At 48.0% G+C, this 137,272-nt stretch overlaps 2 protein-coding genes across 3 annotated transcripts; one reads left to right on the top strand and one right to left on the bottom strand.

The window, feature by feature from the left end:
- Positions 1 to 33,140: 33,140 nt before the first annotated feature.
- Positions 33,141 to 64,985, bottom strand: LOC137413034 (zinc fingers and homeoboxes protein 3). Its single transcript, XM_068098414.2, has 5 exons — positions 64,221 to 64,985; positions 60,453 to 61,092; positions 58,942 to 59,078; positions 54,028 to 55,147; positions 33,141 to 33,554 (listed from the first exon to the last, which is right to left on the bottom strand). Exons 1-5 carry the CDS (start codon positions 64,569 to 64,571, stop codon positions 33,436 to 33,438), a joined length of 2,367 nt encoding a protein of 788 aa, XP_067954515.2. The 5' UTR covers positions 64,572 to 64,985; the 3' UTR covers positions 33,141 to 33,435.
- Positions 64,986 to 65,771: 786 nt separating this feature from the next.
- On the top strand, positions 65,772 to 135,296 carry UTP4 (UTP4 small subunit processome component). 2 transcript variants are annotated; one of them, XM_078786169.1, is made up of 18 exons: positions 65,772 to 65,867; positions 66,130 to 66,221; positions 85,649 to 85,825; positions 86,219 to 86,410; positions 86,611 to 86,695; positions 90,493 to 90,582; positions 101,728 to 101,939; positions 102,088 to 102,256; positions 104,034 to 104,122; positions 109,827 to 109,923; positions 116,487 to 116,551; positions 116,841 to 116,963; positions 117,155 to 117,311; positions 120,349 to 120,455; positions 120,659 to 120,754; positions 130,926 to 131,108; positions 131,361 to 131,405; positions 134,836 to 135,296. In XM_078786169.1, exons 3-18 carry the CDS (start codon positions 85,667 to 85,669, stop codon positions 134,950 to 134,952), a joined length of 1,986 nt encoding a protein of 661 aa, XP_078642295.1. In that variant the 5' UTR covers positions 65,772 to 65,867; positions 66,130 to 66,221; positions 85,649 to 85,666; the 3' UTR covers positions 134,953 to 135,296. The 2 variants fall into 2 exon arrangements, with proteins under 2 accessions (XP_078642295.1, XP_078642294.1); XM_078786168.1 differs by having other exon boundaries at positions 65,860 to 66,024.
- Positions 135,297 to 137,272: the final 1,976 nt, after the last annotated feature.

Raw genomic sequence — 137,272 nt, 5'->3', positions numbered from 1 at the left:
CTAACAACGCGGCATTGATTTTAGTAATACGCACAACTATTCGCTAAAAAACAATATGAATTTGTTTCATGCTCCCAGGGATCAGACGTTGCGTCGTTTTCCAAGTTGCAAAATGCAATTCTCATCGAGTCATGACTAATACACTGCTGTAAAGGCCTAGCATAATGACGTCCTAGATGCAACACCATAATGATGACCCAGCGAAAAGAGCATGACGGCAGAAGGACAGACAGAGACATCCGGCTATTTTAATATACAGATTACCCAGGACGTCCATGTCCTTGTACATGCGCAAGGACATGCCTGTAAAGGGGGATTTAAATCATAAGAGGTTGTAAGCATGAAGAGGGAGGAGTAAAGACGGATTAACAGACTTCCGAGACGGACCGTGGCTCGAAATGAGTGTCAGACGGTCTGTCGCTCTTGCCTACAACACTCACCCCACTAAGGTGGAGCTGACAGAATGAAAACTCGGTGAAAATTAATATCACACTTGTACACCAAAGTGCGTGCTTGCCTGTGTGTATGGTGTGTGTGTGTGTGTGTCGTGTCATGTCGTTGGTTATTATCTCCATTTGCGGGTTTCAGGAGGTGGAATGGAGTCCTCCCAGGACCCAAAGTATCCACTTTTTCGGTAAGGGATCACAGTCCATGGACCAAGCTGTTCAACTCAAGTTCTCTTTTCAGGATCGGCACCGAACCCCGGATTGCTCCAGTTGTAGTTCATTTGTGGTAATATTCCCGGGGATGGTTTTTTAAATCTCAGTGAGGTTCTTCTTCCTCATTCCTGTTGCTCCAATTATTACTGGTACAATTTCGATGCTCTTCAGCTTCCAAGATCTCTTGACCTAATTTTTGAGGTTCTGGTATTTGGTCATTTTCTTGATTTCTGTGTTGTTTTTTAGGCTAAAATCGCTGGGTACTGATATCTCAATCGTCAATGCTGTCTTTTCCTTTTTGTTCCTGAGTACAATGTCCGGACGCAATGCTTTGTTTTCTTTGTTCACACTTGATGGAATCATCAGGTCGTACGTGAGCATGACATCGTCATTTTCAATGATTGTCCGTGGTTCGTGTTTCCATGAGTTTTCTGGAACTGGGATGTTTAATTTTTTGCAGATTTGCCAGATTCACTTTGCATACCTTGTTGTGCCGTTGTGTGTAAAGTTGTTCCGATAATAGTTTTTTGCTTCCCGAGAGCAGGTGACTAGTACTTTCGGTTTCTGTCTTGCAGAATCTACACTTGTCTGTCTGGCTCAGTCCCTCCATCTTTTTAAATCCATTGGTGTAGGTAGTGTCCTTGATCTTGGGCACTTATTATGATTCATTCTCCGTCCCAGTTGAGCTGACCTCTTTTTCACCATTCCAAAGATCCTTCTTTGTCTATCCCCACTCTGTCCAATTATTTTTTTGTATTTTCCTGCTCTTTTGTCATTCTCCCAGTTGATGGTGCATATTTCTTTTGTCTTTTTTGCAATTGTTGGGCTGCATTTGTTGCCGTTTCATTTACCTGTGCAGCATCTTCTATTCGCACCTGTTTTTGGAAATTATTTGCAAGATTATTTAGGGATACTTTCTCAGGTTTGTTGTGTTAATGTTTGTTTACAAATTACATCCGATAGTCTGTTGAGCATTTCACATACTCAGCTAGTCCTACACTCATCGCTCTGTGCACCTGGTTGAGTTCCATCAGGCCGCTCACTCCCTCTTGTCTCGGCAGGTACCTTCTCGCGATGCACTGGATTTTATAAAACATATTGTGGATGGAATGGGTTTTCTTGTTTTGATGTCTAACTTGTTGATTTCTGATTGGGTTCAGTTTATTATTCCGCAGCTACATTGGAACACTGGAAGTCTACTTTTTTATGCGAGCTGGTTTATGGCTTCGATTTTGTTTCTTGGGGAGAGGTATGTTTTCAGGATCAGCTTTGTTCTAAGTAGGTATTCTTTAGTCATTGTTTTGCACATTTGTTTGTGACATATTTGGTGGTCCTCTTCTACTCCGAGGTATTTGTATGATGCTTCGTTTTCTAACTGCTGTGTTGTTGTTTCAAGGTCAATTTTTATGTTGTCTGTTTTTGTTGGATAACCTTGTACAAATGTGTACTTGGCACACCTGTCCAGTCCAAATTCCATTTTAATGTCCTCGGAAAACCGTTTTACTAGTTTTAGTTGTTCTGTCATTTGGCGAGCAGAGCTTTAAATCATCCATGTATAGTAGATGTGTCACCTTTCCTATTTCTTTGGATGTTCTTCTATTGGTTGTTAAGGTGTATCCGTGTCCTTGTTCATTGACGAGGTTACCTAGTGGGTCCAGAGCCAGACAAAACAGAAAGAGGGTTGGACTGTCTACCTGGAAGATTCCACAACGTATCTTCACATCTGGTATTTCGATTTTACCTTCTGAGTGTTGTAATATCAATGTGGTATTCCAGAACTCCATTGCATTGCAAAGTGTGTGTGCGTGTGTGTTTTCTTAAAGTCAATGGAAAAAACAAACAAAAACAAGGCTGGGCTGATCTCCACCAAATTTTTCATACATGTTGGCCGCGTCTTGCACATTACTTGCTCAGGTTATGGGCACAACCCCCTCCTCCCCCAAACCTCCCATCCCTGCAAGGGGGTGGGGGCGGGTGTCCGATTTTCGCCTGTACACATTCCACAGTGCAAGTGGTTTACTGACCACTGATGCAGACAGGGGGATTATTAGCCACGGCACAGAATATATTTGGCCGACCTATCCCACGGGTGTTTCTTGTAAAACAACAATTGCAAACATTGACTGTCAATAAACTGCATTACTGAACTGTAACATTTACAAGTTATGTTGTTCAACTACCATCGGCGAAGCAACGGGTACAATACTAGTGTGGTGTAATCTGCAAGGTCATATGTGCATGATTTAGTGGTAAATGTAAGAGTATATGTATTGTTATATACTAGAATGAACAATGATTATTGTGAATATGTATATTGTTGCGGATATGGGATTTGGCCTCCATATCCGCTTGTAAATATTCCCCTATTTCCCCAATACTCCCCAACTATCCCCAATCCCCCATTCCCTAGTCCCATTGTCTGTAAACAACACTCTGTAGAACCGACCTTCCCCTTTTTCCCCCATTAAATGTCGTGCCCAGGTTCACCGCATCTCACGTAGACAACTATAGGACATCTTGCTAGTTATTCTTAGTCTATGTCAGTTAAGGACTCGTTTCCATTAATTCTGACTCTTCGTTGCACCAGAATGTGATTGTATGGCACCAGTAGTGAGTTTAGGACCTCCCCATACCTCCTCCCATCTTCCTCATGAAACAACAACAACAACAACTACAACAGCAGCGCGCGGGGAGTGTGCGTCCTCACTCCGGCTTGGTTAGCCGCCATTGCCCATGTGCGCCGACGGGGTTACCACGAAGGGGCTGACTGTCGGCCCCTCGTCAAGGGCGGAGCCCGGTAACCCCCCGCACCCAATAAGAAGCAACGGGCCGATTCCATCTGGGGCGGAGCTAACGAGCCGAGGGCGTGTCACTCCCCGCTGGATATACGCAGTGACTTACCGGACGTGACGTCAGATGCGCCCCGAGCTTGAAGTGAAGAGAACCAGACGCCACCTCCGAGCGCTGAGAGACCTCCCTGCATCTTTTGGGCCGCGCTATCCTGTCCCTGAGCACAAGGTGCACCTTGTGCTGTCCACCGACTACCTGCCCTTCCTTGCCATCAATCCCGGTGTGAGTCAGTCTTGTCCCGTTTATCTGTCGTCTGTCGGGGCTACTATAAGACCGTATTTAAGTGCCTACCTTCCTATGCTGTCTCTCTTGTCCTTGTAATCTAACGTTCCGAAATATTATAACCTCCTCCGGAGGTCTTGAGAACTGTACCCCTGGTGTCGTGTCATTTTAACCCAGCCGTTGTGTCCTTTCCTCAATTGATTTAGCGTAGCACGACTCGGCCAACGTTCGAGTATAATCGGGTAAACTGTGCAGACGCGGTCATACCAAACCGCTCGGTAAACCAACATCCACAACCGCGTCTGTAACATTTGGTGTCGAGGAGTTGGATTCGGACCTGGGACTAAATTTGTTAGGCCCAAATTTTGGAACACCAATTGTACCATTAGGGTAACATTTTGGTGTCGGGAAGTGGGATTCGATCCGGAGCGCGTTTCACGCGCTCGAAATTATGACGGCGAAATTTGATTTTGTTTTACAAAAAAAAATCAAAACCCGAATTTTGAAAGTCGCGCTATGGCAGACCAAGACGGCTGGGTTCCGGTAGAAGAGAGTGAGGCAGGGTCGATCCAGGACCAAATTGAGGGACAAGAGGAGAGCGAAGCAGTGAGGGTAGCAGATTCGCAAAATAGCGTCATCGCGCACGAGGTATCAGACGCGCGAAATAGCGCCTCGCACATGGCCACGGCGCCCACGCCCGCGACTGTAGTAGCGCCGCTGGTAAATTTGGACCTTTTTTTCATACAAATGAAGGCCCTTATGGCCCAGGATAGCGAGAAAATGAGGGAGGAAATGAGGGCTCAGAGTGAGCGATTGGAGGGCCAATTGGGGGTAATGGGAAACCAAATGGGGGTAATGAGGGACGAAGCGAGGGGTACCGGTGAGGGGTTAGACAAGAAATTTGGGAAGTTAGACAATAATTTTGAGGAGTTAGACAAGAAATTTGGGAAGTTCGACAATAATTTTGAGGAGTTAGACAAGAAATTTGGGAAGTTAGACAATAATTTTGAGGGGTTAGACAATGGGATAAAAGAGGTGAAAAATGGGTTAATGGGGGTAGAAAACAGAATGGCCGCTCAAGAGAATCAAATGGAAGGGATGCAAAAGGGGTTAGAGGGGTTAGAAAACAGGATGGAAGGCAAATTGAGGGACATGAGGGACCAAGCGGAAAGGGAAGTTAAACAAATGGGGCAGCAGATAGAGGGGGTCAGAATGGGGGTAGAAACCAAACTGGATGCTCACAGGGAGGAAATGGAGCAGATGAGGGTGGCATCTGGGCAGGAGATGCAAGTGATGGGAGAGGAGATCAGAAGAGGTGTGAGTGAGGAGGTCGGAGGAGTGCGCGAGGAGGTGAGGCACTGTAAGGAGCACATGGAGAAGGAGGTGAGAAAGGGGACTGTAAAGTTACAAGGGGGCATAGAGGACCTGACGCAGGAGGTGGAACAGCTGACGGAGGGACAAAAAGGACTAACGGAGCAGGTTCAAAGGAACACTGCGGTATTAGGAGGGTTAAAGGCGACACAGAAAGAACTAAAAGATGACTTGATAGCGACGAAGAGGGAATGTCAGATGGTACGTGAGGGACTGACAACGAGGTTGGACGAGGTGATAGAGGTAATGGAGACGAAGGACCGGCAGGTGAGGACGCACATGGAAACGGTCAAGGTAGCCTTGGAGGACGAGCTTGAGGAGACGTACCGGGACATAAAAGAGGTGAAGCAGAAATTAGAAGAAGTGGAAGAAGGGGTGAGCGAAATTAAGAAGCGACGGAGAGAGGATAAGAAAGAGATAAAAGAGGAGGTAAAAGAATTGGTCCAAAGTCTGTGTTTGGATCGTGATGATGTGCTCATTAACCGGATGAGGGATTCGCAGGTGATGGAGGAGAAGCGAAGAGGAAGAGGACCCGGCGTAAGTGGTGACCAATATGGTCGTGCGTATGATGCGCCAGGGGATTTAAGAAGCTTGGGGTTCGAGATGGACCCGGGTGTTCGTGAGAGGCCGTTGGTGAAGTGTGCGACAGGTCTGGTGTGCGAAAAAGGAGGTGTGCAAGAAAGTCCGACTCTGGGGTGTGTGAGGAAAAAGTGCGTGCCAAGGAGTGAGGGTGCTGGCGAGAGTGAGTCGGTCGTAGCGCGTGTGCGAGGGAGCACATGGAAGCGCGGTGTGGTAAGTGTTACCGAGGGTGTGACGGGAGAGTGTGCGCAAGAGTGTGCGCGAGAAAGGTGTGTGACGGACAGGTGCATGGGGAAAGAGTGCGCTGTCAAAGGCAAGGAAGAATGCACGCCTGTGGTGAGTGTTACAGAGGGTGTGACGGGAGAGTGTGCGCAAGAGTGTGCGCGAGAAAGGTGTGTAACGGACAGGTGCCTGAGCAAAGAGTGCGCTGTCGGGAGTAAGGGTGAGTGCGCTGTCAAGAATGGAGGTGAGAGTAGTGAGAGTGACAAGGAGCGTGAGTTGGTTGTGACAGGTGAGAAAGGAAGCACACCTGGAATGGTAGAGCGTGAGTGGGAATGCACGCTGGAATTGGTAGTGAGGCACGTGGTTGGGTGTGCGAATGAGAGCACACCTGTGATTGTCACAGAGGAGGTGACCGAGGAGGGGGCGCGAAGAGGTGTGTTGGTGAGGTGTGCGACCAACGAATGTGTGCCAAAATGTTCGGTGGTCAGGTGTGTGACCAAGGCTGTGAGTGGAATGAGGGTACCTGGGTGTGTAAGGAAAGGTACGAGGAGCATGGGAACGGCTGGATGTGTGAGCAAGGAACGGGCTGCGGGGTGTAAGCATGCAGGTGAAGCATCGACGTTAAACGGGTTAGCGGTTAGAGCGACTTTTAGCCGAATCGGGCCCTCGGTGCGTGCTGGGCCTCGCTTTGAACGGCCGCGTCCGTGCTCCACTAGGCGGAGCGGGCGGCTGGATAGGAAGGGTCGTCATGGCGACTACTTTTTGTTGAGGCATTCCGGCAGGTCGAGATCGAGCCATGGGATGGCTCCGTGCCGAGAAGGTGCGTGGGATCTCGGGCCGGGTAAACCTCCTTCCCTGCACCGAGTGCCGGACGCATCCAGCCGCTGGCGCAGAACAACCCGCATTCATGGCTTGGCTTTACGAAGCCGGGCTTTGGACAGGAATTGGCGCACCGAGAGGCATTAGTGAGTAGACTGTGTGATGAGGTTAGTGTTTTGGCCCCAAAATTAAAGAAAAACAAAATTTGATGATTGGCAAAGGAGTGGCAGTAATGATTGGCAGATGATGGGTAGTGATTGGCAAATTTTTGATTTGTTGAAATTTGATGTGCAAAATTGGTAGTGAGCGATGGGCCCGGTGGGTAAGGGTGGCATCCCTGCCACCCTTCCCAAGTGGGGCAAATGCGCAATAGCTTATGGGGTGTATGGCAGTGAAAACTAGCCCGGGTGGGTTAGGATATTGATAGGGATCTAGCGAAGATGACATTAGGTGACGTTAAGGTTAGTTAGTGACTGATACCTGTAGTGGGGACGCAGGTAGTTTAGTGTGGATGATAATGACGAGGGAGCGCAATAGTTTAAAGGGACGACAGGGAAGCGCAAGTTTCAGAGGGGAGTAGTTAGATGAGATGATGCCGTGTGGTTGAGAATTGAACAGGTGTGATTGCACAGGTGTGCAACTGGACAGGTGTGTGGAGCAGTGTGGAGCAGTGTGTGAGTAGTGAGTGTTGTGGATCAGCGCGAATGCGCTTGGGGAGAGAAGGGTGCAGGCGGCACCAAGAATGAGAGCACAGGTGTGCAAGTACAGGTGTGTGGAGAGAGTTGGAGTAAGTGGTACGGAGTGGTGTGCATGGTGCGAAGGTGTGAATGGGGGAAGAGTGGACCCCTTTCACGAGTACCCGGGGCGGGTAGTGTAAGTGTTAGGTAGAGGGTATAGGTAAATTGTGGTTGGATATTGGCATTTGTGGTGCGGTTGCAGAATGGTATTGTGGATGGGTGCATTAGTGTTGTGGAAATGGCTGGGCGTGTAGCCTGTTAGTGTGTGTAGTTGGTTGGGCACTCCACCACTGTGAGGATGTCGGCCAGGTGAGGCTGCAGGTGGGCTCTGGGAGCCGTTAGTGTCAGTGGGGCCCGAGGATCCGGAGGACGGACCCCGGTAGCCCAGTGCCAGAGAGGGCACCGAGTGGGGAGAGCGCCAGAGGGCCTTCCCCAGGTAGTTAGGTTAGGGTAAGGAGCAGGTAAGCTCGGAGGCAACTGCAGTGGTGGAGGTGTGCAGGTGGGTAGACCCGCTGGGAGAGGTACACGCCACAGCCCAGAAATTGTGCGAGGGCACCGGGAGATGAATCGGGGGAGTGAGACCCCAAATTGAAAAGCACCACAGTTTGGTCAATGGGAATTGGTTTTTAGAACCCATAGTGTAAGTTGGCCAATGGATTGGCAGGGAAAGACCCCGGGTAATGTAAAGTTGTTAAAGTCATTTAGGAAATAGTTAGGATTGATGAACCTGTCGCACCATACGCAGCCACTTACCTGAGGTGATGATGATGACTCCACACCTGTGTTTCTTTGTTCTGTGTGCAGGAAAGGAGAATTGCTGTTGGATTTGTGAGACGCATCACGACGTGGATGAGACATTGGGGTGATTCCATCTCTCCCTCCTTAGGAGGGACTGATGATGAATTGGTAATGGCAAATTTTGATGTTGAGTTGGAGATGGCAAATTGTGATGAGAGTTGGAAATGGCAAATTTGATTGGTTAGGAGGGAGAGAAGACGAATTTGGTTTATGGGAGGAACGGGGAAGACAGTAGGGACGGTTGTTGATTTGTAAAGTAGATGTTTATGGGTAGTGTTGTGTTTTGTGGATACAGTAAGGGGTAAGGGAGGGGCAATGTAGGTTACCTGGTGGGGGGGGGCGTACGGTAGGAACGTACCTGTCTCACCTGGTTCCCATGTGCCCCTAGTGTGCATTACCTAATGTTGCGTGCACTTTTGCGCCCTTACCACCTTACTCACTTGTCTTCTTCTTTTGTCTCCCACCTCCGAGGATCTGGCTTTGGGGCAGAGAGAGAGGAGAGAGAGGTGCTGGCTCCACAGTTGTGGGCCTGCACTTTCGCTGCTTGCTGCCGGGATCGATACACCATATGGACCGCAATGTTTGTGGCCGCCCACCATGGACCGCAGTTCTTTAGCGGGCAAGCACCACCCGTTGATGGACCTATGGGTCAACGTGGCACCTATGCCATACAGGTGAACCACTTTTAGTTGGCCCCCTGACGGCCACAATACAGAAATGGACGCGGTTGGCGCCTTTCTTTATTTTTGAAAGAAGCAGAAGGCCAAGTGCACCACATGAAGGCAAGACCAGCGGCAGAACATCGGCCGGCTGCGACACCACCGGTGATTTATAAACACTTTATTGGTGCACCGGATGGTGCTGACTGTGTTATGGGGTGGTGCTTTTGGTGCTTGGATGGGGTGCTCTGCACATTATTAAAGGCCGTAAGGCCACAGAGCACTCGTGGGTTGGTGTATCGATGCTGGCATGCGTGCTCTCTCTATGCATAACATCTGCATGTGTTCCTCCAAAAACAGGTCCTGGATCGTAGTGTAAATATCAGCGTAGTCTTGTAAATAATGCTCCCTACCGGCTGTATGTTTAGTTTGCGAATTCTTTCCGCGATTCGGTTATCCTGTGGGTGTGTTTCTGTGAGGAGAAGGGTGCAACGTCGCAGGGGGACATATTTACTCATTTGTGAATATCTGTAAAACTGTCGCACTCAGGGTAGAGTTAATAGTAGAGGGAACTACATCTGAGTGCCACACTAAAGTAGGTAAAAATTTATCGGGTCGGGACGCCCCGAGGGTAGAGAAGGGTGCAATGTTGCGGATATGGGATTTGGCCTCCATATCCGCTTGTAAATATTCCCCTATTTCCCCAATACTCCCCAACTATCCCCAATCCCCCATTCCCTAGTCCCATTGTCTGTAAACAACACTCTGTAGAACCGACCTTCCCCTTTTTCCCCCATTAAATGTCGTGCCCAGGTTCACCGCATCTCACGTAGACAACTATAGGACATCTTGCTAGTTATTCTTAGTCTATGTCAGTTAAGGACTCGTTTCCATTAATTCTGACTCTTCGTTGCACCAGAATGTGATTGTATGGCACCAGTAGTGAGTTTAGGACCTCCCCATACCTCCTCCCATCTTCCTCATGAAACAACAACAACAACTACAACAACAGCGCGCGGGGAGTGTGCGTCCTCACTCCGGCTTGGTTAGCCGCCATTGCCCATGTGCGCCGACGGGGTTACCACGAAGGGGCTGACTGTCGGCCCCTCGTCAAGGGCGGAGCCCGGTAACCCCCCGCACCCAATAAGAAGCAACGGGCCGATTCCATCTGGGGCGGAGCTAACGAGCCGAGGGCGTGTCACTCCCCGCTGGATATACGCAGCGACTTACCGGACGTGACGTCAGATGCGCCCCGAGCTTGAAGTGAAGAGAACCAGACGCCACCTCCGAGCGCTGAGAGACCTCCCTGCATCTTTTGGGCCGCGCTATCCTGTCCCTGAGCACAAGGTGCACCTTGTGCTGTCCACCGACTACCTGCCCTTCCTTGCCATCAATCCCGGTGTGAGTCAGTCTTGTCCCGTTTATCTGTCGTCTGTCGGGGCTACTATAAGACCGTATTTAAGTGCCTACCTTCCTATGCTGTCTCTCTTGTCCTTGTAATCTAACGTTCCGAAATATTATAACCTCCTCCGGAGGTCTTGAGAACTGTACCCCTGGTGTCGTGTCATTTTAACCCAGCCGTTGTGTCCTTTCCTCAATTGATTTAGCGTAGCGCGACTCGGCCAACGTTCGAGTATAATCGGGTAAACTGTGCAGACGCGGTCATACCAAACCGCTCGGTAAACCAACATCCACAACCACGTCTGTAACAATATGATATTAATATATGAAACCCTTCAGCAAGGAAGATAAACATCTAGTTTGAATAGTGAGGTTGCATTGGTGGGTTGACTTGCAAGCTGCGGTCAGGGATCTACTGAGGACCCAAGGCTGAGTTGAGGACCCATATTTTGGAGTTGCTGTGTTGAAAGGTCAAAACCTTTTTGAAGGACAGAAATATATATATATATATATATATATATTGTTACAGACGCGGCTTTTAGATGTTATATTGACCGAGCGGTGGTGTATTTAACCGTGTCCGAACAGTTACTCCCCGATTAAAACCCGATTCCACCCGACGTTGACCAGATCGCCCCACAGATATTCAATCGGGAAATCTCTAAAGCGACCGAAAGAGAATGAAAAAGAAGAAGAAGAATACGGAGGAAGAACAGATTTATTATACACACACAAGCAATGGATGGAAGAAGCAGTAACACAGCGAATCGTTAACTTACACTATTCATTTTTACTTAGCCCCAAGACAACGAGCAGGACAGGACGTTCACACTTACACAGGGGATAATGCAGGCAGGTAGGGCTTGAGGTGGATTGCTTGAGAGGGAGGCAAAGTCGGGAGGCCGCAGCTCGCAATTCCTCGCGGTTTTGGCGGGAAACCCTCCGTCGTGTATCCGCTGCGGTAGACGTCACGCGCTGGTTCGGCACACCTGCCCCTCTTCTTGGGGTGGAGCCGTCTCCCTTCTTTCAGCGCGTCTCTCCAAAGCTGGTTTCCTTGCCGAGTACCTCTCCTCTTTGGCTTAGAGCGTTTCGCATCTCACCTCTTGGTGCAGCCTCTTTGCTCATCTCCCAGGGTCATCTCCCAAGGCCTCTCATAAAGCAGTCCCTTACAGTCGCTTTTATCACCTCGGGCGGAATTAAGCCGCCGGCTCCGAGGGCACGCCTACCGGGTCGCTCACCGTGGTGCTGATTGGCTGCTAGGGCTGGTTCACTCCTTCCCTCTTATGACGAGGTGGAGACACGCCTTTCTTCTCCGACTCAAAGCACATGGGCAATGGCGGTTGAAGAAAACCACCCAAAATGCGGAAGGCAATTGGAAAGGAGGTTTTGGGGAAATTGGAAGGGCCTACGCTTATTTTGTTTGATACAATGCAAAGTCAATCTAGTGGGAAACACATATTTAGCCTACATGGAATAAGGAAATACACTATTTAAAAGATATATCATGACCTGCGTGTAAGTTTCATGGAATTAACTAGGAGGCCGACTGCGACCATTATTTACATTAACAGGGTGTTACCGTACTTTTGTAACGTTCACATTGTAACGTTTCCACATTCGTTACACTGCACCCTCCTTTCTTCAGGCCCGTCCTCGGGCCTATTAAACTTTAACTTAGTGTGACACGTAGGTGTAATTCCCTCTACAATTAACCTGACCCTGAGTGTGACAATTTTAAAACACAAATAAGTATGTCCCCCTATTGCATTGCACCCTGTCTAACAGACTCAAGCCCACAGCTAACCGAATTACGGAATTATTCTCAAACTATACATTTACGGTGGGGAGCATTATTTACAATGACGTGATTTCTTATTTACAACGCAACCCAGGACCTGTGTTTTTTTTTTTTTTTCTTTTTAGGGAACAAGAGAAAGAAATTCCTGTTGGGAGGGAGGAGACAGCACGCATTGCATCGATGCACCAGTACCAATACCACCAAAGCACCCAAAAGCACCAAAAGCACCACCCGGTGCGCAGTCACCATGGTTCATAATAAACACAACAAAACAACTGGTGGTGGTCTTCTCTTTCTCTGCTGGGCCGATGTTCTTCCCGACGTCTTCTGGCTTCATGCGGCCTAGTTGGAAATAATAAAAAGCACAACTTGTGTCCATTTTTATTTAGGGCCTCAGGGGCCAACTAAGGGTGGTCCACCTGTTTGGCATAGGTGCCACCTTACCGAGGTCCGCAAGCAAGATTCCCTGGCCACTATGGCCGGTCTCCAACAGAGGTGCCCTGCCCCAGAACCTGGGGTCCATCAAGTGGTACTTGGCCGCAGAACAGCGGTCCATACAGTGGTACATCAACGCAATGCATGCTGGTTCTGGGAATCTCGGGCGCACAATGGCCACCTCACGCACGCTCCCATCGGCACCCAATGGCGCACAGGTCATGTGGGAGACAAAAGAAAGACAATTGAGCGAGGGGTAAGGTCACAAGGGTACACGTCAATAAGGCAATGCAAGGTGAAATGCGTACGGAGGGCGAAGTGAGAAAGCTCGTCCCTACCGTACGTCACCCCCCGGTCACCTACCCTACCCTTGCCCTTACCCCATATGTACAAAATCTACACATTACCAATTCGTCACTACTGTCACGTCTTCCCCATATTTCCCCTATACCAAATTCGTCACCACAATCCCTCTACTTCAAAATTTGCCATCACCAATTCATCATCAATCCTCATAAGGAGGGAGAGATGGAATTACGCACAATGTCACACCCACGTCATGATGCGTCTCACAATCCAAACATTTGCATCATAAAAAATAATCAAAACATGGCATGGTGTGGAGTACCTGTCACCTCAGGTGAGTGGATGCAGATGGTGCGAGGAGATCCTTCATCCTAACTATCCTCTAAATGACTTTAACACACTTTACACTACCCGGGGTCTCTCCCTGCCAATCCATTGGCCAACTTACACTGTGGGTTCTAAAAACCAATTCCCATTGACCAAACTGTGGTGCTTCTCAATTTGGGGTCTCACTCCCCCGATTCATCTCCCGGTGCCCTCGCACAATTTCTGGGCTGCGACGTGTAACTCTCCCAGCAGGTCTACCCACCTGCACACCTCCACCACTGTAGTTGCCACCCGAGCTTACCTAGCTCCTCACCCTAACCTAACTAACTGGGGACAGCCCCTCCTGGCTCTGTCACCCCATGGTGCCCGCTGGCACTGGGCTACCCGGGTCCGTCCTCCGGATCCTCGGGCCCCATCCACAACAACTACTACCGGCTCCCAGAGCCCACCTGCGGCCTCACCTGGCCGACATCCTTACAGTGGTGGAGCGCCCAAACAACTACACACACTAACAGGCCACACGCCCAGCCATTTCCACAACACTAATGCACCCATCCAAATACCATTCTACCACCCGCACCACAGATGCCAATATCCAACCACAATTTACCTGTACCCTCTACCTAACACTTACACTACCCGCCCCGGGTATCCGTGATGGGGGTCCACTCTTCCCCCATTCACACCTCCGCACCATCCACTCCACTCCACAATTTCCACCATTCTCACTCCACGACCATCCATTCCAATACTCCAGATATTCCACACTACCATTTATTCCACACAGCCACATACACCTGTTGTTGCACACCTGTGCCCTCACACCTGGTGCGACCTGCACCCTCCTTTCTTCCTGGACCATTTGGTCAACACAACACGCAATCACCACTACTCCCTCATACACGGCTCCACTCACCTGTTCAGTTGCACACCTGTGCAATCACACCTGTTCCATTCTCACCTGTTCAATCCTCACACACACGGCATCATCTCAGCTAACTACTCCCCTCTGAAACTTGCGCTTCCCAGTCGTCACTTTAAACTATTGCGCTCCCACGTCATTATAATCCACACTAATCTACCTGCGTCCCCACTGTTCGCTCTTTCACGAGCCTCGATCTTGTATACAAAAAAAATAAAAAAAATAAAAATCAGTCACTAACTAAACTTAACGTTACCTAATGTCATCTTCGCTAGGGCCCTATCAATATCCTAACCCACCCGGGCTAGTTTTCACTGCCATACACCCCATAGACTATAGCTCCTTTGCCCCACTTTGTGAGGGATGGTGGATTTGCCATCCCACCACATCGGGGGTCTCTCCACTATCAATTTTGTTCGTCCAAATTCCAACCAATTCAAAAATTTTCCATTTACTGCCAATTCTATTCACTTTTCTAAATTTCGGATCAAAACACTATCACTATCACGATCACCATCATCACAGTCCGCTATATCCTAGCCTCGGTGCGTCATGACATCATTAAACTCGGCTTCGTAAAGCCGAGCAATGAATTCGGGTGGTTTGGTTGCCTGCAGGTTGAATCCGTCCGGCTTTCGGTTCAAGGGAGGTGGTTTGGTTGGACCGAGGCTCCACGCACCATCTCGGCGCGGCACCTTGCGGTCCCGGGCCCGATGGCTCAATCTCCCCCGGTCGGAACCCCGTCCCCACGAGGGGGCACCGTTCCGCCTCCTCCCACTCGCCCTTGAACCGGACCGGTCGCCTCGCCCGGCAAAGCCCGGACTCGACCGTGCGGGGCGGGGCCAAGCCCGAATCGGCAACGACGCTTCGAAGAGAAGCGACGCAGCATCGATCCGCGCCGGGCCTCGCACCCAACCAAGCACCCCTCGCACCGAGTGCTCGCATCGGCTATCCGTCGCTCTAACCACTAATCCGGTTACCATCGGTGCTTTACTTGCATGCTTACAAGCATACGCTACCCCTTTCACCCTCACAAAACCTGGCGTTCCAACGCCGTCTGTACATTCCACCAACGCTCTCCCTGTTACACACCACACCTCTCGCGCACACTTTGGTCCACACCTCTCCTCCGTTACGTCCTCCGTAACACTCACCATGTGCGTGCACTCTTGCATCCACCCACTAACGCGCTCACATGGGCTCTCCCACACCCGCGCCATGACCAATTCAGGTGTGCTTTCTCGCACACGTTCCACCACCACCTTACTCTCCGTGTCACACTTCGTACACCCCGACGTGCATTCTCGCTCGCACTCGGTTTCACACTCGCGCTCCGATGTGCCCTCTCGCACCTGCGCCATCACCAACTCACTATTCGTGTCACACTCCGTACACCCCGACGTGCATTCTCGCTCGCACTCGGTTTCTCACTCGCGCTCCGATGTGCCCTCTCGCACCTGCGCCATCACCAACTCACTATTCGTGTCACACTCCGTACACCCCGACGTGCATTCTCGCTCGCACTCGGTTTCACACTCGCGCTCCGATGTGCCCTCTCGCACCTGCGCCATCACCAACTCACTATTCGTGTCACACTCCGTACACCCCGACGTGCATTCTCGCTCGCACTCGGTTTCACACTCGCGCTCCGATGTGCCCTCTCGCACCTGCGCCATCACCAACTCACTATTCGTGTCACTCTCCGTACACCCCGACGTGCATTCTCGCTCGCACTCGGTTTCACACTCGCGCTCCGATGTGCCCTCTCGCACCTGCGCCATCACCAACTCACTATTCGTGTCACTCTCCGTACACCCCGACGTGCATTCTCGCTCGCACTCGGTTTCACACTCGCGCTCCGATGTGCCCTCTCGCACCTGCGCCATCACCAACTCACTATTCGTGTCACACTCCGTACACCCCGACGTGCATTCTCGCTCGCACTCGGTTTCACTCCCACACTTTATAGCACACCCACTCGCCGACGCACACTTTTTTCTCCCACGCGTGCCATTTCCATTCACACGGGACCCTTCACCAACGCCCGGGTGCCATATCGATCCCAATCGCGCGACAATTCTTTTGTCGCCAAACATCCTCTTACAAAATCTCCCCGCACAATACACAACCGCACGACTCACCTGGGGGATCCTTTTCTCCACGCGAACCTGCAAACTTCCATTCGGGTTAAGCACAGCATCGTGATGTGAGCAGGGACTTTGTACATAATCCATTTCTCCCTGCAATTCTCGGGCTACCTCCGTCATCTATCTATCTATAATTCCAGTAATCTCTGTGTGTATGTATGTATGTCTGTATGTCTGTGACCGCTGTTTCTCGACAACCACGGGTCCGATATACTTGAAACTTGCCAGGTATATTGCTGGGGACCCGAGGATGTGCCTTTTCAAGGTTTCATATTAATCGGACAAGTAGTTACCGAGCTATGTCCAAAAAACGATTCAACCAATCAGAGAGCAGCGAGCTATCACGTGTGCCGAACGTGCCGAACAGACTCTGCCTCGGACGGCACATTTGAGAGCGTATTCATTTATTTCACGTTGGCAAACTATGTTGCCGCTATGTTGGCGTTAAACTATGTTTTAAAACTAATTAAAACTAATTTGCGATTCTTTCGCTTTCCTGCGCGTTTGTGCACGCTATGGCGATTTCTTTACCAAACTCCGCAAGCCGTTCGCTTTGGACCAAACCATTTCATGTAAATAGAGGGGGGGGATTGTCACCGTACTCGCAAGCCGTTCGCTTTGGACCAAACCATTTCATGTAAATAGAGGGGGGGGGGGGGGGGGGATTGTCACCGTACTCGCAAGCCGTTCGCTTTGGACCAAACCATTTCATGTAAATAGAGGGGGGGGATTGTCACCGTACTCGCAAGCCGTTCGCTTTGGCTTTGCGAATGGACCAAACCATTTCATGTAAATAGAGGGGGGGGATATAATTTTAGATATATATATAGTACGGGCATGCCCTAGTCTATCTATAATTCCAGTAATCTCTGTATGTCTGTATGTCTGTGACCGCTGTTTCTCGACAACCACGGGTCCGATATACTTTAAACTTGCCAGGTATATTGCTGGGGACCCGAGGATGTGCCTTTTCAAGGTTTCATATTAATCGGAGAAGTAGTTACCGAGCTATGTCCAAAAAACGATTCAACCAATCAGAGAGCAGCGAGCTATCACGTGTGCCGAACGTGGCGAACAGACTCTGCCTCGGACGGCACATTTGAGAGCGTATTCATTTATTTCACGTTGGCAAACTATGTTGGCGTTAAACTATGTTTTACAACTAATTAAAACTAATTTGCGATTCATTCGCTTTCCTGCGCGTTTGTGCACGCTATGGTGATTTCTTTACCAAACTCCGCAAGCCGTTCGCTTTGGACCAAACCATTTCATGTAAATAGAGGGGGGGGGGGGGGGGATTGTCACCGTACTCGCAAGCCGTTCGCTTTGGACCAAACCATTTCATGTAAATAGAGGGGGGGGGGGGGGGGGGGGGATTGTCACCGTACTCGCAAGCCGTTCGCTTTGGCTTTGCGAATGGACCAAACCATTTCATGTAAATAGAGGGGGGGGATATAATTTTAGATATATATATAGTACGGGCATGCCCTAGTCTATCTATAATGCCAGTAATCTCTGTGTGTCTGTCTGTGACCGCTGTTTCTCGACAACCACGGGTCCGATATACTTGAAACTTGCCAGGTATATTGCTGGGGACCCGAGGATGTGCCTTTTCAAGGTTTCATATTAATCGGACAAGTAGTTAGCGAGCTATGTCCAAAAAACGATTCAACCAATCAGAGAGCAGCGAGCTATCACGTGTGCCGAACGTGGCGATGTGTGTATGTATCATGTATCGGCTATGTTGCCGATGTTGCAACTATGTTGCCGCTATGTTGGCGTTAAACTATGTTTTAAAACTAATTAAAACTAATTTGCGATTCTTTCGCTTTCCTGCGCGTTTGTGCACGCTATGGCGATTTCTTTACCAAACTCCGCAAGCCGTTCGCTTTGGACCAAACCATTTCATGTAAATAGAGGGGGGGGATTGTCACCGTACTCGCAAGCCGTTCGCTTTGGACCAAACCATTTCATGTAAATAGAGGGGGGGGATTGTCACCGTACTCGCAAGCCGTTCGCTTTGGACCAAACCATTTCATGTAAATAGAGGGGGGGGATTGTCACCGTACTCGCAAGCCGTTCGCTTTGGCTTTGCGAATGGACCAAACCATTTCATGTAAATAGAGGGGGGGGGGGATATAATTTTAGATATATATATAGTACGGGCATGCCCTAGTCTATCTATAATTCCAGTAATCTCTGTATGTCTGTATGTCTGTGACCGCTGTTTCTCGACAACCACGGGTCCGATATACTTTAAACTTGCCAGGTATATTGCTGGGGACCCGAGGATGTGCCTTTTCAAGGTTTCATATTAATCGGAGAAGTAGTTACCGAGCTATGTCCAAAAAACGATTCAACCAATCAGAGAGCAGCGAGCTATCACGTGTGCCGAACGTGGCGAACAGACTCTGCCTCGGACGGCACATTTGAGAGCGTATTCATTTATTTCACGTTGGCAAACTATGTTGGCGTTAAACTATGTTTTACAACTAATTAAAACTAATTTGCGATTCATTCGCTTTCCTGCGCGTTTGTGCACGCTATGGCGATTTCTTTACCAAACTCCGCAAGCCGTTCGCTTTGGACCAAACCATTTCATGTAAATAGAGGGGGGGGATTGTCACCGTACTCGCAAGCCGTTCGCTTTGGACCAAACCATTTCATGTAAATAGAGGGGGGGGGGGGGGATTGTCACCGTACTCGCAAGCCGTTCGCTTTGGCTTTGCGAATGGACCAAACCATTTCATGTAAATAGAGGGGGGGGGGGGATATAATTTTAGATATATATATAGTACGGGCATGCCCTAGTCTCTTCAATTTTAATTCCCGCTACTGCTTTTTCTTTATTAACCTCGGCGACCGTTGGCTTTAATAAAACACCCTCCTCTACCTCAGCGGTCGCCGGCTTTTCCAAACCCCGTGTCGCGATTTCTACCCCCGTCATTGTACCCGTGCTTTCCTCCGCTTCGCTCAACCGGCGCTTCTCGACCCGCGTTACTTCCTTGTGCACCCCTGGGACCCTTTCGCCCACCATGCGATCCATGGTCTCCCCACATTTTTGCATGCGGTCACCCATTCTGTTGGTTATTGCTTCAATTTGGTTTCCCAATTTGTTTAACAATCGCTCACTGTTCCGCTTCAAAAGGGCTTCCATTTCAGCCATAAATAATTGCATGTTTTCCACCGTTGGTACAAATGGCGCGGCAAAATTTGGTGCCGCTACACCCACATGCGTGAGGACGCCATTTTGTGCACCTGATACACCCTCAACCACACCTTCTTTACTCTCCTCCACCATTTTCCCCACTTACATTTCCCCGAGGTCCTGGGTCGATTCCACCCTGTCTATCTCTCCCACCGACATCCGATCGCCTTGATTGTCCATGGCGCGATCTCAAAATTCGGGTTTTGCTTTATAAAACAACACAAATTTCCAGCAGCTCCAAATTTTGAGCGCGTTAAGCGCGCTTCGGGTCCGATTTCGGGTACAATTTCACTCCTCGACACCAATTGTTACTCTAATAGTACAATTGGTGTTCCAAAATTTGGGCCTAACAAATTTAGTCCCAGGTCCGAATCCCACTCCTGACACCAAATGTTACAGACGCGGCTTTTAGATGTTATATTGACCGAGCGGTGGTGTATTTAACCGCGTCCGAACAGTTACTCCCCGATTAAAACCCGATTCCACCCGACGTTGACCAGATCGCCCCACAGATATTCAATCGGGAAATCTCTAAAGCGACCGAAAGAGAATGAAAAAGAAGAAGAAGAAGAATACGGAGGAAGAACAGATTTATTATACACACACAAGCAATGGATGGAAGAAGCAGTAACACAGCGAATCGTTAACTTACACTATTCATTTTTACTTAGCCCCAAGACAACGAGCAGGACAGGACGTTCACACTTACACAGGGGATAATGCAGGCAGGTAGGGCTTGAGGTGGATTGCTTGAGAGGGAGGCAAAGTCGGGAGGCCGCAGCTCGCAATTCCTCGCGGTTTTGGCGGGAAACCCTCCGTCGTGTATCCGCTGCGGTAGACGTCACGCGCTGGTTCGGCACACCTGCCCCTCTTCTTGGGGTGGAGCCGTCTCCCTTCTTTCAGCGCGTCTCTCCAAAGCTGGTTTCCTTGCCGAGTACCTCTCCTCTTTGGCTTAGAGCATTTCGCATCTCACCTCTTGGTGCAGCCTCTTTGCTCATCTCCCAGGGTCATCTCCCAAGGCCTCTCATAAAGCAGTCCCTTACAGTCGCTTTTATCACCTCGGGCGGAATTAAGCCGCCGGCTCCGAGGGCACGCCTACCGGGTCGCTCACCGCGGTGCTGATTGGCTGCTAGGGCTGGTTCACTCCTTCCCTCTTATGACGAGGTGGAGACACGCCTTTCTTCTCCGACTCAAAGCACATGGGCAATGGCGGTTGAAGAAAACCGCCCAAAATGCGGAAGGCAATTGGAAAGGAGGTTTTGGGGAAATTGGAAGGGCCTACGCTTATTTTGTTTGATACAATGCAAAGTCAATCTAGTGGGAAACACATATTTAGCCTACATGGAATAAGGAAATACACTATTTAAAAGATATATCGTGACCTGCGTGTAAGTTTCATGGAATTAACTAGGAGGCCGACTGCGACCATTATTTACATTAACAGGGTGTTACCGTACTTTTGTAACGTTCACATTGTAACGTTTCCACATTCGTTACAATATATATATATATATATATATGTGTCCATTTTACCGTTCTCCAAGCATTAGTTTTGTCTTAAAAACCCAACGTTTCGGCCATCAACCCGGCATGCACTGGGCCTCCACTAGCCTTTATCAAGAGCAATTCCCTTGTTTATCTCCTCCCAGATATACCTGGGGGAAGGGGGTGGGCCTATTCTGTCAACCAATCACAAAGCTGTGTTGCGAGACCTCTTGACCATTGATCTTGTGTTGCAAGTGTGTTGTCACAAGATTAAGCGGTGTCACGGGTCAGTGACACGGAACAACCCAAACATAATACACCGCTCAAACAAGCACAAAACACTTGCAACACAAGATCAATGGTCAAGAGGTTAGATCCTCATTGGTTAGATTTTTTGCAGTATGCCGTCCTGACGAGGGTTAATAAGCCCGAAATCTGGATTGGCGGCTCTGCTTGATGTTTAGCCAATGGGGACCAATGAATAAATCTGTCTGTTGACAGAGTGGCCGGGCTGAAGCCTCCAGAAGACCCTTTGGGTCGGAGGTGACGCTTTGGTCTAGGACTTCGGTCCACAGGAGATCGGGACAGCGCTCGTCACGCTGTTATGTTCGTTGATTATTATCCCCGCCGATCGCACCGCACCCCCTGGTTTTGGTTTGCACTGGTGGGAACGATGGTCTGTGTGGCAGACAGGCTGTTGGTTCCTTGCGGGTTATGCGGTATTTACCGTGTGAGACATAATTCGTGGCTGGTGCTCACCATTAAAGCTAGGAGGTGCCTTGATCATATATATATACATACATACATACATACGCATACATACGCATGCATATGTATTCAAGGACAATTATCAAGATGGTGTATAGACACCTATTTCAAGATCGCAATTTAGAACCCACCCCACCCACCGGCCCCCAAACCCTCATTCTGCTCCTGCGGATGCTACCTTTAATTCACAATTATAAAGACTTGTTTTTATATTTTAAAAAAAACTTTTATTGAAAAGCAAACAAAACACGAGTAACAGGAACAGTTACTTCAACTCTTCGGGATGTTCAATTGTGACGTATGTACCAATGGTAGAATTTTTTGACACCCCCCCCCCCCCCCTGATACTACCGTTGCAAATAGAAAAACAGCCCCTGAACGTTGTTTTACATGTTTGGTTGCCATAAGTCAAATTTATTTCAAGCAAACATATATTTTTGAGAAAAAAAAACCAATGAGAAATACTACCTAAAAATCATGTGTTTTTCTTTTCTCTTTCGTCTTCACATGAACTAGGGTTTGGCTTAAGTGTCAAGGTTCGTCTATTTCGTTCAGTGATGTCGAGTACCAAACAACACTACAGTTAATGTTAAAACCATTTAAACTAATCAAAAATCCACCTACCTATGCAGTATTACTTTCATAACAAATTGCTTGAGTAAAATACAACAGCATGGCCAACACACTAAGCAGAAAAAAAGAAGTGATTGGCTAAGAGGTTTCACATTGAAGTATAGCGGTAGTCGTGACACAACACCACATTCAAATTGTATGGTGCTCGTAAGATCACGAGGAGCACAACATAGAAACTGGAGAATTTTGTCTCACATTGAACCGACATCAAGCAAAACCCATCATTTCATTTATTATTTTGCAGGTACATCAAGACATACATTGGCACCCCTGCAGGATTGGGGCGATTCATTACAGAGGCCTACAAAAGTATTCACCCCCCTCCAAAGTTTCCACATGTTGATGCCACCTGAGCTTATTTCATGAAGCTTTCAAATCAAACTTGATATCGAGTCTTCACAAACTCCTCCAAAGTGTTAATGCTCGAAAATACAGATAAATATGAATAAATTAGATTAACAGAGAAAATCAGATGATTCTCAGTTTCATGCGTATTCAAAGCATTTGCCCAATTAACCGTAAATCACTACAGGAGCAAATTATTTGTTTCAAAAATTATAAAATAAGTGCATTATGTTTCACCTGTATGTAATTAGTGGTTTAATTAATCTCCCTTGCATATCTAAGGAGTTTTAAGGTGGAACTCACTTGGTCAAGCAACAAGGTAAACATGAAGACCAAGGAGCTTTCCAAAGAAGTCAGACATAAAGTGGTGAAGAAGCACCGTTCAGGAGAAGATTATGAGAACATTTCAAAGTTACTCATTATACCTTTGAATACGGTGAAATCCATCATTAAGAAGAGGAAGACCTATCGTACCACCCAGACTCGACCCAGATCAGGTCGCCTGTCCAAACGCAACATCCGGGAAAGCAGGAAACTGGTTCGGAATGTCACTATAAATCCAACAATGACGTTGGAAGATCTTCAAGGCTCTATATTTGAGATGGGGGTCAGAGTTCATCAAGGAACACGATCCCATTCCCTTCACAAAGCTGGCTTCTATGGCCAGGTGGCAAGAAAGAAGCCATTACTGAAAAAGACACATCTGAAAGCTCGTATGGAGTTTGTGAAAAAGCATCTTAATGATACCTCAGAAATGTGGAGAAACCTTTTGTGGTCAGACGAGACAAATTGAACTTTCTGATCTAAATTCAAAGTGTTATGTCTTGCGCAAGTGTCTGGCACAAACGAGAGCAATTTTCATATCTATCTATAATTCCAGTAATCTCTTGTGTGTGTGTGTGTCTGTGTGTGTGTGTGTGTGTGTGTGTGTGTGTGTTTGTCTGTGACCGCTGTTTCTCGACAACCACGGGTCCGATATACTTGAAACTTGCCAGGTATATTGCTGGGGACCTGAGGATGTGCCTTTTCAAGGTTTCATATTAATCGGAGAAGTAGTTACCGAGCTATGGCGATTTAGCCGTTCGCCGTTCGCTTTGGCTTTGCGAATGGACCAAACCATTCATGTAAATAGAGGGGGGGGGTTCTGTGGTCGTTCGCTTTGGCTTTGCGAATGGACCAAACCATTTCATGTAAATAGAGGGGGGGGGGGGGTTCTGTGGTCGTTACTGCCACGCGGTTTGGAATGTTTTTTCCGAACGGGCACCCACGTACGGGCATGCCCTAGTATCTATAATGCCAGTAATCTCTGTGTGTCTGTCTGTGACCGCTGTTTCTCGACAACCACGGGTCCGATATACTTGAAACTTGCCAGGTATATTGCTGGGGACCCGAGGATGTGCCTTTTCAAGGTTTCATATTAATCGGACAAGTAGTTAGCGAGCTATGTCCAAAAAACGATTCAACCAATCAGAGAGCAGCGAGCTATCACGTGTGCCGAACGTGGCGATGTGTGTATGTATCATGTATCGGCTATGTTGCCGATGTTGCAACTATGTTGCCGCTATGTTGGCGTTAAACTATGTTTTAAAACTAATTAAAACTAATTTGCGATTCTTTCGCTTTCCTGCGCGTTTGTGCACGCTATGGCGATTTCTTTACCAAACTCCGCAAGCCGTTCGCTTTGGACCAAACCATTTCATGTAAATAGAGGGGGGGGATTGTCACCGTACTCGCAAGCCGTTCGCTTTGGACCAAACCATTTCATGTAAATAGAGGGGGGGGGGGGGGGGATTGTCACCGTACTCGCAAGCCGTTCGCTTTGGACCAAACCATTTCATGTAAATAGAGGGGGGGGATTGTCACCGTACTCGCAAGCCGTTCGCTTTGGCTTTGCGAATGGACCAAACCATTTCATGTAAATAGAGGGGGGGGGGGGATATAATTTTAGATATATATATAGTACGGGCATGCCCTAGTATGAAGAATGGGTAAAGATTTCACCATCTCAACGTCCAAAGCTGGTGGAGACCAACCGACCCAAAAAGACTCGTCGGTCATTGCTATAAAAGGTGCTTCCACCAAGTGCTGATCTGAGGGGCTGAATACTTTTGCAACCAGTAAATTTTTATTTGTATACCTTTTTTGCAGGTATTCATAACAGGTAACCTCCAAATATAAAAGTGTTTAGTTTGATGTCTTCAGTTATGAATAGAAAGTTAATTTGGAAATAGCGTTTGTACATAATTCGGAATTCATCTCAATGTGTCATTATTGGCAGGGGTGAATACTTTTGTAGGCCACTGTACTTCATACAGACAAAGAGTGGAGGGAAGGCGACAGGGAAGACGAAAGTGAGAAAAAGTGGAGCAGGAGGGGGAATTATGGGAGGAATAAAAGGGGGTGGGCAGGAGAAGATGAAAAATGGGGAGGGAGAAGGAGAATAGATTGAGGGGAATAAGTGGAAGCGGGAAGGCTTGGCTTAACCATAAATACCTTTGTCTAACCTGGGATGAAAAACGTAGACTGTTCACCTGGTGGAGGTATGCTCTCCACTGAGTGTCGTTCTCGTCTTTAATGTTTCCGGTCCACTTTCAATAATTAAGAGATACATTCCACAAGCCAGTAAAAGGGAAACATTTGAAATGTCTTCTTTTTTTTTCTCGATTAAGATCATGGCCCAAGCAAGAGTGAGGTGTCTGGAGGGTAAAAGGCAGTTAAATGACAGCAGGACAACAGTTGGAACACAAGCAAAGGAATGAACAAGCAGAAAAAGAGACAGGAGGGGAGGATGCAGTAACCGGTATGGGTGGGAGTTACGTTAGTTAGGGTTAATGGGAAAGAAAAGATTACAGGTAGGGATGAGTGACGACATGATGGTCCTGGCATACTTGTTTGAAGCTCTGAAGGGAACCCTGGACTGAAACCATCTCAGGAAGGAGCAAAAGTGGATGGAAACGGAAAGCCTGGATTTTTTGAGTTTAACTATGAGGGGGTTTCCCTGGTGCCCTGGTGTTGGGCTAGCGGCTAGGGTGCCGGCTTAGGATCCTAGGATCCTGGGTTCGAATCCCGGTCAATCGCTGAATTAACGCCAGGGGGGTTGACTCAGCCTGTCATCCTTCCGAGGTCGGCTAATTGAGTACCAGTTCACTGGTAATTCCCTGCTTGTCGTTAAAGGCGGCAAAAAGGGTTGGCGTCAGGAAGGGCATCCAGCCGTAAAACATTGCTTCAAAAAGGGGACCAAAAAACCAACAACAACCATGGTTCCCGAAAAAGGCCAACCCCCGCTTTGCGGGGAAAAATGGCCTCTAAAGGTGGTTTTTTTTTAATGAGGGGGTTTACTGGAAGGACTCATTCATCCTGGAGGAGCTGGAGAGGGCCGGAAGGCTGAGAGACGAAGACTTGTGCGTTTCAATCATGTAGCCCAAAGGTAATTAAACCCATGTCCAAACACGTGTGCAACTTCACTGTACATCGGGTTCCGTGCTCTGCTCAGAGCTTCTCCAACCGGACAAGACGATAAACATGAAAGAGAACAAAATGAAAAGTAATGCAGGAGAATCCGGAATGGTCATGATCATGGGTGTTCCTGGATAAACAACATTTCCGGTTATTGGATGCGGTAGTTAATGGATAGGTAAATAGTTTAATTTAATGGAGGTCATTGTGTTATGTTGCATTACAAAGCAGCATTCGTTACCCAAATAATGATTAACACAGGTATGACACACACATACTGTATACAACAACAGGCATTTTAAAGCCATTTTCCCTGATAGAGCGGGGGTTAGCCTTGCGGTCCCCATGACTGTTTGACATGTCATGACATGAACTGTTTGGCTTCCGTCTGCCCACTCTGCCATAAAGCCCAGATCGGTGGAGTGTTGCAGTGATGGTTGTCCTTCTGGAAGTTTCTCCCATCTCCACACAGGATCTCTGGAGCTCAGCCAGAGTGACCATCGGGTTCTTGGTCACCTCTCTTGCCAAGGCCCTTCTCCCCCGATTGCTCAGTTTGGCCGGGCGGCCAGCTCCAGGAAGAGTCCTGGTTGTTCCAAACTTCTTCCATTTAAGAATTATGGAGGCCACTGTGCTCTTGTGAACCTTCAATGCAGCAGAGATTTTTTTGTATGCTTCCCCAGATCTGTGCCTCAACATAATCCTGTCTCTGAGCTCTGCAGGCAGTTCCTTCGACCTCATGGCTTGGTTTTTGTTCTGATATGCATTGTCGGCTGTGAGACCTTATATAGACAGGTGTGTGCCTTTCCAAATCATGTCCAATCAATTGAATTTACCACAGGTGGACTCCAATTAAGGTGTAGAAACATCTCAAAGATGATCAAGAGAAATGGGAGGCACCTGAGCTAAATTTCAAGTGTCATAGCAAAGGGTATGAATACTTATGTCAATGTGATATTTCAGTTTTTTTCTTTTTAATAAATTTGCAAAACATTCTAAAATCCTGTTTTCTCTTTGTCATTATTGAGTATTGAGTGGAGATTGATGAGGGAAAAAATGATTTTAAACGATTTCAGCATAAGGCTGCAACATAACAAAATGTGAAAAAAGTGAAGGGGTCTGAATACTTTCTCAATGCACTGTATGCATTATAGGCAAGCAATTGTTGGAAAGAAAAAAGCAGGTTGTACTGCGCTTCTCAATAAATCCTCTTAAGTATCTACTTCCAAAAATGAGATGTCTACGAGACGTGAATAAATCCTCGAAGTATCCACTTCCAAAAAGAAGATGTCTACGAGACGTGAATAAATCCTCGAAGTATCCACTTCCAAAAAGAAGACGTCTACAAGACGTGAATAAATCCTCGAAGTATCCACTTCCAAACAGAAGATGTCTACGAGAAGTGAATAAATCCTCCCCAAGTATCCACTTCCAAAAAGGAGATGTCTACGAGACGTGAAGACGCCGTAATCGAGTTTTAAATGTAAGAATCCACTTGTGTTCGATCCTTGGCACATGTTCCACGGCCGTTTCACAGCACGCATATTCTTGGGCATAACTCTCTACTCTTGGCAGATAATGGTCTTTTCCCGGTCTTACTGCTGCTATAATTATCATTGCCACCATCATTAGCACCCATGGTAGATATAGAAAATCGCTTTGGACGCCATTACTGTACACGTGTGCTGTAACCAGGAATGCATCAGTGGAACAACACGGAATGCCTTTTGTTTGGTTAGACAGTTTGGAAAAAAATCCGACAGCCCGGATTTTAAAAAAAATTAAGTTTTAAATCCCAAAGCTCCCTTTTGCGAAGCATTGGCGAATCTACCACTGCACATTTGGTGTATTGTACTCCATTTCTACCTGTGCTTAGTTCATTGATTGGGCCATGTCACTAAAGCTTTGTGTCAGAAACACTCATGTTCACAATTAACGCTCAAAGAGCAATTTCAATCAACAAACTCAACGTATTCAGCAAACATGTTTGGCTTTTAGGAGAGAGAAACTCGTTTAACAAGTGATTTTTCTGAGTGTGTCAACTTCGGATTGGCCACAAAACATGGCCCGGCTCGGTTCGGAAGTGGCAAACCCAGCGAGTTTCAGTTCGGAAACTTTTGGTTTGCTTACAGCACTAATTCCACTACCAAATATAGCACCGCATGGTGAAGCAGTTACAGGAACTAACGTAGAGATTCCAAACGATGGACGATTTTCTGGATAATCAAACATGGGTGAAAGGGCATCATTTTCTAGATAATCGAACATGGGTGAAAGGGCATCATTTTCTGGATAATCGAACATGGGTGAAAGGGCATCAGTTTCTGGATAATCGAACATGGGTGAAATGCCATCATTTTCTGGATAATCGAACATGGGTGAAATGCCATCATTTTCTGGATAATCGAACATGGGTGAAAGGGCATCATTTTCTGGATAATCGAACATGGGTGAAATGCCATCATTTTCTGGATAATCGAACATGGGTGAAAGGGCATCATTTTCTGCATAATTGAACATGGGTGAAAGGGCATCATTTTCTGGATAATCAAACATGGGTGAAAGGGCATCATTTTCTGTATAATCGAACATGGGTGAAAGGGCATAATTTTCTGGATAATCTAACATGGGTGAAAGGGCATCATTTTCTGGATAATCTAACATGGGTGAAATGCCATCATTTTCTGGATAATCGAACATGGGTGAAAGGGCATCATTTTCTGCATAATTGAACATGGGTGAAAGGGCATCATTTTCTGGATAATCGAACATGGGTGAAAGGGCATCATTTTGTGGATAATCGAATATGGGTGAAAGGGCATCATTTTGTGGATAATCAAACATGGGTGAAAGGGCATCATTTTCTGGATAATCAAACATGGGTGAAAGGGCATCATTTTCTGGATAATCGAACATGGGTGAAAGGGTATCATTTTTTGGATAATGGGCGTATCCCTTACGTATTTGGATTTCTGGATGAAAGAGGTTCTACTGTATAATGTGAACCCATAATAACCATGCTATTTCACTTCATTGAGATGGAGGTCAGGACATTATTCCGATTAAGCCTGGTGTTGTCGAAACCCCCGTCTTGCTGTTAAAATAATACCAAGTGGGTTGACTCAGCCTGTCATTCTTCTCAGGTCAGCAAAATGAGTAGCAGCTTACTGGGAAGAATGAAACATTTAGGTATCCTGTGTCGGAGTGGCGACCCGTCCAGGACCGTTCCCCCCAGCCAAGGAAAGACGGCCTCGTTCATTGGCCTCGATTCACTGAAGGCTTATTGCACGTTAGCATGCCTGAAGACGTGAAAGTAGTGCTGCTTCTTCTTCAAGCTATTTGACATTTTTATGGGTCACAGTCATGATGGAGGCCTACACACCACTTGTCTATTGACCCATAGTTACCTTATTCCTTCATGCAGATTCCATAAAGTAGTTTAATGGGATGTTCTAACGTGCGGTAGGCCTTCAGTGAATCAAGGCCAATGAACAGGAACTGCAATGCATGCCTCAATTTGGACTATGTCCTACAGAAATATCGATCCATTGCCACATCTCCATAATCGCTTGATCCCAATCTCCACCAAGTTTATTGGCACAATTTCCTTGCAGCAAAACATCCTTTTCCTTCTGTGTTTGACATTGTGTTTGGATGTCCATAATCTCCAGTTACTGAAACCCCACTGTAGATTCGAGCTCAATCAAAGTAGCAGAAGCCAATTGACAAGGCCTTTAATTACCTTCGCAAAAGCGGAAGGTTATGTTTTGATCGCTGTGTATTTATTTGTATGTCTGTGTGTGTGTGTGTGTGTGTGTATGTTATTCGCATAACTCAAAAAGTATTCAACCGAATTGCATGAAATTTGGTGGGATGATTGGTTATTATACGGGACACATTTGATTAGATTTTGGGAGCAATCGGGTCAAAGGTCAAGGTCACGAAAAGGTCAAAATCGTATTTTTGTTGTTCTGTTCCCTACACTCCCATGCCAAGTACAGAACAGTAGCTGCGGCGAAGGTATGCGCTCTACCGAGTGCCCGTTCTAGTTGCCATATGCTAATGCACAGGAGAAGCGATGGCAGCGATTGTCCAGAATCAATAGTGTGACGACAGAGCTTTAACAACATTTTGAACGAGCATATTGCTTTGGAATTTCTGAATCTAACGCCCGGTTTAACTCTTAGATGCAGACGTCAAAAATCCTACATAAATGCAGCCATTGGGCCTCGGAGGCCCAACGGATGTATTCGTGTAATGTTTTTTCTTTTGTTTTTTTTAAACTTTCATATCCTTTTTCAATCCAAGTCGATGCTCATGGATGTGTATTTGCTCAGAAAATGTGAATCATTGATCCTATTAGTTGGAAGAATCCCATACAAGTAATGAATCCTTTTTCTTTTCTTGCCAAAATTTTTTTTTTGTTCTTGGTTTTTACAACTTTTTTTTCTCTAAAAAGTTGAGGCTCATGGAGGAGTATTTGCTCAAAAAATATGATTCACTAATCCTTTTATTTAGAATGTACAGTCACGTGAAAAAGTAAGTACACCCCATGTAAAGTTTTGACTTTTTCAATATATTTCAACATACAGATATTTGATCTTCATTTCAACAATATTGATAGATAAAGGTGATGTAACATAACAAATATCATGAAACGTTTACATTTTGTAGTCCATTGTATAATTTAAATAAACATAAATGCAAATTTCGCATGTGGAAAAAGTAAGTACACCCTTACATTTATCACTACTTCAAATACCTAAAATAAGAATCAGGTGCACCAGCTCAGGTGCAAATGATTAGAACATCGTTAGAGAGGATCTTGGAGGAACCTGTCTTATTTAAACCTCAGACATTTAGTTTGGTTTGCTCTTTGTTGTTGAAGTGTGTGGCATCACAATGCCGGGATCAAAAGAGCTCTCTGAGGCCTTCAGAAAGGAGGTTATAGTTGCCTACGAGTCTGGGAAGGGATTTAAAAAGATAGCCAAACAATTTGAAATCAATCATTCGACTGTCCAGAAGATCATCTACAAGTGGAGAAGATTCCAAACAACTGCCAACTTGTTCAGGCCAGGCCGCCCCCAGCAAGTTCAGCCCGAGAGCAGACCGCAATATGCTGAAAGAAGTCTCTAAGAACCCCAGAATGTCATCACGGGACCTACAGGTAGCTCTTGCCACTGTTGATGTCAAAGTGCACGAGTCTACCATTAGAAAGAGGCTGCACAAATTTGATCTACATGGGAGGTGTGCCAGGAGGAGGCCTTTTCTGTCCAGAAAGAACATCAGGGCAAGACTAAAGTTTGCCAATGAACACCTCGGCAAAGACCAGCACTTCTGGAACAATGTGTTCTGGACAGATGAGTCAAAGGTAGAGCTATTTGGCCACAGTACCAGAAGACATGTTTGGCGAAAACCAAAGACAGCATTTGACCACAAGAACCTGATACCAACTGTAATGCATGGTGGTGGAAATATTATGGTTTGGGGCAGCTTTGCTGCATCAGGGCCTGGGCAGCTCACCATCATACAATCCACTATGAATTCTTCATTGTACCAGAGGGTGCTTGAGGATAATGTGAGGCCATCTGTCGCAAAGTTGAAGCTCAACCGAAGGTGGACCTTGCAACATGACAATGACCCAAAACATACCAGAAAATCCACCAAGGAATGGCTGAAAAGAAAGAAATGGAGGGTTCTGGAATGGCCAAGTCAAAGCCCGGATCTAAATCCCATCGAGATGTTGTGTGGCGATTTGAAACGAGCTGTGCATGCAAGAAACCCCTCAAACATCGCACAGCTGAAATAATTCTGCATGGAGGAGTGGGCAAAAATTTCTCCCAGTCGATGTCAGAGACTGGTAGACAGTTATAAGAAACGCCTACTTGAGGTCGTTTCTGCCAAAGGGGGCAATACCACCTATTAGAGCCAAGGGTGTACTTACTTTTTCCACATGCGAAATTTGCATTTATGTTTATTTAAATGATACAATGGACTACAAAATGTCAATGTTTCATGATATTTGTTATATTATATCACCTTTATCTATCAATATTGTTGAAATGAAGATCAAATAGCTGTATGTTGAAATATGTTGAAAAAGTCAAAACTTTACATGGGGTGTACTTACTTTTTCATGTGACTGTATATGGCCACAACTGCAAAAAAATCCGACACCTATGCAGCCATTGGGCCTCGGAGACCCCACGAATGTATTCGTGTAAAGTTTTTTAAATTTTCATATTTTTGTCACTGAATTATTTGTAACCAAGTTATGGGAGCATACAATGAGGCTCATATCAAGAAAATAATGATATAACATAGTAGTCCAACAACATTTATGTGGGGGCCCCAGGCCTGCGTTCGTGTCGGACTTTTGATTTATAAGTGAGGCCTGAAGATTTTCCCACGAGCCTGAATGAAAAAAATTTTTGCCACTGAATTTTGTGTAACAACGTGAAAGTCAGTGAAAATGAGGCTCATTCCAAAAAAAAAAATAAAAAAAAATAAAAAAAAATGTACAGCATCGTTTTTGCAACAAAAAAAACAACCTTGTGGGCCTCCGAGGCCCAATCACGGCATCCAAGGGTTGATGTCCGCCATGCTCTTCCACTTCGACCAAAATGAGAACATTCCATTCTAACAATAACATCGTTGCTAGAATTGGTGCTTCGATCATTACTGTAAAGAAAACAGAGCACCTTGCATCTTAGCTTCAAAACAAATGCCACATTATCATACACCTGCTCCCAGAGTGTGCTCCAAACCGGATGTGAACAAAACACTTTGGAATTATTGTCGCAATATAATTAAAAGGACGAGCCTCAAATGATCACCCATGGACACTCGGTTGTGCGTCCCGGAAACAACACCGTCAGCCCGAATGCGAAACCGCCGCTTACACCGTCTGGGGTCGGCTTACAACATTTGCAGTGGCGCATCAAAACTTGCACATGTGTCATGTGTTATGTGTTATTTCTCTCAATGTCACAGGTGAAATGTTTGCTTTCTTTTAATGAAAAATATAATGTCTTGTAAAAAAAAATCAGGTTATGGCAACCAAACAACTTTTTTTTTTAGGCCTAAGGTCTACCAATACAGTTAAAACAGGGCAATTTTAAAAGACCTGAGTATTGAATTAATTAATGGTTGAGAACTTGTAACTGCAACAGGGATTCCTTCGAAAATGCACGTTGATGCACCTTTAGTACGCAACTCTATCAAATTCACGAATCATCAAAGGTAACAGCAAATTAATGACTTGCACCAGGTGATGTAACTGACAAATTTCTCACACGGAATATACGTCGCTCTCGGTGACCTTCAACGCTGACAAGCCATTTCCCAACAATCCATCTTTCGTTTCCTCGGAGCCACATTCATAGACATGCTCGACGGATTCCGGAGGACCTGTTTCGGCATACGTGCAAAAACAACAAACAAGCAATGGTCACCGGTCAGAATATATGACAAAAGCAATTGCAGAGTTAAAAAACAATCCATTTTCTTTCATTTGTTGGAGGAATCAAGTGGACAACTTCAAATGTTCAACATTGTTTACCGAATACAAGTATGAGGCAAAATCATGGAATCTATTATTGAGACAGATAAAACTGTTCATCTTTAACAAATCACTAACTTTGGGTTTTTGGCGAGGCAATTCTACCATAGACGTGTTGCAATATTTGTCGCAGCAACGGATCGAGACTCTGAACTTCAAACAGGTGTTCAGTGCTTTCTGGAGACATGTCTTGACGATTCAGTTATCCTGCCTTGACTTCCATAGTTTGAAGCTTTGGCATCCGAGGTCAACTTTCCTGGCTGGCAGACTTTCTTATTATGCACGTATGTTGCTTTCCATGCTTTTTCCTCATATAGTCTGACCTTGCAATCCAGTGTTCTTCAAAGCACAACCCTCTTCCAAAACTACATCACCTTTCACGCTCCTTGATCAACCCCTCATCCTACTTTGTGCGCAATAGTTTCTGAATCTTCCAACAAAAAGGATGAGAGGGTGCACCACCATTTCAAAATGCCGAACCAACAGACGATCAGAGCTTGGTCAACAACATGGAACACATTAATCAATCAACTCAAGTCCATTGTTCTCACTGTATTTTTCAAGGGTAGTCATGGCCAAAAACATTGGCACCCTTGCACTCTTTTCAAATAACTCACAATTTTCTCTAAAAACAAGTTGAAATTGAAGTATTTGGTTTCCACAATTTTTATTTCACTGTTAATGTAACAGAACCTTTGTTTTTGATTCAGAACTTGATATATCCTTTGAAATCAGAAAATAAAAAGAAATGGTATTGACAAAATTATTGACACCCAAGACTTAATATTTAGTAGCATTGCCTTTGGACAAAATAACTGCAGCGAAGCGCTTCCAAGAGCCATGAATGAGCTTCCTACACCTCTCTAGTGGCAGTTTGGCCCACTCTTCTTGTGAAAACTGCTCCAGTTCTCCCAGATTTGAAGGGTGCCTTCTCCCAATTGCTGTTTTCAGATCTCCCCACAGATGTTCAATGGGATTTAGATCTGGACTCATTGCTGGCCACTTCAGAATAGTCCAACGTTTTATCTTGAACCATTCCTGGGTGCTTTTTGAAGTGTTTGGGGTCATTGTCCTGCTGCAAGACCAATGACCTTCGACAGAGACCCAGCTTTCTGACACTGGGTTGAACATTGTGCTCCAAAATACCTTGGTAATCTGATTTCATGATGCCATGCACACATTCAAGGCACCCAGTGCCAGAGGCAGCACAGCAACCCCAAAACATCACTGAACCCCATCTATGTTTGACTGTAGGTAAGGTGTTGTTTTCTTTGAAGGCTTCATTTTGTTTTCTGTAAACATAGAGATGATGTGCTTTACCAAAAATCTCTACTTTTGTCTCATCTGTCCACAGGACATTCCCCCAGAAGGATTTTGGCTTGTTCAGGTGTGTTTTGGAAACTCCAGTGAGGCTTTCTTGTATCTCTTTCTCAGCAGTGGGGTCCTCCTGGGTCTCCTACCATAGACCCCCCTTTCATTGAGTTGGCGACGGATGGTGAGAGTTGAAACTGTCGTACCTTGTGTCTGAAGGTCAGCTTGAATCTGTTTGGTTGTTGATCGAGGTGCTTTCTCCACCATCCGAACAATCCTTCGCTGCAATCTTCAATCAAGTTTTCTCTTGTGGCCACGTCCAGAGGTTGGTTACAGTGCCATGGGCTTTAAACTTCCTGATAACATTGCGTACAGTGGACACAACGACATCAAGGTCTCTGGAGATGGACTTGTAGCCTTGATATTGTCCATGCTTGGCTACAATTTTGTGTCTGACCTCCTCAGACAATTCTGTGGTTTTCTTTATTTTCTTCATGCTCATTGCGGTACACACAGTGACACAAAACAGCAGAATGACTCCTTTTCTCTATTCAAACTGGTTGATTGAGTGATTTTAATATGGCAGGCACCTGCACCTCACCACAGGTGTTTTTTTTTTTGTTTTGTTTTTTTTGTTTTTTTTGTATACAAGATCGAGGCTCGTGAAAGAGCTAACATTAATCACACAAAAAGACAAACCGACACACAAAACACACAAAAAACACACACACACACAAACACACAAAAAACAAGGGGAGCGACAGACAAGATGGGGAGAGAGGGGGAAGGACACAAACACAACATTTGAGAGCAGGGACATCGGGAGGACTTGGGGGGAGGTGGGAGAGGAATAAAACATATGAACACTGCAAGGACTCTGGGGTGAATTACCGGGGGTAGAGAAGATCAAGGTTTTCGATGGGGGAAGATAAGAGATGGTGGTGAACAGCTGTTTTAAAGACCTGGAGGGAGGAGTGGGATTGAAGGGAGTGGGGGAGTTTGTTCCAGAGGCGGGAGAAAAGGGGAATGAAAGAGTGAAGGTGAGCAGAGAGCCTAGACTTTGGCAGTTTAACCATAAGAGGGTTGCAGGCAGATCTTGTGCGACCTGAAGGAATATTGGGGGGACAGAGCACAGAGAGAGCTGGGGGAGCAAGGCCGGAGAGGAGTCGGTAGAAGACAGAAAGACCACCAACCTGCCTGCGGTGAGTGAGTGAAAGGCCCTCGGAGTTGACTACATCGCAGGAGATTCCAATGATTCTGAAAGCTTTGGCCTCAACAGCGTGAAGCCGAGCAAGGTGTGAGGCAGGAGCACCAGCCCAGAGGGGGGAACAGTATTCCATTGAGCTGCGGATGAAAGCCTTGTATGTGGTGAGGAGCTCAGGTGTGCCAAGGAAGGACTTCGCACGACGGAGGATGCCCAGTCGGCGACTGGCTTTGGAGGCCAGCTTGGAAATGTGGTTTTCCCAAGAAAGATCATGGCAGATAGTGAGACCCAAAAGCTTGAGCGACAGAACTTCTTGGAGAGGATTGTTGAGAAAGTAGATGGGAGGGTTGTCCAGTCGGTCCTTTTGGAGAGACATTGTAAGAGTGTGAGATTTGTCAGAATTGAAAGACATGTTCCACTTGTTTGACCAGTCTGTGATTTTGTCCAGGTCTGCAGAGAGTGAGGAGGCTGCAGACTGCCGATCTGAGGGATGAGGAATGGAGCGACAGAGAGTAGAGTCGTCAGCAAAGAGATAGAGAGGATTTTCAAGAGAGTCAGAGATCATTGATATATAAAAAAAAAAAAACCACCTTTAGAGGCCATTTTTCCCCGCAAAGCGGGGGGTTGGCCTTTTTCGGGAACCATGGTTGTTGTTGTTTTTTGGTCCCCTTTTTGAAGCAATGTTTTACGGCCGGATGCCCTTCCTGACGCCAACCCTTTTTGCCGCCTTTAACGACAAACAGGGAATTACCAGTGAACTGGTACTCAATTAGCTGACCTCGGAAGGATGACAGGCTGAGTCAACCCCCCTGGCGTTAATTCAGCGATCGACCGGGATTCGAACCCAGGATCCTAGGATCCTAAGCCGGCACCCTAGCCGCTAGCCCAACACCCAATGAAGAGAGATCATTGATGAAGACCAGAAAAAGCACAGAGACCAGAACACTACCTTGGGGAACTCCAGCCTGAACAGGAGGAGGAGATGAGAGAAACCCATTCAGGGCCACACGTTGACTACGACCAGAGAGGAAGTCCGCCAGCCATGCGTGGAGATTTCCATGGATACCAAAGGAGGAGAGTTTGGTGAGCAGAGCAGGGTGCCAGACCGTATCGAAGGCACGTGAAATGTCAAGGGAGACAGCTCTAATTTCCTGTTTGGCGTTGAGGACCTCCATCCAATGTTGAGAAAGCAGAAGCAGCATGTCCAGAGTAAAGTGACCAAGTCTGAAACCAAATTGATGATCAGAGATCAAGCCATTGGAGAAGAGGAAAGATTTAATATCTGAAGCAATGATGGATTCCATGACTTTGCTGATAATTGGGAGAAGGCTGATTGGTCTGTAGTTGCTGGGATCTGTTTTTGCACCTTTTTTGTGCAAAGCGGTTATGTTCGCTGATTTCCAAGCAGATGGCAGATGACCTTGAGCAAAAGAGAGGGTGAAGAGAATAGAAAGAGGGAGTGAAAGAGCAGAAGAACATGATTTTAGGACCCGTGGGCTGATGCCGTCAGGACCAGTTGCAGAATCAGAGTCGAGGGTTGACAGAAACTTTTCCACCTTGTCAGGAGGAAAGGACACAGAGTCCAGGAGCAGCTGGGTACGACTGGGTACGGTGGGTACAGAGAGGGATGGGTTTGGGACACAAGATTTAGAGGCAAACACAGAGTTGAGGCATTCAGCTTTTTCACGTGCGGAGTCAGCCATTAAGCCGTTTGAGGTGAGGGAGGGGATGGAGGGGGAACAAACACCAGAAACAGATTTGACCAGACGCCACCAGGATTTGGAAGAGGGAGACAGATAAGAGAGTTCGGTCTTGAGAACGGTGCGATATTGTTTCCTGGCTCTCCTGAGGGTGGACACACACTTGTTTTGGGCTTTGTGAAAGGAAATGAGATTTCCTTCCGTTGGATTTGCTTTCCAGGAGACGAAAGCAAGTTGTTTCAGGGCAACAGACTCACCACAAGATTCCGTGTACCATGGACGGGAGGAAGGGTATGACAACTGAAGACGAGATGGGATAAATCTGTGCATGAGAGAGAGCAATTTACTTTGAAAGAATTCCCAGGATGAGTTGATGTCAGAGGCGGTAGAGATGGGAGACCAGTCCAGATGATTGATGGCTGCTTGAAGACCGTGCCAGTTGGCCTGAGTGAAATGCCAGACTCGTCGACGCTGAGGAGGCTCTCTGAGAATGGTCAGAGAGATGTCCACTTTGACAAGCACATGATCAGATGAGCCGATTGGAGCAGAAGAAGAGCAGCAGACATTTTCAGGGAAGTTTGTCATAACCAAATCCAGAAGAGAAGATGCTCCGTTGACTGAGATCCGGGTTGGGAAATTGACAGATTGTGTCAGTCCCAGTGAGTCGCAGAAGTCCTTTGCTGAAGAGCCATGGCTGGTGAGAGAGGTACCCACACCCAGCCAACTGGCATGGTGACAATTGAAATCACCACATATGAGGAAGAGAGAGTTGGGATGGGTAGATAGAAGTTGGTCCATATTATCAGACAGCGAGATGTAGATGGAGTCATCACTGTTTGGAGGACGGTACAGAACACATATGAACAAAAGGTGGGAGCGGGGAGGAAGCCGTAGCCAGAGGTACTCCTGGGGTTGGGGTGGAGAGATGGCAGTGCAAGGAGAGTGAGGAAGAGTTTTTAAAATAAAGATAGCAACCCCACCTCCAGGACGAGGCTCAGGTCTATCATACCGGAGGAGGGAGTAACCTGGGAGAGATACCAAGGCATCAGAGACATCATGAAGGAGGAAAGTTTCTGTTAAGCAGATCACATCTGGTTTGTCAGAAGCAACCTGTATGGAGAAGTCAGTCAAGTTTGAGCGAAGGCCCCGGATGTTTGAGGTCCATACCGTTAATGAAGAGGAAGGGGGAGCATCGGGTCCAGAACAGGGGGGGGAAGGGTAGGGTAAGATGTGGAAGAGGAGGAAGAGGTAGGGAGAGCTGTTGAAGGTGTGTCAGAGATTTCAGAGATTTCAGAATAGCTTGGAGAAAGGGAAGAATGGGGTGGACAAAAGGTTTGATGGAGATTGGGTGAGGCACAGTGAGGTGTTATTTGAGGAGGGGGAAGAGCGAGGCAGAAGGTTGGGGGAGATGAAGGTGAAAGTTGTAAGGGGGAAGAAGCAGGGAGGATGCTTTGAGGAGGAGGGGTGAGAGGGGAGTCTAGGAGGGGAGGAGTGAGGGAGAGTCTCGGAGGGGAGGGGCGTGGGGGGAGTTTAGGAGGAAGGGGAGGGAAGGGGCAAGGGGGGAGATTTGAAAGGGATGGGTGATGGGGAGGATTTGGAGGGGAGGGGTGAGATTGGATTTTGAAAAGTGTACGATTCATGGGAAACGAACATTTTTTGCAAAATGAGTTTGAGACCTTCGAGTCAAAAATACGTTTGAGGACACTGGAGGAGGGGTGGAGTTCTGGATAGTTTAGGGAATGTAGAAAGGAGGAACTGTAAGAGATGGTATTATATATATTTTTTGGAATGAATAGATTTGGTGAGCAAGATGAAAGCATCCTTTTGTAGGAAAAGAATAAAAGGGTGTTATAATATATGAGAGAAAATAGTTGTTCAGGGGAGAGATTATACATTTCTAACCGCGTGATCGCGAACGAAGAACGAACGAACAAAAAGAACAACAAATAAACGAATAAGACCTGGGAAGGAAATATTTTTTTGGGTTTTTTTTTTTTTGGAGTAGAGATATTAAAACAAGGAGGTACGGGGTGAACGACTGGGACGAAACAGAGAACGAAAATAATTTCAGCGCATTCGACGAATCGCTGAGAGAAAAACAAAACCACAAGGTCGGAGACGGTACGGCAGTCTAAGCCGACGAGTACTAGGCCGCAGAATACTCGATACGCATTAACCGACGATTGTGTATACATGTACGAAAAATTAGCACCGAAAATTTTCCAAAAGATACGCTATAGGTACACACACCGAAAGATAGATACAGTCTCGACAAAAACACGATTGTGAAAGATCACTTAGCTTCGAGAGCGTGAGCGCATGGAACAGCTTCGAAAAGACGTGACCTCGCCGTGATCTCGCGAGATCTTCAATTCCAAAGTAAAGGAGAATCACCTGCTTGAAATGTAATTATTTCTAACACCTTCTGAAAGGTGCCAATAATATTGTCCAGGCCATTTTACGATTTCTTTGTGGAATAAACCAAGATTTAGTAGTTTTTTTTTCCAGCTTTTTTTGTTTTGTTCCACTGCAAACCAAAGAAATACAAATGTGGATACCAAAATATTATTTTAATTTCAACAATTTTCTGGAAGAAATGGTGCATTATTTGGAAAAAGTGCAAGGGTGCGAATATTTTTGGCCGCGACTGTACGTAGGTGGGCATGCAACATGTTCCACTACCAATATACTCATGACAATCAAAAATATAAATTATGAGCTGAATGCACCCGGGCGTTGCCCGGGTTCTTTCTGAATGACTTTAATCGTCTGTACAGAGGTCTGACGCGAGCCCAGTATCAGTTAGTGCTCAACGATTCCTTGTTCTTTCTTCTGTCGGGCCCCGCAAGAGAGAATTTTGAAAGCATGTGTTGCAATCAGTCAGATATTCCTATTAAGTGCATAAGTTGTCCTTCAAGAGAATTTTGAAAGAAGAAGATTTATTGCGAAATGGGCCCAGCCCGGCTGAAGCGGCCTCGCCACATACTCTATAACCTTCCCAAGGCCTGTCCCGAAATCAGCGCGTGCAGACAAACAAACAAAAACTTTCTTTTATATATATATATATATCTCTATATATATATATATAAATATATTGCTACGGTTTTGAGATTGGCACATATTGATCATTAAAGGTTAAAGGGTTGCCCCCCATAGTTAGTCCATGAGCAACACGGAGGCCACCTTGTAGTATTAGTTATGTCATAGTATGTGTAAGTATAGGCCATTTCCCCTAGTAATATCTGCGTTGTGTAAAGACATGAGTTTAGGTCCCCTTTCATTTTTGTGTCTACCCTCCAATTCCATCTCTATGGGCATAATTGATCCCACGCCCCATTTGGCTGCCCGCAGCATTTGTTACGCTTTGGCTGCCCGCAGAATTTTGCTGCCCTTTGCTCGCTCACGAGTCGAGTAACACGAGGTAGGCCTGAGAAGGAGGAGGAGCGCGGGGTCGGGGTGGGGCGGCGTCAAGGCAGCGCGTCAGAGGCGATGACGGTAAGAGCCACCAGCCAACCAGGGCTCTAACGGCATGGCGTGAGGGGGCGCGGTAAGGCGCGTCTGGTAGGTGCTAGAAGGTTCGCGGAGCGTGCCTATATAAGTGATTGCACAAAGCCCTTGGAAGGACTTACCAGCAGAACTTTGAGGACTCGCAGAGGAGAGAGAAAGGACTCGCAGAGAAAGGACTTATGCACAGGACTGATGTGAGGGACTCGGTCAGGACTCGTTGGGAAAAGGCGTGATAAGAGGACTGAAGCGAAGGACTTGAACGGCAGTGGTGAACAGGACTGATTGGCACGAGTGCACGTGAGAGGACCTGTTGATCAAGAGGACTTTGGAGAACTTGATTCGCAGCGCGCGCTTTGGAGGCATTGCACTATATCCCAAGTATAACGTACGTGCCGAAGGAAAGGCAGCCAGACGCGCCGGTGGCAAGTAGCGCTTACTCCAGCCACGCGAGTAAACGCGGCAATAGCCACCAGTGATCACCGCTAACCACCGAAGACCGCTCCCTACCAAATTGCCCCGTATTAACCTCTGTGCGCCAAACGACACGCGGAGAGCTCCTGCCCTCTACTTACCATCTGCACGGGACGAACCGGAGGGAGCTGCACGAGAGCCATCCCTGGACGTGGTGAACATCATCCTGCAGCTGCAAGCCCCGCGTGAGTGTGTCTGTGTGTGAGACGGGCCCGTTTGTCCTGGGGATTAAGTTGACTGTTTTAATGCTGCACTGTCCCCCCCTTTTTCTGGAATCCCTGTATCGTGTAACTAAATCCTGTTATTCCTTTCTTCCCAATTTGATCGCCTTTGTGATTTCTCCATTGGCTAAGCGTGGTACGAATAAGATCGCTAGAACCGGGGTCACCATATAAACGGCACGGATCGCGTGTACGCACCGCTCGGCATCTCGGCAAGCGTGATTCGTGCGGGGCCTATTTCCTCGTTTCAGGGCAGCGCGAGTAATGAGGTAATAGTGATTCTAGTCCTAAGACCCTATTTCGCGCTGTCCGGGAAGGACGTCAAAGGTCCCGGGTCCCGTCGGCCAGTCAAAGACAAGGGGACTAATCCCCCCTTGGTAAGGGGAAAAGGCCGGCGCTGAGATGCGCAACAATATATATAGAGATAAAAGATAATGAAGTGTATCTCATAAATAATTTAAAGTGTTTGTTGTACACCACTTCTTTCCTATGCCATCTCCAGGCGCTGCATGAGGTCATTGCTGGGCACCGAAGGGGGCTCGACAGTGACACATGCTGAAACAAAGTACTCAGTTTTCACTCTGGGTGTTTGTTTGTTTTCGTGTTTGTTTGTTTGTTTGGGCGATATCTAAGCCATCATTTGAGCTAGGAAGCTGAAATTTGAGCACAATAGTGAGTAACCGTGGAACCCTATGAACCACACGTGGAACCCTATCAAATGCTTTCTCCAGATCAACAAACCCAAGTTGTTTCTTGGGTTTGTTGATCTGGAGAAAGCATTTGATAGGGTTCAACATGAAGTAGTGACATGGGCATTGAGGAAGATAGGAGTGGAGGAATGGTTGATCAGTGTAGTGATGGCAATGTACAAAAGAGCGCGCACAGCTGTAAGGACGAAGGACAGGAAGAGTGGGGAGTTTGAGGTGAAGGTGGGAGTGCATCAGGGGTCGGTACTAAAAAACCACCGTTTAGAGGCCATTTTTCCCCGCAAAGCGGGGGTTGGCCTTTTCGCGGACCGTGGTAGTTGTTGTTTTTTTTTGGTCCCCTTTTTGAAGCAATGTTTTACGGCCGGATGCCCTTCCTGACGCCAACCCTTTTTGCCGCCTTCAACGACAAACAGGGAATTACCAGTGAACTGGTACTCAATTAGCCGACCTCGGAAGGATGACAGGCTGAGTCAACCCCCCTGGCATTAATTCGGCGATCGACCGAGATTCGAACCCAGGATCCTAGGATCCTAAGCCGGCACCCTAGCCGCTAGCCCAACACCAGGGATAGGGGTCGGTACTAAGTCCACTACTATTTGTAGCTGTGATGGAGGTGCTGGCTCGGAATGTAAAGGAGGGTTTACCGTGGGAGTTGTTGTATGCAGATGATCTGGTGTTGATTGCAGAAAGTATGGCTGGACTGAAGGAGAATATGAACAAGTGGAAGGAATGTATGGAGACAAAAGGTCTGAAGGTGAATATCGGAAAAACGGAGGTGATGGCAAGTGGTAAAGCATGTGGTGAGGTGGAAAGAACTGGGAAGTGGCCGTGTGCTGTGTGCAGGAAGGGTGTCGGAGCCGAGTGAATTCCATTCAATGTACAGCATGTGGTGAGGTGGAAAGAACTGGGAAGTGGCCGTGTGCTGTGTGCAGGAAGGGTGTCTGAGCCGAGTGAATTCCATCCAATGTACAATGGGCGCTGAAGGAAAAGGTGTATGCTGCATGTGTGAGAAGTGTTATGATTTATGGGAGCAAGACATGGGTTATTTGGGAGATCTCGCGAGATCTTGGAGATGACGTCACGGATTTTCGAAGCTCCACATGGTCTCCACGTTTTCAAAGTGAAGTCTGTTCACAATTGTATTTTGTTGAAACTGTATTTATCTTTCGGTGTGTGAACCTATAGTGTGCCCCTTGGAAGTTTCTCGGTGTTTATCTTTCATAAATTAATCATTTGTTTACCGGGTCGTGAGTGAGGCCTTGCAGCCTCAGGCTTCCCCCGTCGAATTTTGTTCCTTCCTTCGCTGATATGCTAGGTTTTTCGATTTTCCCTTCTCCCCCAAACTTCACCGAACATCTACTCTTTGTCTAACGTTGTAACCCCCCCCCCCCCCCCCACCACCCCAAAAAACAAACAAAAAAAAACTTTTATTTCCCTTTCTCCTCGTGTGCTTTTGTTCCATCGTGCGCCTCTGTCCATGTGCGCTGTCCGGCCCCACCCCCATTATCCGCTTGCCTTCCACCTGTTGCCCTGTTCAAGTGACTCGTGGTGTCCCTCTCGGCTCCCTCTCCCCGTTGGTATTTTTGTGAATATAAGATTGTTCTTCACGGTTCTGTTTAAATATGTTTAAACTTTCCCGTTCAGTGTTTTATTCAGTGGTTTATTACAACACGCTGTTTTTCTTCCTATTTAAAAGGCTCCTTTCAATTTCCTCTTCAACTCATTCAATTTCAAAAAAATATTCAATCTCTTATAATTTTTTCTCAAAACATGCTCTAAATTCACATTCATTCCACCCCTCCTCCATCGTTCCTAAACGGATCGCTAACTTGAAAATCACAACAAACCCAATTTGTTATAAATGTTCATCTTTCAATAAATCATCCACTTTCTAAACTCCCCCCTTGCCCCTCCCATCGAAATCTCCCCCCCTTGCCCCTCCACTCCAAATCTCCCCCCCTTGCCCCTCCACTCCAAATCTCCCCCCTTGCCCCTCCACTCCAAATCTCCCCCCTTGCCCCTCCCCTCCAAATCTCCCCCCTTTCCCCTCCCCTCCAAATCTCCCCCCTTGCCCCTCCCCTCCTAAACTCCCCCCTTGCCCCTCCCCTCCTAAACTCCCCCCTTGCCACTCCCCTCCAAATCTCCCCCCTTGTCCATCCCATCCAAATCTCCCCCCTTGCCCCTCCCCTCCTAAACTCCCCCCTTGCCCTTCCCCTCCAAACTCCCCCTTTGCCCCTCCCATTCAAAACTCCCCCCAACCCCTCCCCTTCAAATCTATCCTCCAACCATCCCTCCCAAATTCTCCCTCCTCCCACCTCCTTCTCAAAGCTGCCTCCTCCCCACTTCGTCTGCCTTCTATCTCATACCTCTACCTCCCCCAACCTTCAACCTTCCCCTGCCCCCCCTCAAACAACCCCTCACTGTGCCTCATCGCATCACCATCAAACCTTTCGTCCTCCTCATCCTTCCCTTTCTTGTAACTCTTCTGTAATCTCTGCCACACAATCAACTGCTCTTCCTACCTCCCCCTCTCATCCTTCATCTGACCCTACCCCTCCCATCCCCTGTCCTGCACCCGATGCTCCCCCTTTCTCGTCATTAACGGTATGGACCACAAACATCCGGGGCCTTCGCTCAAACCTGATTGATCTCTCCATTCAGGTTGCTTCTGACAATCCAGACCTGATCTGCTTAACAGAAACTTTCCTCCTTCAAGAAGTCTCTGATTCCTTAATATCTCTTCCTGGTTACTCCCTCCTCCGGCATGATAGACCTGAGCCTCGACCTGGTGGTGGGATGGCTATCTTTAGCAAAAACTCTCTTCCTCACTCTCCTTGCACTGCCCTCTCTCCACCCCACCCCCAGGAGTACCTCTGGCTACGGCTTCCTCTCCGCTCTCACCTTTTGTTCATATGTGTTCTGTACCGTCCTCCAAACAGTGATGACTCCATTTACATTTCGCTGTCGGACAACATGGACCAACTTCTATCAACTCATCCAAACTCTCTCTTCCTCATATGTGGCGACTTCAACTGTTATCATGCCAGCTGGCTGTGTGTGGGTTCCTCTTACACCAGCCATGGCACCTCAGCAAAGGACTTCTGCGACTCATTGGGACTGACACAATCTGTCAATTTCCCAACCTGGATCTCAGTCGATGTCAGACTTGGTCATGACTAACTTCCCTGCAAATGTCTGCTGCTCTTCTTCTGCTCCAATCGGTTATTCTGATCATGTACTTGTTAAAGTGGACATCTCTCTGGCCATTCTCAGAGAGCCTCCTCAACGCCGACGAGTCTGGCATTTCATTCAGGCTGACTGGCACGGTCTGCAAGCAGCCATCAATCATCTGGACTTGTCTCCCATCTCTACTGCCTCTGACATAAATTCTTCCTGGGAATTCTTCCAAAGCAAACTGCTCTCTCTCATGCACAGATTTATCCCATCTCGTCTTCAGTTGTCTTACCCTTCCTCCCGTCCATGGTACACTGAATCTTGTGGTGAGGGTTAGGGTTAGAAATCCTCTTGCCTCTTGCCTCTTGCCTCTTTGCCTCTTGGAAGGCAAATCCAACTGAAGGCAATCTCAGTTCCTTCCACCAAGCTCGGAACAAGTGTGTGTCTACCCTCAGGAGTGCCAGGAAGCACTATCTCTCCACACTCAAGCTTGAACTCTCAAACCTGTCTCCTTCCTCCAAATCCTCGTGGCGTCTGGTCAAATCCGATTCTGGTGTTTGTTCCCCCTCAATCCCCTCCCTTACCTCAAATGGCTACACAGTTGACACCGCATGTGACAAAGCCGAATGCCTCAACTCTGTGTTTGCCTCAAAATCTTGTGTCCCAAACCCATCTCTCTCTGTTCCCACCTTTCCCAGTCGAACCCAAATGCTCCTGGACTCTGTGTCCTTCTCTCCTGACAAGGTGGAGAAGTTTTTGTCAAACCTCGACTCTGATTCTGCAACTGGACCAGACGGCATCAGCCCACGGGTCCTAAAATCCTGCTCTGCCGCTCTATCTCACCCTCTCTCTGTTCTTTTCACCCTCTCTTTTGCTCAAGGTCATCTGCCAGCATCTTGGAAATCAGCAAACATTACCGCTTTACACAAAAAAGGTGCCAAAACAGATCCTTGCAACTACAGACCAATCAGCCTGCTTCCAATTATAAGCAAAGTCATGGAATCCATCACTGCTTCGGATATCAAATCCTTCCTCTTCTCCAATGGCTTGATCTCTGATCATCAATTTGGATTCAGACCAGGTCATTTCACTCTGGACATCTTGCTTCTGCTGTCTCAACAATGGATGGAGGTCCTCAATGCCAAACAGGAAATCAGAGCTGTCTCACTTGACATATCACGTACCTTCGATACGGTCTGGCACCCAGCTCTGCTCACCAAACTCTCCTCCTATGGTATCCATGGAAATCTCCACTCATGGCTTGCGGACTTCCTCTCTGGTCGTTGGCAACGTGTGGCCCTGAATGGATTTCTCTCATCTCCCCTTCCTGTTCTGGCTGGAGTTCCCCAAGGTAGTGAGTGTTCTGGGCCCTGTGCTATTTCTGGTCTTCATCAATGATCTCTCCGACTCTATGGAAAATCCTCTCTATCTCTTTGCTGATGACTCCACTATCTGCCGCTCCATTCCTCATCCCTCAGATCGGCAGTCTGCAGCCTCCTCACTCTCTGCAGCCCTGGACAAAATCACAGACTGTTCAAACAAGTGGAACGTGTCTTTCAATCCTGACAAATCTCACTCTTACAATGTCTCTCCGAAAGGACCGACTGGAAAACCCTCCCATCTACTTTCTCAACAATCCTCTCCAAAAGTTCTGTCGCTCAAACTTTTGGGTCTCACTATCTGCCATGATCATTCTTGGGAAAACCACATTTCCAAGCTGGTCTCCAACGCCAGTCGCCGACTGGGCATCCTCCGTCGTGCAAAGTCCTTTCTTGGCACACCTGAGCTCCTCACCACAAACAAGGCTTTCATCTGCAGCTCAATGGAATACTGTTCCCCCCCCCCTCTGGGCTGGTGCTCCTGCCTCACACCTAGCTCGGCTTCACGCTGTTGAAACCAAAGCTTTCAGAATCATTGGAATCTCCTTCGACGAAGTTAACTCCGAGGGCCTTTCACATATTCACCGCAGGCAGGTTGGTGGTCTTTCTGTCTTCTACAGACTCCTCTCCGGCCTTGCTCCCCCAGCTCTCTCTGTGCTTTGTCCCCCAAATATTCCTATAGGTCGCACAAGATCTGCCTGCAACCCTCTTATGGTTAAACTGCCAAAATCAAGACTCTCTGCTCACCTTCACTCTTTCATTCCCCTTTTCTCCCGCCTCTGGAACAAACTCCCCCACTCCCTTCAATCCCACCCCAGGACTTTAAAACAGCTGTTCACCACCATCTCTTATCTTCCCCCATCCAAAACCTTGATCTTTTCTACCCCCGCTAATTCACCCCAAATACTTCTTTTTTTTGGAAATACCAACTTCTTTCCTGGAAGTCCTTGCAGTGTTCATATGTGTTATACCTCTCCCACCTCCCCCCCAAGCCCTCTCCCTCCCACATTTCTGCCGATGTCCCTGCTCTCAAATGTTGTGTTTGTGTCCTTCCCCATCTCTCCCCATCTTGTCTGCCGCTCCCCTTATTTTTGGTGTTTTGTGTGTCGGTTTGACTTTTTGTGTGATTAATGTTCGCTCTTTCACGAGCCTCGATCTTGTATACAAAAAAATGAACGTAGAGCAGCAACGAAGGTTGGAAAGGGTGGAAATGCGAATGGTTCGGTGGCTGTGTGGAGTATCGTTGAGAGAGGAAGACAAATGATGAATTGCGAAAGATGATGGGAATAGAGCCTGTGATTGATGTTGTGAAGAGAAACAGGTCGAGATGGTTTGGTCATGTGTTGAGGAAGGATGAAAGTGACTGGTTGAGAAGAGTGATGGAAATGAATGTAGAAGGAAGTAGAGGACGGGGAAGACCGAGAAAGACTTGGCTAAAGATGGTCGAAGATGAAATGCGGGCAAGGGGGTTAACAAGGGGAGATGCAGAAAATAGGGCAAAATGGAGAAGATTGTCATGGGGACCGCAAGGCGAACCCCCGCTCTTGCAGGGAAAATGGCCTTAAAATGACTTGTTGTGTTGTTATAGTGAGTAAGTAATCTTTCCTGGGAAAACCACATTTCCAAACTGGCCTCCAAAGCCAGTCGCCGACTGGGCATCCTCCGTCATGCAAAGTTCCTTCCCTGGCAAACCCGTGCTCCTCACCACATACAAGGCTTTCATCCGCAGCTCAATGGAATACTGATCTCCCCTCTGGGCTGGTGCTCCTGCCTCACACCTCGCTCGCCTTCATGCTGTTGAAACCAAAGCATTCAGAATCATTGGAATCTCCCACGATGAAGCTAATTCTGAGGGCCTTTCACTCACTCACCGAAGGCAGGTTGGTGGTCTTTGTCTTCTCCAGACTCTTCTCTGGCCTAGTCCCCCAAATACTCCTACAGGTCGCACAAGATCTGCCAGCAACCCTCTTCTGGTGAAACTGCCAAAATCAAGACTCTCTGCTCACCCGCACTCTTTCATTCCTCTTTTCTACCACCTCTGGAACAAACTTCCACACTCTCTTCAATCCCTCTCGTCCTTCCAGGTATTCCAGGAAGCTCTTACACGAGCCTCGACTCCGTTTCCAAAAATAATAATAATAAATATATAAAATATTATATATATATATATATGCAAAGATTTGCGGTTGGGAGTAAATCCAAATGACTCCATGGTAAGATCTCCAACCTTTAATTGAACAAACAATGACTCAACGTTTCGATTAACATGTGAAGCCACACGCCTCCGTTAATCTTCCTCAAGAGTGATAAAATCATCTCAACATCCCCTTACATGCACAGTGGGCGGGGTATATGCAAAGTGGGGTGGGCAATGCTGGACAGCCAATGAAACCGTATCACACCGCTCTCGTGAACGGAGACGTTACCGACCAAATTCAAAAATCAACCGCATATTAACGGCTCAAAATAATCCTGTAAGCAATGCTGGATTATAACGCAAGTGTTGAGAAAATCCGGAACAATCATTACCTTTAATCAAAAGTTAAACTTGCAAACAATTAAATTGTAAATTAAATTAAAACTGTAAATATATTAAAGCCAAAAATTTTTAAGACAAAATAAAATTGTCACATTATCAAGATCATCACATGTGGCCCTATGCGGTAAAGGTGAATGCGGGAAGGAGGTTGGTTTTAGGGGGGATTAAATGGGGGGGGGGGGGGAACCAGAGGGGGTTGGAAGTGGAGGGGGGGGGGGTGTGGGAGAGGGGTGGTTTGGAGGGATTGGAGGTGGGAGGGGGCAATTTGTCCGAATAAAAACCTTGTGTGATATATTATGTGGACTCGTTGTTCAAAGTACGGAATGCCTGCTTCGTTTACACAAGAGTGGGTCAAACGCTACCGGTAAGTCAACGACCTCTTGTGTGATCGAGGTAACAGTTTCTTCTGTGTGCCAAGCCTCCAAAACACGTCTTCTGTTTCTGTTGGGTGTGGAGCCCAAAATATTGTCGCGTGACTACCCTTGGTGAACACCGTAGGGTAACACGGATGACCGATTGCGAGACTTTACACTCCCGAGGCGAAAACTCAATGGCGGATTCAAGCTCAACACAAAGTTAAACGCGCGGGAGGCCAGACGCAACGAGCTCCACAGCCTTATCTATTAAAATGAAACACCCAGGAAACTGCGTTCAAATATGTACAGAAAATAATATAAGGATTTATTATTGAAAAGTAATAACAGTGAAAAAAACACGCGCCGGTAATACTAATAACTAAATCGGGACGTCCCCACACGACTGATATCAAACACAAAACGAGGGAGATTAATTACGAAAAGAACACGTCACGTCGTTCAAAATGTACGCGGATTCGGGCTTATCTGGTCTTTCGTCGTCTTTGTGGCTGCCGTCCAACACCGCTCCTTTCGGCCCGATCGCACACCTCGCTCCAAGTTCCACGGCCCTCTGCGTCCGCCTCCAAGCGCCACCAGGCCTCGTCGGTCCAACGGCCCACACACACCACGAGCTCCTTTGCTCCAACGGTCCACCGCAGGGCTGCACGAAGCAACCAAAACCAAGTGCCAACTGCCAACTGCAACGAGCTGTGGTCACGAATGTTCAACGAACCGTGTCCTGTGCCAACTCCGACGAACTGTGCAACGAACCGTGTCCTGTGCCAACTGCCACGAACTCTGGTACGGAACTGTAACAACGAACTCTGCGACTCAACTCTCTCAACTCTGGACTCCACTCGAACTCTGGACTCCACTCGAACTCTGGACTCCACTCGAACTCTGGACTCCACTCGAACTGCCGAAATGGCGTCCGACCGTCGCCTATATTGGTGGCCGATGACGTCACATTGGCGCGCTCCTCAGCCAATCATAGCCTCCCAACTCGCCCAGGTCACGCCCTCTGCGGCATGCGACTCCTGACATCTCCCGTCCGTGACCCCGCGGTCCTGGTGTAACACGTGCCAGCGAGGTTGGTAGGCCTTTTGAGGTGCGCAGGCGAGGTTTGTAGGCCTTTGAGGTGCGCAGGCGAGGTTTGTAGGCCTTGGAGGTGTAAACGGTGGCGGTGTATTGTGGCGGTGTTCTTGGCCTGGTGGTGCCCATTTATTACGAAGTCAATGTCAGGGAAAGGGAATTATTTAATGTTGCACTAAGGACCTAACTAATGTTTATGTGGTTTGCAGTGCCATAAAGGACAAAGGTTTGATTACTAGGTGATACTCACAGGGGCGTTACCTTTAATCCCTCACTATTTAACACTCGAATCTCCAGGTAGATCCACACTCATACATCTTACCCCGACAACCGCCTGAACATCAATAACTTATTACATGTAGAGTCCCTGTCACGACAGCCGAATACCTACCTATTCAGATCTACCTAGCTCTAGATGTTGCATTACCAAATTCATAACAATATCAACCCTGTCCCATAAAGGTGTGTGGCCTTCCTTAAGGCCGTGTTTGGCAATAGCAGATCTGCTAGGATAATTACATTCAAATGCTTTTTGGTGTTCAGTAATACGTTGACCTAAGGTCCTCCCGGTTTCACCCACATACTCAGCTCCACAACCACAGGGCACCACGTATACCACCCCTGACCTATCCTTCCTCGGAAGCTTGTCCTTGACCCTCATAAGGGCTTGGCGAAGGGTGAAAACCGGTGTGAAACTCACCCTCACTCCTGCCGATTTCAAAATTCTGCCGACCCTCTGTGAAACCACCGGTACAAAAGGGAGAACACACCAACCCTTTGGTTGTTCTCGTGGTCTCAGCCTGTTGTGTGGGGAAGCCCTTATCGTTTTCCTGTTGGGTAGCAAGCTGTCAGGATAGCCATTTGCCCTTAACACATTTTGAAGATGGTCCACCTCACTCATCTTGTCTTCAAAGGCAGATGGTAAATCACGTGCTCTTTTTGAGAGGGTGTGCACCACCGATCTTTTGTGTTCCATTGGATGGCAAGACTTGAAATCAAGGTAGCGATCAGTGTGTGTAGGTTTTCTGTACACCGTTACCTTTAAGGCTCCTTTGGGATCCCTTGCATAAACACACATACAGGTTTCATTGGCTGTCCAGCATTGCCCACCCCACTTTGCATATACCCCGCCCACTGTGCATGTAAGGGGATGTTGAGATGATTTTATCACTCTTGAGGAAGATTAACGGAGGCGTGTGGCTTCACATGTTGTTAATCGAAACGTTGTCATTGTTTGTTCAATTAAAGGTTGGAGATCTTACCATGGAGTCATTTGGATATACTCCCAACCGCAAATCTTTGCTTATATATATATATATATATATATATATATATTATATATATATATATATATATATATATATATATATACTGTATATATATATATACATATATATATATACATATACATATACATATATATATACATATTATATATATACATATATATATACATATATATATATACATATATATAAACAAATATATAATATGTATATATAGGAGGGGGGCAGGTGAAATGCGGGAGAGGAGAGAGTGAGAAGGGGAAAATGACAGCAAACAAATTTTACCAAACAATTGGAAAAAAAAAAATGCTACCGTCTTCAGAAGCGAATGTCAATTGAAATAACAAATAAAAGAAGGAAAAGCGAGAGTTGGGAAAAAACAACAACTAACTAGAATAGAGCACGTAGTCTCGCCTTGTGCATTCATTCTGAACAAATATACCATCGTTAGCTGACCAAACTATTATGAAGGCCCACATACCCGTCTCATCCATGCACCCTATTACGTCATACAGTTTCTTGGTATGCGTTACGACCGTCATACATTTAATTTTTCATTTACTTCGGGTCATAGATCAGATATATGAAGTTTCAGGTTTTTTTGGATAAAGATTTGAATTCAACCAATTATAGGTGACCAATTATAGGTGGAGTAGCACTTCAGCGATGATGTCATCATTATCACCCAAGCCACTACATTGGGAGTTGAAGACTTACACCAAATTTGATTTGTTTTTGGTCGAACAGTTTCGGAGGAAATGATGTCCAACTTTTTTTCCCTTTAATCCAATATGGCTGCCATACGATGTGACCAATGATGTCAGAGTTAGCAATAAAATATTGTCTATGGGGAGTCTCTGATGTTTAAAGTTAAGCAATTGGTCGGACAAGCGGTTGCAGATAAAACCTTTTTTCGATAAGGATTTTAATTCAACCAATTATGACTGGAATACCACTTCGCTGATGATGGCATCGTTATCATCAGATATACCCCTTGGAGAGTTGATGACATATGGAAAGTTTCAAAAAAAAAATTCGATCGGTTTCGGAGAAAATTATGTCCAACCTTTTTTCCTTTAATCCAATATGGCTGCTGTACCATGTGACCAATGATATCAGAGTTAGCAATAAAATATTTGCCATGGGGAGTCCCTCCGATGTTTTAAAGTTTTGCATCGATCAGATAAGCGGTTGCAGAGAAAAGTATTTTTAAAGCAAAAATATATAGACGCAGACACACAGACAGACCTGGCAATGCAATAGGCTCGTGGAGGGAGGAGCTAAAAGAGACGAACAATTGCAATAAAACTATTCTTTCCCTTTACTACTGCACCTGTCAGCTTTGATTCATCAGGTTTTGCCACAAAAGCCTCACCTTCACTTCTCTTTCCATCCTTGTCATTAATGATGTCGTTCATTTGCTGTGTCTTTTTCATGTTCCTCCTTGCCACCCTGAACCAGTTGCGCACCTCGTTTGTACAAAGACCAGTGCAACGACGTAGTTTTGACATGTCCTTTTTCCGCAATTTGCCGTACTGGGTAAGGTAACTCCAAAGAAACTCCTCGCTCGTCTGCACTTTGTTGTGGCCACCTGCAGGAGGATCATTCTTTTGCAAAGGATGTTGTTTCATGGAATACCGCATATCCCCAAACCACCGCAGGATTGTCTGGTGACTCAGGCCCGTCTGCTTCATCAGTTTTTTGCACAATAAAAAGGAGGGCCAGGGGTTCTTCATGAATGCGGACTTCAGGAAGATTAGCTGTTCTGGGGTCTTTTTCTTCCACGACGTAGGGGAGCCCTTGTTTTTCACCAGATTTGCAGGAATGGTCGAAATGTTCTTTGCGTTTTTGACAGGAGATTTGCCTTCTCCGTTCTTCTTGCTTTGTTTGCTGAAAAACTTCCGCCGATCGTAAAAGTAATTTCCGATGGAATCGATTGACAGGCAAGTGACCTCGGCGAGCCTCTGGATTTCTTCGCTCAAGGGATACGCGTTGCTTTCAAAACTCGCTTTGAGCACCTCGAGCTGGTGCCTGCTTTTGTATTGACGGACACGGCCCGTTCCGTCCTTTTTGGTTTGCTTTTCGAGTTGGCCCTCAAAGGGTGCATTGCAGAGTTGGCCTGGTGGAAGCTTTATGCTGCTGAAGGAGACCGCAGCACAGTCATCATGATATTCCAGTCCGTTGCTCTCCATTTTGTGTGAATCGCTACTCGGACCGTCGTTATCCCCGTAAATATCCGAGATGCTTTGGCTCATCGCCACAGAGTTTTCTGGCTGCGTGGATTCGTAAGGATCGCCATCATGAGAGGAGTCCTGTGTGGCAGTGAGCACTCCTTGCATTATATCGAAGTCCCCATGTGCAGTCTTCAGGACCTTTTGCGTGAGCAAGTACAAACTGCCTTTTGAAACATCATGTAAGGTCTCCGAGTCGTCCATGTGATGAGCATCTGTTTTAAAGCGCGTACAATCCAAATGCACATCGTGCGTCTTTGTATCCTGCAAATAAATAATCAGCAATGGCTTTAGAAAGTATCACTTCGTAAAGTATCACGATCACTTATAAAACGGCTCAGTAAAATAGCAATATCAATTTATAGCATCTTGGACTTTCAAGTCAATTTGAGAACATGTTCGTTCTCCCAACACAATGGTGCATTCTGTACTTTGTTTTGACGTTTATAAATTACATCTTCATATATTGAAAATAGTGCATGCAATGAAAGTTCATTTTAATCAGTAATGATGCATTTATGGGGGTAGGCAATGCAATATAGTAGTCCAGGTAGCATTGCATAGGTAGTGTGTGTGCTACGACTGTCATGAAGAAGAAGAAGAACCCCAATGTACCATAAGTAGGGATCTGTTTAGACCAGATGTAGTGCAAGAGTGTATCTTTGTCCCTATGATGAGGAGTGGGGTTATGTTAATTAGTTGGGGATTAAGGGTAATTAATCCCCTGTATGCAATTGCCTCTAATCTTTTCCTGTGTTCCCAATGACACCGCCCTGCACACCATAGCCAAGCCTAGCAAGACACCATAATGAGTAACACTAAATAAAACAACCGGAAGCAGGACATTGAAAACTACCGCGGGTTCTGCCAGCCGAGCCATCACAAAGGCCGGTAAGTGGCGATGAGGCCACGCCCCGAAGAACAATTGGTCAGGACGGCGATAGAGTGATGTGGTGGCGGCCATTGTTTGGACCATGCGCGGACATCGCCGGGTGACGAAAGAGCTCTGAAAACCAAAAGACTGTTCCCGACAATTTGTTGGCTTACACCTGGGACATTCATCGCGAGCAGGCGCATCTTCCTCTTGACCCTGGCTTTGATCACGTGTGGTCACAGTTCATGTGGTCACAGTTCGTGTTCTCGGTGCCGAGATTGAACACCAGTGGCCGACATCCTTGCGGCTCGCTTGGTTCAGACAATCATCGTTGGCGGACAAAATCGTGCTCTCTCGGGTCCTGGTGTTCCGGGCTGGGAAAAAGGCAGACAAACTCTCTCCTTGGTGTTTGCTCGTGGCGGTCGCGCTGGTACCATGTGCAGACTAAGCGGAATGATGGGGCTCGGTGTGGCCGAGCAGGCAGGAGCGCTGGCCTGTTCATTTCACCGTCGACAGCCGCCAAGGTGCGGGGACCGTTGGAGGAGCCCACGGAGTGCAGGCAAACGCACCACACAGACACAATAATTACTTTCATTTATTTTCCCCTTGTGTGTATTTAAGTCCGTGTGGAGGATCCTCACCTTGGGAATATTTTACCTTGCATTCTTTGTTCCCTGGCATTATTTTCATTAAACCTGTTTATTTGTACATTTTAATTCCGTGTCCGGTTTGAGTTGGTTATCCAGGTTCGAAGACGTCCAGTGGGGTCCGTGAAGGTAATAGCTTTGTTACCCTTCGCTGCCTCATCCCCACGCATATCAACTCTGGAATAGTTGAATTGAATTCCTTGGAGTGTAAAGCTTGCTCGGCTAATCCGTCCCTAGGGGTGTTCATTCCGGGAACACTGCAGCAATTATGTGAGTTTTTGTTTTCGTGTCGAAGGTTCAAAGTGGAGCTTGTACATGTATCAAGTGTGACATTAGGGGGTGTAAATGTACATTCCATATGTATTTCCCTCCCCAAACAGGAGTTGAAGAAGTGTGGGTTTCCTTGCCGTGGGAAAGAAGGTGAAGCTTATGTTTTGTTCGTTGCCCTTAGTCAGAGCAGAAGAGGGAAGCATAAGTTGAAGCAGAAGAGGAAGCATGAGTCGGAACAGAAGAGGGAAGCACGAGTCGAAGAGGGTGGGGAGAGTTACAAAAGACAGAGATGATATGAACAATCGTCAGACGTTGAAGGGAGGGTGAGCTGTCAAGGGTCAAGAGGCAAGAAGATCAATAAAGTGATCCCTCCCTTGCTAGGCTGCTCGTCTCTCGTCTCTTTTATATCCTTCCTTTACCTCTTTGCTCCGACGAAGGGCAATGACCAAAACATCAGCCTCACCTTGTTCTCCATGGTGGGGAAACTTGCGCTTTCCCAAATCTTGTTTAGGAAAGTCCATCATAGTCTTTTCCAACAATGCAGCATGTCGTCACCATTCTTTACCAAAACCAGTGACGTCACTGGTCTTTCACTCACAAAGTGAATCCAAACCTAATATCCCTCATTACATTCCATATGACCGAAGACAACACGACATTATATGATGTAGTACAAATCAATTAATTGCAGGCAATTTGAACATGGGGTCCCTGCTACGTGCTCAGATGTTTGAGCAACAAGGAAGCAAACAAAGTAATTCTCGAGGTGACAAACATTTAAATGCTGAACATAATCGATCTGGCACACAATTACCACTGTAATGAAAATGTATCTAAGTTGAACCCAGGTGTGATGCTCTCTCCGTCCGCTGAGAGGCGTCTATAAGAACTCGGACGGCCATCGCTCCGGGACACTCCTGCGGCATTTATCCTATGACATGTAGAACTCGAATGGTGCGTATACTTAGATAATCTAGGCTTGCTTGCATTGATTGATAATTACTGAACTATCTCCACGATTCTGATATATTGCATGATTGTACTTTTACAGGATGTGCCAGAGATCAAAGTCATTAAACCTACCATCAGGTCAAAGTTGTAGAACTCGCTTTCATTACAACCACGATACGGCAACATCCAAAAGATTACCACGATACGGCAACATCCAAAAGATTACCTCGATACGGCAACATCCAAAAGATTACCTCGATACGGCAAGATTACCACGATACGGCAACATCCACAAGACTACCACGATACGGCAACATCCAAAAGACTATCACGATACGGCAACATCCAAAAGATTACCATGATACGGCAACATCCAAAAGATTACCACGATATGGCAACATCCAAAAGATAACGACGGCACGGCAACATCCAAAAGATTACAACAATAAGGCAACATCCAAAAGATTACCTCGGTACGGCAAGATTACCACGATACGGCAACATCCAAAAGATTACCTCGATACGGCAAAATTAGCACGATACGGCAGCATCCAAAAGACTACCACGATACGGCAACATCCAAAAGACTACCACGATACGGCAACATCCAAAAGACTACCACGATACGGCAACATCCAAAAGACTACCACGATACGGCAACATCCAAAAGATTACCATGATAAGGTTCAGTTAAGTCGTTGATGCAGTTCAAATATCTTAAGGAATGGTTTTAGGTATCGCAGGATGGTTGACCAAAAAAAGAACAACCTTCATGCCCAGCACCATGCATTGAAAACAAATTTGAGGCACCATTCCACCTTGTAGAGTAAAGAACTAGTTTTTCTGGTTAAGGCTCAGGTCAATCTGAGTCGTACAGGTAGACTGAAGGAAGGAATCAACTGGACGTTGATCGAGGTATGCCAACTACTATGGGGAGCAAGAAGAGGGCGTTAACCCAGCCCACCACCAGCACCAAACAGGCACCGTGAATGCAAGCTCGCACGTACATCGAGTGGTGGTCACAAAGCTCACTCGCACATCGAGTGGTGGTCACAACGCTCACACATACATATAGTGGTGGTCACAATGCTCGCACGTACGTTTAGTGGTGGTCACAATGCTCGCACGTACATCGGGTGGTGGTCACAACGGAGTCGAATTTCAACAACTCAACTAAAGATGAACAACACGGTACAACAAGGCTACGGGAACATTGGAGATCCTTTTGTGAGAACGATGTTCGGCCATCGGCATGCATGACGGAATATTTCAATGCAGTCCTTTATGTGCACGTGCAGAGTCATGTCAAGCTTTACCTGGTGTGCACATCGAGGCAGACTAGAGTCGTCGTACTCTGGAGATTCGGGTGTCTCAGCTTTTATAACCGTGGCATTGCGACGATGTGCAGTTCCCGGATCCTGTTCGGCGTGTAGTGTTGGCGAATCGTTCTTAACTGGATGAGGGGAAACAGAAGGTAATAATTTAAATAAGCAAACTCGTTCGTACCCTTGGACAACCCTCACACAGGTATAGGTGCCATGAAAACAAATTTGAGGCACCATTCCACCTTGTAGAGTAAAGAACTAGTTTTTCTGGTTAAGGCTCAGGTCAATCTGAGTCGGACAGGTAGACTGAAGGAAGGAATCAACTGGACGTTGATCGAGGTATGCCAACTACTATGGGGAGCAAGAAGAGGGCGTTAACCCTAAGTTAAGCAAAAGAGCGCAAACCAAAAAAGACAAAGGGCCTCTTTTGCTTTGGCAAAGGATTAACAACCACTTCAGATTCCCCTCGCTTCTGACGGCAGTTAGCATACCTTGATTGACGTCCTGTCGATTCCCTCCATCGGTCCACCTGAGCCGCACTACCGTGGCACCCGCATAATGCAATCTTCATTTAGGCCAGACTGCCCACCGTGCTTGGGCCTCACAACTCAATCACACAGCCAAATGCACATTACAAAAAACAAGCGAAGACTTCAATGCAACAGATCACACCTTGCCGCAAAAACATTTTACTTTCTGGCTCATCCAGCGAAATGCAAGATATGACACAACGCGAATGGGTCGCAAAGAGAAACGAGGACGAGCAATCAAAGATTGCATACCCTCGCCCAGACTTTAGTGTGGATTTATAGCACGTATTTTATTACGTACTCACATTCTAATTGACATACTTTATCGACGTACTCAAAAATAGAAAGTGTACTACTACTGGCTACCACTAGATGGCGTTTGTGGCCTATGTTAACACATTCTGTGCGGTCAAGCAGACAAACAAAGACCCAAATGGAATACCCTCTCCATTAGTGAAGGTGTTTACTTGCTCGACACAGCGCACACCCCGGGCTCATGGTGGTATGCACCAAGTGCCCTCTTAGATCGGTCTCACCTCATTGGATACATAGCGAGAAGGAATAACTCTTGGGCACACTTTACTTGCTCGTCGTCTCACAACTGAAGTTATTCACATTTTGAATTTTTTTTTTTAAATAAAAATTTGGTACACAATCTCATCATCTTAAGTTCATAATTTACGGCGAGCAAGCAGTTTCAAAAACCAATCTGCATCTCATGTAACAACGTTTCTCAATCTCACATGAAGTATCCCTCTCAGCAGAGACCAAGGCGTGTAGGTACGATGCACGTGGCGCGGCACCATATTGCGTAATACGCAGACTTAAATGCCTCTCTGTGCATTATTCCTGACACCGTGCAACCACAAAGCCTTATGCACCCGGCTCAAAATATTTAAATAAATGAAGGGATACAAACAATCGCCACAATGTTGCACAACTCATGGCTGACTCAAGGGGGGACATCCTTACCACTTTGCAGATTATCAAAATGTCCCGAGTGGTGCATTCTGCTGGGCGGGTTTTGGAAGGTTTCCGGCACCGGCACCTGAAAAGAGGTCCCAGCCGAGCCGCGGTCGGCCTTGGCCGCCAAATGCCGGCCCGCCATGTTCGAGCCGCTGAGCTCACGACATTCGGCAACCTTGGAAACGCACCTCGTCACGAAACTCTGCTCACGTGCCAACTGCACGTCCTCTGGGGCCCAACTAATACCATTCATAAGCCTCTGCGCGGCCAGCCAGACAGTAACGTCTTGCTCGGAAAACTTGGTAACCACCGTCAGGTAATCGATTTCTGCCTTCGTCGGATAAGGAAACTTCATGAACGTGCTCCAGAGGTGCTTGTTCAAGTCCATTTTGCGGTTGTAAACGGGCACACTGTTCCAAGGGATGCATATCTTTAGGAGACCGTCTGTGCGGTGGGAGGCCTCGCCTCTGTGATTCTGAACGTTCACACGCGTGCCGGACACGTTGTCGTGACCTTTAACCCTGTAAAAGAAGCCGTTGCTCCGACGATCGTGGATATCCTTTCGCACAGTGGCTCGACTGCTCCACGGTTCTGAAGGCGCCTCGGTCAAGTTACCTGCTCCTTTCCTGCCAGTGTCCTTGCAGTTCTGGGAAAAAATTGTGGGGAGAGAAGAAGAAGAATTAGAGAACAATCACAATAAAACAAAGTTCTATTGATCCATGATCCTTATTGATGCTGTCGTTCTTCCGTCGTCTGTTGCTACCTCAGATCTGAGGTCAAAGTTCACCAAAATAAAATAGAAACTCATGCCTCGTCCCAATTCGTAATAACTCCTGCACGTCATCAATTCACCAAAACACACGACACAGCGAACACCCCGGCTCATGGTGGTACGCACCAAGTGCCCTCTTAGATCGGCCTTTCGGTGTGCACTGACCAGGTAAGCTGTCCCACCGATTCACAATTTGATTTAAAAAGAAGCATTTCCTCAAACAAGGCAAAGTAGGATCTCTGCGAGTTTGATGACCCCGTGTTTCACCATACAAGATCACTTTGGACTTGATGACCTGGAAAAGATGAATGAGATCACTTCTGCTGCTCCTGTGAGCTAAAGTTGGGAACCTGGGACAGCGAAACCACTGCTAAGATGGATGGTCCAAATTGATATCCACCTGGCAGCTTGTGGTACAAAAAAAGCAATACAAATACTACATGTCATTCACATACATATACATATACATATACATATACAATTATACATATACAGTATGTAACAGTGAACATTCCCTCACACACCTGGATCGTTACATATCTGTCATCCCATAAAGTGAGAAGGGGAGGAGGGAAGGGGGATTAGGAGGAGGGAAGGTGCAGGAGGAAAATGGGAGGAGGAGGGAGGGTGAGGTGAAGAGGAAGGAAGGAGCAGGGAAGGGGAGGCCGAGGGAAGGGGAGGAGGAGGAGGAGGGAAGGGGAGGAGGAGGGAAGGGGAGGAGGAGGAGGAGGAGGAGGAGGAGGACAAGGGAAGGGGAGGAGGAGGGAAGGGGAGGAGGAGGGAAGGGGAGGAGGAGGGAAGGAGGAGGGAAGGGGAGGACGAGGGAAGGGGAGGAGGAGGGAAGGGGAGGCGGAGGGAAGGGGAGGAGGAGGGAAGGGGAGGAGGAGGGAAGGGGAGGAGGAGGGAAGGGGGGGAGGAGGGAAGGGGGGAGGAGGGAAGGGGGGGAGGAGGGAAGGGGGGAGGAGGGAAGGGGGGGACGAGGGAAGGGGGGGACGAGGGAAGGGGGGGACGAGGGAAGTGGGGGACGAGGGAAGGGGAGGACGAGGGAAGGGGAGGACGAGGGAAGGGGAGGACGAGGGAAGGGGAGGACGAGGGAAGGGGAGGGCGAGGGAAGGGGAGGGCGAGGGAAGGGGAGGGCGAGGGAAGGGGAGGGCGAGGGAAGGGGAGGGCGAGGGAAGGGGAGGGCGAGGGAAGGGGAGGGCGAGGGAAGGGGAGGGCGAGGGAAGGGGAGGGCGAGGGAAGGGGAGGGCGAGGGAAGGGGAGGAGGAGGGAAGGGGAGGACGAGGGAAGGGGAGGACGAGGGAAGGGGAGGAGGAGGGAAGGGGAGGACGAGGGAAGGGGAGGACGAGGGAAGGGGAGGACGAGGGAAGGGGAGGACGAGGGAAGGGGAGGAGGAGGGAAGGGGAGGATGAGGGAAGGGGAGGAGGAGGGAAGGGGAGGAGGAGGGGAGGACGAGGGAAGGGGAGGACAAGGCGAAAGTAGAGGAGGAGGAAGGAAGGGGCAGGAGGAGGGAAGGGGGAGAAGGAGGGAAGGGGGAGAAGGAGGGAGGCGGGAGGAGGAAGGAAGGGGGAGAAGGAGGGAGGCAGGAGGAGGAGGCAAGCGGGAGGAGGAGGGAAGCAGAAGGAAGAGGGAAGAGGAGGAGGAGGGGAGGACGAGGGAAGGGGGGGGACGAGGGAAGGGGAGGACGAGGGAAGGGGAGGACGAGGGAAGGGGAGGACGAGTGAAGGGGAGGACGAGGGAAGGGGAGGGCGAGGGAAGGGGAGGACGAGGGAAGGGGAGGATGAGGGAAAGTAGAGGAGGAAGGAAGGGGCAGGAGGAGGGAAGGGACAGGAGGAGGGAAGGGACAGGAGGAGGGAAGGGACAGGAGGAGGGAAGGGACAGGAGGAGGGAAGCGGGAGGAGGAGGGAAGCGGGAGGAGGAGGGAAGCGGGAGGAAGGAAGGGCAGGAGGAGGAGGGAAGGGGCAGGAGGAGGAGGGAAGGGACAGGAGGAGGAGGGAAGAAAGGGGAGGAGCGAAAGGGGGGAGGAGGAGGAGAGAAAGGGGAGGAGGGGGAGGGAAGCACGAGGGGGGAAGGAGGAGGGGGGAAGGGGAGGAGGAGGAGAGAAAGGGGAGGAGGAGGAGGCGAGAAAGGGGAGGGGGAGGAGGCGAGAAAGGGGAGGGGGAGGAGGCGAGAAAGGGGAGGGGGAGGAGGCGAGAAAGGGGAGGGGGAGGAGGCGAGAAAGGGGAGGGGGCGGAGGCGAGAAAGGGGAGGGGGAGGAGGCAAGAAAGGGGAGGAGGAGGAGAGAAAGGGGAGGCGAGAAAGGGGAGGGGGAGGAGAGAAAGGGGAGGGGAGGAGGAGAGAAAGGGGAGGAGGAGGAGAGAAAGGGGAGGAGGAGGAGGCGAGAAAGGGGAGGAGGAGGAGGCGAGAAAGGGGAGGAGGAGGAGGAGAGAAAGGGGAGGAGGAGGAGGAGAGAAAGGGGAGGAGGAGAGAAAGGGGAGGAGGAGGAGGAGAGAAAGGGGAGGAGGAGAGAAAGGGGAGGAGGAGGCGAGAAAGGGGAGGAGGAGGAGGCGAGAAAGGGGAGGAGGAGGAGGAGAGAAAGGGGAGGAGGAGGAGGAGAGAAAGGGGAGGAGGAGGAGGAGAGAAAGGGGAGGAGGAGGAGGAGAGAAAGGGGAGGAGGAGGAGGAGAGAAAGGGGAGGAGGAGGAGGCAAAAAAGGGGAGGAGGAGGAGGCAAGAAAGGGGAGGAGGAGGAGGGAAGAAAGGGGAGGAGGCGGCGAGAAAGGGGAGGAGGAGGAGGAGAGAAAGGGGAGGGGGAAACGCAGGTTTGTGGGGCTCCATTGGCTCCAACGATTTGAGTGGAATGCGATTTTACGCCCCTCGGCAAAGATCTAGTACGAGCGGATTGGCTGCTCATGATAACATTCGTACATCACCGGGGCCCCTACTCTTTACCATGCACGAAACAATAGAATACATGGCGTTAACGAGGTAAGCAAGCCGCAGGTGCAGGGTTATTAACATTTACCTCATTCGAGATCCTCCATTCCACGGGATGCACCTTCGCGCTGTGCTCCCGGAAACGCGTGAACTCCCTGGTGCGAAATCCGCACCTGCGACACACGAACACGTGCACCGCACGCACGCCGCACGCACGCACGTGCTCTCGGAGCGCTGCACCCGTCGGGGCCGTGAGTCCGCACGTCCTGCACGCGTACCTCCGCTTCCTGACACCGTGGGTGGACACCGCTCTCCCGTCGGCTTCGTGCGTCAAGGTGTACTGTCCGTCCGACCGGATTATAGGGAAGGACACCTGGCTCAGGTTGACGGAGCGGGGTCCTTTAGCTTCCTCACGGAGCGCCATCTCCGCACTGATCATGTCACGCTCCGCCTCGTTTGACGAGGGATTAGGGGGGGGCGAATATGTTAATGTTCTCTCACAAAGTGGAATCACTATACCTGTGTCCCGTATTGTTTCAAAACCGTTAGAGCAACCGCGCACTGACGTCACCAATAACGATGCATTTTGTTTCCTCCTTTTGACGTAATTGCCGCCTGCAGACCCTGTGGCGGCTTTGATGCCGCCAAGTCCGTATTGCTTTAATGGGATTGGGAACAAAGCACACTGCGCAAACCGGAAAAAGGCGTGGCGAGCGCTTCAATCTCCGCAATGCAATGCTAGTCAACTGCTGCAAACAAGACTGACATGCCGTCAAACACTGCGCGAACCGGAAAAATGGCGAGCGCTTCAATCTCCGCAATGCAATGTTAGTCAACTGCTGCAAACAACACTGACATGCCGTCAAACACTGCGCGAACCGGAAAAAGGCGTGGCGAGCGCTTCAATCTCCGCAATGCAATGTTAGTCAACTGCTGCAAACAAGACTGACATGCCGTCAAACACTGCGTGAACCGGAAAAAGGCGTGGCGAGCGCTTCAATCTCCGCAATGCAATGCAATGCTAGTCAACTGCTGCAAACAACACTGACATGCCGTCAAACACTGCGCGAACCGGAAAAAGGCGTGGCGAGCGCTTCAATCTCCGCAATGCAATGCTAGTCAACTGCTGCAAACAACACTGACATGCCGTCAAACACTGCGCGAACCGGAAAAAGGCGTGGCGAGCGCTTCTATCTCCGCAATGTAATGCTAGTCAACTGCTGCAAGCAACACTGACATGCCGTCAAACACTGCGCGAACCGGAAAAAGGCGTGGCGAGCGCTTCAATCTCCGCAATGCAATGCTAGTCAACTGCTGCAAACAATACTGCCATGGCCATCAAGCATTGCAACAGAACGTCTGCGCTATATCGATGGTGGTCGCGTGTCTTTTCTCAGTTACTGTCGTTCACATTCTTATCTTCTCATTATTTTCTCTCTTTGCAAGAATATTTTGTGATTTGTGTGTGAAGTGGTGCATTTTAAATTACAATGTTTTATATTATCTTGGTCCTGGTCTTGATTTCCGACTCATTCTGACTTTTAACCTCCCTCTGTTCAAGCCTTTCTTGTATAATACGAGTTTTGTGCGGTTATTCATTATTGTTCCAGTGATGTCCAATCCGGCTCCATTACCTGTCACTGTCAAGACTTTGAGTGATTGTTCGTGGTGTATTTTCAAAGCCCAGCTGCCATTCCACCTTTTCGTTTTTATACCTGCAGTATCGCGATATTCGGTAACTATAATAAAATAAAAGTTAACAAATCGTAAAACGCAGCGATGCTTATATTTTGTTATACATCTAGCGAACTCCGTGGAGTAGAGTTGAATAGGAAAATTCCGAAATGCGGCGGAAGTTTGTGACTGGCGCGTTCTGTTTATAAAGTTTAGCGGTTCGTTATGATAATGTCGTACTGTTCGTTATCTTAGTTTACCGGTGCAGGTAGGGAGTTACCATTCACGTACAAATCGTGCCATTCATTTTTGCCGGATTACAGGTTACAGGTAATTACAACCAAGGGGCTTCAGCTACACGTGGGTCGTTACTAGTGCTGGAGAGCACGTGCTTCGTGGCCTGACGTTCGGACAGGTAAGTCGAGGTGGAAACATGATGTTGATGAAATTTGACGACAAGCTTCATATCTGATGTGGAACGAACGTGTATTTACCGTATCAAAACCTGCGCTCTGTGGGTGGGCGGGGAGGAAGAAGGGGGTGGAGAAGGGGGGGGTGGGGAGGGAGGAAGAAGGGGGGGGAGAAGGGGGGGGGTGGGGAGGGAGGAAGAAGGGGGGGTGGGGAGGGAGGAAGAAGGGGGGGGGGAGAAGGGGAGGTGGGGGGGGGGAGAAGGGGAGGTGGGGGGGGGAGAAGGGGAGGTGGGGGGGGGGAGAAGGGGAGGTGGGGGGGGGGAGAAGGGGAGGGAGGAAGAAGGGGGGGGGAGAAGGGGAGGTGGGGGGGGGGAGAAGGGGAGGTGGGGGGGGGGGGGGAGAAGGGGAGGTGGGGGGGGGGGGAGAAGGGGAGGTGGGGGGGGGGAGAAGGGGAGGTGGGGGGGGGGGGAGAAGGGGAGGTGGGGGGGGGGGAGAAGGGGAGGTGGGGGGGGGGAGAAGGGGAGGTGGGGGGGGGGGGAGAAGGGGAGGTGGGGGGGGGGGAGAAGGGGAGGTGGGGGGGGGAGAAGGGGAGGTGGGGGGGGGGAGAAGGGGAGGTGGGGGGGGGGGAGAAGGGGAGGTGGGGGGGGGGGAGAAGGGGAGGTGGGGGGGGGAGAAGGGGAGGTGGGGGGGGGGGAGAAGGGGAGGTGGGGGGGGGGAGAAGGGGAGGTGGGGGGGGGAGAAGGGGAGGTGGGGGCGGGGGGGGGAGAAGGGGAGGTGGGGGCGGGGGGGGAGAAGGGGAGGTGGGGGCGGGGGGGAGAAGGGGAGGTGGGGGGGGGGGAGAAGGGGAGGTGGGGGGGGGGGAGAAGGGGAGGTGGGGGGGGGGAGAAGGGGAGGTGGGGGGGGGGGAAGAGGTGGGGGGGGGAGAAGGGGAGGTGGGGGGGGAGAAGGGGAGGTGGGGGGGGGAGAAGGGGAGGTGGGGGGGGGGAGAAGGGGAGGTGGGGGGGGGGAGAAGGGGAGGTGGGGGGGGGAGAAGGGGAGGTGGGGGGGGGGAGAAGGGGAGGTGGGGGGGGGAGAAGGGGAGGTGGGGGGGGAGAAGGGGAGGTGGGGGGGGGAGAAGGGGAGGTGGGGGGGGGAGAAGGGGAGGTGGGGGCGGGGGGAGAAGGGGAGGTGGGGGCGGGGGGAGAAGGGGAGGTGGGGGCGGGGGGGAGAAGGGGAGGTGGGGGGGGGGAGAAGGGGAGGTGGGGGGGAGGTGGGGAGGTTGGGGGGGGGAGAAGGGGAGGTGGGGGGGGGGAGAAGGGGAGGTGGGGGGGGGAGAAGGGGAGATGGGGGGGGGGGAGATGGGGAGGTGGGGGGGGGAGAAGGGGAGGTGGGGGGGGGGAGAAGGGGAGGTGGGGGGGGAGAAGGGGAGGTGGGGGAGAAGGGGGGGTGGGAGAAGGGAGGAAGGGAGGGGGAGGGAGAAGGGGAGGGGTGGTGAGGGAGGGAGAAGGGGAGTGGTGGGGAGGGAGGGAGAAGGGGAGTGGTGGGGAGGGAGGGAGAAGGGGAGTGGTGGGGAGGGAGGGAGAAGGGGAGGGGTGGGGAGGGAGGGAGAAGGGGAGGGGTGGGGAGGGAGGGAGAAGAGGAGGGGTGGGGAGGGGAGGGAGGAGGGGAGGGCAGAGGGGAAGGGGAGGGGAGGGGGGGAGGGGAGGGTGGAGGGTAGATCAGTGTGACTCCCAAAATAGGTATTTTCTGTCTTCGAAAGGACACACACAATTTCGACGAAACTTGACACAACCGTCAGCACCTGTGATCCATGATGTACGAAGGTTTGTTCACGGCATTAAAAGTCTCAGTTTCTGTAGGGGGTCTGTGGGGGCTTTGAGTGACTGCTGCTCCTGGTCCACGTGGGCTTCGTGACCCGCGGTCCTATTATTAGCTCACCTGGAAAGAGGTTCAGGTGAGCTTATGCGATGGCGCGTTGTCCGTCAGTCCGTCTGTAAACACTTGCAACTTCTTCTCTGAAACCGCTCTTTGTTGTGACTAAAGTTTGTTCACGGCATTGAAAAAAAATCGAATTCTGAGGGTGGCCGTGGGGGGGGGGGGGGGGGGGGGGGTGAGGGAGGTGTGAGGGAGGTGAGGGTGGTTGCCCCCCAAAATAGGTATTTTTTTTGTTTGTTTAAAGTCTTATGATTGTATGATTTCACATGCTGCGCTGTCTCCGAGCAACCATCAAAATGTTTAAAATACCATTAGTCATTGCAGTGTACTGTTTATTCTACCAGGTGAGTGCCGGGGGTATTGCACCTATGTTTATTTTTGGTATATATATATACAGAGTCGAGGCTCGTGAAAGAGCTAACATTTATCAAACAAACAAACAAGCAAACAAACTATATAAAAAGGGGAGCGGTCGACAAGATGGGGAGAGAAGGGGAGGATGCACACAAACACAACATTTGAGAGCAGGGACATCGGGAGATGTTTTTGGAGGGAGAGGGCCTGGGGGGAGGCAGGACAGGTATAAAACGCAAGGACACCAAGGACTTCCAGGAAAGAAGTCAAAAGTCACCTCAAAAAAGTGGACAGGTTGAGCTCACTGAATGTACAAGTGGAGGATGATGCGCTGGGCGAGAGGATTGGACATGTAGGTTGATCATTTAGTATGTAGTATGTAGATTTAGATGTTTATTTATATAATTTGTTTCATCTGTTTGCTTGATTGTGTTTGTATAGCCTTTGGTGTGAATGTTACAGTGAAAAAAGGAAAAGGTAAATGGATGTAAACCATCGGGAATGACATCCATGGCTGCTCCTGTACGAGGTCCAAATTGGGAATGACATCCATGACTGCTCCTGTACGAGGTCCGAATCGGGAATGACATCCATGACTGCTCCCGTACTAGGTCCGAATTGGGAATGACATCCATGAGAAGAGGAAGAAGTTCAAGGAGTGGCAGAAGGCGAAGGGTACGGGGGCAGAAAAAGCAGAGCATGAAAGTTATAAGGCAGCCAGGAAGGCTGCAAAGAAAGAGGCAGCAAAGGCACAGGAGGCATGCAGGAAAATGTTCGGAGAACGCTTGGATTCAGAAGAGGGTCAGAGAGCGGTATTCAGGATTGCAAAGCAGATAGTGAAAGAGAGGTGTGATGGGGGTGAGTTGCTTGAAGGATGAAGTGGGACAAATCTTTGTGGACCCAGATGGAATTAAAGGAAGATTGAAGAGATATATGGAAATGCTGTTGAATGCAGAGAATGAATGGGATGGCAACATAGCTAGTAAACCAGTTTTAAGACCGGCAGAGAAGATAACCGAGAACGAAGTTGAGGAAGCGATAAAAGCAATAACCACCTTTAGGTGCTTTTTCCTGCTTTTCTGCCACTTCTGCTACTCCTGCTTTTTCTGCCCCCGTACCCTTCGCCTTCTGCCACTCCTTGAACTTCTTCCTCTTCTCATGGATGTCAGGAAGCGATAAAAGCAATAAAAAAAACCACCTTTAGAGGCCATTTTTCCCCGCAAGCGGGGGTTGGCCTTTTTCGGGAACTGTGGTTGTTGTTGTTTTTCGGTCCCCTTTTTGAAGCAATGTTTTACGGCCGGATGCCCTTCCTGACGCCAACCCTTTTTGCCGCCTTTAACGACAAACAGGGAATTACCAGTGAACTGGTACTCAATTTGCCGACCTCGGAAGGATGACAGGCTGAGTCAACCCCCCTGGCGTTAATTCAGCGATTGACCGGGATTCGAACCCAGGATCCTAGGATCCTAAGCCGGCACCCTAGCCGCTAGCCCAACACCAGGGACTAGGTCAGGTTGTCATTGACTAGATGACTAGATGTCATTCCCAACACCAGGAAGCGATAAAAGCAATGAAGAGTAGAAAAGCGGGAGGGCCGACAGGAGTTGAGGAGATATGTTGAAGGCAGCAGGAAGTTGGGGTGTGAAGAGAATGACAGAGATCTGTAATCTGGTGGTGAAAGAAGGCCGCATTCCGGTGGATTGGGAAATGATTACCCTCATCCTCTATACAAGGGGAAAGGTGACCCTCTTGGGTGTGGCTCTTATCGAGCGATAAAGTTATTGGAGCATGCAATGAAGGTATTGGAAAGGGTGCTGGAGAGGAGGATAAGGAAGAAAGTGAAGATCGACGAAATGCAGTTTGGATTTATGCCAGGAAGAGGAATGACAGACGCGCTCTTTATTGTGAGGCAGTTGCAGGAGAAGTACATGGAGAAGAGGAAGAAGTTGTTTCTTGGGTTTGTTGATCTGGAGAAAGCATTCGATAGGGTTCCACACGAAGTATTGACATGGGCATTGAGGAAGTTAGGAGTGGAGGAATGGTTGATCAGAGTAGTGATGGCAATGTACAAGAGAGTGCGCACAGCTGTAAGGATGAAGGACGGGAACAGTGGTGAGTTTGAGGGGAAGGTGGGAGTGCATCAGGGGTCGGTACTAAGTCCACTACTGTTTGTAGCTGTGATGGAGGTGCTGGCTCAGAATGTAAAGGAGGGTTTACCGTGGGAGTTGTTGTATGCAGATGATCTGGTGTTGATTGCGGAAAGTATGGATGGACTGAAGGAAAAGATGAACAAGTGGAAGGAATGTATGGAGACAAAAGGTCTGAAGGTGAATATCGGAAAGACGAAGGTGATGGCAAGTGGTAAAGCATGTGGTGAGGTGGAAAGAACTGGGAAGTGGCCCTGTGCTGTGTGTACGAAGGGTGTCGGAGTGAACTCCATTCAATGTACAATGTGCGCTGAGTGTGTTCATCAAAAATGTCGTGGTCTGAGAGGGTCATTAACCAGTGTGGCAGCGACATTCAAATGTAAGGTGTGCACAGAGGGAGCTGCACATGGAGGAAATGTTGAGTTGGATCTTGGAGACGGCATGAAGCTGGAAGGTGTGAAAACATTTTGCTACCTCGGAGACATGCTGAATGGAGAAGGTGGATCAGACTTGGCAACGGTTGCTAGAGTGACGTGCATGGAAGAAGTTTCGGGAACTGAGTGGCGTGCTGATGATGAGGGGAGTGTCGTTGAAGCTGAAGGGATTTTTTTTTTTTTTTTTTTTTTTGTATACTGAAATTTTTGTATATATTTTTTGTATCCTTGTGGGATGGCTCCTACAAGGCCGTCATCCACAGCTTGATGGAGTACTGCCCTCCTCTCTGAGCTGGCTCCTACAAGGCTGTCATCCACAGCTTGATGGAGTACTGCTCTCCTCTCTGGGCTGGCTCCTACAAGGCCGTCATCCACAGTTTGATTGAGTACTGCTCTCCTCTCTGGGCTTTTTTTTTTTTTTTTTTTTTTTTTTTTTTTTTTTTGTATACTGAATCGAGGGCTCGTGAAAGAGCTAAGATTTACTTCACAAACAAATCAACCCGACAAACAAAATATATAAAAAGAGGGAGCGGAAGACAAGATGGGGAGAGAAGGGCAAGCACACAAACACTTGAGAGCACGCAACATTTTGAGAGCAGGGAGATGTGTGGGAGGGAGAGGGCTTGGGGGGAGGAGGCGTGGGAAGTTTGAAGTATAAAACACAAGGACACCAAGGACTTCCAGGACAGAAGTTCGTATTTCAAAAAAGTGGAATTGGGGTGAAATTAGCGGGGGTAGAAAAGATCAAGGTTTTGGATGGGGGAAGATAAGAGTCGGTGGTGAACAGCTGTTTTAATAGTCAGGGGGCCAGGAGCTGAACCTGGAAAGTGGTTCTAAAGTTTTTTTTCTCAGTGTATTCATGTTATGTGGGTATTGTACGGTATGAAACTGCCTGATGGCATTCTCCCATCATTGAGCATTTTCATATAACAGGTTTGATAAAATCACGGCTATAAGGACACAAAACACTGGTTTTAGCAGGGTTGGGGAAAATAGAAAATACCTTTATATTTTCGTAAATATTCAAGCTAGGGTCTTGCATATTTGCATATGGGTGTATCTTGACCATACCTAGTTGTGGGTCAAAGGTCAAAGTCATAGTTCAAGGTCAAAGGTCAAATATCTGGGTCAAACTTGTACAATCCAGCATTGTATCACAATGTGATATATTTCTCATTATAATGAACCTGTGTCCATTGTTATAATGTCTGATGTGTTGTTAGCTCAATATGTCTTCTGAGCTCAATATTGAATAAAGAAATGCGAGAATACATAATATTTATTGAGTTCTTTATGATTTCTTGTTCAAAAATCACATCGAATCAGGCCACATGAATGATTTTTATATGGTATACATATTCATAGGTTACGAAACTTGTACATATTATGTATTTGGTTTTTTAATCTTTCTTAGATCATATAAACATCAATTATCAGAGTTATTGTAATCATCATCTTCTTCTTCACCACTTGTTTCATCATCACTCTCGTGTGATAGAGTATTCACCCTGTTGTGACACACTGATACTGCATCCTGTTGCTGACAGGCACAGAAGACTGAGCAAGTCATTCCTGCTTTGTTGCATCCACATCGAACACTTTCACACGGTGCGTCACTGGAGCAACCACAACTGATGATCTTTTGGATGTACTCAGGGACCAGTTTATATCCTGATGGAACTGTGGTTGGGCACAGCATATCCCCATCTTTGTTCCATCCATACTCTAACGGGTCTAACTTCTGAGGCTCAAGCCTCAAAGCATTCTTCCACAAAAAAGTTTGTAGGTGTGTTCTTTTCAGATTTTCCTGGAAAGCAGCATCAGTTGGGGGCAGTGAACAGAGTTTTGGCATTGTGCTGCTCCCCTTGCCTATTCTGGTCGTCCATACCTTTGCTCTAGCCTCACAAAGTGTATGGCAGTTTTTCTGACCATAAGTAGCAACAGCGAATTGAGTTGCCTGCTTCACTATATCAGGCCAGGATGCATCAATTTTTCCAAGAAGACTCAGTGAGTGCTGTTTTATAGTGTTCAACATCGTCTTCTTCCCGATGCCAAAACATCCTGCTACAGTGTCACGTCCAGATAAGGCGTGTCCTGCAAGGTTTGGAATGAGGTCTGTATATTGGGCAACAGTTGCCTTGATGTCTGACACTTCGTCCATGTATAGGACATTGCATTATAAATGGGATGTCAAGATTCTGCTCCAGATAGTGGTGCAGCAGGAGGGCCCACACATCTGTATCGTCAGCCACCACAACTACACCGGATGCCCCTTCTGAAGCTGCCATAAATGCCTGCCGCACTATAATATTGTCAGCTTCTTCATGACTGGTATACAGATCTCGTCTTTCTATGACATTGCCCTCGCTAATCTCGATAGTTTCCTCTTGTCCTGTTATCAAAAGTGTGTGCTCCTGTGTATGGTTCTGAACAAAGTCTTAATCTCTTTGCAAGTCCTCGCATATCAGTTTGATGAGCTGCTTCTTATTGCCTGTAACAGTCAAAACTGCTTTCTGGGAGAGGATTGGTGTTGAGGGTGTTAACTGATACACCCTGCCAGTACCTCTGGCTAATCGTGTTGAATCTTTGGTGCTGAAATCATTGTATCTATCAAAGATTAGATAGACATCACATTTGGAGAGCTTCTCTGCTATTTTGTGCTTGAAGGCATCAATGTAAGTCTGCACATTTCCAACAGCAGGCCAACCAGGTATCCAGAGAAGGGCACACCCGTCAATGACAGTGACTTCAATTTCGTCATGGGCTACTCTTGATGACACCTCAATTTTCATATCTCTTTTCAAGATGGATTTTGATGTAGATATCCGCATATCACCAGAGTCTGCAAAGAGAGCCGTCGGCAGTGGAGCCAATTCATGGGACATCAGATGGCCAATGTCTATATCCCTATTACTGGCCTGCAGACATATGACACGACTGTATATTAAGTTTGTATCAAAAACTTCTGTGTGCCGATATTTACAGACTTCTTCGTGTCTGCCATTGAAGTTATTCTTTTTTCAATCTTGTGATGAAAGCCTCGAGGCAAAGCCTCTGTAAATTCCTCAGATTGTTTGCTCCCGATTTCAATTGATTGGTGAACATTAACTGTTGAAGATGATTGTACCCTTCCAGTAACAATGTTCAGAATTGATCCCTCTGGGTGCTGCTGGTGGTCAAGTGGTGGTATGCATTGGGCAATCTTCACTCTTATGTCCTGTCGATCCTTTGCATCAGATTTTATCCTGGATTTGCCTTCTTCTTTATGCACGCTTGCCTGCCTAGCTACACTCTCATCACCTCGCATTTCAGCTACATCAGCAGCTATCTCACCACAGACATGTAGACTCAATGCCCAAGATTTCAAAGCTTCAGGGTTAAGTGTGATGCCTATTATGCTGTGCTTGCCCTTGCCATATCTCATGAATGTGGTCTTGATGAGCATATCAGACCAGATTCCATTCCATATGCAATCGATGTGCCTCACAACGTGGTCTCCTTTGGTGAAATGTTGTAGAACATGCGGTGGCAGAGCTTTCATTGACATAATATAATATGTGGCATATCTGGCATGATGAATGTGCCCGGCGGCAAAGAAAAAGGGCAGCATCGATTCAATTGCCCTAATGTGCAAGTGAAACTCTCCTTCCTTCTCAGCTCTCATATAGAGCATCATTATGAAGACAGGTTTCAATAAGCAGTCAACCCACATTTTTGAAGTAGGGCTATTGGCTGCAGCTCTCTCCAACTTGTTTGTGAGGGCCTCTGGAGAGTCCACATCATTGACAAACTCTCGAAGTATCTCTTCTGCTACCATTCTAAGCGCCCTGACATTTTGGGGGAATTTCTTCCCAGAGAGCATTTTCTGAACCCCTGCGAATGAAACGGATAAGATTTCTGACAGTCCCGACCCAGCCATCAGAGTTCCACAGCAGCCAACAAAACTCATGAAGAGACGCATACCACCAAGCCTTGGATAAAACTCTGAAAATTTCTCTGGATGAACCCAAAGGACATCCAGCATGATTTTGTACAGTTGCAAATCTGCTGTCATAACTGTAAATTTCTGGCCTACCTCCAGTGACAGTGTCTGGGCCTGTGTCATAGCTGTCATAATAGTGTCATGGTGTGCAGGTGGCATATCTATTAGTGGCATATATGTTATGCATGTTTTGGGCTTCACACACTGTCCAATTGCACGAATCCTCTCAGCATTATATCCACTGTATTCTGGACAGTCAGGTCGTTTGTGTACGTCTTGAAGAAAAGACAGGTCGATTTCCTTGGCTCTTCTCTCTAGTACATCTAACTCTATCGTGCTATCTTCATCTGTAGTAAATTCTAGCACAGTGAAATCAGCAGGCATGTCAGGTTCTTTTGGACCATGGTATCTGATAACTTCATGATCATACTCTATTGGCCGCCTTGCTTCCTGTTTTGAAAGTCTTCTAAATGTAGTGTCCTCCTGCCCAGAAGATACATTCAACTGTGGCTGGGTCATGACGACTGCCAAAGAATGGGTGGACTTCTTGCCATCCGGTGATGAACCCTCTTGATCAAAATTGTCCATCATGAACTGGATGAATCCATCATGGGCATCTGACACACCATGAAGTGAGGCATTGTAGGAAGCGGCCACAGCTACAGATTTCCGAAATCTTCTAAATTCGTCATAGGTACAAGTAACTCCAAATGAATGAAAACAATTCAAAAGCTCTTTTGATTCTCGTATCATAACACTGAGGGCCAGCTGGAGGGGTGTTGTACAGTTCCTCAATGACGATGCAACAATGTTACCTATCATCAATGCTGGTAGAGTATTGTCTAGCTTGGGGGTGAGTTGACATAGAAGGTCTAACAAGGTAGGACCGATTGCTTCGCTTGCTGTTTCCTGGCTCTCAATCTAGGTTTATAACAACCTTTGTCTATTTCAATCTGGTTAACCTCTTTTCGGATGGCTTTAACAACCCTATGTACAGAAATGCTAACATCATCATCACAGTCATCATTAACAATTCTCAATGCAGCTGAGGTTTTGTCTGAAAACAATGATATTAGCAACACCTGGGGATGACAACACAAGTACATCATTACCAAAATGATCAATGATCTTGCTTACAACAGATTTTTTACACAAATCATGTCCACCTTTTGCTATATACATATTGTTGCGGACGCGGTTAAAGATGTTATTTACCGAGCGGTTGGTATTACCGCGACCGAACAGTTCCCCCGATTCTTCCCCAACTCACCCGATTCACCCAGACGTTGGCCAAATCGCGCTATGCCAAATCAATGATAGAAAGGACACGACGACTGGGAAAGAGGAAACGACGCAAGGGGTACAGTTCTCAAGACCTCCGGAGGAGGGTATAATTACAGTGGTGGAGAAAAGGGGTAGATTACAAGGCAGTGAGGTAAAGACACAGAAGAGATGGGCACTTAATTACCGTCTTATCTTATCCCAGACAGACCACAGACAAATGGAACAAAGCAGACTTACACAGGGATTGATGGCAGGAAGGGACAGGTAGGTCGATAGCACAAGGTGCACCTTGGCTCGGGGACAGGATAAAGCACGGTCCAGAAGATGCGGGGAGGTCTCACAGCGCTCGGAGGGGACGTCTTTCTTTCTCCAAGCTCAGCGCGCATCTGACGTCACCTCCCCCTCACTGCGCATGCTCAGCCGGGAGTGACACGCCCTCGGCTGGTTGGTTCCGCCCCACTGGGGCCGGTCCGCCGCTTCCATTGGGTGCGGGGGTTACCGGGCTCCGCCCTTGACGAGGAGCTGACAGGGAGCCCCTATTTGGTAACCCCGTCGAGCACATGTTTGATGGCGGCTCGTTGGGAAGGCCTGGTGCCCTCCCAACACCCCCTACCAACCAAGCCGGAGTGAGGACGCGCACTTCCTGCGCTCGTTGTTGTTGTTGTTGTTGTTGTTGAACTGTGAGGAAGAGCTGCGGGGAGGTATTGGGAGGTCCTAAACTTCCTAACGGTGCCATACAATCACATTCTGGTGCAACGAAGGGTCAGAATTAATGGAAACGAGTCCTTAACTGACATAGACTAAGAATAACTAGCAAGATGTCCTATAGTTGTCTTACATGAGATGCAGTGAACCTGGGCACGACATTTAATGGGGGAAATAGGGGGAGGTCGGGTCTACAGAGTGTTGTTTACAGAAAATGGGACTAGGGAATGGGGGATTGGGGATAGTTGGGAAGTATTGAGGAAATAGGGGAATATTTACAAGCGGATATGGATGGATGCAAATCCCATATCCGCAACAATATTGTACACATCATTAGAGTTCCAAATTAAGGAACGATCTTCAATCATTAGAGAAGTTACAGTTTTTACAACAGAGTCCCCTTCATTTGATGCATTGCTACTTGCACTTGTAGATTTAGATGAGGAAAAAGCTGACCGACAGTTTGCATGGTAACGCGCATCTGCTGCCTGAAGATCTGCAGGTGCCCCATTCACACGTATTCTAACAAGATTTCCTGGTTCATCATTTCTTTGGTCACATATATCTAACACAGATTGTTTAATTGTCTTTGAAGATCCTCTCTTCTCAATCTCCCTGAACTGATGTGCTGGGATCCATCGTCCTGGATTCTTTGGATCCTTCTCAACCTTGCATTCACTTCCGCAATAAAGGCAGTGTTCGCGGAAATTAAACTTGGGACCATCTGATTGTCTCAGTCTTTTCTTTGGGTTTGGATTGTCATCTGGTTTTGATTCCCTATCTTTACTAGTAGCAGCTGCCATGGTCTTCATAGAACAGTATGTAGAAACACATGCTCTGTGTACAAACAGAAGAGGCTCGTCGCTGCTGTCTACCAATGTCTGCAGTGCTTCCTCTTTTCCATCTTTGTAGACTCTGCTGGCTGCAAGCGTACTTCTAATTCTTTCACGACCACTTCTGCTCAAGGGACCCTTCTTGCAGGCATTCCTGAAAGCCAGAAAACATTCTGCTTCTTCTGCCATTGTGGTTTCTGTAATGACAAAAATAAATTATCATAAAATCCACTACCTATTACAAGTGTATATCCATTAATAATATATTGTTGCGGATATGGGATTTGGCCTCCATCCATATCCGCTTGTAAATATTCCCCTATTTCCCCAATACCCCCCAACTATCCCCAATCCCCCATTCCCTAGTCCCATTGCCTGTAAATAACACTCTGTAGAACCGACCTTCCCCTTTTTCCCCCCATTAAATGTCGTGCCCAGGTCCACCGCATCTCACGTAGACAACTTTCGGACATCTTGCTAGTTATTCTTAGTCTATGTCAGTTAAGGACTCGTTTCCATTAATTCTGACTCTTCGTTGCACCAGAATGTGATTGTATGGCACCAGTAGTGAGTTTAGGACCTCCCCATACCTCCTCCCATCTTCCCCATGAAACAACAACAACAACAACTACCACAACAGCGCGCGGGGAGTGTGCGTCCTCACTCCGGCTCGGTTAGCCGCCATTACCCATGTGCGCCGACGGGGTTACCACGAAGGCGCTGCCTGTCGGCCCCTCGTCAAGGGCGGAGCCCGGTAACCCCCCGCACCCAATAAGAAGCAACGGGCCGATTCCATCTGGGGCGGAGCTAACGAGCCGAGGGCGTGTCACTCCCCGCCGGATATACGCAGCGACTTACCGGACGTGACGTCAGATGCGCCTCAGCCACGAAGGAGAAACAGACGCCACCTCCAGCGCGACGAGACCTCCCGCATCTCTGGACCGGACCGGGTCGATTCTGCCCCTGCGCCAAGGTGCACCTTGAGCCTCGACTACCTGCCCTTCCTTGCCATCAATCCCCGTGTGAGTCAGTCTTGTCCCGTTTATCTGTCGTCTGTCGGGGTTACTATAAGACCGTATTTAAGTGCCTACCTTCCTATGCTGTCTCTCTCGTCCTTGTAATCTAACGTTCCGAAATATTATAACCTCCTCCGGAGGTCTTGAGAACTGTACCCCTGGTGTCGTGTCATTTTAACCCAGCCGCTGTGTCCTTTCCTCAATTGATTTAGCGTAGCGCGACTCGGCCAACGTTCGAGTATAATCGGGTAAACTGTGCAGACGCGGTCATACCAAACCGCTCGGTAAACCAACATCCACAACCGCGTCTGTAACAATATATTATATGTATATTGCCAGTGTATATCCATTTTTAATGGTATACATGGGAAGTGGCAGGGGTCAAATTTAGAGTGAAGCCATTTCTTATTGGATAATTGGACTTACCTACTTGATTGCTTAAGAAGATATAAGGGTATTTCTAATTTTCCACCTCCATAAAACCAGTGTTTTACATCCCGATAACTGCAATTGTATAAAACCTGTTATATGAAAATGCTCAATGATGGGAGAACGCCATCATGCAGTTTCATACAGTACAATACCTATATAACATGAAAACACTGAGAAAAAAAACTTTAGAACCACTTTCCAGGTCAGGCCAAAATATGCATTTGACCCCCTGACGATAAAGACCTGGAGGGTGGAGTGGGATTGAAGAGAGAGAGTGAGGGAGTTTGTTCCAGAGGCGGGAGAAAAGAGGAATGAAGGAGTGAAGGTGAGCAGAGAGTCTTGATTTTGGCAGTTTAACCATAAGAGGGTTGCAGGCAGATCTTGTGCGACCTGTAGGAATATTTGCGGGACAGAGCCCAGAGAGAGCTGGGGGGGGCAAGGCCAGAGAGGAGTCGGTAGAAAACGGAAAGACCACCAACCTGCCTGCGGTGAGTGAGTGAGAGGCCCTTAGAGTTAGCTTCATCGCGGAAGATTCCAATGATTCTGAATGCTTTGGTTTCAACAGCGTGAAGACGAGCTAGGTGTGAGGCAGGAGCACCAGCCCAGAGGGGAGAGCAGTATTCCATTGAGCTGCGGATCAAAGCCTTGTATGTGGTGAGGAGATCAGGTGTGCCAAGGAAGGACTTCGCACGACGGAGGATGCCCAGCCGGTGACTGGCTTTGGAGGCCAGATTTGAAATGTGGTTTTCCCAGGAAAGATCATGGCAGATAGTGAGACCCAAAAGCTTGAGTGACAGAACTTCCTGGAGAGGATTAGTCAGAAAGTGGATGGGAGGGTTGTCCAGTCGGTCTTTTTGGAGAGACATCGTAAGAGTGTGAGATTTGTCAGGATTGAAAGACATGTTCCACTTGTTTGCCCAGTCTGTGATTTTGTCCAGGTCTGCAGAGAGTGAGGAGGCTGCAGACTGCCGATCTGAGGGATGAAGAATGGAGCGACAGAGAGTAGAGTCATCAGCAAAGAGATAGAGCGGATTTTCAAGAGAGTCAGAGAGATCATTGATGAAGACCAGAAAAAGCACAGGGACCAGAACACTGCCTTAGGGAACTCCAGCCTGAACAGGAAGAGATGAGAGAAACCCATTCAGGGCCACACGTTGACTATGACTAGAGAGGACGTCCGCCAGCCATGCGTGGAGATTTCCATGGATATCAAAGGAGGAGAGTTTGGTGAGCAGAGCTGGGTGCCAGACCGTATCGAGGGCACGTGATATGTCAAGGGAGACGGCTCTAATTTCCTGTTTGGCATTGAGGACCTCCATCCATTGTTGAGATAGCAGAAGCAGCATGTCCAGAGTAGAGTGACCTGGTCTGAAACCAAATTGATGATCAGAGATCAAGCCATTGGAGAAGAGGAAAGATTTCATATCTGAAGCAATGATGGATTCCATGACTTTGCTGATAATTGGGAGAAGGCTGATTGGTCGGTAGTTGCTGGGATCTGTTTTTGCACCTTTTTTGTGCAAAGCGGTGATGTTGGCAGATTTCCAAGCAGATGGCAGATGACCTTGAGCAAAAGAGAGGGTGAAGAGAACAGAGAGAGGGAGTGAAAGAGGGGAAGAACAGGATTTTAGGACCCGTGGGCTGATGCCGTCAGGTCCAGTTGCAGAATCAGAGTCGAGGGTTGACAGAAACTTTTCCACCTTGTCAGGAGGAAAGGACGCAGAGTCCAGGAGCAACTGGGTACGGTGGGTACAGAGAGGGATGGGTTTTGGACACAAGATTTAGGGGCAAACACAGAGTTGAGGCATTCAGCTTTTTCACGTGCGGAGTCAGCCATGTGGCCGTTTGAGGTGAGGGAGGGGATGGAGGGGGAACAAACACCAGAAACAGATTTGACCAGACGCCACCAGGATTTGGAAGAGGGAGACGGATAAGAGTTCTGTCCTGAGAACGGAGAGATATTGTTTACTGGCTCTCCTGAGGGTGGACACACTTGTTTCGGGCTTTGTGGAAGGAAATGAGATTTCCTTCTGTTGGATTTGCTTTCCAGGAGACGAAAGCAAGTTGTTTCTGGGCAATAGCCTCACCACAAGATTCCGTGAGAGAAGAGCAATTTACTTTGGAAGAATTCCCAGGATGAGTTGATGTCAGAGGCGGTAGAGATGGGAGACCAGTCCAGATGATTGATGGCTGCTTGAAGACCGTGCCAGTTGGCCTGAGTGAAATGCCAGACTCGTCGACGCTGAGGAGGCTCTCTGAGAATGGTCAGAGAGATGTCCACTTTAACAAGCACATGATCAGATGAGCTGATTGGAGCAGAAGGAGAGCAGCAGACATTTTCAGGGAAGTTAGTCATAACCAAGTCCAGAAGAGAAGATGCTCCGTTGACTGAGATCCGGGTCGGGAAATTGACAGATTGTGTCAGTCCCAGTGAGTCACAGAAGTCCTTTGCTGAAGAGCCATGGCTGGTGAGAGAGGTACCCACACCCAGCCAACTGGCAAGGTGACAGTTGAAATCACCACATATGAGGAAGAGAGAGTTGGGATGGGTAGATAGAAGTTGGTCCATATTATCAGACAGCGAGATGTAGATGGAGTCATCACTGTTTGGTGGACGGTACAACACACATATGAACAAAAGGTGGGAGCGAAGGGGAAGCCATAGCCAAAGGTATTCCTGGGGGTGAGGTGGAGAGAGGGCAGTGCAGGGTGAGTGAGGAAGAGTTTTTTATAAAGATAGCAACCCCCCCCTCCAGGACGAGGCTCAGGTCTATCATACCGGAGGAGGGAGTAACCTGGGAGAGATACCAAGGAATCGGAGACATCACGAAGGAGGAAAGTTTCTGTTAAGCAGATCACATCTGGTTTGTCAGAAGGAACCTGTATGGAGAGATCAGTCAAGTTTGAGCGAAGGCCCCGGATGTTTGAGGTCCATACTGTTAAAGAGGAGGGGGAGCATCGGATACAGAACAGGGGGGGGGGGGGGGGAGCGGTAGGGTAAGTTGTGGAAGAGGAGGAAGAGGTAGGGAGAGCTGTTGAAGGTGTGTCAGAGATTTCAGAATAGCTTGGAGAAAGGGAAGAATGGGGCGGACAAAAGGTTTGATGGTGATTGGGTGAGGCGCAGTGACGTGTTATTTGAGGAGGGGGAAGAGTGAGGCAGAAGGTTGAGGGAGATGAAGGTGAAAGTTGGAAGGGGGAAGAAGCGGGGAGGACGCTTTGAGGAGGAGGGGTGAGAGGGGAGTCTAGGAGGGGAGGAGTGATGGAGAGTCTCAGAGGGGAGGGGTGTGGGGGGAGTTTCGGAGGGAAGGGGCAAGGGGGGAAGATTTGGAGGGGAGGGGCAAGGGGGAAGATTTGAAAGAGATGGGTGATGGGGATGATTTGGAGGGGAGGGGCAAGGGTGTAGATTTATAGGGGAGGGGTGATGGGGAAGTTTTTGGAGGGGAGGGGAAAGGGGGAAGATTTGAAAGGGATGGGTGATGGTGAATATTTGGGGGGGAGGGGCAAGGGGGAATATTTGAAAGAGATGGGTGATGGGGAAGATTTGGAGGGGAGGGACAAGGGGGTGGATTTGGAGGAGAGGGGTGATGGGGAAGTTTTGGAGGGAAGGGGTGATGGGGAAGTTTTGGAGGGAAGGGGTGATGGGGAAGTTTTGGAGGGAAGGGGTGATGGGGAAGATTTGGAGGGGAGGGGTGAGATTGGATTTTGAAAAATGTACGATTAATGGGAAACGAACATTTATTGCAAAATGAGTTTCTTGAGACCTTCGAGTCAAAAATATGTTTGAGGACGTTGAAGGATGGGTGGAGTTCTGGAGAGTTTAGGGAATGTATGAAAGAGACACTGCAACTGTAAGAGATGGAATTTTTTTTGGAATGAATAGATTTGGTGAGCAAGTCGAAAGCATCCTTTTGTAGAAGAAGAAGAAAAAGGTGTTATAGTATATGACAGAATACAGTTCTTCAGGGGACAGTTGAAACATTTTTTAACGACATGAACACGTGATCACGAACAACGTGGTTTTTTTTTTTTGGTTTTTTTTTTTTGAGATGAAAACAGAGAGAGACAGAGACAGAGACAGAGACAGAGACAGAGACAGAGACAGAGACAGAGACAGAGACAGAGACAGAGACAGAGACAGAGACAGAGACAGAGACAGAGACAGAGACAGAGACAGAGACAGAGACAGAGACAGAGACAGAGACAGAGACAGAGACAGAGACAGAGACAGAGACAGAGACAGAGACCGAACGTGAAACGTGAAAAATAGAGACCGAAAGTAATTGCGAGCGCAACAGCTGAGACAGAAACAAAGCCTCAAGCCAAGGTCAGACACGGTAGCCTACTAGTACTACACTAGGCCTCAGAATACGCGACACGAACTAACCGACGATTCTGTACACAGGTATGAAAAACCAACACCAATAATACTATTAAAGACACACCAATTGTTACACACACCGAAAGAAAGATAGTTTTGACAAAAACACAATTGTGAAAAGTTGCTTAACTTCCAAAGCGTGCACGCATGGACAGCTTTGAAGAGACGTGACCTCCAATCTTGCGCATGCGCAGAAAGCAGAAAGCCAGAAAGCAGAAAGCCAGCTTTTCGAGATCGGTGCCGGCGATAGATATACGCATCTCGCTATATCGTATATGAGATCGGTGTCGGTGTGTGACACCTTTCCCTGTGAAGGGAAAGGTGTGTGCTGCATGTGTAAGAAGTGTTATGATTTATGGGAGCGAGACATGGGTCATGAATGTAGAGCAGCAACGAAGGCTGGAAAGGGTGGAAATGCGAATGGTTCGGTGGATGTGTGCAGTATCGTTGAGAGAGGAAGACAAATGATGAATTGCGAAAGATGATGGGAATAGAGCCTGTGATGGATGCTGTGAAGAGGAACAGGTTGAGATGGTTTGGTCATGTGTTGAGAAAGGATGAAAGTGACTGGTTGAGAAGAGTGATGGAAATGAATGTAGAAGGAAGTAGAGGACGGGGAAGACTGAGAAAGACTTGGCTAAAAACGGTGGAAGAAGAAATGCGGGCAAGGGGGTTAACAAGGAGAGATGCAGAAAATAGGGCAAAATGGAGAAGATTGTCATGGGGACCGCAAGGCTAACCCCCGCTCTAGCAGGGAAAATGGCCTTAAAATGCATGTTGTTGTCATTGTATCCATGACTGCTCCTGTACCAGGTCCGAATTGGGATTGACATCCATGACTGCTCCTGTACCAGGTCCGAATTGGGAATGACATCCATGACTGCTCCTGTACCAGGTCCAAATTGGGAATGACATCCATGACTGGTCCTGTACCAGGTCCGAATTGGGAATGACACCCATGAATGGTCGTGTACCAGGTCCGAATTGGGAATGACATCTATGACTGGTCCTGTACCAGGTTGAATTGGGAATGACATCCATGACTGCTCCTGTACCAGGTCCGAATCGGGAATGATATCAATGACTGCTCCTGTACCAGGTCCGAATTGGGAATGACATCCATGACTGCTCCTGTACCAGGTCCGAATCGGGAATGATATCAATGACTGCTCCTGTACCAGGTCCGAATTGGGAATGACATCCATGACTGCTCCTGTACCAGGTCTGAATCGGGAATGACACCCATGACTGGTCCTGTACCAGGTCCGAATCGGGAATGACATCCATCACTGCTCCTGTACCAGGTTGAATTGGGAATGACATCCATGACTGCTCCTGTACCAGGTCCGAATTGGGAATGACATCCATGACTGCTCCTGTATGAGCAGAGCTCCATGACACCCATGACTGTACCAGGTCCGAATTGGGAATGACATCCATGACTGCTCCTGTACCAGGTCCGAATCAGGAATCGGGCAAAAGTAATAACGAGAATAATAACAGCATAATAATAATAACATTACAGTGCAGTATTGGAAAATACTATTATAAATAATAATATTAACAATGAAAATTGGACCTTGGGTTTTGGAGCTCACCTGGATCAGGAGCAACAGTCAATCAAACCCCTCAAATACCCTGATATTTTTAATGCCGTGAACAAAGTTTGGTACATCACGGGCGATGAAGATTGTGATCAAGTTTCATTGAAATCATGAGTGTAGTTTCAGAGAAGATGGCAAATCCCTATTTTTTGGGGGGGTGGGGTGGGGGGGGGGGGGGTTTATCTGATATGTCCCATGTTCTGCATTTTGTGCAAGCATCAACGGTGATTGGTCAATCAAAGTCGATAAAGTATCAGTGACAATTACAAAGGCCTATCGCTCCTTCCATGTGATTGCCTTGTCTACTTTGTCCTCTTCCTCCTCCTCCTCCTCCTCTCTTAATTTTTAGCCTACCATCAAACACGCCATGACGCTCTACAGAGTGCATCGAGTGCGGTTCTTCTCATACTCGCCGGAACCCGTGTGCTGTATGGCATATGACAATGACGCTGCTTCTCTGGCTGTGGCACGCAAAGGAGGTTCTCTGGAGGTTTACAACATGGCAGACAACTTCTTCTGTGAAAGGGTGAGAAAAGACAACCATTCATTTACTCCCCTTCCCACCGCATTCATGTTGTTGTTTCCTGTGCTTACTTACTCACTTTTGGAAGAGTAAGCGACCCAAACGAGTGCGTTTAGCAGAAGCTTTGAACTCTGAATGTAAAATCGAGAGCACATTGTGGTGTTTATTGTGAAACGGAATTTTAACGTAGGATGACACGTGTGTATCATGTACCAGGATCCTTTATGAACAACTTATCCGGAAGCTAACCGGGGCACGGCTCTCAATCATGAGGGTGTACAGCAGAGCACTCGGGTAGCAACTCCCGTTGGAATGCTGAAGTGGATGACCTTCCCTCTTCATTTGAATGGCCTTGATGCCCTTCAATGTGCTCATGTAATGTTGATATCATTTCAGACCGTTCCGGGACACGGTAAAGACAGCATCCAGGCGCTGTGCTGGGCTGCAGGGAAGCGTCTGTTTGCTGTTGGACTTGATGGGATTCTGACGGAGTTTGACCTGCGGCGCTTGCGTGTTCGCACCTCGATGGATGCTTATGCTGGGCCGTTGTGGTGTCTGGCAGCAAGCCACCTGGGTAGCAGTCTTGCTGTAAGGTTCATGATGCTGCGTTTGTCCATCAGCTTTTCTCTCCGTACCATCCCTGTCGTTGACCATACTGCAATGCAGACCACCTTGTCATTCGACTGTTCTACTTTTTCTGTGTGCCAAGTGTGTAGTCTCTCGACAACCACAAACGGCTCTAATGACAGAAATGTACCATTTGTTGCGTAAATATTCTGTCGCTGCAGGTTGGTTGTGAGGATGGATCCATAAGAGTGTATGAACTGAACTCTGAGGGAGCACAGTTTAACAAGGCCCTCGAACTGCTGAAAGGTGTGGCATCTGGTAGTTTATTCGCCACTAAAACAAACTCGTATTTGATTGTATTTGAGAATATTGTGTTTCAATAGTTTGAAAAGAACTTTATTACAGTCGTTAACAAGACTGGTTTTTCCTGAAGCTTATTAACTCAACTGGACTACTGTCCAGTTGAGTTCATCGCATGCTGAACCCTCCGGCGTCCGTCGTCTGTCGGCCGTTAACTTTTCGACGTCAACACTCCAGCGTCCACAAATATCGACCGATTCTGATCAAACTTGCCATGCAGCATCCTTGCCCCAAGGACCAGGTTGGTATTACATTTCAGCCCGATCCATTGTAAAATGGCGGCCTTAGGTGACCATTTTGTTTTTGGTCATGAAAACGATGTTAACACTCTAGCGTCCACAAATATTAACAGATTTTAATCAAACTTGGAATGTTTAACCCTTACCACACAAGGGAGGTTGCTCTTGCATTCCAACCCGATCCGTCACAAAATGGCCGCCATAGGCCGCCATATTGTTTTCAGCTCCGATACGACATTAAGACATTTCACTCAGGCCAACAGGCATTTCACTTAGGCCAACTGGCACGGTCTTCAAGCAGCCATCAATCATCTGGACTGGTCTCCCATCTCTACCGCCTCTGACATCAACTCGTCCTGGGAATTCTTCCAAAGTAAATTGCTCTCTCTCATGCACAGATTTATCCCATCTCGTCTTCAGTTGTCATACCCTTCCCTCCCGTCCATGGTACACGGAATCTTGTGGTGAGGCTGTTGCCCAGAAACAACTTGCCTTCGTCTCCTGGAAAGCAAATCCAACGGAAGGAAGTCTCATTTCCTTTCACAAAGCCCGAAACAAGTGTGTGTCCATCCTCAGGAGAGCCAGGAAACAATATCTCTCCGTTCTCAGGACAGAACTCTCTTATCTGCCTCCCTCTTCCAAATCCTGGTGGTGTCTGGTCAAATCTGTTTCTGGTGTTTGTTCCCCCTCCATCCCCTCCCTCACCTCAAACGGCCACACGGCTGACTCCGCACGTGAAAAAGCTGAATGCCTCAACTCTGTGTTTGCCTCTAAATCTTGTGTCCCAAACCCATCCCTCTGTACCCAGTCATACCCAGCTGCTCCTGGACTCTGTGTCCTTTCCTCCTGACAAGGTGGAAAAGTTTCTGTCAACCCTCGACTCTGATTCTGCAACTGGACCTGACGGCATCAGCCCACGTGTCCTAAAATCCTGTTCTTCTGCTCTTTCACTCCCTCTCTCTCTGTTCTCTTCACCCTCTCTTTTGCTCAAGGTCATCTGCCATCTGCTTGGAAATCAGCCAACATCACTGCTTTACACAAAAAAGTTGCAAAAACAGATCCTAGCAACTACAGACCACTCAGCCTTCTCCCAATTATCAGCAAAGTCATGGAATCCATCATTGCTTCAGATATGAAATCTTTCCTCTTCTCCAATGGCTTGATCTCTGATCATCAATTTGGGTTCAGACCTGGTCACTTTACTCTGGACATGCTGCTTCTGCTTTCTCAACAATGGATGGAGATCCTCAATGCCAAACAGGAAATTAGAGCTGTCTCCCTTGACATATCACGTGCCTTCGATACGGTCTGGCACCCCGTTCTGCTCACCAAACTCTCCTCCTTTGGTATCCATGGAAATCTCCACGCATGGCTGGCGGACTTCCTCTCGAGTCGTAGTCAACGTGTGGCCCTGAATGGGTTTCTCTCATCTCCTCTTCCTGTTCAGGCTGGAGTTCCCCAAGGCTGTGTTCTGGGCCCTGTGCTTTTTCTTGTCTTCATCAATGATCTCTCTGACTCTTGAAAATCCTCTCCATCTCTTTGCTGATAACTCTACTCTGTCGCTCCATCCCTCATCCCGCAGATCGGCAGTCTGCAGCCTCTTCACTCTCTGCAGACCTGGACAAAATCAAAGACTGGGAAAACAAGTGGAACATGTCTTTCAATCCTGACAAATCTCACACTCTGACGATGTCTCTCTGAAAAGACCGACTGGACAAACCTCCCATCCACTTTCTGAATAATCCTTTCCAAAAAGTTCTGTCACTCAAGCTTTTGGGTCTCACTATCTGCCATGATCTTTCCTGGGAAAACCACATTTCAAATCTGGCCTCCAAAGCCAGTCGCCGACGGCATCCTCCGTCGTGCGAAGTCCTTCCTTGGTACACCTGAGCTCCTCACCACATACAAGGCTTTCATCCGCAGCTCAATGGAATACTGCTCTCCCCTCTGGGCTGGTGCTCCTGCCTCACACCTAGCTCGTCTTCACGCTGTTGAAACCAAAGCGTTCAGAATCATTGGAATCTTCCGCGACGAAGCTAACTCCAAGGGCCTTTCACTCACTCACCGCAGGCAGGTTGGTGGTTTTTCCGTCTTCTACCGACTCCTCTCCGGCCTTGCTACCCTAGCTCTCTCTGGGCTCTGTCCCCCAAATATTCCTACAGGTCGCACAAGATCTGCCTGCAACCCTCTTGTGGTTAAATTGCCAAAATCAAGACTCTCTGCTCACCTTCACTCCTTCATTCCTCTTTTCTCCCGCCTCTGGAACAAACTCCCTCACTCTCTTCAATCCCACTCCTCCCTCCAGGTCTTTAAAATAGCTGTTCACCACCATCTCTTATCTTCCCCCATCCCAAACCTTGATCTTTTCTACCCCCGCTAATTTCACCCCAAATCCACTTTTTTGAAATACCAACTTCTGTCCTGGAAGTCCTTGGTGTCCTTGTGTTTTATACTTCTCCCACCCCCCCCCCACCCCCCTTCCCACACCACCTCCCCCCAAGCCCTCTCCCTCCCACGCATCTCCCGATATCCCTGCTCTCAAATGTTGTGTTTGTGTGCTTCCCCTACTCTCCCCATCTTGTCTACCGCTCCCTCCTTTTATATATTTTCTTTGTCTGTTTGATTTGTTTGTTTGAGGCTCTTTTATGAGCCTCGATTCTGTATACAAAAAAAAAAAAGACTAGCGTCCACAAATATTTATGGATTTTGATCAAACTTGGTGTGTGAGACTCTTACCACACAAGGTAGGTTGCTATCGCATGTCAACCCGATCTGTCACAAAATGGCCGCCATAGGCCGGCATATTTTTGTCAGCTCTTAAGAAAAGCACAATAATTTAGGACTTTAAAGTTGTCCAGTCAGTTCAGTTGAGTTCTGCTTCCCTGGATGCTCTAGTTGAACGGCTGTTATACAAATCGCACGTACAAGTATGAAGACAGATGTCGGCCAATACCTGACTTGTTTTTATTTATATATAACATCAGACAGACACAGGCTAACCCCTGCTCTCGCAGGGAAAATGGCCTTAAAATGCATGTTGTTGTTTGTTGTAGACAGACACAGCTTGTCTGATGTCATGTTATTGATTCCACCAAAGTTGCTTGTTGACTTTGTGGAACGCAACGTCTCAGAACACTGAGCGCCATCTTGTGATGTTACTTTTCTTTTCAGTCAGTGGGGCAATCGAGGATTAATCTTACCCCGCCCACGTCCCTCACCCTTCCCTCCATGGGATGCCAACCTATGGATGTTTGTCCATGCTCTATCCTCCAAATGCTGATTGTCAAGCGAGGAAGCGATGTGCTATGAAATGACTCCGCCGGGGTTGGATTTGAACAGCTGACATTGTCATTTAAGTTGTTATGGGCAGGAACAGTGCTGCCCAGGACTGTTGTTGATGTGAGCTGGTGAAAATCTGCGTGGTTATTGCACACTACTTCTTTTGCATGGACCACTGGTCTGTGGTTGAGCCCCATGTAGATCTTTCTCTACTTCTTGTTGCAGGTCGCGTATTGTGTCTGTCTTGGGCCCCATCAGACCTGCAGCTTGTTTCCGGTTCCATTGGGTTCATCCGAATTTTGGACATCAATTCTGGTACGACTGTGAGTATCAGTTCATGGGGTTGTTTCACGCGTGTCATCATTTTGACAAAGGGATATAAATCTAGAACCCACTATCAGGTCGTCGACCTCGACAAAATTGGCATTGGTGACGCCACCCGATGCACCTCCGATGATACTTTACGACATGTGCACCTTCACTGCCACCGGTTTTCAACCCTACGCCATTTTGGAACCATCTCGCCTCTTGCTTTCAAAGTCTCCATCAGCAAATATCCATGACAATGCTTTTATTTATTTAATTTGTATATGTTCTTTCTCATGTCATGTGAGTGCTGCCTTTTAGTCTTTTAAGGTAGGAGATTGTTGTTGCCTGTGAAATGTGACCCTGATGCTCTCTTGCAAATGATGAACCAGATTTGAGGGAATCAAGTGTAGAATATAGAGTGAAGTGGTACGCTTGGAGGATTCATGCGAAGCGATGCTTAAAATGAGTCGGATGATTAGGGGAGGGTATGCAGGATTGCAGGTACAAACTGGATGATGCAAAGTGAATACCTCCATGCTTTAGATCTTTGAAAAGTGTGGGGCGTTCGCAAGATTATAGGGATTGGGTATTCACAATTAATATTTTAGTACGAGTTCCCTTACACAGATTGTTCGCTCTTTCACGAGCCTCGACCTTGTATACAAAAAAAAAAAAAAAAAAAAACTTTGATGGATAAGCCGGCCATTAGGCTTGACAGGCCTGCACAATGGTTGCCAACCCATCATTGTCCATGCTCTATACTTTGTTTTATATACTGAGTGTCGAGCAAGGAAGCAGCATTACCTCAAAGCCTTTGGTGCAACTCGGCCGGGGTTCGAACTGCCGCCCTCCCAGACTCGGGGCTGATGCTCGAACCATTACACCTCCGAGTCTGCAATAGTCCAAGGTGTGGCGGAATAATGTATTGTTACGCTTGTTGGGGTAGACGGAGAATCCCATTGTAAAGATAGGATTATATAGTTATAGCATGGACCGTGGACATGCAAAAGACATCTCAATGCATTTAAGTAGGGAAACTGGAGCTTAAGATTGTTTGTTTGTGTCTTCACACGAGGGGTGAAGCTGTGTTAACTAGTTAGGGATTAAGGTTAGTTCTCCCCAGTACGTGATATTCCCTCTGTGATCTTGTCCCTACGTTTTTACAACTACAACCAGGCCAGCCATGCAAAGCCAACATTAAACAACAATAACTGTCCACTGCATGCAAACAGGTTCCCAAACATTTCCAATCGGTAAGTAAGCCACGCCTTAATGAACACTCACGCCAAGAAAAGCCGGCAGGCCACGCGCCAAAGTTCGTGATTGGTCGAGAGGAGCGTAGGGTGATTTGAAAGCGCCTTGCAATTGGTCGGGGGGGAACTTCGGAGCAAGACGCTTCAAGAGGAGTGAGAGGAAGAAGAGCGCGTCTCTTTCTCGGTGTGGGTTTATGGAGGAGGAAGGCAGTGCCATTGTGTGGTCCTGGAGCTTGGAGTTTGGGGCACACTTTTGAAGAGAGCGGGGAGCTCTTGGCTGCGTGGGCAGAATTGTGAGGTATTGTTTTGGCCGTGGTGCTCTTCAGAGGCGTAGGAGGCCACGAGCGAAGCAAAAGAGGCTGTCCTGTCTGCTTGCCTCACGCCGGTGGCTACTTCGGGCGCGGGCGCCATCTTGTGCCGGGTTTCCGCCGGAGGGACATTGAGCTCTGGGCCTCGTCCCCAGCTGCAAACTTCGCAGGGGAACCCGTGAGGCCAGAGCGAAGTGCCTGCACTATAAAAAGTGAACATTTATTTTGTCTTTCCCCTTGTCTGTATTTGATTCCGTATGTGGAGGTACCTCACATAGGAATTGGTTTTGACATTTTCGTCTTTGATTTATTTTCGTTAAATCATTACTGTTGAATTTCCTTGTCATGTCTGTTCGTTGTGGGTTCCAGATTAAACCTGTGTGTTTCGTTGAATTAAACTTCTTTAATTCCTTCATTCCCACGCGCACCAAAAATAACCGTCATTTTCGGGGGGTGCCTTGGAGTTAAAGCTGGTTCGACTATTCGTCCAAGGCTGGTGTTCATCGGCTACGGGCAGGACATTATAATACGGGATGTGTATATACAGTCAAACCTGCATGGAAAAACCACTCGAGGGAAACGGAAAATTGGCCTTTATAGTTTTGCTACAGGTTTGCGTCTTTCTGTGCACGTTTACTGCCGCCATCTTGGCCGCCATTTTCTGCAGCACTGCGACGATATTCAAGCACAAGTATCCAAAGGCCTCCTTGTCCGCCCTCAACGAGCATACAGTTTTACGCCTCAGCTCCTGGAACAGTTCAGCTCTGCCATCGAGCCTGGCCTTGTGACTCTGGTCGATGGTATCAAGCATCTCGTGAGAGACAAAGTTCTTCTTCGCCCGACGGTGGGTTCCAATACAGCCAACGGCAACATCAAGGATGGTGGGCTTGAAGGCACTTCACAACTCCTCAGGATCCCCCGAAGCATCCAGACCCCCAAAAAACCCCGCTCAACCTGCTCCAAAACTCCTCAACTCCTCCTCTCCTCCTTGACCTTGCCCACATCCAGCTTGGGCTGGGATGATGGCCTTCTCTTGGATTTGAGCTGCAACTTCAGAGTTGCTACAACAAGCCTGTGGTCAGTGCTGAGGAACTGAGCACTCCGGTAGACCCTGCAGTTCTGGAGCATCCGCCATAGACCATCAATGAGCACATGGTCAATCTCCTTGGCCACACCTCCAGCATTTGGATACCAAGTCCAGCAATGAGGCTGTGGGCTCTGAAAACATGAGCCAGCCACCCTAAGTCCATGACTTCTTGCAAAGCCGAGGAACTTACGGTTGGGCCACCTGGACACTGCTATAGCAACTCCCTGGGCATGTTAACCGTCAAAGCGACACACACATCCACAACCCGACCCAGGAAAGTTACCCCGTGCTTTTCCTCCCATCATCAAAGAATGGGGGTCCTGATGGCTTTGCCCCAATCCCATCACCTGGTCAGGGCAGCTGCACAGGAGGTACTCCCACGGAGTGGGTTTGTTTTTGTTGTGTTACTTGTGCCTGTTGCGGAATGATATGTAATGGTGGCCGGAGTGCAAACCAACCTGATTGAAAAAAGGTAACCCGACTGCAGGAGGATGTCCGCAGGCACATCTTGTCCTCCACTCCCTTTATTGTATGTTTTATGTTTGCTCTTATACGAGCCTCAATCTTGTATACAAAAAAAAAAAATTGAAGACGGTTTCTTGCAAACTAAGCCTCATGGTCGGTGCACAGAACCGTTTTTTTTATCACAATTAATACAAGATGCAAGGAGGTGACATTAGCTGCTTGTGATGTGCAATGCGCTCAGAGTAAAACGAGTGTTTATTTCCATCTGAAGGATGTCTAATAAACAAAGAAGATATAAGCCCACCTGACACTCGGCCCAGGCTTCAAACTTTGGCACACATGCGGCTGTATCGTCGAAGAAACTGTTCCAACCTGTCGCGTGTGTGTACGTATGTGCGAGGAGAGCTCGGCGGGTGAAGTACCAACTGAGAAAATGAAGGTGTGGAGGTTGAAAGAGGTGACAGTGAGGGAGGCATTAAAAGAGAGGCTGAGTAGGGTAGAGGATGATGTGGTTGAGCTTGAAAGTGGTTGGATGTCAATGAGAGATGGTCTGTTGGGAGCCGTTGGCGAGGTATGTGGATGGACAAAAGGACCACCGAGGTACTCGGAAACATGGTGGTGGGATGATGAAGTTGGAAAGAAGATTGACGAGAAGAGGAAGATGTTCAAGGAGTGGCAGAAGGCAAAGGGTATGGGGGCAGAAAAGGCAGAGCATTAAAGTTATAAGGCAGCCAAGAAGGCTGCAAAGAGAGGTAGCAAAGGCACAGGAGGCATGCAGGAAAATGTTCGGAGAACGCTTGGATTCAGAAGAGGGTCAGAGAGCAGTATTCAGGATTGCAAAGCAGATAGTGAAAGAGAGGTGTGATGTGATGGGGGTGAGTTGCTTGAAGGATGAAGTGGGACAAATCGTTGTGGACCCAGATGGAATTAAAGGAAGATGGAAAAGATATATGGAAATACTGTTGAATGCAGAGAATGAATGGGATGGCAACAGAGAGAGTAACCCAGTTTTAGGACCGGCAGAGAGAAGATAACCGAGAAGGAAGTTGAGGAAGCGATGGAAGCAATGAAGAGTAGAAAAGCGGGAGGGCTGACGGGAGTTGTGGGAGATATGTTGAAGGCAGCGGGAAATTGGGGTGTGAAGAGAATGACAGAGATCTGCAATCTGGTGGTGAAAGAAGGCCGCATTCCAGTGGATTGGGAACTGAGTACCCTCGTCCCTCTATACAAGGGGAAAGTGGAACCACACCTTTTCCCAGGAAAGGTTTCCTGGGAAAACCACATTTCAAATCTGGCCTCCAAAGCCAGTCGCCGACTGGGCATCCTCCGTCGTGCGAAGTCCTTCCTTGGCACACCTGAGCTCCTCACCACATACAAGGCTTTCATCCACAGCTCAATGGAATACTGCTCTCCCCTCTGGGCTGGTGCTCCTGCCTCACACCTAGCTCGTCTTCACGCTGTTGAAACCAAAGCATTCAGAATCATTGGAATCTCCCACGATGAAGCTAACTCCAAGGGCCTCTCACTCACTCACCGCAGGCAGGTTGGTGGTCTTTCCGTCTTCTACCGACTCCTCTCTGGCCTTGCCCCCCCCACCTCTCTCTGGGCTCTGTCCCGCAAATAGTCCTACAGGTCGCACAAGATCTGCCTGCAACCCTCTTATGGTTAAACTGCCAAAATCAAGACTCTCTGCTCACCTTCACTCTTTCATTCCTCTTTTCTCCCGCCTCTCGAACAAACTCCCTCACTCTCTTCAATCCCACTCCACCCTCCAGGTCTTTAAAACAGCTGTTCACCACCATCTCTTACTGCGGTACCAAAAGGCGAACCGAAGTTGCGGATGGAGGAACCGTTTGCGGCGACCAAGGCGGGGCCGCATAGGGCGGCCTGTTTGTCCTGCACCGAGGCGGGTATCACGCTCAGCTGAGCGCCGGTGTCACACAAAAAACGCCGCCCGGACTCCGTGTCCATGATAAACAGAAGGCTGCCTGAATGGCCGATGCTCATGGCAGGCAGCGAGCGCCGGCCTGGTCATTTCCCGACCTGCCGAAAGTGCAAGGTGGGCTGCACGTTCTGGCCTTCTGCCCGAACCTGGCGTGGTAATAGCACATGGTCCGCTCTGGTGGAGGCTCCGGCGGTCGCGCCGGGTTCGGTCGACGGGGCGTCACGGCGGCCGCTGCGTCAGTGGCGCGGACTCAGCCGGTGGAGGCGCCGGTCGTGGCGCGGGCGTTGCCTCGGTCGGCCCAGGGTCCCAGGCGGCCGCTCCGACATGTCGCCTGGCCGAGAATTTATCGGCCTCCTTGGCCAGGGCGCGAGTGTCCGTGATGGGCGAGTTAGCCAAAGCTAACCGTACCTGCCCGGGTAGCCGCTGGAGGAACAGCTCGCGGAAGAGGAAGTCCGTGCTGTGGTCACCGAGAAGAGCAAGCATGTGGTCCATGCTTTCGGATGGACGGGCCTCGCCCAGCTCCGGGAGGTGTAGTAGTTGTCGTGCGCGTTTGGTCTCCGTGAGTCCAAACGCACCGAGGAGTCGGCCTTTGAGAGCACCCTATTTGTCGGCGTTCGGCGGGTGCTGGAGGAAGCTGAGGACCCGGGCAGCGGAGGAGGCGGTGAGCGCAGAGACCACATGGTGGTAGCGCGTCGTGTCCTCCGTAATTTTCCGCAGGGCGAATGGAGAATCCGCTTGAGCAAACCAAACGGCCGCGTGCGACTCCCAGAAGCCCGGTAGCTTCAAAGCTGCAGCTGACTCAATCGCCGTGTTCTTAGAAAGGGGTCACCAATTGTGGGGGCTGTGCTCGCACGATAAAGAGACAAAATGGACGACACAGGAACGAAGTTTCACCGAGCTATTTATTTAGCTCAAAACCAAAGAACTCAAAAGCACAATGAATCCGCTCCTCAAACGGGTGGCAATTTATATCGCAAACTGAACACACAAAAGCCACGCCTCTCAGGCGGGGCGTGGTATGCAAAATAGGTAAGTCACGCCTCTCGTCGGGGTGTGGTATGCAAGGCAAGTGGTCGCCCGAGAAAGGCAAGTCTGGACACGCCCTGGCGAGTCCGGACATGTGACCGCTCACCGGTTGCGTCATCGGCCGGTGCACGGTAATTGTCATGCTTCCGGTAACCGCTACTATATATATATATATAACCACCTTTAGGTAGCCACGCTTGTTGCGTATATATATATATAATGTTGCGGATTTGAGAATCCTGTTGTAAATATCACCCTCTGTAAATAGTAATTCTTTGTAAATACCTCCATTTGTGTAAAGGTCAAAGGTCGTCCCCTTAGCTAGTCCATGTACAAGAACGTAGCCAATCATAGAACCTCTCAATAGTTATTTCTTTATTCTGTTAGTTTAAGGCTCTGTTTCCCATTAATTGACTCTGCATTGCACCAAATGGAATAATATAGGTCCCCTTCAAGGATTGCATTTCCCAGCCAAACTCTCCCTCTCTGTGCAAAACCGCTTGACAAGCGTGGGGTGCGCGCCCTCTCAACTGGCCCTGGTTTGGAAGCGGCGTTCGCCGCCATCGTGAATATGTGCTCTGTTTGGACAAGAAGGGCGGGGTCGCCGAGAAGAGACAAGCCCATGGCGTGCTACGGGGGCGGGGCTGTTCAGCTCCATACCCAAATAAGGTAACAAGACCGTGGCATTGCCATATAAGGCCACAAAACAGAGCACGGGGGCGGTACCAAAACGGCCGAGGGCGTGTCACGCCCCCGCTTGAGAGATGCGTGCGACAATCGCGCAAAGAGGGTACATGCTACTGGGCTGGTACGAGAAGCCGGTACGTGCTGCTGAACTGGTACGAGAGCAGGGTGCGTGCTGCTGAGCTGGGTTCGAGGCTGGAGCTGGGTTCGAGGTACTGGAGAGGAGAATCAGAGAGAGAGGAGAATCAGAGAGAGAGAGAGAGAGAGACAGAGACAGAGACAGAGACAGAGACAGACACAGACACACGTGGGTCGGAACGGAACCTCGCCAGATGAACGAACCTCATGCCATTCCTGTCATCATCCCCGTGTAAGTCTGACTGTCGGCTGTCTGTTCTGTCTGGGGAATAAGTTAAGCCTGAATTGATAAGCTCGAATTGCACTGTCTTCTTCTTCTTCAAGTTACTTTCGTTTTCTTTCCTTCTCCCTTGGTTTCTTTGATTGTGTAAATAGTAGTTAATAAATCCCTGTTCTTCCTACCTTTGCCTTCTTTCCTTCACATCCGTTCGTCTTTGTGATTTCCCCCATTGAGTACCTGTGGCGCGATTTCGGCCAACGTTCAGGATCGGGTTAGTCTTTGCTAATGGTTCGAACCGCGGGCTGCTAAAACCGCTCGGCAAAATACCATCTCGTCCGTGGTTTAGAACGGAGCTATCCACCGGCTTCGTGGAGAGGTTGGCGGAGGTGTACGGGACTCCCTTGACCAATCACCTCGGCTAATCTCACCCCACAAAGAAGCGGGATAGTTCCAGTACCGGGGAGATGGCCAGCTTAACAGGACAAGGGGATTAACCTCCCCTTGCTAATGGGAGAGCCGTCCCCCGTTTCCGTAACAATATCTATTATAATAGCCGTAGATGATTCTGTCTGTTGGACGTCTGTCTGGGGTGTGGCTTTCTCGGTTTGCAGAGTAGCTCCACCCATAGCTCCACCCATTCTGGGAGAGGCTTCATATAAACAAATATCCACCATTTTATTAACTCGCATAGCTTTGAGGCCTGTTTTGTAGGCCCATGGTGTCTTGCTCTCTCCCAGTTTTATTTCAAATCAAATTCGATATATCATTTCATTTTTCAGTCGCTAACATAGTTTTAGACTCGGTTGAAAAAAAACGGGAAGAAAATCCGATGAAAGTTGCCCTTTATAGAACGAAATGAATTCTCAAAGGCCTGTAACTTCAAGGCCATTGAGTCTCTCTCATGCCTTTATCTCCAATCTAACTCACCATATGATTTCATTTTTAGCGATGGTTTTAGACTCGGTGTCAGCAATAATTGAGAACATTACACACACGCGGTAAAATGCAGATATATTTTTAAAAATCGTGTCATGATGTATCATACACCGCCCAACATGACACCGACGGCAACGTGTCGACATATATAAAAAATTCGCTTTTGCTTTTCTGTTAAGATATATTACTTTTTCGTTTGATGACGGTCATCACAAAAACGTCAACAATGATGCTGACATATATTTCTTCGTTTTTATTTCATTCAACATTATTATCCGGAAGTAAAATATGTTTCGGGAAATTACCGAGAGATATTTCTTCGTTTTTTAAAATTAGTTATGTGCGCATACACTTTAAATAAGTTTATTTGAAATCTTTAATTTTCCACAATATAATTTACTTGCCATTTATCATTTGATGATTATGAGACACTTCCTCTTGAGGATCGTGACAATTCATGCGCTGCGTGGAAACTTCTATTTCCAAAATGAATGAGACGATCGATGAAGAACGCAGACTTGAACAGGATGTAGCAAGAAAACGAATGAGGGGCGAACGAGTCCATCGACGAACGTCAATGCAAACTTGAACATGATGGAACAAGAAAAAGAACGAGACGGGAGAAAAACGAGAGAAACTAGACGGGGAAAAGCCGATTGGAGATGAGAGTGAGGAGCGATTGGAGGGGAGTGTGAGGCGCGATTGGAGGGGAGTGTGAGGCGCGATTGGAGGGGAGTGTGAGGCGCGATTGGAGGGGAGTGTGAGGCGCGATTGGAGGGGAGTGTGAGGCGCGATTGGAGGGGAGTGTGAGGCGCGATTGGAGGGGAGTGTGAGGCGCGATTGGAGGGGAGTGTGAGGCGCGATTGGAGGGGAGTGTGAGGCGCGATTGGAGGGGAGTGTGAGGCGCGATTGGAGGGGAGTGTGAGGCGCGATTGGAGGGGAGTGTGAGGCGCGATTGGAGGGGAGTGTGAGGCGCGATTGGAGGGGAGTGTGAGGCGCGATTGGAGGGGAGTGTGAGGCGCGATTGGAGGGGAGTGTGAGGCGCGATTGGAGGGGAGTGTGAGGCGCGATTGGAGGGGAGTGTGAGGCGCGATTGGAGGGGAGTGTGAGGCGCGATTGGAGGGGAGTGTGAGGCGCGATTGGAGGGGAGTGTGAGGCGCGATTGGAGGGGAGTGTGAGGCGCGATTGGAGGGTGTGGGGCGCGATTGGAGAGTGTGGGGCGCGATTGGAGAGTGTGGGGCGCGATTGGAGAGTGTGGGGCGCGATTGGAGAGTGTGGGGCGCGATTGGAGAGTGTGGGGCGCGATTGGAGAGTGTGGGGCGCGATTGGAGAGTGTGGGGCGCGATTGGAGAGCGTGGGGCGCGACTGGAGAGGGGCGCGGGGCGCGACTGGAGAGGGGCGCGGGGCGCGACTGGAGAGGGGCGCGGGGCGCGACTGGAGAGGGGCGCGGGGCGCGACTGGAGAGGGGCGCGGGGCGCGACTGGAGAGGGGCGCGACTGGAGAGGGGCGCGGGGCGCGACTGGAGAGGGGCGGCGATTGGCGCGACGGGGTGACTGGCGAGGAGGGGCGATTGGCGCGACGGGGCGACTGGCGAGGAGGGGCGATTGGCGCGACGGGGCGACTGGCGAGGAGGGGCGTTTGGCGCGACGGGGCGACTGGCGAGGAGGGGCGACTGGCGAGGAGGGGCGACTGGCGAGGAGGGGCGACTGGCGAGGAGGGGCGACTGGCGAGGAGGGGCGACTGGCGAGGAGGGGCGATTGGCGAGGAGGGGCGATTGGCGAGGAGGGGCGATTGGCGAGGAGGGGCGATTGGCGAGGAGGGGCGATTGGCGAGGAGGGGCGATTGGCGAGGAGGGGCGATTGGCGAGGAGGGGCGATTGGCGAGGAGGGGCGATTGGCGAGGAGGGGCGATTGGCGAGGAGGGGCGATTGGCGAGGAGGGGCGATTGGGGCGATTGGCGAGGAGGGGCGATTGGGGCGATTGGCGAGGAGGGGCGATTGGCGAGGAGGGGCGATTGGTGCGACGTGGGATTGGCACGAGGGGAGGGGCGATTGGCGCGAGGGGAGGGGCGATTGGCGCGACGGGAGGAGCGATTGGAGAGGAGCGGAGCGTGAGGCGGGATTGGAGAGGAGCGGAGCGTGAGGCGGGATTGGAGAGGAGCGGAGCGTGAGGCGGGATTGGAGAGGAGTGAGGGGTCACATATTATGTGAAATAAATAAATTGTGTTCATTACACCATTTCTGGATCTGATGACTTGCCAGTAACCATCTATCTATAATTCCAGTAATCTCTGTCTGTACGTTTGTACGTTTGTCTGTCTGTGACCGCTGTTTCTCGACAACCACGGGTCCGATATACTTTTAACTTGCCAGGTATATTGCTGGGGACCCGAGGATGTGCCTTTTCAAGGTTTCATATTAATCGGACAATTACTTACCGAGCTATGTCCAAAAAACGATTCAACCAATCAGAGAGCAGCGAACGATCGCGTGTGCCGAACGTGGCGGACACACTCTGCCTCGGATGGCACATTTGAGAGCGTATTCATTTATTTCACGTTTGCAAACTATGTTGGCGTTAAACTATGTTTTACAACTAATAAAAACGAATTTGCGATTCATTCGCTTTCCTGCGCGTTTGTGCACGCGATGGCGATTTCTTTACCAAACTCCGGAAGCCGTTCGCTTTGGACCAAACCATTGCATGTAAATAGAGGGGGGGGATTGTCACCACTCGCAAGCCGTTCGCTTTGGACCAAACCATTTCATGTAAATAGAGGAGGGGGATATAATTTTAGATATAGATATAGTACGGGCATGCCCTAGTTTTGTAAAAATGAATGTGCGGCATCTTACTCAATATGTCGAAATGTCACACACGTCCATGCCCGTGGGATTCCCACGTGTGACCCCACTAGTATATATATATATATATATATATATATATATATATATATATATATATATATATATATAATCATTAACAACAATTTACAAGAATCAAAGTGAGGCAGTCTGTACCAATGGAACAATAAATCTGTAAGAGGAAAGCGTCTGTGATAGCAGAATAATTTGAATTTCCTCTATGCAGGGAAGTGCATACAGCAGATGGCGGTTGGACGTCGAGACTATCACGCTGTTTCCTCGGAAACCATTGTTTGGGCCGTGGGCTGGCTCGATGGTGGAGTGGTCGCTGGTGCAGAGTCGACTGGCAGGGTGCAGCTGTGGGAGACGACTCATGGTACTCTGCTGCACACCTTTGATTTGTGCTCTGTGGACATTCGTTCCCTGGCCGTGGTTAAGGTACAATGAAATTTGCTGGGCCTGCCGATTCCATTATCGTGCATTCACACATTTTCCTGTCATGACGGATGTACAAAAGACTAAACCAAATGAATCGTTGTGCGTTGGCTCGTGTTTGTCGATTTTCCCTTTGGGACCGTGCCGACAGGGTGGGCACAAGTTTTACGTTGGCACTGCTGAGGGCAGGGTGTACGAGTTCCAGCTAATGGACACTTCTGCTGGAGTCGATCGACAGTGGGTGTCCAGGAGGAGGTTCCGTTGTCACTCGCACGATGTCTGTGCACTAGCTTGCTGTGAGGACTTTGTGGTGTCTGGTGGTGAGTGTCTCCTTTGATCAGTAGACAAAATACTTGATTGAAGTACATTTGGTGAACAGTCGTTAAACTTGTTTTAACCGGAATGATTGTTTTATAAGAACTTAGCAGTTGTTTAAATAAATGCCTCACGGTGGCTTAAGATGCATTTTGATTTATTTTTTTGAGGTTGATCTAATACTCAGGTTCTTGGGGAAAATACCGGGAGCATAAAAAAAGCCCCTTTATACACAGTGCATTCGGAAAGTATTCAGACCCCTTCACTTTTTTCACATTTTGTTTTGTTGCAGCCTTTTGCTGAAATCGTTTAAATTCATTTTTTCCCTCATCAATCTCCACTCAATACCCCATAATGACAAAGAGAAAACAGGATTTTAGAAAGTTTTGCAAATTTATTAAAAAGAAAAAACTGAAATATCACATTGATATAAGTATTCATACCCTTTGCTATGACACTTAAAATTTAGCTCAGGTGCCTCCCATTTCTCTTGATCATCTTTGAGATGTTTCTGCACCTTGATTGGAGTCCACCTGTGGTAAATTCAATTGATTGGACATGATGTGGGAAGGCACACACCTGTCTATAAAAGGTCTCACAGCTGACAATGCATATCAGAGCAAAAACCAAGCCACAAGGTCGAAGGAACTGCCTGCAGAGCTCAGAGACAGGATTGTGTCGCGGCACAGATCTGGGGAAGCCTACAAAAAAAATCTCTGCTGCATTGAAGTTTCCCAAGAGCACAGTGGCCTCCATAATTCTTAAATGGAAGAAGTTTGGAACAGCCAGGACTCTTCCTGGAGCTGGCCGCCCGGCCAAACTGAGCATACGGGGAGAAGGGCCTTGGTAAGAGAGGTGACCAAGAACCCGATGGTCACTCTGGCTGAGCTCCAGAGATCCTGTGTGGAGATGGGAGAAACTTCCAGAAGGACAACCATCACTGCAACACTCCACCGATCTGGGCTTTATGGCAGAGTGGCCAGACGGAAGCCAAACAGTTCAATCTTGGTTTCATCAGACCACAGTATCTTGTTTCTCACAGTCTGAGAGTCCTTTGGGTGCTTTTTTTGCCAACTCCAAGCGGGCCTTCATGTGTCTTTCACTGAGGAGAGGCTTCCGTCCATTCCAGGGACGGAACGCACATTGATGAATCGTCCTGCCTGTGAAACATCGGAATGAATTGCATCCGTATGATGTAAATACTGTGGGACTGTTTTGCCAATGGCATCTTGAAGAAAGAGACTTATGGAACCTGGAAATGACTAAGATTCCCATAAATGAGACTGTCATCTTGAGATGTAAATCAGGACATTGTACACCAACACTTTCGTATAGGAGCAACAAGATGGCAGCTTGCGGTTGAATCCCACTCCCTTGAAGTGGAACTTTCCCACTCGGCAATAGGTCGATTGTGGTTCGGTCAGGAGCGTTGATCATGGATGTGAGCTATGGAGGGTTGATGGCTTCTTATGAATACTTTGAGTCCATGTGTTTTTTTTGGTGTATTTCCATCGTTAAGGTTTTCATTAGACCCTCGTATTCAGGACTTGCTGTTTGCTTGAAGAACCTTGATCAGAGCTTTTTCTCATTGGAAGTTTTGAAAGAGAAATGTCATGTTTCACATATTTGATCTCCCCTCTGCCCTACCTCCCCTCTGCCCTACCTCCCCTCTGCCCTACCTCCCCTCTGCCCGACCTCCCCTCTGCCCGACCTCCCCTCTGCCCTACCTCCCCTCTTAATGTTGCCACAAACACTATCCTCCCCTGACACATTGTGCTTCAGGACTTGATGCCCAGATCACCATACGTCCATTCAACAAAGCGCAGGAAGACGTGTACAAAACTGTTCTGCGGAGAATATTCTTTCCGCACGTAAGTGTGTTTGGTCTGCACTGTTTGTCCAGACGTGTTGTTGCATCAAATAACAAACGTGGCTTCCAACTGCCTACTTCCAGTAAACTCGATTTATTCTTCAACTAGCAAAAGTACCTAGCGTTGCCGGGTAACAATGAGTCGCTTCCTGATGGGAATATGAAGGGAGGGCGGAGGAGTGAGGGAGAGGAGAGGAGAGGAGGGGAGGGAAGGGAAAGGATGGAGGAGAGGAGGGGAAGGAGTGGAGGATGGAGTGGAAGGGGTGAAGGATGGAGTGGGGGGAGTAGAGGATGGAGTGGGAGGGGTAGGGATGGGGAGGGGGAGGAGGGGAAGGGAAGGTTAATATATCGCACAAAAGTGTAAGTGAATAAAAAAAAATCGGTATGTAAAAGCAAAAAGGGAGCTCTGTCTACTGTAACGCCATGACTTGCAAAAGCAGCCTGAATAGTGTTCGCCAAGTGGTGGTTAATCGTATTCAAAAATATATGCAATCTGGGTCCATCATCAAGAGGAAATTTTAAAAACAGACCGCAGGTACAGTGGAGCAGTGGCGTATCGAGGAAACGTAGGGCGTATCGAGAAAGCAATACCCCTGGAGCTCACCTGGTAGAATAAACAGTATACTGCACTGACTAAAGGTATTTTAAACCAATTTAAAATGGTACTTCAAAAATGGAACAAACTTTGGTACTTCATGGGTGATGAAAATTGTGTTCAAGTTTCATCGAAATAGCATGCTCCCCTTAACTTCATTCCAGGTGAGCTAAAATAATGATGCTCGGGTCGAGATGTCAACTTCCAAATTGCCACCCCTCGTGTGTGTGTGTGTGTGTGTGTGTGTGTGTGTGTGTGTGTGTGTGTGTGTGTGTGTGTGTGTGTGTGTGTGTGTGTGTGTGTGTGTGTGTGTGTGTGTGTGTGTGTGTGTGTGTGTGTGTGTGTGTGTGTGTGTGTTGGGGAGTGGGGGGATGTGTGTGTTTGTGTGGAGGGGGGAGGGGTGTGTGGGTATGTGTGTGTGTGTCCGCGAGTGTGTCTGTGTGTCCGCGAGTGTGTCTGTGTGTCCGCGAGTGTGTCTGTGTGTCTGTGTGTCCGCGAGTGTGTCTGTGTGTCCGCGAGTGTGTCTGTGTGTCTGTGTGTCCGCGAGTGTGTCTGTGTGTCCGCGAGTGTGTCTGTGTGTCCGCGAGTGTGTCTGTGTGTCCGCGAGTGTGTCTGTGTGTCCGCGAGTGTGTCTGTGTGTCCGCGAGTGTCTGTGTGTCCGCGAGTGTGTCTGTGTGTCTGCGAGTGTGTCTGTGTGTCTGCGAGTGTGTCTGTGTGTCTGCGAGTGTGTCTGTGTGTCCGCGAGGGTGTCCGTGTCAGGGCTGTAACCTTTTTACCATTTGAGTTTTGTCAAATTTTTACCAAAGCTTTATTATGAGAATATGGAGAATAGTCAGGGCCCTTAGGGATATTTTGGGGCCGTTTGGTTCAAATTCTTCCAAAAGCACCAAATTTGGCCCAGATGTTGCCCATGCCATACTCTTTCGATTTTTGACGGGCGCCAAGACGGGCGCCCCCCCCCCCCCCCCGGGGGCCCCATATTGGCGAAATACTAAATGGCCGCCACCCGGATTAGAGGAAAATCGGTTAAATAACCAAAAGGGTTGGAATCATGTATGATACCACTTTTCAGGGGTTTTCGAGGTCGAGGAATCCAATTATGATGTTATTTTGATGATTCGAGGTCAAGTTCAACCCTCAAGGTCATCTTAAAGGTCGTTTTTTGAGTCAAACATGTCGGTTTTTGAGTTTTTTGTCAAGATTTACACAAGGTTCACCATTTTATGTTTCTGGGTTGGGTAATCGAACTCTGACCTTATTTTTGACAATTAGAGGAAATATTTACATGTCTATTTCCTAATTTTCAGGCATATGCAGTTCATCAGTCTAATTACAAATGTACGGATTTTGATGTTTTATGAACTGTATGCCATATCCTTGTGTTTAATTTTTGTGCGATCATGATCCGGGTTCATGTATACATGTCAAATATGACGTCATAGGTCATGTGACCTGGTGGCCATATTGGATTTTATGAAAACCTTAAAAATGGATCCCTGCCTTCATTTTTCGATCGATTCATTTTGAAGTTTGACCACTTATAGTACGCCATGTGATTGGATGCATATCCTAATTATGACGTCATAGGTCATGTGACATGGCTGGATGGACCGGTACGGTCCCCGGATCATACCGCCTTTGGCGCCCGTCAAAAATCGAAAGAGTATGGCATGGGCAACATCTGCGCCAAATTTGATGCTTTTGGAAGAATTTGAACCAAAATATCCCTAAGGGCCCTGCCTAGAAGGCAAATTAATAATTTTGTCAAAAGGTCAAAGCTAAGCATCACATAAAATCAATTTTCACGTGATTGACCTGAAATTTTCAGAATTTGCAAATTGGGTCATTTAATTTGTGGACAGCACAGATGAAGTTCACAAAAACGGCAACACAAAGATTTACCTTTAAGTAGTCTTCTATAAATTAAAAAATCGAGCAGCAAATCAGCAAAATGGGGAAACCACTGAGAGCAGACAAAATGTCGACTTTACATTTGCAATGAAATAGTTCAACATGGCGGACGTTTGATTCGAGTTCCAAACACGACTTTTGATTTGTTTTGTTTTTTTAATAAGTATATTTTTGTAGTCGCATTAATAGAACTATCTGTTTCGTGCTCCTCCCCGACCACCTGGTCACGGTGTACCTCCGAGCCCTGAGAGGAGTCACGGCAATACAATATTTGTTTGTGAGTAACAATTGGGGTGGCTTCTCCCTTGATCTTTGACATACAGAATAACACATTTTGCTAAGATCACACAAGAATAACAGTACAACAATAATATTATTCAAAAGTACAATCAATATGTCCTATGATGGTACCATCAGTTTTGTAATATTTAACTTGCTGTGCTCCAAGTGAGTGAAACACGAACATTCCCCAATGTCTCTTATTCCCGGCTTCGAGACGAAATTGATTCGCTCCAGCGATCGCCAGAACGAGGTCCAATCAAGACCAGAATCCCGTGTGGATGGCAAATACAGTCATACAGACGAAGCTGCACAAAGGCACCCTCAAGGCGCCTGGGAAATCCAAAGGCGCCCTACAGGCGACTGAGAGATCACACCCACGGGTATGGACGAATTCACCTTCAAAAAGCCACGTCACACACACGCCCCAGATCGACGTCTGAATGCGGTGGAGATGGTCGAAAAGAGACGAAACCACGAGCGAAGCACAAGTCCTGCGTGAGTCAAAATGGCCGACGACACAGTCTCGTGGCGCATGGCACGGCGATGATTCTCTCCTGAATCGATCGCAAAACCTGACACGCAGGTTGACCGGTCACAGCGATGACAACTCTGTCGTAGGAATCCCTTTCCCGGAAACCCGAAAGTTCGCTGGTGACTCTGGCTCGCCAACGTTTGCTCCAGACCAAGCAGCCGCTATGCCTCTTGTCCGACCTTTCTCGCTACGCCCTTTCTTTCTCTTCCTCCTCCGGTTCCCGATCCGGTTTCCTGTTTCTTTTAACATTAACTTTTTTAGCTTTTGAAAACAGCTCATGGACAATAAACCTTTTGAAAGCAATAATAGTATATGGAATCAAAGATTTACAGTGGATGCAAACCATCACAACGGAAGTGACGAATCAGTAACACTATCTATTAATACAATGAAAGTATATCACACGAAAATGTGAGCTCTGTCGAATGTAACGCCATGGCTTTCAAAAGCAGCCTGAATAGCATTCACCAATCGCTGGATATGGTAAATTTTGTCAGATTTCACTCCAACAAAATGGTGGCTTAAGAACCCAGCGAGATGCAGTGGGCTGACCAAGATGGTGGGCCGCCATATTGGTAAGCCACCATCGGGTTTATTTCTTATGAGCACCTCGTTAATCATCTTCAAAAAGGGTGTTATAACACACCCAAACACCCAGTTTTCATCCTTGCAATCTGTTGGAGGTCCAGGTGTATGCATGCAAAGTTTGGGGCCGCTAGGTTTCATGGTTTTTGAGTTATGGAGGAGACAGACGGACGGACACTGCCTTTTCTTCTTTTTGATGTAGTTTACTGTTAAATGATTGATGGAATCAGCAGAACGTTTATCAAAACGCACTGGCTGTGGTGGGAAGCAAGGAGAAGCCGACGTTTGTAACATTAACCCCTCGTCGGAGTAACCCTCTTTTGTTCTACCGAAAGGTTTACACCTAAAATGTCAGCTTCTCCTCGCTCCACGACCTGAGAATGCATGCTCGAGGATGTAAAGGGAACTTTGGTGCAGGAGGAGGCTATCCGGCCCATTAAGCCTGCTCTACACCAACACCTGATACTACCACCCATCTCCACTCAAGCTACCTTATAGTCCTGCCAATATCTCTGTACCTCTCTATCTCCAATCCATCTTGGTACCGCATTATTGTCCCCCGTCGCACAGCGGAGCGAAAGGGGGACTATGGTTTTCCCCTCCGTCCGTCCGTCCGTGCGTGCGGGCGTGCGTAAGCGAAGGACCGCATTCGAATTTGATGTGTCGGTGCAACCCACGTCAAAATCCTTGATGGCCGCCACCATGTATGTCTGAAGCCATGTATGTCTGAACCTTGTGAGATGAATATCTTGAAAAATAAGCGAAGGACCAACTTCTAATCTGGTGGGTGGGTGTATCTAGGCATAAGGAAGAATGCTATTGAAAATTGGGTCCCCACGTCAAAATCCAAGATGGCCGCCGCCATGTATGTCTGAACCCTGTGAGATGAATATCTTGAAAAATAAGTGAAGTACCAACTTCTAATTTGGTGTGTGGGTGTATCTCGGCATAAGGAAGAACGCTATTGAAAATTGGGTCGCCACGTAAAAATCCAAGATGGCCGCCACCATATATGTCTGAACCTTGTGAGCGAAATATCTTGAAAAATAAGCGAAGTACCAACTTCTAATCTGGTGTGTGGGTGTATCTCGGCATAAGGAAGAACGCTATTGTAAATTGGGTCGCCACGTCAAAATCCAAGATGGCCGCCGCCATGTATGTCTGAACCTTGTAAGATTAATATCTTGAAAAATAAGCGAAGTACCAACTTCTAATTTGGTGTGTGGGTGTATCTCGGCATATGGAAGAACGCTATTGTAAATTGGGTCGCCACGTCAAAATCCAAGATGGCCGCCTCCATGTATGTCTGACCCTTGTGAGCGAAATATCATATCATAGCATGTTTTCTGCGTCTTCCACTTTGTCAACTCGCATCACTTCACCGACGGGGGACCTAGGCGTCACGCTTGTTCCAATTGAATCACCACAATTTTTGTCGCTCATAATACAAGTGCGATATAAGATTGGGGTCACTGGCACTTTTGGAATCCTGACCACCAGCCCTTCACCCACTTCTCCGGCCCTCCCGTCCTCCCCCAATCCCCTGCCTCCACCCTCCACCCTGCACACACACACACACACACACACACACACACACACACACACACACACACACACACACACACACACACACACACACACACACACACACACACACACACACACACACACACACACCTCGCCCCAATCCACCCAACTTCTTTTCTTTTTCTGTTTTGATTGATTCCCCGTATTGTGTTAATTTTGTTTTCATTTATACCCACACACCCCCACTCGCCCCATCTTCCCTTTTCCTTCCAGCAATGCCTGGTATCATGTGCCAAAGATGCAGGAATGCTGTTGTTCCGATTTCCATTGGAGTTGCAACTCTGGAGACTTGGTGGGACAAATGCAACAGGTCGTGCCATATTGTACCAACATGATATGTAAACCTAGGTTCTTTGCATGCTGAGTCATCAGTCTTAGATTTTCTTTAATTTTGTATCGTTGGGTGGGGGGGGGGGGGGGGCAAAGAGGGCTCCCATGGGATCAGTGGGTCCCCCAAAATCAGCAGAGGTCTGAACTACATTCTCAAGAGATGACCGTCGGCCCACCTTTTACTAGCGCAATACCCGCCCTACGGGCTATCTTTTTGATGCGTGCAACATGTTCTTCTGACACACCCCTTTATTCGGGTGTTGTATGTGCCACAGACTGCTTCCTTGATCACTCCAGAAAATATAAAAAGCCCAGGTTATGTACATGAAGTAAGAACGTGTGCAGTACTACTTATGTGTATAATACATTGTGGTTACATAGCTCGGATAATTATAATTGCACTGGCCCATTGGCTAATACCAGAGCCCTGATGCCCGAGGTCTATACGTATTGTTGCCTTCACAGGCAACAATGGTGTTGGCTTAGCCTGGTGTTGGCTTAGCGGTTAGGGTGCCGGCTTGGGATCCTAGGATCCTGGGTTCGAATCCCGGTCGATCGCTGAATTAATGCCAGGGGGGTTGACTCAGCCTGTCATCCTTCCGAGGTCGGCAAATTGAGTACCAGCTTGCTGGGATGAATGATCCCGGTGTGTACCCCGGTTTAGAATAGGTACACCGTATCCCTGCGCATCGTAAGAGGCGACTAAGGGTTGACGTCAGGAAGGGCATCCGCCAAAATATTGCCAAAAAGGGCCAAAAATATTGCCACCCTTACACATTTTTCAAATAATGCACCATTTCTTCCAGAAAATTATTGAAATTAAAAAAATCATTTCATATCCACATTTGTATTTCTTTGGTTTTCAGTGGAACAAAACAAAAAAAGCTGAAAAAATTACGAAGTCTTTGCTTATTCCACACACAAATCCTAAAATGGTCCGGACAATATTTTTGGCACCTTTCAGAAGTTTAGAAATAATTCGATTTCAAGCAGGTGATTCTCCTTTACTTTGGAATTTAACTCACCTGTGGTGAGTTGCAGGTGCCTGCAATATAAAAATCACTCATTCAACCAGTTTGAATGGAGAAAAAGGAGTCATTCTGCTGTTTTGTGTCACTGTGTGTACCGCAATGAGCATGGAGAAAATAAAGAAAACTGGAAAATTGTCTGAGGAGGTCAGGCACAGATTGTAGCAAATCATGGACAATCTCAAGGCTACAAGTCCATCTCCAGAGACCTTGATGTTTTTGTGTCCACCGTAGGCAATGTTATCAGGAAGTTTAAGGCCCATGTCACTGTAGCCAACCTCCCTGGACGTGGCCGCAAGAGAAAACTTGATCGAAGTCTACAGCGAAGGATTGTTCGAATGGTGGAGAAAGCACCTTGATCAACTGCCAAACAGATGTAAGCTGAACTTCAGACACAAGGTACGACTGTTTGACTCGCACCATCCGTCGCCAACTCAATGAAAGGGTGTTCTTTGGTGGGAGACCCAGGAAGGACCCCACTGCTGAGAAAGCCTGACTGGAGTTTTCCAAAACACACCTGAACAAGCCAAAATCCTTCTGGGAGAATGTCCTGTGGACAGATTAGACCAAATTAGAGGTTTTTGGTAAAGCACATCATCTCTATGTTTACAGAAAACAAAATGAAGCCTTCAAAGAAAAGAACACCTTACCTACAGTCAAACATGGAGGAGGTTCAGTGATGTTTTTGGGTTGCTGTGCTGCCTCTGGCACTGGGTACCTTGAATGTGTGCATGGCATCATGAAATCAGGAGATTACCAAGGCATTTTGGAGCACAATGTTCAACCTAGTGTCAGAAAGCTGGGTCTCCGCCGAAGGTCATGGGTCTTGCAGTAGGAGAATGACCCCAAACACACCTCAAAAAGCACCCAGGAATGGTTCAAGACAAAACTCTGGACTGTTCTGAAGTGGCCAGCAATGAGCCCAGATCTAAATCCCATTGAACACCTGTGTGGAGATCTGAAAACAGCAGTTGGGAGAAGGCACCCTTCAAATCTGGGAGAACTGGAGCAGTTTGTTCAAGAAGAGTGGGCCAAGCTGCCAGTAGAGGTGTAGGAAGCTCATTCATGGCTACAGGAAGCGCTTCACTGCAGTTATTTTGTCCAAAGTCTGTGCTACCAAATATTAAGTCTTAACTTTGTCAATGACATTTCATTTTATTTTCTGATATAAAAGGATATATTAAGTTCTGAATAAAAAACAAAGGTTCTGTAATATTAACAGTGAAATAAAGAATTGTGGAGAACAAATACTTTTGTCAATTTAAACTTATTTTTGGAGAGAATTGTGTGTTATTTGAAAAAAAGTGCGAGGGTGCCAATATTTTTGGTCACGACTGTACATACATACATACAAACACACATATACACAATTTTATAATTAACGTCCACCAACTAATACCAGCAGACAGGACTCCCTGTTTAACGTCCATCCAAGGAACGGCGCACACATCGACACCCTTGCTGTGAAACACTGTAATGACAGTTTCTAGCTGGGTCAGGATTCAAACCCAGTCCAGACAGCTTCGGGGGGTGTGCGCATTCCTCGAGCTCCAGGCCATCCTGCCAGCCCCTTGGCAGACATGCATTCATGTTAAAATTGGTCTTGATCAACAACATCAGGCAGACCTACCAGAATTGAGTTTAAATACACTTCCCAAAACCAACGACAAACTCTTAATTAGTCTCGCCCTGAAAGGATTATGAGACTATTATAACGCCCGTGTCTGGCTGTCTATGTCCACGTCTATGTCCACATCTATGTCGTTGAGGTTTCATGTTATTTTTCTTTGCAACTGCTTGTGTGACATTTCATTGATAACTTTGTCATAAGTCACATGGTATGGCAGCCATATTGGATTGAAGGAAAACGTTGGGATATCATCTCTGAAACTGTTTAACAAAAAACATTGAAACTTGACATGTCATCAACACCCTGTGGCGTATATCGGGTGATAACGATGTAGTCAGTGAAGTGGTATTCCAGCCATAATTGGTTGAATCAAAATCCTTATCTAAAATTTTTTTTTGAGAATTTGGCCTCCCACCAATAGCACGTGTACCTCGCCAGTAAACAATACAGGTACGGAAAATAAGAATGTATGTAACACAATAGGGTGCATGTATGATATGGGTATATGGGACATAATATCAGTGAGCCATAATAGTAGTGTGCTCCATTAACGATGATATGTTTGGTCAGAATGAGTGCGAGGTGAGACTGTGTGCTCTACTGAGTGCCATTTTAGTTACCTCCACCACCGAAGGTGGACCGATGTTGTGTTTTCACCCCTGTCTGTGTGTTTGTCTGCCTGTCTGTTTGTCTGTGAGCAGAATATCTCAAAAGGTTGTGGATGGGTTATAACAAAACTAGGTGGATGAGGTGGTGAGGTAACAAGAATAAGCAAATTCGATTTTGGTTCAGGTGTGGACACAGATCTGGCCAATCGGCTGGATACAAGATATAAACTATTAAGACTGGCGGAGATATGCGCTCTACCGACCAAGTGCTGTTCCGGTTGCCTCTGTGATCCACACCTTCCATGAACTGGGTTTGCAACTTGCCTTTGCCTCTTGGAAGGCTAATCCAACTGAAGGCAATCTCAGTTTCTTCCACCAAGATCGGAACAAGTGTGTATCTACCCTCAGGAGTGCCAGGAAGCACTATCTCTCCACACTCAAGAATGAACTCTCAAATCTGTCTCCTTCCTCCAAATCCTGGTGGCGTCTGGTCAAATCCGTTTCTGGTGTTTGTTCCCCCTCCACCCCCTCCCTCACCTCAAATGGCTACACAGTTGACACCGCACGTGACAAAGCCGAATGCCTCAACTCTGTGTTTGCCTCAAAATCTTGTGTCCCAAACCCATCACTCTCTGTTCCCACCTGACCCAGTCGAACCCAACTGCTCCTGGACTCTGTGTCCTTCTCTCCTGATAAGGTGGAGGAGTTTTTGTCAAACCTCGACTCTGATTCTGCAACTGGACCAGACGGCATCAGCCCACGGGTCCTAAAATGCTGCTCTGCCGCTCTATCTCACCCTCCCTCTGTTCTTTTCACCCTCTCTTTTGCCCAGGGTCATCTGCCAGCATCCTGGAAATCAGCAAACATTACCGCTTTACACAAAAAAGGTGCAAAAACAGATCCTTGCAACTACAGACCAATCAGCCTGCTCCCAATTATCAGCAAAGTCATGGAATCCATCATTGCTTCGGATATCAAATCTTTCCTCTTCTCCAATGGCTTGATCTCCGATCATCAATTTGGATTCGGACCAGGTCATTCTACTCTGGACATGCTGCTTCTGCTGTCAACAATGGATGGAGGTCCTCAATGCCAAACAGGAAATCAGAGCTGTCTCCCTCGACATATCACGTGCCTTCGATACGGTCTGGCATCCAGCTCTGCTCACCAAACTCTCCTCTTATGGTATCCATGGAAATCTCCATGCATGGCTTGCGGACTTCCTCTCTGGTCGTAGTCAACGTGTGGCCCTGAATGGATTTCTCTCATCTCCCCCTTCCTGTTCAAGCTGGAGTTCCCCAAGGCAGTGTTCTGGGCCTTGTGCTTTTTCTGGTCTTTATCAATGATCTCTCCGACTCTCTGGAAAATCCTCTCTATCTCTTTGCTGATGACTCCACTCTCTGCCGCTCCATTCCTCTTCCCTCAGATCGGCAGTCTGCAGCCTGCTCACTCTCTGAAGACCTGGACAAAATCACAGTCTGGTCAAACATGTGGAACATGTCTTTCAATCCTGACAAATCTCACACTCTTACTATGTCTCTCCGAAAAGATCGACTGGACAACCCTCCCATCTACTTTCTCAACAATCCTCTCCAAGAAGTTCTGTCGCTCAAGCTTTTGGGTCTCACTATCTGCCATGATCTTTCTTGGGAAAACCACATTTCCAAGCTGGCCTCCAAAGCCAGTCGCCGACTGGGCATCCTCCGTCGTGCGAAGTCCTTCCTCGGCACACCTGAGCTCCTCACCACATACAAGGCTTTCATCTGCAGCTCAATGGAATACTGTTCTCCCCTATGGGCCGGTGCTCCTGCCTCACACCTGGCTCGGCTTCACGCTGTTGAAACCAAAGCTTTCAGAATCATTGGAATCTCCCGTGATGAAGCTATCTCCGAGGCCTTTCACTCACTCACCGCAGACAGGTAGGTGGTCTTTCTGTCTTCTACCGACTCCTCTCCGGCCTTGCTCCCCCAGCTCTCTCTGTGCTTTGTCCCCCAAATATTCCTACAGGTCGCACAAGATCTGCCAGCAACCTTCTGATGGTTAAACTGCCGAAATCTCGGCTCTCTGCTCACCTTCACTCTTTCATTCCTCTTTTCTCCCGCCTCTGGAACAAACCTCACTCCCTTCAATCCCACTCCTCCCTCCAGGTCTTTAAAACAGCTGTTACCACCATCTCTTATCTTTTCCCATCCAAAACCTTGATCTTTTCTTCCCCCACTAATTCACCCCAGATCCACCTTGTTTGAAATTCCAACTTCTTTCCTGGAAGTCCTGACAGTGTCCATATGTTTTATACCTCTCCCACCCCCCCCCCCTTTCCCATGCCTCCCTCCCCCCCAAGGCTCTCTCCCTCCCATAGATCTCTCGATGTCCCTGCTCTCAGATGTTGTGTTTGTGTTCCTCCCCCTCTCGCCCCATATTGTCTACTGCTCCCCATGTTATATGTTTTATGTGTCGGTTTGTGTTTCTGTGTAATTAATGTTAGCTCTTTCACGAGCCTCGATCTTGTATAAAAAAAACAAAAAAAAAAACTTCCTTTCGGTTGTTCTAGATTAAAAGTTTCCATTTGAATAACTTTTCACGATGGCGGAAAAAACGGCTTTTGCACAGTGGATTTTGTGGTCTTTCTCATTGTGTTTGGGTAGAGGTGGAGGTGTGGGAGATTTTGCATTGCACCAAAAATTAACATTGCCCAAGGAGTACCGACCCCCACAACCTCCCCTCACTCTGCTGACCCCCACAACCTCCCCTCACTCTGCCGACCCCCACAACCTCCCCTCACTCTGCCGATCCCCACAACCTCCCCTCAGTCTGCCGACCCCCACAACCTCCCCTCACTCTGCCGACCCCCACAACCTCCCCTCACTCTGCCGACCCCCACAACCTCCCCTCACTCTGCCGACCCCCACAACCTCCCCTCACTCTGCCGACCCCCACAACCTCCCCTCACTCTGCCGACCCCCACAACCTCCTCACTCTGCCAACCCCCACAACCTCCTCACTCTGCCGACCCCCACAAACTCCCCTCACTCTGCCGACCCCCACAACCTCCCCTCACACTGCCGACCCCCACAACCTCCCCTCACTCTGCTAACCCCCACAACCTCCCCTCACTCTGCCGACCCCCACTCTGCCTCTCCTCACTCTGCTGTCCCCCACAACCGCCCCTCATGCTGCCCCCTCCACTCTGCCTCCCCTCACGCTGCCTCCACATTTTTGGTGAAAATGTTTGAGTAGTTTGATTGATGGAGAACTTTTTAAATTATTTATTTTTCAGGTATAAATGGAGATTTCCTTCCAGTTACTGTGAATCCTGAGAAGATTTTAGAACTGAAGTGCAAGGTGAGTCTTTATTCTTTGAGTCCTGAATGCCAGTCTATGTCCCTGTCTATCATCACATCACAAAGGCTAACCCCCGCTCTAGCAGGGAAAATGGCCTTGAAATGCCTGTTGTTGTTGTTGTTGTCATAAAATCGACAGGGGGAGTTCGGATGTAAACGAGCTTTTTAAAATTGTATAGTAATGTATTTACACTTTGTGTACATTAACAAATGGTGTATCATTTTTGTGGTGACGATGATGGGCTTGTACCATTGCTTTGAATTCCAATTGCTCCTCGTTTTTCTAAAAGGGGAAGGCCGAGATTGTTTGCAGTGCTGTCAGCTCCTCGGGGGAGTGGATTGCGTATTCCACTGTTAGACATGTTAATGTGTACAAGATCGACTCCAGTGCGGACAACCCAAAGATCGAGAAGGTAAGCCCATTGTCTTATTAACGTACGGACGAATGGCATTGTTCACCTGGCAGTGATTTGTATTTGTTGATGGGATGGAGTTTGTTTTTGGTCATCTTGAGGCGTTTTTTTGTCTCGGCCTGACCTGATGCAATGTTTCCTTGTGAATGGAACATTCTCATCGAATGTTGTTCCGTTTGCATTGGATACAGGTGCGGAAATTGCCAAAGTCCGTGGATTCTGCGCTGTGCCTCGCTTTTGTGCCGCATTCTGCAAAGCTGGTCGTCGCTTCACCTGACAACCACCTGCACATTGTGCAACCAGACGTGCCCCAGCCCAAGTTGCTGCACAGCTTTGGCTCCCGAGAAGGTGCAGGAAAAACGGTGGTACTCTCACGTGTGAGGTGGCCTGAGACTCGTACCTGTATTTACCAGCACCTGGATACATTTGAGATCTTGTGACTTGTACAGGATGAGAAACCTTATCGAGCCGTTTGCTATAAATATTATTGAGAACTTTGCTATTACCATGACGTTATCCTCCTTTAAAATGCGGAAACACCTGCCGCACCGCTTTCTCTCATTGTTACTCGGCTTGTTTACCTGGTTCACTCGGAGACAAAATCTATGCAGCATTTAAAGATGTGTCAACGTTTTACATGAGGATAAGTAAGGTTTTAAACATCATGGAGTGTCGTACATTTGTTTTTGGTCCACATGGTGTATGGCATGCGAAGCAATCGTGCACCTTTGTGTACCTGTAGTAGGATATTCCCTGCTGCACGTACCCACTTGTCCCATCGATGGATGGTGTAATGCCTCGATGACGTCCACGTAAAAAATCTTTGAGACGAGTATGCAGCCATTTTGTGACGCGTGCATCGACGTCTTTGTCGTTCGTAAAGATCATGCCACCTAAATTTTCTTGGAATGTTTCCACTCTGCCCAGAGAAAATTGTGTACAAGGAATGCGATCGTGTACAAATTCTCAAACTGAAAGTATTGCTCGTACATATAGACTTCCCCAACATGGGATGTGAGCAACTGCAATGTTTACAAAATGCAGTCATGTGAAACAGAAAACTCCCTTTTGTTTTGTCTTTATACAGTACCGCAGCTTGCCAAGTACCGCAAATACCGCAGTGCCGCAGTATACAGTACTGCAGCTTGCCAAGCCAATCCGTAATGGACAACTATACACCATGTGACCTGAGTCCTGTGATTATGAAAGTTTTCTCTGTAGAGAAATAGTAGAATGTTTTCTCTGATCATGGCCTGAACTGTATTGATCTCCATGCCCATGTGTATCACTTTTGGAGGTGAACAAGCTGATTATGGATGTTTTATCATCAAGGGTGGTGAATGCACGTGACAAAGCTGAATACCTCAACTCTGTGTTTGCCTCAAAAATCTTGTGTCCCAAACCCATCCCTCTTTATACCCACCGTACCCAGTCGTACCCAGCGGCTCCTGGACTCTGTGTCCTTTCCTCCTGACAAGGTGGAGAAGTTCTGGTCAAACCTCGACTCTGATTCTGCAACTGGACCAGATGGCATCAGCCCACGGGTCCTAAAATCCTGCTCTGCCGCTTTATCTCACCCTCTCTCTGTTCTCTTCACCCTCTCTTTTGCTCAAGGTCATCTGCCATCAGCTTGGAAATCAGCCAACATCACCGCTTTGCACAAAAAAGGTGCAAAAAACAGATCCTTGCAACTACAGACCAATCAGCCTGCTCCCAATAATCAACAAGGTCATGGAATCAATCATTGCTTCGGATATCAAATCATTCCTCTTCTCCAATGGCTTGATCTCTGATCACCAATTTGGATTCAGACCAGGTCATCTACTCTGGACATGTTGCTTCTGCTGTCTCAACAATGGATGGAGGTCCTCAATGCCAAACAGGAAATCAGAGCTGTCTCCCTTGACATATCTCGTGCCTTCGATACGGTCTGGCACCCCGCCCTGCTCACCAAACTCTCCTCCTATGGTATCCATGGAAATCTCCACGCATGGCTTGCAGACTTCCTCTCTGGTCGTAGTCAACGTGTGGCCCTGCATGGATTTCTCTCATCTCCCCTTCCTGTTCAAGCTGGAGTTCCTCAAGGTCGTGTTCTGGGCCCTGTGCTTTTTCTGGTCTTCATCAATGATCTCTCCAACTCTGGAAAATCCTCGCTATCTCTTTGCTGATGACTCCACTCTCTGCCGGTCCATTCCTCATCCCTCAGATCGGCAGTCTGCAGCCTCCTCACTCTCTGCAGACCTGGACAAAATCACAGACTGGTCAAACAAGTGGAACAAGTCTTTCAATCCTGACAAATGTCACACTCACTATGTCTCTCCGAAAAGACCGACTGGACAACCCTCCCATCGACTTTCTCAACAGTCCTCTCCAAGAAGTTCTGTCACTCAAGCTTTTGGGTCTCACTATCTGCCATGACCTTTCCTGGGAAAACCACGTTTCCAAGCTGGCCTTCTAAGCCAGTCGCTAACTGGGCATCCTCCGTCGTGGGAAAGTCCTTCCTTGGCACACCTGAGCTCCTCACCACATACAAGGCTTTCATCCGCAGCTCAATGGAATACTGTTCTCCCCTCTGGGCCGGTGCTCCTTCCTCACACCTAGCTCGGCTTCACGCTGTTGAAACCAAAGCTTTCAGAATCATTGGAATCTCCCGCGATGAAGCTAACTCCAAGTGCCTTTCACTCATTCACCGCTGGCAGGTAGGTGGACTTTCTGTCTTCTACCGACTCCTCTCCGGCCTTGCCCCCCCCCCCCCCCCAGCTCTCTCTGCGCTCTATCCCCCACATACTCCTAAAGGTCGCACAAGATCTGCCAGCAACGATCTTCTGGTGAAACTGCCAAAATCAAAACTCTCTGCTCACCTTCACTCTTTCATTCCTCTTTTCTCCTGCCTCTGGAACAAACTCCCTCGCTCTCTTCAATCCCACTCCTCCCTCCAGGTCTTTAAAACAGCTGTTCACCACCATCTTATCTTCCGCCATCCAAAACTTTTATCCTTTCTACCCCCGTTAAGTCACCCCAGAAACACCTTTTTGAATTACCGACTTCTTTCCTTGAAGTCCTCGCTGTGTCCATGTGTTTTTTAACCTCTCCCACCCCTTCCCCCCCCCTCTTTCCCGCACCTCCTCCCCCCACCTCCTCCCCCCAAGCCCTCTCCCTCCCACAGATCTCCCGATGTCCTTGCTCTCTCCTGTTGTACTTGTGTGCTTGCCTCTCTCTCCCCATCTTGTCTCCCGCTCTCTTTATCTTATGTTTTATGTGTCAGTTTGTCATTTTGTGAGTAATGATAGCTCTTACACGAGCCTTGATCATGTATACAAAAAAAACAATAACAAAAAAAATGTCGGGTGTGTGCTGCCTTGCTGTTTTCTGTTGCTCGCTTCAGGTAGATTGCTTCCTGTGCGCCTTCTATCCATCAGTGAAGATGGACAATGGCTTGTTTCGGCTGATTGTGGCAGTCACATCGATGTCTACAGCCTAACAAATCTCCAGGTTAGAATGTGTGGGCACCGAGACATGCTTCCTTGCTTCCACAAGATTATAATATAACGATTGCATCTTCTGACATGACTACCTCGACCAGGTTTTGCTTTCACCACCTATGACAGGAAGTTCATCATGACGCACTTGCAGCGTTTGGCTTGAATCAATACTTGTCTCGTAACCCCGTTCCCATGCTCTGTCTCATTCCACAGTGGCATTGCACATTACCAGTCTACCAATCACAGCCAAGTGCTTTAGCCTTTGGACCCTCTAACAATGACCTTGTGGTGGCTTATGCTGACCGCCAGGTAAGTCTATCGAGGTGGTTGGGGGATGAGGGGTGTGGATCACAAGATTAATTTTGTTCAGATTTTGTGCATTATTTGCATTTGTCTCAAAACAGGAAAATGCGTTTGTCGGGTGGTTGATTATTGAGGGTCCCAAGCCTTTCAGGCTGGGAACCCTTTTTAAAATTTTTGGCTTATTATTATGATTATTATTATTATTATTATTATTCCATGCACTTTTTGTGCAAACAGTTTAAATGAAACTTTTAACGGACAATTGCCACAGATTTTTTTCAATTGATATGGTGATATGTGAAGATCATCCTAATGCAAAAATAATTTTAATTGGTCACATGGTTTGGCACCATATTGGATTTAAGGTGAAAACCTGAAGAAAAAAAAACTTCTCCAAAAATGCCCATCCGATGAAAGCTAAACTTTCCAGTTATGATTGAGTACACATCTGGATTATAGTGTCGTCATGATTACGTCATCCATCACATTTGATGGCTATATTGGATTGAACAAAAATCTATTTTAAAACTCTTCTTCTCTGAAACCTCATACCTGATGTATTCAAAACTTGGCACATATCAATGTGCCATGTGAAAATGATGGTCATATGTCACGTGGTTTGGCTGCTGTGTTGGCTTATATGTGAACACCTTTTTAAAATCTTCTTCCAAACCGTTCAGCCAATTGATATGAAACTTGGCACCGACCACTGATGAATATATATTGTTGCGGTTTTGAGAACCCAGCACAGGTAACATCATTAAAAGTTAACGGTTGCACCCCATAGATAGGCCATATGCAACACGTAGGTCACCTTAGGACGTTAGTTATTTCCTAGTATGTGTTTAGATAAGGCCATTGCCAATAGTTGCACCTGCGTTGTGTAAAACAAATAAGAGTAGGCCCCATTCGTCCATTTTACAGCCTCCCTTCCATCGACGCCATTAAGCGCTAGCCAGTCTGTACTTCGCCCTCGCCCTTTAGGCTGCCAGCAGCCTTCGCGAACTCGTTGGGCTTCCGCTCAAACCAGCCCAAAGGCCACGAGGTAAGGCCCGAAAAGGGGGCCTAGCGCAAGGGTGGAGGTGCGGCCACATCAAGCAGCCATCAAGGCGGAGCCGGTAAGCCCTCACCAGCCAACCAGGGCTCGAGTGACATCGCCTGACAGGGTGTGGCTAGAGATTTGAGAGGGTCCGCTGGGCGTGGCAATATAACCCCTTGCGCGAGGCCCCCACCTCAGTTATGAGGAGAGAGAGGGCTTGAACATTGTACCTGAGTTGTGAGAACGGACGCACCTGTGATCATTGTGAACAAGTTATGAGCGGGGAGAGGGAGGCGCTTGACCTGATCGGAGTTGAGTAGTCACGAGAGGGAGAGACGCGCTGTGGAACAAGCTTTACAGAGGGCGGGCGCGCGGCACGCATTGCAGAGTACTGCAGCATGCAGAAGGACATTGGGGACGTGGCGCATCGATCGTAACAATACCGGGTGCGTGTGTAAAGGCGCCAGTACAAGTATTACGTACGCCAAATCTAATCGCCAACCGATCCCCCGAGATATAATTGTCCGCATCGCGCCTACGCCACGGGGAGAGCTGCCGGCCGTATTCCACCATCTGCACGGTATGAGTCGGGGACCGGACGAGCTGTGGACCCTTGGACCCTCAACACCACCATCTCCAAACCCTGTGTGAGTGACCCTGAGAGTGAACGGGCCCGTGTCCAGGGAATAAGTTAAGACTGTTATTAAGGCTGCCCTGTGTACCTGCTTCTTCCTCTTCCTTGTACATTCTCTTCTTTCTTTTCCTCTTCTAATTGTACAAAGTGTAATAAATTCCTTGTTCTTCCTGGTTTCTTCCTAATTCGATCGTCCTCGTCTTTTCTCCATTGGGTAAGCGTGGCACGATTAGGAACCGCTTAGAATCGGGTTTAGTACCTGTTAACGGCCCGGATCGCGGCTCGCTTCGCTCGGCGTGTCCACTAGCGAAGTGGTTCTGGCGGGAGTTATTTCCTCGTTTCCGAACAGTGTTAGTACTAAGGTAATAGGACCAAATTCGACCAACAACCCTATTTAACGCTGCCCGGGAAGGACGTTATAGCCCCCGGGATCGCGTCGGTCAGGTAAAGGACAAGGGGATTAATCCCCCCTTGATAAGGCAAAGGCCGACGTTTGAGATCCGCAACAATTGGTGTCAGGAGTGGGATTTGGAACCCGAACCAAATTTTTTTTATCCTTTGGACAAATTTGGTCAAAATTATGAGCGGCCCAAATTTATTTAATTAACATCTAAATTAAATCGTGCCATGGATAGCCAAGGCGGTCAGATGCCGGTGGGGTTAGACGAGGAGGAATTAGAATCGACCCAGGACCCCCAGGAAGAATTGGGACCATTGGGAGAAATTGAAGAGGAAATTGGAGAGGGTGCAGCAGTCGAGGTGGCAGGTGAACAAAATGGCGGCGCCTCACACATGGCGGTGAGGGCCGCGCTCGCTGCGCAAGTAGGGGTTGTGGACCTGCAAGTCCTTATGGCACAATTCAGGGCTTGTATAATGGAGTCAGAGCATAGGATGAATGCTCGGAGTGAGCGAATCAGTCAGGAAATGAGGGACGAAGCAAGGGGTACCAGGGACGATATGAAAGCCCAGGGTGAGCAATTGGGTAACCAAATTGGGGGATTGAAAAGTGATATGGGAAATCAAATTGGGGGATTGAAAGACGGGTTAAGTAATTTGTAAAACAAAATGGGAGAACAATAATTGGAAAATCAAATTGGGGGGCCAATTGAAGGACGTGGGTGGCCACATGGGAGAAATGAACGAGGGGTTAACGGGGTTGGAAAACAGGATGGCCACCCGAGAGAATCAAATGAAAGGAATGAAGGACGGGTTAACGGGGTTTGGAACCAGAATAGGTGGCCAAATAAAAACAATGGGGAAGAACATAGACCGCAGGTCGAGCGGGAAAGGCACACGGGTATGCGACGGGGTAGCGCGGCTTGAGGAACCCGGGGAAAGCTAGGCTGAGCAACGCATAGTTACATGGACTGGTATAGAAATTGCGATACGGGGTATAGAGAAGCTGACGGCCGCTGAATTGGAAAACTTTATTTTATGTGCGCCAGCGGTCGTCGAGCTGTATAAGGAAGAAATAATTATAGTGGAAATTGGGGTTGAAGAGACGGCGGACTTAGAAAAGCAATTGCGGGAGGAAAAAATGGAATGCGCTCAAAGTCTGTATCCACATCATGATGCCGTACTTGCTAACCCAAATGAACGTTTGCAGCTGCGTGAGGAGAAAAGGATCCCGAAGGTAAGCAGGGCTGTATATGGCGCGAAAAGGTTTGGCGCGAAAGGATTTTTCGCGCGCTTGGGATCCCGGCGTCACCCGGGCGCTTGTGGAAGGTCCGTGGTGCGCTGTGTGAAAGGAAATGGCGCGAGTGTGAGAAAAAGGTGTGCGCCGGAGCGCAAGTGTGAAAGTGAGAGTGAGTGCTCAACGGAGTGTATGTGTGCAGAGTGCGACACGGAGTGTGAGTTGGTTGTGGAGAGTGTGCGAGGATGCACACCGGAGCGTGTTGAGGAGCGGATGCGGTGGTGCACACCGGAGAGGGTGATTGGGTGTGCAATGGAGTGCACACCCGTGGTGGTCACGGAGTACGTAACGGAGGAGAGTGCACGAGAGGAGTGTGGGGAAGAAAGGTGTGTTACAGAGTGGTGTGCACCTGAGTGTGCGAGAGAAGAGAGTGCACGGAGAGAGAGTGCGGTAATAGAGTGCAGGGAGTGTATGGGATGTACGAGTGAGAAAAGGGTCGCGTGGTGGGAGAATGCGACTCGAGCATCGACGCAGACCAGCGCAGCGTTTAGGCCGACGGATAGCCGACGCGAGTCCTCGGTGCGCGGGGTGCTTTGTGTGCTGCGGGAGCCGGCGGGGATCGTTGCCGCGGCGCTCTCGCAAGGAGCGCCGTGCACGATTCGGGCCGGGTCCCGCCCTGTATGGTCGGTGCCGCGCTGTGACGAAAGAGGCAAACGGCATGATTCCGGGGAAGGTAGGCCAGGTCGGACCTTCGCCCCCTGGTGGGGGCGGTGCTCCGGCCGGGGGAGGTTGGGTCATCGGGCCGGAGACCGAAAGGCTCCGCGCCGGGATGGCGCCTGGAACCTTGGTCCGAGTATGCCTCCTCCCCAGAATCGAAAATGCCGGACGGACCCAACCAACAGGAGACTGACCAGCCGCATACAAAGCCGAGCGGTGGAAATGTATTCGCACCGAGAGGCTCGAGAGTAGTGGACAAATGGTAGCAGTGATGATAGCGAATGGTAGTTGTACCATTCACATTTGGGCACATGAGCAGTAGATTTATGGGGTTTGGCAGTGTAAACTAGCCAGGGCGGGCTAGGATAATTGTTAGGGACAAAGAGATGACTTTAGGAGACTTGAGATTTAAGTAGTGACTTTTGTACTGGTAGAGGGGACGTAGTCAGATTAGTTGGTTGATAATGAGGAGGGATATGCTTAGTGTAAAGGGAAGACAGGGAAAGCGCTAGTGTTAGAGGGAGGTAGTTAGCTAGATGATGCTGTGTGTGTGTGAGTATGAGGATGCGCTTTAGGTGCAAATGAGGAATTGAATGAGAGTGTTGGTGGTGATGGTGAGCAAATGAGGCAATGCTCGTGAATGGTGTGTGTGTGTGTGTGAAAGTGTATGAGTAGAGTATTGTGGACAAGTGTAAGTGTATTGAGTAATTGACTTGCATGGGGTGCAAGTGAATAAATGGTGTGGAGTAAATGGTGTGTGGAATGAGTGGTGTGGAGTGTATGGTGCGAAGGAGTGAATGGGTGGAGGATGGACCCCTTCACGAGTACCCGGGGAGGGTAGTTTAAAGTTAGGTCGAGGGAGTAGGTAAATTGTTTGGATATTGACATCTGTGGTGCAGATAGTAGCAATGTGGTGCTTAGAGGGGTGCATAAGTAAGTGGAATGGCTGGGCGTGTGAGCCTGTTAGTGAGTATGGTTCTTGGGGCACTCCGCCACTGGTAGTCTGTCGGCCAGGTGAGGCCGCAGGTAGGCTCTGGGAGCCAGGTAGTGTTCAGTTGAGTAGAGTTCAGTGGGGGCCCAAGGATCCTAAGAGAGGACCCGGGTAGCCCAATGCCAGGGAGGGCATTAGTGGGGTGAGAGAGCCAGGAGGGCCTTCCCCAGGTTAGGGTAGTCGCAGGAGCTAGGCAAGCTTGGGTGGCGACTTCAGTGGCGGAGGTGCGCAGGTCGGTAGACCTGCTGGTAGAGCCACATGACACAGCCCCAAAATTGTGCGAGGGCACAGTATAGAAAAATGGGGGGAGTGAGACCCCAAATTTGGGAGGCACCACAGGATGGTCAATGGGAATTGGTTTTTAGAACCGCATAGTTTAAAGAGGACAATTGGATTGGCAGGGCAAGACCCCGGGTAGTTTAACTGTGATAGTGAATTAGAAGATTTAAAAAAACCAAAAAAACACCTTTAGAGGCCATTTTTCCCCGCAAGCAGGGGTTGGCCTTTTTCGGGGACCGTGGTTGTTGTTGTTTTTTTGGTCCCCTTTTTTTGAAGCAATGTTTTACGGCCGGATGCCCTTCCTGCCGCCAACCCTTTTTGTCGTCTTTTTACGACAAACAGGGAATTACCAGTGAACTGGTACTCAATTTGCCGACCTCGGAAGGATGACAGGCTGAGTCAACCCCCCTGGCGTTAATTCAGCGATCGACCGGGATTCGAACCCAGGATCCTAGGATCCTAAGCTGGCACCCTAGCCGCTAGCCCAACACCAAGGTTCAATTCAACACCAGGGTTCAATTAGAAGATAGTTAGGAGAAAATCTCTGAGCACCATCCACATCCACTCACCGAGGTGATAGGACTCCACAGCGGGTTCTGCAAATGTTTGGAATGGAAGACGCATCAGGACATGGGTGAGACATTGTGTTTATTACATCCCTTCCTTCTTGGGAGGGATTGGCTGACGAATTTGGTTTAGGGGGAGATATGGGAGACAAGACGGTAGCGACGAATTTGTAAATTGTGTAAATACGGGGAGGGACAAGGGTAGTGTAGGCGACATGGGGGGTGACGTACGAGTAGGGACGAGCTTTCTCAGCTCGCTCTCCCGCGCCCCTCATATTGCATTACCTTGCATTGTGTGTACCCTTGCGCCCTTTCCCCCGCTAACCTCTGCTCTGTCTTCCTCCCCACTCATGGACCGATGGTCTTTTGTCGAGGGGATTGTGCAGGTACCCTGAATAGTGCGGCTGCACCCTGCTGCCTGCCTGCCTGCACCGGTACACCATATGGACCACACGTTCTGTGGCCTGGCACCTTTGCTGGAGCAGACCATTGCTGCCAGCAGCATCTTGCTTGAGGACCACTGTTTCTAAGTGGCGCACATGCCAAGCAGTCGGACCACCTACGCTGGCCCTGCTGGCCAAATAAAAAGCGGACACGGTTTGTGCCCTTTTTTTATTAATTAATCTTTGGTGTGCCCGGACAAAAAGATGGTAAACTTTAACGATGGCACACCGAAGATCCATGAAGCCAGAAGCAAGAAGATCCATCGGCCCAGCAGTCAAGCACAAGGCATCATTTATTATTTCTGAAATGTTTTTGTGCATTGGTGATGGTGCTTTTTGTGCATTTTTTTTATTATGGTGCATTTATTGTGCATATGGGTGTATGGTGTATTGGTGCAGTGCAGTGCAATTGGTGTTTCCTCTTTTCAAACATCCTTCTTTCTCCCACAAAAGACAGGTCCTGGGTTGTAGTTGTAAATAATTAGTTAGTGTCTTGTAAATATCATGCTCCCCACCGGCTTTGTGTAGTTTTAAAACTATTCCGCATTCGGTTAATTGTGGGCGTGAGTCAGTTAGGTAGTACACAACGCAGCAGGTGGGACATATCTAGTGTTTAAAACTGTCGCACTCAGGGTGAGGTTAAATCTAGATGGTAACCACACCTGAGTGTCACACTAATTGTTAAAGAGTAGTCCTGACCCAGGTATCGCAAGCCGGCCATCCTCACTGATATGTGGTTCGGCTCAGGACGAGCCTGGCGAAAGGAGGGGTGCAGTGTTGCGGTCTTGAGAACCCAGCACAGGTAACATCATTAAAGGTTAATGGTGGCACCCCATAGATAGGCCACATGCAACACGTAGGTCACCTTTGGACGTTAGTTATTTCCTAGTATGTGTTTAGATAAGGCCATTCCCAATAGTTGCATCTGCGTTGTGTAAAACAAATAAGAGTAGGCCCCATTCGTCCATTTTACAGCCTCCCTTCCATCGACGCCATTAAGCACTAGCCAGTCTGTACTTCGCCCTCGCCCTTTAGGCTGCCAGCAGCCTTCGCGAACTCGTTGGGCTTCCGCTCAAACCAGCCCAAAGGCCACGAGGTAAGGCCCGAAAAGGGGGCGGAGCGCAAGGGTGGATGTGCGGCCACGTCAAGCAGCCATCAAGGCGGAGCCGGTAAGCCCTCACCAGCCAACCAGGGCTCGAGTGACATCGCCTGACAGGGTGTGGCTAGAGATTCGAGAGGGTTCGCTGGGCGTGGCAATATAACCCCTTGCGCTAGGCCCCCACCTCAGTTATGAGGAGAAAGGGGGCTTGAACATTGTACCTGAGTTGTGAGAACGGACGCAACTGTGATCATTGTGAACAAGTTATGAGCGGGGAGAGGGAGGCGCTTGACCTGATCGGAGTTGAGTAGTCACGAGAGGGAGAGAGACGCGCTGTGGAACAAGCTTTACAGAGGGCGGGCGCGCGGCACGCATTGCAGAGGACTGCAGCGTGCAGAAGGACATTGGGTAAGTGGCGCATCGATCGTAACAATACCGGGCATGCGTGTAAATGCGCCGGTACAAGTATTACGTACGCCAAATCTAATCGCCAAGCGATCCCCCGAGATATAATTGTCGGCATCGCGCCTACGCCACGGGGAGAGCTGCCGGCCGTATTCCACCATCTGCACGGTACGAGTCGGGGACCGGACGTGCTGTGGACCCTTGGACCCTCAACACCACCATCTCCAAACCCCGTGTGAGTGACCCTGAGAGTGAACGGGCCCGTGTCCAGGGAATAAGTTAAGACTGTTATTAAGGCTGCCCTGTGTACCTGCTTCTTCCTCTTCCTTGTACATTCTCTTCTTTCTTTTCCTCCTCTAATTGTACAAAGTGTAATAAATTCCTTGTTCTTCCTGGTTTCTTCCTAATTCGATCGTCCTCGTCATTTCTCCATTGGGTAAGCGTGGCACGATTAGGAACCGCTTAGAATCGGGTTTAGTACCTGTTAACGGCCCGGATCTCGCTCGCTTCGCTCGGCATGTGCACCAACGCCGTGGTTCGGGCGGGAGTTATTTCCTCGTTTCCGGTCAGCGTTAGTACTTAGGTAATCGGACCAAATTCGACCAACAACCCTATTTAACGCTGCCCGGGAAGGACGTTATAGCCCCCGGGATCACGTCGGTCAGATAAAGGACAAGGGGATTAATCCCCCCTTGATAAGGGGAAGGCCGACGTTTGAGATCCGCAACAATATGTTGTTACTGATGACGTTGTAGGTCACGTGATTTTGCTGCCACCTTGGAATTAAGCAAAAAAAAAAAAATTTCTGCAGAACTGCTTAGCACATCAGAATGCGTATCTTTCTGCATACACACGGTGATTTTTTTCTTTCTTTTTTTGCAAATGACGATGTCACCAGCCATGTGGTTTGGCTGCCATGTTGGATTTAAGCAAAGAACGAACAAAGTGGGGTGGCTTGGACCACAGTATCACTGCTCAGTTTTAATTACCCCGTCCTCTGCACAGCAGGAGATGGGGGTATTGTAATCGCTTCTGTCTGTGTGTCTGTCCGGGCCATAACCTTTTCACATTTGAGTTTTGTCATCAAATTTTCACCAAAGCTTTATTATGAGAATATGGAGACGGCAAATTAATAATTTTGTCAAAAGGTGAAAGGTCAGCGTCACATAAAATCAATTTTCATCCATTTGACCTGAAATTTAAATTTACCATTTGGGTTTTGTCATCAAAATTTCAACAAAGCTTTATTTTGAGAATATTCGTAAGGCAAATTAATAATTTGGTCAAAAGGTCAAAGGCAGCGTCACACCAAATCGTCAATTTTCATCCGATTGACCTCATTTAAAGAATTTGCAAATTGGCTTACTGAATTGGTTCACTAATCAAAAGCAATAAGCCGATTGTTTTTTTTTTTTGTTTTTTTTTTGTATTTAGATCAAAAGGTCAAGGTTGCATAAAATCACCAATTTTCACCCGATTGACCTGAAATTTTAAGAATTTGCATTTGGGATCACAGAATTGGTTCACCAATCAAAATCTAGAAGCTGATTATTTTTAGATTGAAAGCTCAAAGGTCAAGGCTGCATAAAATCAATTTTCATTTTGTATTTTTTTACCTTCGCAAAAGCGGAAGGTTATGTTTTGATCGCTGTGTATTTATTTGTATGTCTGTGTGTGTGTGTGTGTGTGTGTGTGTGTGTGTGTGTGTGTTATTCGCATAACTCAAAAAGTATTCAACCGAATTGCATGAAATTTGGTGGGATGATTGGTTATTATACGGGACACATTTGATTAGATTTTGGGAGCAATCGGGTCAAAGGTCAAGGTCAAGGTCACGAAAAGGTCAAAATCGTATTTATCCGATTTGCATGAAATCAGCACCAAACTGTTCACTGTTCTGTTCCCTACACTCCCATGCCAAGTACAGAACAGTAGCTGCGGCGAAGGTATGCGCTCTACCGAGTGCCCGTTCTAGTTTTAAACTGTTTTCGTTGCTTTGGGAATTCGGAAGAAGAAGAAGACGTCTGAATGCCAACAGACGCAGACGTGCTTTGCATTTTCAGATGCTTTCTCGTTTTAATTACTATTATTCAGTAATAGTGTATAACACCTGCATTACCAACAACTGATCGGTTATTTGAAAGGCATCACCCCGCCCCACCCCACCCCCTTCCCTAGAAATAGACATTCCCGGTTAGAGTGTTCATATTTTCCTTGTTGAGGTGCCCTTCTCCTCTTCCTCCCTGCCCCTCAACTCCACCCCCCCCTCCCAATCATCATCCATTTGTGTTGCATCACCGATCAATAAATCTATGTGCGCGTGTGTTGGTAGAGATGGATACAACCTCTGTCGCGATGTGTGAACTTGTAGGTATTGGAGTTTGGTGTGAGCAGGAAGAAGTATACTGCCTGGAGTCTAATGCATGCAGATGAGATGCCGAAGCGTTGGGTGGAGCGTGACACACCCATCACGCACATCACTTTCAACTGCCGTCAGGAGAACATCATCATTCTGCATGACATGTACCACTTCAGTGTCATCGATAAAACGCTGGTGTGTTTTCATCAAAATCATTTCTTTAATTTTTCCTCGTCTTCAGATCCACATTTGGTAGGCCCAACGATCCCTATGCTGAACATTGTGCACCATACTACCACAGGCCTAACCGAATGGAAAAACTTTTCTGAAGTTTCCATCCAGTTGATATCATGGTTCGCATCTTCACAACTCCAGGGAACGTGAGCCCGTTCCTTGAGTTGTGGCTTGGAGGAATGCTTTGTCTGATTTAATGATTGTGTTTTGCAGCCATTGACCTTCAAAAACAACCTGAGGGAGTGCTCCAAATATAAGGTAACTTTACAGCACCATGTGAACAATACAAAGTTTTCACAATCCGATATTTGTTTTTATCAAGGATATACTATCTTGCCTTGTGAATTGGGCCCCAGGGTGACCTTCCTCTGTTTTTATCATGGAGTATGGTCGTGCTGAATACGGAGCAATGGCATGGGAAACATGGCCACCACATCAAACATGTACAAAATGATGATCTGAAAATTCTGCTATAGAGTAAGGTCATAAACCTCTATAAGCCATATCTTTTCATCTTGAGAGTTTTCACCCCTCAGCCCAAATTGGGCTACGGGGGTATTGTCGTCCGGTCGCCCGTCAACTTTTGGTTTCCGTCAATTTCAAGCAGAACGGCTTGTCCGATTAAATCCATTTTTGCAGTGTGTGTTGGGGTTGAGTAGAGGAAGGTTCCTTTCGAAAATGGGCGTGCTGCAATTTTAAATATGGCCGCCACGCAGCCATCTTGAAATTGGTTTCCGTAAATTTCGAGCAGAATGGCTTGTCCGATTAAATCCATTTTTGCAGTGTGTGTTGTGGTTGGGTAGAGGAATGTTGCTTTCGAAAATGGGCGCGTTGCGATTTTCAATATGGCCGCCACGGTAGCCATCTTGAAATTGGTTTCCGTCAATTTTGAGCAGAACGGCTTGTCCGATTAAATCCATTTTTGCAGTGTTGGGGTTGAGTAGAGGAAGGTTCATGGGCGCACTGTGATTTTCAAGATGGCCGCCACGGCAGCCATCTTGAAATTGGTTTCCGTCAATTTCAAGCATAACGGTTTGTCCGATTAAATCCATTTTTGCAGTGTGTGTTGCGTTTGAGTAGACGAAGGTTCCTTTCTAAAATGGGCGCGCTGCGATTTTCAATATGGCCACCACGACGGCAGCCATCTTGAAATTGGTTTCCACCATGCACGGGCTGAGGGGTTACATCCGCTTTGCGGTGCTATTTATTCTAACTGCCAACACAGACGCCAGAATACATCACTGACTTACCAAATCTGGAGATCGCCAAACTGCAAAATTCTTCTTCTTTCTTTCTTCAGCCCAGCTCGTGCGTGAAAACGTGAAACGTTCGCACGTGAAAAAGCTGAATGCCTCAACTCTGTGTTTGCCTCTAAATCTTGTGTCCCAAACCCATCCCTCTCTGTACCCACGGTACCCAGTCGTACCCAGCTGCTCCTGGACTCTGTGTCCTTTCCTCCTGACAAGGCTGGTGTGTTTTCCGGCGTCCGGCGACCGGACGACCGGACGGCAGTCTACAGCCTCCTCACTCTCTGCAGATCTGGACAAAATCACAGACTGGGCAAACAAGTGGAACATGTCTTTCAATCCTGTCAAATCTCACACTTACGATGTCTCTCCGAAAAGACCGACTGGACAACCCTCCCATCCACTTTCTGAATAATCCTCTCCAAGAAGTTCTGTCACTCAAGCTTTTGGGTCTCACTATCTGCCATGATCTTTCCTGGGAAAACCACATTTCAAATCTGGCCTCCAAAGCCAGTCGCCGACTGGGCATCCTCCGTCGTGCAAAGTCCTTCCTTTGCACACCTGAGCTCCTCACCACATACAAGGCTTTCATCCGCAGCTCAATGGAATACTGCTCTCCCCTCTGGGCTGGTGCTCCTGCCTCATACCTAGCTCGTCTTCACGCTGTTGAAACCAAAGCATTCAGAATCATTGGAATCTCCCGCGATGAAGCTAACTCCAAGGGCCTCTCACTCACTCACCGCAGGCAGGTTGGTGGTCTTTCCGTCTTCTACCGACTCCTCTCTGGCCTTGCCCCCCCAGCTCTCTCTGGGCTTTGTCCCGCAAATATTCCTACAGGTCGCACAAGATCTGCCTGCAACCCTCTTATGGTTAAACTGCCAAAATCAAGACTCTCTGCTCACCTTCACTCCTTCATTCCTCTTTTCTCCCGCCTCTGGAACAAACTCCGTCTCCCTCCACCCTCCCTCCACCCTCCCTCCAACAAACTCCACCCTCCAGGTCTTTAAAACAGCTGTTCACCATCATCTCTTATCTTCCCCCATCCAAAACCTTGATCTTTTCTATCCCCACTAATTTCACCCCAATTCCACTTTTTTGAAATACCAACTTCTGTCCTGGAAGTCCTTGGTGTCCTTGTGTTTTATACTTCTCCCACACCCACCCCGCCCCCTTCCCACGCGTCCTCCCCCCAAGCCCTCTCCCTCCCATGCCCTCTCCCTCCCACACATCTCCCTGCTCTTAAATGTTGTGTGCTCTCAAGTGTTTGTGTGCTTCCCCTTCTCTTGTCTTCCGCTCCCTCTTTTTATATATTTTGTTTGGTTGATTTGTTTGTGAAGTAAATGTCAGCTCTTTCACGAGCCTCGATTCAGTATACAAAAAAAAAAAAAAAAAGCTCGTGCAATAATGGCTCAAGCGATTACGATTATTTTAACACGAGGAGGCGACATTGTCTCTGCGATATTGTACTCGTACCGTTGCGTCTTCAAAGAAATCAAACTTGTTCGACAATCGGCAGTTATTCGCATAACCGCGGAAGGTCATTTTTGCATGCGCAGAGCCGCAGACTGGGAATGTCTGCTGTAAGCTGCCGTAATGGCTGCCGTGGATTGCAAGTTACCTGTGGTATACTTAATTTGTGAAGGAAAAAGGCCCAGAATAAAAAGAACTATATACCCTCTCCCCCCACCCCCTCCTTCAGCCCCGAAGAAACAAACAGAAACCTAGTCAGAAAGAGGGTAACGGTAAAAAGGAAAAGAAAAACGTGATGTGATGGAATTCCCACAAAACAACCAAACAATGAATGACACTACAATTAAGAAACCACAATCCTTTTATGAATTCCATCACGACGACTTTTTTGTTTATTTTTATTTTTTTCCCCCTTTTTTAATGATTTGTGTTACTTGTCATTATGTAGGAATATCTATGAATGCAAAGCTTCTCTGTGTTTGGGTAAAACTTGAGGTGTCCACGCAGCCAAAGCTATGACACCGTTGAGTAAAGCTGCATTGTACATGTACATGTACACGTACATGTACATGTACATTGTACATGTAAATGTACACGTACATGTACATTGTACAATATGTACATGTACATGTACACAGCAGGCTGCATTTGCTGTGCATGTCCACTCGTAAACACGGCTATGATGAGCATTTCACCTCATTTCTTATAATGTGTGCACCCGCTGCACATGCCGAAGCCATGTTCAAACTGTGCCACCGGGAAGTCTCCTGTCCATTTCTGTTGTTGTGAGCATGCGTTTTATGTGCATCTTGAAAAGGGATTTTTGAGATGGAAAAGGAATGTGTTTATCGTTATGTAGCCATGTAGAAGTCTGGGCACGGGAAAGGTGGCAGGGTCGCTCAGCCAAGTGCTTTGTGGTGTTTGTTAATTCGATCATTGACTGGATGCGGAAACTCTCGTTCTTTTTCCAGCCACTCCTGTTTGTCGACGTACTTGGAGAAGAGTGGATGGTTGTGGTGGAGAGAAGCATCGACGAAATGCAGACACAACTGCCCAAAGCTATCCTGCAAAAGAAGTTTGGGATGTAGAAATGTTCCCCAAAAGAGACTTTCCCTGCATGAATTATTTTTCATGATAAGGATTTAATTTGTTTTATTTTTTACGTTTGGTTAAGAATGATCGTTTTGAGATTTGAGGTTCATGAGAATCGACCGTGTCCTTATTCTGTAATGGCAAAGATTCCTGGGGACAGATATGTACATAATTTATTATTAACATGACATGTTTGGAGCGTGTTGCATTGGGTTTCATGGACCACGCGACTCAGGTTTATGAGGTTTGGAAATGTAATACTAAATCCCTGCAAAAGAAAAACCAAATGCATTCCCCACCTCCCATGTATATAAATATTTTCCCATGAAGTGGTAAAACCTCGCGTTGTCTAATGTAACTTTTTTATGGAAGTACCTGTGGATGTTGGCAATATGCAACCTGTTGGTTTGTTCCCAACCCACCGACTCAACGAAAAATTCCCTTTTTAAGGCCATTTTCCCTGCTGGAGCGGGGGTTAGCCTTGCGGGCCCCATGACAATCATCATGGTTCCCTTTTTGAGGCAATGTTTTATGGTGGGATGCCCTTCCCGACGCCAACCCTTAGTCACCTCTTACGATGCACAGGGATACGGTGTACCTATTCCAAGCCGGCGGGGTACACACCGGGATCATTCATCCCAGCAAGCTGGTACTCAATTTGCCGAGCTCGGAAGGATGACAGGCTGAGTCAACCCCCCTGGCGTTAATTCAGCGATCGACCGGGATTCGAACCCAGGATCCTAGGATCCCAAGCCGGCACCCCAACCGCTGAGCCAACACCAGGCTCCACCTACGTAACTGTCAGTTGACTGCTTCACAGGTCGGGCAGAACATTGCAAGTGGCGCTACTCCAATGATGGGACCTTTAAACTGGCCGTCCTATCTGCTGGCATTGATTACTGGTAGGCATTTAGGAGACATCGGTGTCTTCTGACGAAGAGTAGTCGGGTTACCGTGAACACCCTGTCTAAATTCTTGCATGATGTAGCTCTCGAAAATCTGACCCCAGAATTGAGGCTTGCTCCTCCTAGACCACTGGCAAAGGATTGGTCCACAGAAGAGCCTGAATATTGTCAGGATAAACGATGTAATAAGTGATGGGTTTATGCTCTCCAAGCTAGTGGTTGGCCAGGTTTTGTTGAATCGGTTTTTTTTTGGGGGGGGGGGGGGGGTTGTATACAAGATCGAGGCTCGTGAAAGAGCACACATTAATCACACAAAAAACAAACAGGCACATAAAACACAAAATAAGGGGAGCGGAACACAAGATGGGGAGAGAGGGGGGGAAGGACACAAACACAACATTTGAGAGCAAGGACATCGAGAGAAATGTGGGAGGGGGAGGGCTTGGGGGGAGGTGGGAGATGTATAAAACATATCAACACTGCAAGGTTCATGAACAAAGCAAAATTATTGCTTGGCAATCACAATGTCGGTGTCATGTGATGCCACTCAGCTGACTCCACCACATTCCCATGGAAATTGATGAAGTTCAATTTCCGACGAAATATACATGCAGTGTGTGCCATCCTCGGATGGATGTTAACTTGGGCGTACTGTTTGTCGGCAGTAGTGAGCACGTTAGTGCCCACGGTGTCCTTCACAAAGAGAAGGCGAGCTGTCGCTACCATTCCACGATTAATTTGCAGTTGATCACTCACTGGCTTTGACACAAATCCAAATGTTTATTACGGACCCTCGGCCTCAAAAAGCTACATGCAGTATATCAAACAAACAGTTTGAAATGGAGCTTTAACCTCCATTAGAGCATTTAAATTGCATCGGATGTGGCAATAAATGTGAATTGTTGCTCCCATCTTGCAGGCTCGATGACAGAAAACGCCATTTGTATTTATGCCCTCCATCAATATCCCGTGCGGAGAGAACAACTTGCTTGTCCAAAATAAATGCCCAATTCCTGCTCTTACCTAAAGGCACGCTTCGCGCTTACCTTCCCGAACAAGAAAGAAGGAACGAAGTTTTATTGTCAGGATTTGTCAAAATTGAGTCATCATCAGTACTTGCGGGGACTACGCCTGATAAAGCTTTGTTTAACCTGAGTAGGTGATTTGGTTTCTATAAACCAGGCAACACACTGCTTCTTTTCTTTATTGTGGGAGCACCATTTTGCAGTGAATGTGACATGTCACAAGTCACCTTCCTCTGCTTCTTTGGCCGGCTCTCACACCAAACACAGACGCCATTGAGCCTCGGCTTCAGTGTGCAGTAGGGTGCATCAAACGCCCCTATGTCAAGAAAACAATCTGTCCCCAATTTTATTTTGTTCCAGTCATAAAATAAAGTTCCTCTGCAAAA

The sequence above is a fragment of the Myxine glutinosa genome, chromosome 10 (genome assembly GCF_964187855.1).
Source record: "Myxine glutinosa chromosome 10, kmMyxGlut1.1, whole genome shotgun sequence".
In the NCBI taxonomy this organism is placed as follows: Eukaryota; Metazoa; Chordata; class Myxini; order Myxiniformes; family Myxinidae; genus Myxine; species Myxine glutinosa.
This window is presented reverse-complemented; position numbering and strand designations above follow the sequence as displayed.

What these genes read in the sequence shown, in the direction of transcription:
- UTP4 (XM_078786169.1), top strand. Translation starts at nt 85,667, where the DNA reads ATGACGCTCTACAGAGTGCATCGAGTGCGGTTCTTCTCATACTCGCCG. An exon ending in AATTTTGGACATCAATTCTG is followed by an intron (nt 90,583 to 101,727) that starts GTACGACTGTGA and finishes TCCTCTATGCAG; the next exon opens with GGAAGTGCATACAGCAGATG. An exon ending in TTTTAGAACTGAAGTGCAAG is followed by an intron (nt 116,552 to 116,840) that starts GTGAGTCTTTAT and finishes TTTTTCTAAAAG; the next exon opens with GGGAAGGCCGAGATTGTTTG.
- LOC137413034 (XM_068098414.2), bottom strand. Translation starts at nt 64,571, where the DNA reads ATGATCAGTGCGGAGATGGCGCTCCGTGAGGAAGCTAAAGGACCCCGC. An exon ending in TTTTGATAATCTGCAAAGTG is followed by an intron (nt 59,079 to 60,452) that starts GTAAGGATGTCC and finishes CCCCTCATCCAG; the next exon opens with TTAAGAACGATTCGCCAACA. An exon ending in GGATGGAAAGAGAAGTGAAG is followed by an intron (nt 33,555 to 54,027) that starts GTGAGGCTTTTG and finishes ATGCCGAAACAG; the next exon opens with GTCCTCCGGAATCCGTCGAG.